The following is a 121,896-nucleotide window of genomic DNA, read 5'->3' on the forward strand; positions in this document are numbered from 1 at the left end:
AATCAAAACCGATTGATGTTTTTTTGTTACAGTCGTAATGAAAAGTAGTTGTGCTTTATGAATTTCTTCTCAACCGATAGTTGTGACATATAAATAAAATCAATGTTTTGAAAAACTACCGCTTTCAAAAAAAGCTTAGTTTTTCTCTAGCATATAAGGTTTGAATCATACACTTCGTATATATACATTGTTTTTTTTTCTTAAACACTTATTCTGGGAACTATGTTCAGTAACTATTGATCATTGTAGTCTGAAGCTGCATGGTTAACTCACTTTTTCTCAAATTTGCTGAGAACAGAACAGAAGTCAGTGGCAAAAACAAGGGAAATCGTCACCGTCGCCATTTCCGTTGAGCGACGCCATTCGCCAATTTCGACTTTTAGCGTTTATTGTCCTTTTCGTTTGATGTTAGCTCAAAAACATTTTATTTATCTTTAGCTTCTAATTCGTATGAAAATGAGTGAAGCAGGCACAAAGGTGAATTGAAATGCACGCATTGGGGTGTTGGCGACAAGTCGGTTCATCATGAAGCACAGCTGCCCGTCTCACGCAAGACCTTCCTTACCTGTGGGCGAGCGCGCGCGTGCCACCAACAAACAACGACGGTTTGCTGCAGTTTGCAAACTTCGACAGGGGATAAAAGTGAGATTCAATCCGGCCCAAATGACATCAAATATTGTCAAGCGCCACCGACTGCGTTAAAAGTGGCGTCTCGGAACTATTTTGGCGTTATCAAACCCGTTTTCAAAGCGCTCGTGACTTTCACAATGAGCGCAACACCACGAGACCCGCCCCGCCCTGTCCTGTGTGCAAAGATCCTTGACGAAGAAGTGCACCACTATTGAGTTAAAACGTGGAGCAGATACAGTTTTGTAAAGACCGCCGACAAACCGCTTTCAGTCCTGACGTGCAAAGATTGTGTGTCGTACGGATTACCACTTCGATGTGAGTCACACTATTTTGGATCGTTCATCGAGCGACGACTTTTTGGTACTTACGGCGGAGACGTAACTCGAAAAGCACATGTGGGTCCGAACACCACATAACGACAGTGATTTGTGCGACATAACATTTTGATATGACGAACACTTCGAACACCTACAACAGAGAACAGAAAAACAAAGTGCTGAAAAAAATGGCAAAAAGTCATGACGGAATTGTAGGTCAATTGTTCAAGAAGTTAATGGCACGAGGAAATATGCTACTGTATTGGAATTGTTACTGTTTTCGGTGCGTATTTAGTGTGCATATTGAATATTTTATATCTTCCCATATTATTTTGACTGGACGTCTTCTGAAGTATAATTACCGTTAGAAATCTGTGAACATTTGAAACAAATGCACCATATTATGTCAGAATAGTCTTTTAATGTTATACTCCAGGCAGAATAATAATCATCACACTGACAGCGAGTTTAATGCTGACTTATTACACAATCAGATCTATTTTGACAAGACTTGAATTGCTTTTTGGTCACAATAAATGTTTTCAATACACTGTAAACTAAACTATAAACTGTATAGTGCCACTTAGCAGTTTTTTTGACGACGATACTAGTGCAGCGTGTTCTACCGGAAACAAATTCCTTGTGTGTTCTACATACTTGGCAATAAAGATGATTCTGATTCAATATATATATATATATATATATATCCAATATATGTGTGTGTGTGTGTGTGTGTGTGTGTGTGTGTGTGTGTGTGTGTGTGTGTGCGTGTGTGTGTGTGTGTGTGTGTGTATTTTCTTCAACAAAACTACCATGCATCATTTTAGGGACATGGGAGGAAGCTGAAGAACCCGGAGAAAGCCCACACAAGCACAGAGAGAGCGTGCGAACTCAACCAGATGCCCAGAGATGAAATGTGAACCCTTGACGCACACCCCAACAGTGAAGCAGACATGCTGACCTCTCACTGTCTATATATTGTCGTAGTACATTCCAGTTTGCCTCCATTCATGCCTCATTTAATTGTAATTTTAATTCAGCGATGATTACAGCCATCCCTATGATCCCCCATTTATGAAATTTTCATTTAACATTAAACAAGTAAACTACATACAGCATCGGTTTCATACGTGTGGAATTATGGATTCAACAAATGCCTTTGGACTAAAATAATACATGTTCTGATTGCATTCCCGTACTTTGTCTATAAAAAAGTGGAGAAAACAGAAAACAAATAATATTAAAATATGCTGAGATTGTGTGAAGGTGTCAGACAACAACAAATGGTTGCAGTCCTGTTCTTCTCTCCTCTGCAGCTGTTGGCTTCCGTCTTCCACCCCCTTGAGCTGTGCAATTCAACATATGACATTGAGGAAAAGTCAATCACAGGAAAAAAAATGGGCAAAAGACAGTTTACTGCACAAACCTTGAGGCACAGATAGTGGACTTGTTAGACATCTGTACTCTTGCAGTCTGCAGAAGTCACCTAGAAGGGAAACAACACTGGAGGTTTCTAAGAGGACTTAAAAAGACCACAGTTAAAATGAAAAAATAAAGTTTAAAATCAAAGTAAAACATGAAAAAAACCGGTTGCTTTTATTATTAAAAATCCAATACATTCTACTTCTCAGTGTGTAGCTAGCAAATGTCAGAGATATGACAGTCCCTACTGCCGGCAGGAAACGCAGTCATCCACGTCATACGTCTGAATTCTGCAGCCCTCTGCCAAGCTATTTATTGAGAGTATATGCAAATTAAAGTGATACATTAATAAAACATAGTTTTCTCGATTATAAAACCACGCCTCTGGACATTCTGAGCACCAACAGCTGTAAGCAATAAAACATTGTTTTCCATGACCTGATAAGTTTGTAACCTGGCTAATGAGCTCTTCCTGTGATAAGGAGTTCCTGAAGTCCTAAATTGCTCCTGTGAAGCTGACCGTTTAAATTGCTGTGTCCGTTGTCCTGATTGACCCCAGGTTGCCCGTGCTACACTTGCGTATTGAGTCACAAGTGTTGACTAAGCATACAACAGCATGAAACTTTTAAATATGATAACTTCTTATTCTGTCTAATCTCTATCAGCAAGTCGCCAATTTTCCATTCCTTTCTGTCATTCTCCATCCTTTTCATCCAGCATGTATGCCCCAAATGTTCATGACCACCGCAGCATAATTGTATATCAGTGTATGAAAGCAGAAACAAAGACTTGATATTTCACCATTTTGAAGCAATTTTTCATACCGATTTATCCATTCAATGTTGACACGTGTGTCAAAATCACTCTTTCCTGAGTTGTGTCAAAATTACAAGATATTTATATTTTCATACGGACTTTAAAAGTGCGCCATTCAACTTTCAAAAAAGAAGGGTAAGATGAATTTGAATTAAAAATGCGACAGGCTTCAGTCTATAAATGCAGGTCGAGGGGACAACTTCTCACTTGGGATACGGCCCGTAAGGACTCCAAAGTGGGTAAAGTAAAGGTCAAACCTTGTCCACGGTGGTCAATCCCAGAACGTCGCCGTTCTCCAGCCCATTGGCCTTCGGAGCGTCGTGGCTGTTGCCAAAGTCGTCGACATGCAGTGAAGCGTCTTCTCCTGCAGTCAGCTGGAGCTCCAAACTGTCAGAGTCGCTGGAGTTGTTCAGCTCACCGCTGCTCTCACTGGGTGGAGCATCTTCTTGCTTCTCATCCACTTGTGCGGAAGTCTTTGCTTCGGACTCTTCTATCTTTAAACTCTCTTCATCTTTATTTTCCAGATGTATGTTTTCTTTTAGCGATTCGGGCTTCTTCTCGGCATACTCTTGCTCGCAAAGGTCATGGATCTCAATGCGGCTCGACCCCCTCGACTCAGTGCTGCTCTCAGCAGGAGGCGACAGTAGCGAGACTGCAACGGCGCTGTTCTCTCTGGACAGAGTGCTGTGGCGAGGTTTGTCCGGAGACCTGAAGCTAAATCTCTGGCCACTTTTTGGACTGTAGCTCCTGTGGAACTCAGAGAAACTGCTCTTCCAGGCTTTGGGGGACATCAGGGTTCGTCTCCTCAAAGAGCCATACCTTTAACAAAGATCGAGATTTCAATCAAAATTAGAGCTTGCACTCAAATTGCCCACTTGCTATTCAGATAAACGTCAGCGAGAGGTGCTCAGCCATCATTTGTTACGAAGGTCAGAAATCCACCTGGACGCCTTCGCAATGAGTTCTGCAGGCCCTGGAGCTTAATAGCGGCTTTGTCAACCCACAATGGCCGAGGGAGGAAATGAAATGGATTTGGTTGCAGCTATACCATTTTCAAGACTGACTTTTCAAGAAAGGTCGTTAAGAAAGGTCGGACAGCTGCGATGCTAGCAAAAAACGCAAATAATATTGCAATTTTATGAGGTTATCATGAATCCTCATGTTCATGGTAAAAATTCAAACAGTTTAATGACAGAATTTCTGAAGATTATTCAAGTCACACATGATTTCGTGGCCAACGGCACCCTCTAGTGGACATGTAGTAAATCACACCACACTGACAGCTTGGAATGATTCAGAGGTAGCACTACTGAAGGCCTAGGAGTGACATGCACCACCCGCCACTGGTGTTTATAAATGTTAAGATAGCAAGGTTTTAATGATGACTTTGACCCAAATTGAAAAAAATGAAGGTTAAAAAAATATTCTAACCTTTGAATACCCTTGATTGCAAACACTTTGTCTGGATGTTGGGCCTGCAGTTCCTTCACCACATTGTGTAGATCTATGTTGAGCTAAAAGAGAGAATGTTCGGTTTGAAAAGAAATATTATTTTTTGTTTTTGCTCTCATATTGCATACCGTTCTCATTTCCTTGTAAAAGCTGTCGCGTAAACTCGATATTGCAGAGAAGACCGTCACGTAACATCCAATGCGGCTGCGATACGACAAAAGTGAGTCACGTGACGTGCTCGGGGTGAAAAAGGCTGGTTATAGGACGACGTCTATGAACGTTAATGTAAATAAGACCTTTCATTCAGCACAGGGAGCTCCTCTTTCAGCTCATTGTTGATTCTTTCGTAGACACGTTTGGCACCGTTCATCACTTCTTCCGCCTACAGAAAAAGATGCCATGTTTCTTTTCTGAAAAAGTTAGTGGTGAGTATTGAGCATTTCGGAGCACCTTGTGGATCTTGATGTCATCTCGTTTCTTTGCCATCTGCAGCGCCTCCAGGTGGTGACGGGATGAGTCGTAATCCACCAGTTTTCTTCCCCTTTTGGAGACCTTTTCCTAAAAAGTCATCAGAATCAGAATCATCTTTATTGCCAACTATGTAGAACACACAAGGAATGTGTTTCTGGTCGAACACGCTGTACTAGGATCATCATCAAAAAATTGCAAAGAGGCAATTTTGACGCATATGATTTCTGCCTTTACAAATATACAAATGTTGCGTTTGATCTACACTGTCAAAAATGTATGGATTTATTGATATATAAGTATCTGTACGGTCTGTCATAAAAAACAGACCACAATTATTCATTCAGAATGAATACCTCTCAGACAATGAGATGAAAATTTAACGTGATTGCCTTTTTGAAAGCACGATCTATGACGCAGCTTTTGTAAAGGACCCGATTATATTCGCACAGTGGTTGTGTAGTGTCGTGTGTCTTGCGTCGACCTACTCTGACATCTGGGAACTGACCCACATATGACTCCATGGTCCGAACAGCTTGGTCCAATAGCTTCACCTCATGGTCATTCCAAAGAAGGTCCTCCCCCTTAGAGAAAAGGATGATATATAAAATGAGATACAGGAAGTAAAACTCAAAAACTGCGTTATTTCCTCAGCTCAACTTTGGAAAGAATCGGTCATTGACATATTAGGGCTAAATAAACTCAATACAAAGATTTTGTATGACCTCCACTATGGCGCCAATGTCTTCTTGTCCCACCCAGTCGCTTTCATAAACATCGAACAAAGACTGCGAAAGGCGCCTTGAGGCCTCTCGCATGTCTGGAGGGAGCAGAAGTGACAATGTCAGACAAAAACACACATTGTCTAGCATCGCGCTTTAGTAAAACACAAATGGGGTCACCTCTGACTGCTTCGATGTAGTTCCTCAGGTCTTTGTACATTCTGTTGCCATCAGACTGCCAATAGACGAGAAGTGAGCAGAGATGTCAAGCATTCTGTCTCTCTCGTCATTTGTTTCACATCCAAAATCATTTCAGCTATTCACGGAATGACTATTTATTTATACCATTACCTGTTGGTCATAGAACTCTAGGACATATTGTTCAAATTGATCATCCCTGGTCTCTTCTGACTTCCCAAGCTTCTGCAGTACCTACAAGAAAAAAAGAAACTCATAAAAATAGACAACAGATGATATCTCTAATGTTTAAAGGCATTGATTCCAGATGTGTAGTTGCTACCTTTTCTTTGCCTCTGGTCAGCTGTCTTTGGACTTTTTTGGCAAAGTCTCCGGTGCTGCCTTTCGGACTTGTGCGGTCTGCCATCGTTAGTGTCGTCTGAGTATGATAATACTGTATATAATAGCCATAATAATAATAATAATAATAATCATCATAATTCTAGTAATCATCATCATCGTGAAGCAAAATGGTCAAGTGGTTATCACGACCACCTCACAGTACTGGTTCGATTCCGGCTCCAGCCTCCCTGTCTAGAGTTTGCATGTTCTCCCCGTGCTTGCGTGGGGTTTCTCCGGGCACTCTGGCTTCCTCCCACATTAAAAAAAAAACAAAAACATGCATGGCCTTGGTGTGATTGTGAGCACGATTGTTCTTTTTTATTATGTGGGCCCGACAATTGGCTAGATTCGAATCTACTGTCGACTGTCTACTGCCCAAAGAAGGTTCCTGCACCCTCGTGAAGAGAAGTGGTTCAGATAATGGATGGATGGATCATCAATATCATCAATAACAAATAATAATAATAATAATAACAGCCATTTCTTTTAATGTAAAATAATCGGCATTGATTAACACATCTACCCCACAATAAGGAAATACTGATTGATATTTCCATTGATTATTTTTTTTTTTGTATGGGACTTCTTCAAGTGGACTGGTTTCTCCTTCACTTTCCAAAAACACCCCGCCTAACTCCCAATGTCAGCTGCTTTAGGCTCCAGTTAACCGTGACCGGAATGAGTCATCTGATAGCCCACTTTCTTGCGGCTAAATAGCCTCTTGGTCAATGTCACCCAAAAAGAAAAAACAATTCTACTACAATGGATCACCAAGTACGCAGGGTTTTTAATTTATTCTAAATTCACTTAATTGTGTATGTGTAAAAATATATATTTTTGATGGAAAATGTACATTGGAAATGCATTTATATTTAGAGAATTATTTGGGTATGGTATTTCTTTCGTCACCAATGTGACCAAACAAACAAAGTAAAAGAAACAAACAACACTGCAAGCAAAACATAACAAAAGCAATCAAAACCACTGGCTTGGAATAGCTCGTGGAGCTTCTAGTAGTAAATCAGAGGTGCGTCTCAACAAATCTTTCTGCATCGTTAACATTTTGTCAACAGTTGGCAACATACGTTAGGTAACACAATCGCGTAAGAGACAGTAACTGATCGCACAGGAAATAAGAGTTCCTGGCAGATAATCATTATACAAAAAGGAAAAAGAGTAGAAAAGTAAAAAATAGAAGAAAGAAGAGAGAGAAAGAGAAAGAAAGAGCGGGAGGCAGGGGTTTTAACATTTCATTGAGTCTGCACAACAGTGAAATTGACAAAGGGGGGGGGGGGGCATCAGATGATTCGGCGAGCACATCATCCTATGCCATATTTCATCAACAAATCACGTGTTTTGATAGCGTTTGGGTCGGCAGATGGTTAAAATTGTTTTCTGATGTAGTTTCATTTCATTTTGAGGGGTTTCCTCCCACAAAATTTGGATTTATGAATATGACGTTTGGCAAGAAAAACTAATAAATTAATAATAGAATATTTATCGTTGGTCTTGTTGTAATATCCAAACAGCATGTCTTTGTAGTGAAATATGAACGGAGAAGTGATGTCTCCAATGGGTTTCACTGGGCGTCAATTTTCCCAATGACGCCATATTCTTTTCACTACATGTGGGTCGGCCTCGATGAACTACATTACCCACAATCCCTTACAACAAAAAGCGAGCCACCAACAACATGGCGGCTCCGAACTATGACCGGTAAATGTTATGTTTTTTTCCCCCAGCAAGTACGGAAAAGGAGTGGCTTGATGACTCCATCTCCAGCTTTGCAGCTGCTGGCGGACCTGAGCGATTTGATCATGGGGAGCACTGTGGCCAAATGCGCCGCCACCGACCTCGCCATCCAGTGGGCCGGCTGGGCATTGGCGGCGTCGCTCAAAACCGAAAAGTTCTACGACTTGGCAGGTAAAAAGTCAACTGAAAGCAGTTATCCCCTTTCTTCTCTCGCTGCATAAACTTGCATGAGAAACTAAAGGCGGGTTCATTTATGAAATTGCTCTTCATTGGAATTCGTAACATTGCAAATGCGTCTGCTTGTTAATCGTGTTAATCGTATTACCCCCCCAAACCAAAACATATAAAAAAAACATACAAGGTTGTTGTGAAACCTTGTTGTGAAACAAACAACCTTCTCAGTGGGTTGCGAAATAAACAGGGCGATTTATGTTAGCATTATGTTACAATAGCTCATGTATTTTTGTTTTTCTACTTTCATCACTTTGCTGCTGTGAAATGTAAATTTCTCCACTGTGAGACTAATAAAGGCATATCCAATATCCAATAAATGAATTACGAAACTATAAATGAGTAATTTATGTAGTTGGCAAAAAAACAGAGAACATTGGTAGTTCTATTTTCATTTACACAATTTCATCAGCCTTTAAACGTACTAATTAAATAAGGAAAATGTGAGGTCATTAAAAAAAAAACACGTTAACTCCTGTCCATCGATTGTCACTTGGTGGATTGAGAAAGATACTGTGTACAATTTGAATGAAATTTCAAAACATGTCAAAAATATTTTTTCCAAAGTCGAGTTTCAAATATCAGGTAAGACTGTAAACAAATGTGACATTTTGTACACCTTATACATTTAATTGTCCTTTGTCTGAAAGACACTTGGAACATGTACAGCAAGAATGTGCAATGTTGCCATGTATCATTGAAATCTGTTTTCACAGGCTAGTAATGAATGTTACATTTTAATTGTCGGCCCCAAAATTGGTTTTGACATTTCAGAACCGCCGCTTGAATTCATTGTTACGAGTCAATCACTTGGCTTACCTTTCAATGTGCCGATCCGATTTCACCTTGACACTTGAGTGTCACCCGTTCGTTCCTGTCACTTGTCGGCTCTCTACTGTGCTTCTGGGCAGTTTCACCCTTGAACTTTGGAACCAATTACCTGCCGTTTCCTGGGTAAAAGATTGATGAACACACACCTTAGTCGGTCGCAAGCCAGCCAATGTGTTAATCTGTCCTTTGGTCTTTTTCAGGATCTGGCACGTTTATACTGCTCGCCCACCTGAGCCGTCTGTGGGGAGGGGGCGCCCATCTTCGTCAAAATGTTCAGACTGGCCTGGTGACTGCATGGGGGCTCAGGTACGTTCTTTTGGCACAGGTTAGGATGGGGCTTTAAATCACAGACACCGCATACTGACTGAATCTCAAAACAAAGAGAAAGAAAGAGGTCAACAGAGAAACACTAACGTCGGGTTAATGAGCAATGCCCGGCCGGGTTAATGCGTCAGGTGGCGAATCAAACTTTCCCCCGCAGGTTGGGCACATTCCTCTTCATGCGAATCCTGAAGGACGGACAGGATCGAAGGTTTAACAATGTCCGAGGCAGCCCAGGGACTTTTTTTGTGTACTGGACTATTCAAGGTACAAAACGCAGATTGAGTGGCCTCTATTAAATCGCTAAATATATTTTTATTCATTATATGCCATCTTGGTGGCATACCAATGCATTCATTGACATTCACGGTTAACATGTAAACGCGTCGGAATTGTATTGTTGGTCAAAAAGTGGTCAAACAGCAAAGCTGGTCACACATTCTACAACGTCAACTGCAACCAGTTTTGTACGCAGCCGCCTGCGCTGGTACAAGTGTTGAACTCAAACCTACACTTGTGGTTGACAGTTAATCTTACTCAAATTTTGTTTTCAATCACTTATTAGAAATATGATAGTACAATTAGCACTGTAACCTTAATGTGAAAAAGATCCAGAATTACAATATAGGGAAAGGGTCATTCCAATCGTAGCTAACCATCTCACAAAGTATTTTCAAAATAAAATGAGAAATTGTGACATTAAGTGGACTTAAATTGTTGGGTGTTGCAGATGAAACTGTAAACTTGGATATTGTCATTCGGTTCATTACTCATGAACACCAGTACAGTACATACAGTACTACTCCATTTGTGACCCTTTATTCTTAGCCAGCCCGTTGACAGGAAGATCACCGTAAAAACAAAACATTTAAATATCTATGATCACAGGGTCGAACGATTAACTGTTAAAAAAACCCAAAACACACTCTTTTCCAGCCGTGTGGGTGTTTGTGACCCTGTTGCCCACCCTCATGCTGAACAGTGAAAAGCGCAACACTCCTCTGGGAATGAGGGATTATGTCGGCTGGACCCTGTGGGCCTTGGGATTTGCCACAGAAGCCGTGGCCGACCGGCAAAAATGGATTTTCAAAAGCGACCCAGATCACGTCGTAAGTAAAGCCGTTGAACGTATGCGTGACGTTCGCTAACATTTTGCGCTCTCTGCCTTCAGGGTAAATTCATTCAAAGCGGGCTGTGGGCTTACAGCAGACATCCCAACTATTTTGGAGAGATCCTGCAGTGGTCGGGTTTGTGGCTCTCAGCCTCATCGCTGATGCAAGGTCCTCAGTACTTAAGTATAGCATCGCCACTTTTCGTCTGGTTTCTGCTGCGCTATATTAGCGGCATTCCCATCCTGGAAAGGCAGGCCTCGAAAAAGTGGGGGTCAGACCCAGGCTTCCAAGAATACCTCAGGAATACTCCTCTACTATGGCCATGGCCAAAGTTTTGACATGAGGCGCTGCGATGATATCATTCAATGCAAAACAATTGAATAAATGACATTCTTTCGGTAATGGGAAGAATGTTATTTGCCAACACAATTGTTCGCTTGATTGCTCATCAAACAAAATGTCAACACAGCTCCAGACATGCCGTTTGCGGGTGAAAAAAGTGTGTGCACACAAAAATGTGTTGGTGCGCCAAAGGGGAGACGTGGGAGTGTGCCCAACGGATTCCCAGATTGGACTCCCCTTTACTAGTTTGGCGGTGGAGAAATTTACATTTCACAGCAGCAAAGTGATGAAAGGAATGAAAGTAGAAAAACAAAATACAGGAGCTAATGGAAGGGCAGCCACCCTCGCGGCGCCATCTTGACGTCAACCCCCCCAAGAGGAGAGATCAAAGCGTCCTTTTTACCAGTGGAACTGGGACGTCATGGTGGAATGCGCACGTCTACTACACGAAGCTGTAGCATCCATTAAGAAAGAAACACAATTAAAACAAGTTCCGATACAAACAGGCAAGAGCAGGTCCAGGCAAACAAAATCTCCTCACATTCACACACAAGCATAGATGACACGAGAAGCTCATGTTTTTTTGAAATAGTATATTTTAACTAATTAAGCAAAGGATGACACAAACACAGTTGTCTAAATGTATACAAAATTCAAGTGATGTAAACGTAAAATCAGGTAGTTGTACCTTACCATAATGAAATGCCGAAGAAAAAAAAAGCACTCTTCAACTTCTGAGTGACACATGAGTTGAAAAGCTGCCTCAAGAAATGGAGAGATTCACAAAGCGGCTGTGACATTAGGACCACTTTCGTATTATTTAAGAGTTGGAACTGACCTTCTGCTTTGAAAAATATGTAATCGACTGTCAGAAAGTTAACTCAGATAAATGTCTATTGCTTAAATGACAGTTAATCTATTTAGAAAGAGCCAAAGACCCAAAATACAAACAATACATGTAAAATAAAAGCAGATTTGATTGACAACGTCGATCAAATCTGAATATCGTAAAGTCCCAAGGCATCGTGATGCAGTTTATGTAAGTGGTCGTAACCGTAATGGCAGGTTGGTATAGCTTGTTTTCCATCTTTCAAACATGCATATTAATCAAACGTGCAGAATATTGTCAGATTTCAGTCTGATTTGGGGAAGGGGCAATTTCTAAAACAGCTAAAACAATTTAAGAACATCTTTTGGTGATGCGAGACATTGGAAACAACTGCAGGGAATTAGGAGAGGGTTACTTGAGAAGCGGAGATTGAAAAAACTTTCCTTGAGGAAGTGCTGCCGCAGACTTGCTTTTGCTTCCAAACCTTGAAAGCGGACACACAATTATGACACAGTGACAAAAGGAAACTGTTGAAAGACTTTCCAATTCCATTGAAGAAATCCCTTCAATACAGGCCACGGATCACATTAAAATCAAGTCAGAGGCATCCGGTTCTTACCGAGGTGTCAGTGAGGACTTGAAGCGCTGCGACAGCGAGCTGGAAGACGGCGTTTTATTCAGCTGCTGCTCCGGAGTTGTCAGCGGGCCCAGCAAAGTCACTGCGGAGGACGGGAGCAACGGTTAAGAATAGGATGTGGGATCACACACACACACACACGCTCGTTTGGATCGGCTGGAGAGGCGAGGGCTCTTCTTCCAGACGCATGCTCACCTCTATCTGGTGTGTAGCAGTTGGAGTTCTGGATGATCAGATGGTCTGAACGTGGCTGCTCATTTTCAGACTTCACGTACTGGGCCCAGTAACTGGCCGGCATGTTCAGCAGACGTTCCACAACCTGAATAGGGGGCGGAGGGGGGTGTAAGTGCCATGACCAATGATTGTGGACCTCGCTTCTCTTGTGGTCATCTTTGTGCTTATCAAGTCATCGAGTTCTCCTTCGCAGGTCTGTATTGTTGACCGGTGGTGGAAGAGCCTTTTTTTTTCTTATGCGTGGAGAAGCTTTGTTGAGATTACATGAGCATCTCGCAAAATATGCCTCAATTTTTATCTTTGCTTAAACTGCTTCAACATCAAAAACAAACAAAATACATTCTCATGCGAGTACCTGGCCTGATCGCCTGCAAATCATGTCAATGCTTATCCTTCATGACAATCTGAATAGAAATGGTTTCAGGTTAAAAAAAAATGGTGTCGAGCACAGTTAAGAATGCAAACATAAATTGGTCACCAATAGTCTCAACAAACGTTCAAAATTCGATACCATGTTAGGTCCATGGCTAGCTGAAAAGGTTTCGTGTGCTAGTTTAGCTGAGCTAAGCAAACACTGCGTACTTTAGGCTGCCGTTTGGTGTCCTGTAGAATGGTCATGGGCTCCGGGTTGGGAACAGCGTGACCCACGATGGTGGGACCAAACACCCGCGCAAGATTCGCGATGTCCATCTTTGTGTCTGAACTCTCAGCCACTCTGAAATGTTAGCGCAGACAGGGAATATTGTCGATGAAACAACATATCATATCTTTGCAAATGGCACCCTCTAACCTCTGAAGGTGAAGGATCAAGAAGGCCAGAGTGTCTCTGTTGGCATGTGGCAGAACACTGACAGTTTGATACATCAGGGCTATGCTGTTGTCATCATCTGAAGCCTCTATAAGGAGAAGTGCACGGCAAAGCACGTGTGAATGGAAATGAAAGGAAAACATTGCAAACAAGGTGGGCGTCATCTCATTTGCGTAATTGTGCCGTTGCTCAAATAGAAGATTTAGCGAGCCAGTTTACCGGCTGCTTCCATGAATTGACGATTCAGGTGGAAGGTGAGGAGAGGGGCCTTGAGGTTGCGCAGGAAGTCCTTGAGGAGTCCAGTGATGGAGTGAATGTCGTCCACTTTGCTAAGCACGGGAACGGTTTTGCTGCGAAGGAATTTCTCCTTCAGCTCCTTCACTGTGCGATCCGCGCCGCACAGGCGGTACAGTCCAGCCTAAAAGTGGTGACGGATTGTGAATGATGATTCACTGCATACATCGCTTCAAAAGACTGCGCCGCAAGAAGTAAAAAGGCAAACAAACAGGTGGCAGGTGAATTGAAAATGACGACGTAGTATATAATAGACTCGTAGAGACGTCAAAGATTAATATGAAGCTTGAATAAAGAATATCACGGGCAGAGAAAGTGTCCCATACCTCATGCAGGCCTCGTTGCTCAATCTCACCGATGCAGTGGACCACCAGAGGGGGAATCTTTGGTGAACTCTCTGGGACATAGTCTGCAAGCACACCCTGGACACACACACAAATAATAAAACTAATTCTAATGGCACGTTTCAAAGGATCACAAATCTCCAGTGAAAGAAGAAAATACTTGCTAATGCTAAATAGATGTCAATGACATTCATTGTTTACAAGTCACTTACTTGTTTTGACTACAGTTTTAATTTGGGGCAGCTGGGGGAAGAAATTAGAAACTTTCAGGTGGATATTTTTAGAGAAACGTCAGAATCGCTAAAATCGAACCATCCGCTCTATTGTCAATTGAACCGGAGTGGGTGACGTAGGGCAGTGGTTCTTAACCTGGCTTGGATCGAACCCTAGGGGTCCGGTGAGTCGGTCTCAGGGGTGTGGTGGATCCTCCGCCAGAGAGGTCCACCCCTCCTCAGTCTAGTCTGCAGTTAGTAGGAACAGTCATCGGAAGAATGAGCATATCAAAGTGGGAAAGGGGTTCAGTGCCTCCAACAAGATGAAGAACCACTGATGTATAGCCTCGACGTGAACGTGAACTTCCACACATCTCCCAGGAAGTATCCTCAACCTGCTTAAATAACGGCGGGGCCTGCCATCAGAAAATTCGCTGTCAATCACCCAAACAGATGACAAGAAAAACTCAAAATCAAGTATTAAACCATAATATCATCCTGGTTTGGGGAGAAACAAAAAAAATTGCCCAGAAAGCCAAGACCGACAGCGCCACAAACGGACTTGACTCACCTCCCCGATTTTCACGGGTGTATTGCCCAGATTGGGGATGCACGGCAGAGGGCATCGGTCCCGACATTCTGGGTGGGAAACAACTCGGCAGTCGCAGCACCTCAAGGCAATCTTGCCAAATTTAATCCTCTTCCCACAAGGCACGCAGGACTCGGGCTTAATGACCTAGAAAAGCCAAAATGATACGAGATAAGAAGAAAACCGGAATTCGTCTCGCAACGGAGACATTTCCAATTTATAGCGACAAAGTTAAAACAAGATAGAAGAACAAAGAATAGCTGATGTAAAGGCCGCAAAATCTCAGAGCCAACTTGAAGTCAAAAGATCACAATAACAAAATACAACAACACATTAGACGCAGAGAGTCATTTCATCTTAAAGGACAACCGACACCACTTTTTTTGTTTCCTAACTGACGTTTTATAGCATCTAAAATACCCAAAACAAGCAGGCTGATATTTTTAGTCAAATGAAAAACACCAATAAAAATGACTTCAACTTTGCTAAAACTGCAAAAAAAATTGAGCTGCGAGTTGGGCATTTTCAGGAAGTCCCGCCCCCAGTTTCTGACGTCACGGCAAGACGTCTTGCTTTGCTCGAGAATCAAAACAATGGCTTCAGATTCGTAGAAGATGCTTTCTTCTTCCTCATCCAGTTATGCATACGATTCAAATAGTTCTGAAGAGGAAAGCATACATGTTTGCAATTGATGAAAGAAGTCCGTCCATGTCACTTTGAGGTATCTGGACAGAAATGTAGCACCCAAAAAAGGCAGAAGATGGCGACAAAGCTCCGCGGAAATGGGCTGATTTTTTCTCCTGGGAATTTTTGGCCGCTAATATCGAATAGTTGTTCGGTGCAACACACAAGGATTCACTATGGTGTTATTTATGTGTTTTCCTTCTAATTTCGCCATCAACACAGTTTTCAGACCAAACAAACCGCAAAATGCATTGTGTGTCCTTTCTCGGTCCGGGGCGTTTCTTCCGTGACGTCAGGACTCTAGCTATATGCGGTGGAATCTTTGTCAAATACGCTCAGTAGAAGTCATTTGAAACGATTTTACAAATTATGGACACAACTTGTCCGGAGGTGTCGGTTATCCTTTAACTGCTTTACTGCATAGTCGTCGTTTGAGGTGGTTATCGATGAAAGAGGATCTAAGACGTCATTCTGAAAATGTGCACACGTCTGCTCTAAACAACGTTTGATAGCAAACGTTGTCCATTGATGAAAAAAAGATTCAATGACATTTTTTTTTTTTTTCACACGACTAACAGTTGCCGTACATCCAAGCTCCAAGGAGATTCTTCAAGTCAATTACGACCATGTATGGAAGACACAATCAAAAACTAAGACGGGTAAACAATTGAATTGTTTTGAATGTTTGAGTGACGCAAAGACTGCATTCTTACCGTTTTGGAGACAAAGTCATGTTGACGCACGCCGTTGTGTTTCTGCGGCGTGCTGCCCTCCTTTTTTTTCTCCGCCTCTTGGTTGACGGGCTGCTTGAAAACATCTTCCGACGTGACAGACTCCGACTCCCACTCCATGGCAGCTAAGCCACAAACAAAAGGAGAAAAGTGGGGCGCACGTGTTCATCGCAGTGAGGGAGGGGCATTCGGATGAAAGCCGCAGTCAACGCTGACAAATTAGTTACCGGTCTTCCTCCTGCTACGAGTCCAGTAAGGAATCGTCTCAATGGTAGAAACCGCCTCGACGGGTCCGCCGTCCACCGGTACAGTCACGGTTGTAGTGGCGGTCACGAGGCTCTCATTCGCCTGCCAATCAAACAAACAAAAATCAACCCAACTCTATTCAAACATAAAAGCAGAGTTATGGGAGGTATCGACATGTGCATTGTTTTTTTCTTCTGAATTGCACTCATTTGAGTTTTGCAGATCAAGTTTAAGGATCAAACTTCTATTATGCATTTTCAAATCAATAAGGCGCACCGGCGTATTAGGCGCATGCCAAATAAACAGTGTATTTTCAAACTTTTTTTCCATATACAAGGCGCACCGGACTATAAGACGCACCTTCAATGAATGAAAAAAAATAATAAACAAATCCAAATATATAAATATAAAAAAGTTAAGGCACACCACATTACATGGCACTACAGTAGAGGCTTGGTTTACACACTACTGCTTCGACGGGGCGAAATGGAGTCGGCGGCTGCTGACTGTAGTTGCGAGACCTGTTGTAGCAGCTCAATATGACTTCACATATAAGTCGCAGGGTCTTCTTTGGAAGAAAACAAAGGCTTTTGGGTGCGCCTTATACACCGGAAAATACATCAATGTTCTTACCCCGTCCTGCGTGACAGCTGTTGATCGAGTTCTTTTGGAAACCCCCGAAGGACCATTCACATGATGTCTAGACGAGCGCTGAAACGCAGATGAAAATCACATGAAGGACTCCACAGATGACATCCAAAGCACTTCACATACCCTCTTTTGTCGCTTCCGGAGTCGCACCGGTCTCACCGTAGACGAGTCCCAATCCTATTAACGGGTTCAGCATAATTCACTCGATTGTGGATGTGATTTGAAACATTCCACAAAAGTAACTTACAAGAGAGTCATCAGTTTTGTCATAGCTGATATCTGACATAATGGAGGCAGATTCGTCGATGGTGGTCAGCCTATAAAATCAAAATGGTGACCGAATGAGCAAATGCAAGCGGATCACGTCCGAACCAGAGTTGGCCATTTGTTGATTGTCACCTTTGGCTGCTATTCAGGTTGGCCGCTCCCTGGCCTCGTGTATTCAGGAAGGCCAGTGCCGAGCGCTGCTCCGCACTCAGCTGGATGCTGTTGGAAGAGCCCTCGCTTGTTAGAAGATCCCTGATCAACTGAATCTGACGGTCCTGTGCTCCAAAAGAGATTCAAACATGTTGCGACCCAAACGCAAAGAGCCGATCTCATGGCAAACAAAGGCTCCACAATCCGCACACGCTTACCAGCTTGTCGCAGTCAGTCTCGGCCTTCTGCCGACGCCGAATCTCCACGTCCACTTGGTTGCGGGCGTGCTTCAGTTTGACCTCCAAAGAAGACTTCTCCGTCTCGGTTTTAGTGAGAACGTCCTTGCAGGATGCCAGAGTCTCCTCCGCCACCAGCCACTTGCGTCGGCAGTCTTCAAAGTTCTGAGCCATGAGAATGAAGCCTGGTGGCGAGACAAAAAAAAAAACCATTTGGGTGATGGTGTCCTCCAGACATCTACTTCAAAGCACCCATGTGAGCAGATAATAAAATCAGTCAACTAAATGGGACATGAAGTCCTTCTCCTTATATATTACTTGCCAACAAATGAACTACCCAGCTGTTGGCAAAGTGCACATGCTTCTTTGTAAATCTAAAACTCGCTGTCACGGTGACATCATGCTCGCCACCATCACGTTACAATTTCCGCATCCAGACATGCGTACGGTGGTCAATTGAGACTTCAATCAGTCATCTCTCATGTCTCTCATCAACAAACGACTCCACGTGTCGACCGTGCAAAATGTTGAAACAAAACACTTAAACTCCTGTCTGCCAAATACCAACGTGAAGAGGGATTTTATTGTGTATTTGACTTTGACATTAATATGTATTATTATGTCTAAAATTAGCCACAACTCTTCAAATGTGACAGCTGCAGTTGTTATTTTGGCTCATGTCACATTTCTACGGTAAAAGTCTGTGAAGCTCAAGAAGAAAAGTACAACTCACTGGGTTCGACGCCCTCGCTGAGAAGTTCAACCTGTGAGCGCATCTTCTCATATAAATTCTGGAGGCTCAACACGGCCGTCTCCATGGTGTCTTTGAGGTCACGGAAGAGGGAGAAAGACAGAGATTGACACACTTCGGAAATAAATACACATGTTCAAATTAGGTTATTAGTCATGACAATATCACCTAATTAAATTATGATAAATTAGAAAGAAAGATTTACACACATTAGAAAATGTGTGTAATAATGTAATGGGCATTCTTCTTTAGAACCGACGCATACATGTTAAGTTTCAGAAATAATACATCGGGAGATTTCAGCACTCTGTGGTGCATGTTAAAATAATGTCAGCGTTGCAAGTGTAAATTAGAAGAAGAAGAAATAAAACACAAACAATGCTTTCATTTTTTATACATTCAATTAGTATCAAAAAATGAACTGTATGTATTGTGACAATAGTTGCCTGATAAAGTGAGTATTGGATTGGATTTGCCTTTATGAGTTTCGCAGTGGAGAAATGTACATTTCACAGCAGCAAGGAATGAAAGTAGAAAAACAAAATACATGAGCTGCTGGAAAGGCAGCCACTCTCGCGGCCCTGTCTTAAAGTCAAAAGAACAAAATAATAATAATAATAATGTTGACGACCTTATTCGAGTTAGTGTCCGGTTCTGCAAGGTTCCTTTTTATGGCAAGTAAACTGTCTACGACTACGTATTGTTTTCACAAACTATGGAAAAAAAAGTCAAGCCATCCGTATGAAGGTGAGCATCTTAAATATTTGCTCTTCCGGGTCATTCCTTTGAATGGCGTTTCTTTTTGTCTTTATTTTTTTACATCGCGTTGGTTTCAGGTTGCCTGTGAAATTACAGCAACTTGAAAAAAACAGTAACCTTGCTACAGTGTAGCCCAAAAAACAGGGAATAATTTATTCTTATTTAGATTGACTAAATCCGCGTTTGTTGTCGCTCTTACCGTTAAACATAATTCAAAGAATGTATGACGCGGAGGAGAGCGAGTCAGGAAGGAGATTCTAGCGACTTTTGCGAGACGCTCGAATATATTCAAACAAATAAGAATGAACCAGCGAGTGTAATCTACTTACGGTTTTCTGAGTAGGATTAATGAACAATCCGGCGACAAACTTGCAGCCGCGAGGTTGGAGTTTTTGCCAGCCACCAGTTCGCCTCGCCGTTCAGTCGCGTCTGACCGCAACGGGCGCGTGTATATTTAAAAATTTGTCGCGAGCCAATGAGCGCCACAAGGTCGGTTACGTCATATCCGGAAAGTAAATGACATAACGGTCCCATTTGAAACCTTCAAATTTAAAGGCAAAAGCCAATTGATATTTCATTAATAATGAAATAAAACTCACAATTGGCTTTGTAGTCACTGATGATGTAGTAATACTGCAGTACTACTTGTAACTGGGCAGCAATGGATCGGTTCCCACTCAATAACGGTCTGAATGTGAATACAGTATTTGTATGTATGTATGTCTGGAATCGGCAGTGGGGTACCGTCATGATTCTGTTTAGGTGGCATTGAAGGCTTTCTCCCACAACCGTTGGTTTGGTTATTAGTTCTTTAAACTTAAAAGGACTGCCACACAACCACTCTTGGTCCTATTACTGTACGACAGTCATGAGCTTTTGTGTTTTTCAGGACTGAGTTATTGGTTTATCTTGTCCATTGTGTTCATGTAAGTGTTTTTGTTCATACACAGTGTTGTGTTTAGTACATTCTGGTTTATTGGTCCTCCACTATCTTCTACATGATGACCGAAGTGAGCTAATTTGTACAGCAGCAGCGTAAGGCAGCCTCATTTATGTGCGGCTTCAAAGTGTTATGAATATTTAGTGTAGTTCTGACTTTCCGAGTGCATTAACGTACATTCGGGATCAACTGTGGCTGTCATGTAGGAGAAGAAGGCACCATCTCTTACTCCTTTTATCTGTTTTCTTTTCATCATGACCTTTAACTCATTCACCGCCATTCACGAATTTATTCGGGAATTGAAACTATGACGTAGAGCGCCATTCACGAATTTGTTTGGGTTTTATTTTTTCATGCTTGGATGCCGCTAAAGTGCTGGCCATGGCCTCTGGCAATGTTTTTTTTTCTTTTCCACAAGGTGGCAGCATTTCCCTTTTTTCCATATTAGCACTTTGTTGCAGCATCAGCTGTTGTTAAAGCGCTGTCTAAACACATGTACGGATTGCACTGTATTTTGGACAGCCACCCTCATTTGAAGCTCACATAATTCCAGACACATATCATTTAGGAATTATGATTATTTTTTTCCTGATGAAATAAGAGAGTCGAAGCTTTATTACGATGCATTGAATGTTTATGTAGTCCAAAAAGTCAATAATCTGTGGGTCCTGCAATTTGAGTGACAATGACAAAAACCCTGGCGCTGGAGTGGACACGTTTTTGCACATTGTCTGGCAGTGAATGAGTTAATTTCTATCCGGGGCTTGATTGGGAACGAGAAACAGGTGCACCGCTGAAGAGGCACGCCCTCCACCCGAGTTGATACGGGGGAAAAACACGGATTGAGCAAAACCACGACAGTTAACCGCATGAGGGAGGTGGGGAGGGGAAGGAGAGGCGAAAGGGGTCTAGCACCAGCAACCCGACGTGGACAAACTTGCAAGAAGCCGAGACAGGGCAGATGCTCGACGGGTTTTGCGAACAAGCGCACAAACACAAAGAGGCTGCGGAGCTTTGTTGGATTTCGACAACGTGATGATTGCCACAACTCAACAAAACATGACGACCGAGCTGGTACGTGGATTTACACAATTTGTGTGCTCGCTCGTGTGAAATCTTCCAATAGAGCTTGTGCGCTCGATAGTGGCCCGCACACAAGAGGATCGAATCAGACTTCGTTGCTATCAACGTGATCGTTTTCCACTCACTGCAGACCATGTCCACGCGTCGTCTTTATTTGCATAAATAACAGCCGTTTTTGCTTTGCATGGTTGCCTCTAGCCGCAAGAACTCAATATGGAGTCAACGTGTCCCCCTCGTTGGTGCCGTGGATGGTGTCTTTGTGCCCTAATTATTAATTTGTCTCCGCTCCTCTGCGACTGAAAAGCTGCTGAAAGTAGCCATTTATTTAGGGCCAGCATATTTATAATATAATATAAGAGCATTACTGTAGAACAACAACGAATCTTGGCACTCGTGTATTTAAACAGCAGATATAACAATGTGAAGACGACACAGGGTGCTCCAAAAAACACCATTGCGCAGTTGTCAATAATGACGTTTATCGAACTCAAAATTGATATTATACTCAAGTTTTACTCACATATTTAGTTTTTATTTCACAGGGTGAAGAGTGATATTCATTAGGAATAAAAACTAAATACAATACATATTGATTTATATCGCGCTTTAACAACCAAAGCGCTTAACATGGTCAACTATCATATACTGTACAGGAAATAAAGCAGTCACAAGGATAGTATGCCCTGTGTATGCCCGAACATGCAACTGATACAAAGTTACCGTCTGTTCGAATGACGAACTCTGCAAGATATTGACAAGGTGATACATACAGTACGTGGGCTACTTGCTAATCTACAGCTTTCCCTTGTGTGCAATTACAGTGCATCATTAAAGTTTCTAAAGTACCGAAGGTTGCATATCTGCCACGTAAGCCCTTTTGGAGGCTTGCTTCTTAAAAAAAAACCTTATCTAACATCTATAACAGATGTGGTGAAGGTTTTTTTTTTAATTATGTGTGTACATATGCAAATCCACAAGCAGTATCCCCCAAACTGCCTGCACGACTCCTCTTCATGTGATTTATCGGCAGAGTCACGATGCCTCAAAGACAGAAGATGGAGTTGATCGATCCATCCCTCCATTTACTACAGCTGTTGTTCTCTGAATCGCGGGTAAACTGGAAGCAATCCCTGCAAATTTGAAGGAGTGTACCCTGGATTGGTCGCCAGTCAATAGCAAGCTGCGTGTTTTGGGTGTTTTAGATGCTATAAAACGTTTTTCTGATGTCAGTTAGGAAACAAAAAAAATGTTGTCAGTTGTCCTTTAATAGTCACACAATAATAAAATGTGCAATCTACAGCAGCAAAATGGAAAGGGCTTGTGTGTGTGGGGGGGGGGGGGGGGGTCAAAAAGAAAAAACGATTGCATGCACAGAAAAATTGAATATATATGGATCAATATCTAAGATGTAAGACCGTGGCACGTGATTGGTCAGTGCTTTTCAGTAACTGCGTTTTTGGCAGATGGATTCAATTCTAGCGGCAGTAATGCACGCGGCACTGAATAAGCATTATGATGATCATATGATGACTGGACAGTGTGCCTCTTGATCCATTTGTGTGTTGATGAAGCGTTATATTCCTGGAAGCACATTCGTCGGCACTAATTTATGCTCATATGCTCATTAACCGGGGTTGAAAAATAGAGCTGGTGATGAATGTTGACTTTAACGGCCACCGGATGATTGAACTCCAGCCATTCAATGTGATCAAACGCAGCAGCGACTGCCTCCAGCACACCATCGTCTTTAATTGTGACTCATGACAACGAGCAAGCAGCTTAAATGCGATGACTGCAACCTTGCACAGATGTGAAATGCGCTCTTCTTTTAGCTTTGTTGGCTTTTGCTGAGAAATGAGACATTTTAAGGGGAAGTCAAGTGAAAATGACAATCATGTTTTGCGCACCCCCACAAGTCTAAACACAGCTTTCTTATTAATGTTGCGCTTGTGGAATACAAATTAAGTGAAACTCCACACGCTAAATGAAGTGCGGTGATTGAAAGCGACGGCACTGATAAAAAAAGCAGCAGCAGCAGCATTTTAAAGTCTGATCTCATCACTGGGGAATTCATCTTTCATCTTTGATATGGACATGGAATTGATTTGAAAGACGACATTGTTACTCCTCTGTGAAAGCCATAAGCGTGGGGACATTCATTGTTTGTCATCCTTTTTTCGGGACAGGAGCTGGGGAGCTCAGATGGGCCGCCGCGGAATTGGAAAGGCATCGGAATCGCCATGATGGTGATCCTGGGTGTCATGTCATTAGTCATTCTCTCTGTCATCGTGCTCACCCCCGGTAAGAAATATCAAAATCTGAAATTTAGGTTCAAGCATCAAACTTGTCACGCTTTGCAAGGCGGTGATGGCAGTTGTGGATCCCAAAAAGCAGGCGGAAATTTGAGAAATTGGATTAAAATAAGGTCAACAGGAACAAACTCTAAAACGTTAAAATCATTCGAACAGAAAAATACAAAGTATCAAAGGAAAAACTAAGAGTAAAAATCTGCCAAGATGAAGCATACACAATACATACAATGACCCGACGCCGAATGGTCGTGCCGGGAGTCCTTTTGACTGTCACTGATTGGGAACGACCAGCACCTGTGAGGCAGCAGGCAGGGCCGACAGCGCCACCCGTTGGTCGCCAACCAGATCATGACAAAACTGTCTCCAGTTAAAAGTGACAGTTTGAATTATTTTTTTCAGAATGTTTAAAACTGGGGTGATAAACTCATTTTTGTGACGGGTCACATTGTAGTTTTGGTTTCCCTTGGAGCACGGGTGTCAAAGTCAAGGCCCGGTGGCCAAATCTGGCCCGCCAAAACATTTTATTCGGCCCGCGAAGGCAAATCAAACGTGTGACATTCCATGATGCTTGCTAAAGTCTGAAGCAAAATTACCATTTGTACCATGTAAACCACAATGACAGTCATTATTTTTGACTTCAGATTTGAAGACTGCTTATTTTTCAAATTGTTGTTCGTTCACAATGTAATATTTGAGGGGATGAAATATTCTAATGGCTTCCCCAAATTCATAACGGCCCTTAAAAAGAAACCGTAACTACAATGTGGCCCGCGGCAAGAAAAATGACTTTGACACCCCTGCCTTGGAGGGTCATTACGACAGGGAGTTTTGTGAAACCTTATGAATGTTGAACCCCATCTACATACTGTATTACATACTCGGCGAGCAACAAATAGATGGATAACTAGTTTTGACGTCGGAGTTAAAAAATAATGGAGTCTTCAAACATTGTAATTATGATATTATACATGAGAGTTTTAATTTTCAGCAAAGGTTTGCACATTAATTGTCAAAGTTGATATGCTTCAATTGCTTTTGTGGGCCAATAAGATGTGGCGGGCCAGATCTGGCCCCCGGGCCTTCACTTGGACAACAGTGGTTTAAAAATGTGTCTTTTTAAACATACATGCTCCATAATTCTTAGTGATTCACCTCACTTATCTAGTTTGTTGACAGTCTTCATCAGCACACAAGTAAAAAAAAAAAGCTTAACCATATATAAATCAATATGTATCGTATTGTATTGTATTACCCAAATAAACAATTCACTTGCGCTAATTCTTCTTTCAAATTTCCCCATTGTGGGACTATTAAAGGCTTTCTGATTGTGATTCTTTCCGGTCTTCAGATGAATCGTACTTGTTACGGCGCTCCCTTTTAACCCTGGAAGACTTGGAGAGAGAGGAGTTCAAAGGTCACGACCCCTGCGTGTCCTGGTTAACGGGTAAGGATCTGTCATCATATTAGACAGTGTATTTCTTTTCAATATGCCACACCACGTGCATTGTTGGAATAACCATATCAAGAGCAAGAAAAGGAGGGCACACAGGCAAGAAAGAACCATTTTTGAATGGGATCCAGGTCCACTCTTCGGTTCTTCGGTAGCTGTAATAGTTCAGGGTTCACTAAAGCACTATATTGATTAGTTATTTGGGGACAATGTTCTTCTTTCAGAGAAAGACTACTTCAGTAATAGAAAAAGATGCGACAGCGCAGCGGAGTCAAGACGAATAGGCACAGCAGCAAAATATTGTTTTACAACACCGTTCTTTAAACATTTATTTTTTGTTTCATTCTGCAATATGTACAGTTTTGCATTGTAAAATAAAAAAAATAATAAGTAATAAATAATACAAAAGTAAATAAATACAAAAGTAAATAAATAAATAAATACATTTTTTTAAAAAAGCTGACGACACTGTACTTTGCGGATTTCACCTATTGATATTTTTGGAACGTATCTCCGGTGATAAAGGAGGGTTCACTGTACTCCGGTAACTCAACTCTTTGTAAACAAGCCACAAGTAAGTAAAAAGTCAAATTTCCCTAATCTGACCCTTCGACTATTGGCAGAAAACGAAGTTGTTCTGCGCACGAGAGAAGGTCACATCTTGTCATTCAGCGTCAACAACAACAACAACAACCTGATGACAACCCTGTTGGACAACACTTCACTGGTGAGTGCGCACATTTGCCTCCACTGCCAGAAAAAAAGTCAAACTGGCTGTCGGCTTATAAAATCAATTCAATCACAGACTCAAAGTGAGGGAAATATAAAACATTATTAAAATATAGGGGAAATAATGTACTGGAAGTCACTTTTTTCATTTTTAACTGCTATTAATATTGTACTCGGAGAAATGACACCATGTGTATGCAAAGAGAATCATATTGTATGTCCTCCGCGACCATCAGTATCCTGTTTATGGAATTATTATGGTTGATCTATCGCACACAATGAAGTTATCTGGCTAACTGTGATTTGACAAGCGCTGAGGGACTGAATTTTGGATCAATGTCATTGTCAGAGATATGACAATCAGACACTGTGGACAGAGACTCGGAACCAGAAAGATTGTCCCTACTGCCGGCAGGAAACAAAGTCACCCGTGACATACGTCCGAATTCTGCGCCCCTCTGCCAAGCTATTTATTGAGAGTATATGCAAATTAAAGTGCAAATTTCTTCCCTCATAGATTATTAATCAAAATGTCTGCTGTACAGAGCACAGTATTCTGGGTGCCTAAAAACAAATATTGGCAATATAAAATGTCTACAATCCACTGAAGCGCGCATCCCTCCAAATGTATATGAGCACTGCATGAAGAAAAAGAAACAGTAAACACTTAAAAAGAAAAAGAAGAGAAAAGAACTCAGCCGACTGGAGCTCCACTGCTGCAATAAATTGGAGCCAATCATTCATCTCAACGTTAGAATCCTACTTTTCTCATCAATTATTTGTGTGTGTGTGTGTGTTTTTAGGAGCTGACCACCACCAAATTCCAAGTTTCTGCAGACAGGAGCTTTGTGCTCCTGTCTTACAACATTAAGCCGGTGAGTTGAAGCAACAAGGAGCAAATGAGCCTTTTCATCCCCACGTCTGTCGAAGCGAGAGGGACGCATTTAAATGTAAAATCAAAGGAAATTGCTTCCTCTGGAGCTTGTAAAAATTCTATTTCTGTGGACACCAGTGAATAATTGTCAACATGCAAGCGGTTGAGAACGTTGACGTGATCCCACCACATCATATTTGATGGCAATCTGACTTGGAAAGTTCGGAGAATTTAATGTTGAGAGACACAAGCCAAGTCTGAAACAGTGAGATTCCATCCACCCGAATGGAGAAAAGCCCAATCCAGAAGGTCCTCGTAGAGTGCCATTCCCAAATTTGTTTGGGTTTTGTTTTTGTCTTGTTTGGGTGCGGATAAAGCGCTGGCAATGGCCTCTGGCTATGTTTTTCCTTACCACAAGGGGGCAGCAGTTCCCTTGTTTCCATGTTAGGGCTTGAGCTGTTGATAAAGCACTATATAAACCAATATGTATGTATTGCATTGTATTTTGGACAGCGACCCTCATTTCAAGCTCATATAAGTCCAGACCCATATCATTTAGGAATTAACTCTTTTTTTTTTTCTGATGAAAGAAGAGACTCTAAGTTTTCTTGCGCTACATTGAATGTTTATATAGTCCTAAAACTCAATATTGTGTGGTTCCTGGAATTTGAGTGACAATGACAAAAACGCTGGCACGGAAGTGGACACATTTTTGCACATCGTCTGGGAGTGAATGAGTTAAAGACTAAAATGTCCATACTTTTGATTCAAAATGGACGTGGGTGCTTTCTCACCTTTGCTTTGTCTAACCTTCCTCTGCCGTCTCTTGCCCAAAATGCTCACCTGCGACTAATGAGGACAAACGCGGTTGAAAATCATTTTGGATGCCGACCTCCTTTGATTATCAATCGGCGGCTCAGGTCAAACTCATTTGAGGATTGGCTAGATTGTAAAATGATCAAAGACGGGATGAGGGGCGGAGGCTGACCTGCCAAACAGCAATCGTGCATTCATAACTTAGAGCGTGAGCCGATTCTCTTGTCTTGTCATGAACCGCAACTCCCACGCTGGTTGGTCTCCCTCACTCACTTTTTTTCTTTCTATCTTGGGGCAATTTATGCTGACTGGTGCAATTTTCAAACAGAAAAATACAAAGTATCAAATAAAGACCAAGAGGAAAAGTCTGCCAAGATGAAACAAACACATGCACAGCATACAATGCATACAACAGTGCATACAATGACCCGACGCCGAATGGTCGTGCCGGGAGTCCTTTTGACTGCCACTGATTGGAACGACCAGCACGTGCGAGGCTTCGGCCGGGGCTGACAGCGCAACCCGTCGGTCGCCAATCCGAACGTGGCAGTCTGCCACAGATCGGGACGACCGGCACCCGTGCAGGTGCAGGCGGGGCCGACAGCGCCACCTGTTGGTCGCCGACCAGATCATGACATGTATAAGGTACAATTTTGTGCCGATGCACAGGAGCCTTGTGATCCTCAAGTTCAATGTATTTTGATATTAAAATGAATAATGCAATGACTAGAATTATTCATGAAATGCAGGATAAGTCCTCACCCAATTCAAGACCACATTCGCAAAATTTGACTCTTGTAATATTTGGGTGTGATGTTGCAGTACACGTTTCTCAGGGCACTTTCTATTGCCATTTTTGGTTAGTTTGATTTTGAAGTACAGCCGTACCAAAACCTGCTTGTTCATGTTGGCTCAATTTTTTTTTCTCTCAAGTTCCCGTCACGAGCTTCAAAATTGACCTCCCTTTTATCCCCGCAGCCTTCACTCTGCGTCGTTCCATGCCTGTCGACAAAGCTACAAGACTAATATCCTTTCCTTCAAGAGCGTTTTCTAAAGGATTTGACGTTTAATTTCTTTGTTTTCCAGAAAGCTTTCAAATGCCACCGGGCAATTTGTCTCCTTTCAGCCTTGTGGAAAAAAAAGATTGGAGGAATCGATGTGTCACCTCAAATTTATCAAGTGATGCTGTGATCAATTGCAGCCAACACACACAAATACGGCATTGCCAACCACCACTTATATATATTATAAGCGCTTATAATAACAATTGTTAAAATGAGTTTTTCTTTTTTACATTTTCAGCTAGTTGTATGCCACAGGATTTTTATATATATATCTATATATATTTTATATTAAGTGTAAGAAATGTGCCTTGGCTTGATAAATATGTCCGTATATGTACTTTGGTGTGCCATATACATCAGAAAATACACGGGATACTGCGGTGCTGTATTTCTTTTATCGGAAGAAAATCACATTTATCTGCTGACTAGCAATATCTTCCATTCGTGGGTTTGGGAAAATTATGAATTTAACAAGTGAAAGCCTTTTTTTGGGGGTGGGGCTGGGGGGGTATGTGCAGCCACCCCACATCCAGTCCACATGCATGATATGCTCTACCTCTTTCAGGTGTTCTCTCAGTCCTTCACAGCCACCTATGCTATCTACAGTGTGCCCAGTGGGTAGGTGGAATCCTGAATGCCGATGCATGGGCTGCATGCCGGCGGACGTGCAGACCGAGCAACTCCTCTCATCCGATCAAAGCTTGCGTCAGACTTACATCCATTCATTCATTCATCAGTGTTCTCTCCTCAGATTCCACTGCCTGAGAACCATTTTCACCATCATGGGAGTAAAAAGGGGGCAGGCGGTCCCGCGGGGGAACTGTTCTAGAAAGGACTCAAGGAGGAGCTGTGAAGCAGAACATCCACAGGAGGCTTCTCCTGAAGGCAGTGAAGCCAAAAAAAGGATTCGAGATGTTGCAACCCTGCATGAACCAACACCATTCTCTCTAGCTCTCTTTTTGCCCCCCCCCCCCTTCTGTGCATCTTGCTTCGGCATTAACAGCATCTTCCAATCCAGGGTGCAGACGAATCGCGGCGATCTTTTCTAAAGGATACCGATGCCTCGCGAGTGCATCATATGCTGCGTTTCATGTGTGTTACAGGGATCTGCTGGAACTTAGGCCGCCGGTGAAGGAGAAGGATGAGTTGCAGTATGCCTCCTGGGGCCTCAGGGGAACCAACTGGTAATGATTCTGTCATTTGCATCACTTCAGGCTGACTTTTCACGACAAACCTGATGATTCGTTGTCCTTCCGTGTCGCTTGTAATTCGCCGATGTCTCATTGCTGTGTGAGCAGTACAAAAGACAAAACCCCAAACAGGCCTCAGTTGTCTATCAATGGAATTTCTGGCAATGTAATCACAGTGTCGATCAATTCTTAAAGGACAACCGACACCACTTTTTTGTTTCCTAACTGACATCAGAAAAACGTTCTAGAGCACATGTGTCAAAGTCAAGGCCCGCGGGCCAAATCCGGCCCGCCACATCATTTTTTTCGGCCCGCGAAAGCAAATCAAACTTGTTAAATTCCATGATGATTGCTAAAATCTGAGCAAAAATTTCATATTTTTGGATGTCAACCACAATAAAAGTCATTATTCTTGACTTCAGATTTGAAAACGAGTTATTCATTAATTTGCTGTGTGCTCTATATGTAATATTTGAAGGGATTTAAACATTCTAATGGGTTCCCCAAATTCATAACGGCCCTCGAGAGGAAAAAAATGACTTTGACACCCCTGTTCTAGAGCATCGAAAATACCCAAAAACACGCAGGCTGATATTTTTAGTCAAATGCAAAACACCAATAAAAGTAACTTAAAGTGTCCAAAAACGACATAAAAATGAAACCGGAATTGGCCAGTTTCAGAAGGTCCCGCCCCCTTGTTGGTGACGTCACGCCAAGACGTCTTGCCTTGCTGGAGAATCAAAATAATGGCTTCAGATTGGGAGAAGATGCGTTCTTGTTACTCATCCAGTTATGAATATGATTCAAATAGTTCTGAAGAGGAAAGCATACATGTTTGGAATCCATTAAAGGATTCTTTTAAATTCTTTTTGAAACTGGCCACTTCCGGGTTCAATTTCAAGTAGTTTTTAGACACTTTAATTCATTTTTATTGGCGTTTAGCATTTGACTAAAAATATCATACTCTGTGTTTTGGGTATTTTAGATGCTATAAAACGTTTTTCTGATGTCAGTTAGGAAACAAAAAAGTGATGTCGGCTGTCCTTTAAAGTACCTAATTGGCTATAATGGAGTAGTGCGAGTTGGATGTAACTGTCTTAGAGAAATGCTTTTATTAATGTGTATCATTGGCAGATGTTTGTGTTTGATGGAGACATCTACTACAAAGCCAGCGTGAGCAGCCAAGCCGTGCGTCTCACATCCACCGGCAACCGGCACAGTGTGGTGAACGGGCTCTCGGACTGGACCTACGAGGGTGGGATTTTACACATTTTGTCTAGCAAGATATCGATCTTTAAAAGTAAAGCCTTCGATATGTATTTCCATGTTTTTTTTTTTTTTGGGGGGGGGGGGGGGTGGACAGAAGCGGTGCTACTGTCTTACGCTGCCCACTGGTGGTCCTTGGATGGCGCCCGTCTTGCATACCTGAGCATCAACAACTCTGCAACACCCCTTGTGGAACTACCTCAGTTTTTGGGTGGCATGTACCCTTCTAATTTGATCTTCCCCTACCCCAAGGTGGGTTCTATATAAAGTACAGTATTGAACTGTGTTGCTCATTGCAAAAGAAACAGACACACAAGCAGCTTTCCCCAGATCAGCGTATTCTCGCACTCACTGAGCCAAGGAACATACAATATAATACCATAAAACCTTGATTGTGGTTACATAGTGAAGATACAATGGGCCACAAAACAGTACCAAGTTTGTGTCTACAATCAAAAAAAAATGTAAATCTCATAAGTGACATTCGTACCCTCATTCGGCAGCACATCTTAGAAAAATTACAACAAAAGTATGTACAGTATTCTGAAATGATCTTTTTTTTTTGTTTACTCGCAAATCTGCTTACTTTGTATATACTATTGGCTCTTTTTTTTGCATTCATTTTTTTACTATGCTTAGAATATCTTTTTTTCTATCCTTTCACCCACACCCCATCCCCTTTCAAATTGCTGCTGTGGACTGCAAATTTCCCCATTGTGGGACAAATAAAGGTTATTTCCGATTCAGTTGAAAACTAACAGAAACATATGTTTACAGTTTAATTTTAGCTTCTTCCATGTCATGGTAGAGCACATGTACTTTTCCTTGTACACTACTGGTATAGATGCAACAAAATCGATTATGTGTCCTAAATAAAAAATGTGATTTATGGCCAATTCAGTAAAATTAGATAATAGTGACTCCCTTTTTGGTGAAAGAAAAATCACTCAAACTTCACACACAATGTATAAAAGTGACTTTGTAATACTGTATAACATGAAATACTGTAATATATATGTGCTGTAAATGGATGTTTGTTTCACGGATTGTGCTCATAGGCGGGCTCCAATATCCCGTCAGTCAAGCTGTTTGTTGTGAATCTCTATGGCCCGGTTCACACGGTGCAGGTGATGCCACCCGACACACTCAGTGCCAGGTAGGCCAGCACTTTGAAATGAAAATGAAGGAAATACGTTATGTAGCTACTCTGAGGCTTCAACATAGTATCTTGTCACAGAATCATATTATGTAAGGTGGCAACGTTAGACTCAATTCCTGTGGGAGTAGCGCCGTCTGCTGGATTTAGTTGGTCATTGTGACGCTTGGATCCAATGAGAGTGGATTGGAACGCTAACAATACATTTTATTTATTCAAATTCTCACCAAATAATATAAAAATAGGGATAATAAATGGGGGAAAATAGGAATATAAAAGCTTTTCAATTGAAAATATAAATATTTGTAAATAATCTCTCTTGTGCAGGCGGTCACAAACAGTAAAAAAAAAACGAATTGAAAAAAACTTTATTCTGAAAGGAAGAAGGAAAGGAAGCCCTTCAGGGGACATCGAAGAAAAAAATAAACATCTCGAAAAGTTGTGTATTTTTTTTTCTTCGATGTCCCTTTAGGGGCTCCGTAAAAAAACAGTTAATAGTACGTGCTGGTGTATTTGTAGGCACCTCCCTTGTTCACGGACGACTTAATAAAACTCTACAATGGGTCTATTTTATGTGGGGGACTGTTGTACCCATGACGCAACACTACCATAAAGTGAACATGATGCTGGGTTTCCACTGATAATACAATTCTGATACGTAACGCCAACATGGAACTGGGTCAAGGCAATGGAAAAAAGCAGAGATTTTTGGTCTCCGTCATCATTTTGAGGTTGACATCATTGAACTACTCTACATTAGGGATGGGCAATTGAAGTAAGGTCTATTTTAAGTTTCCCCCCCTACATTATTGATCATGAATCAAATCACAATAACATTCCTGGTACTTTTTATTTTCATGTTTCTGCAAATACATGATTATATTGCAGGCAACTGGGCACTCACAACTGTCTTGTAAATCCATTTTAAAATCCTCCGTGTTCATCTAACTAAGTGTGCACTTTGTAGCGTAATTGTCTCAATGTCTCTTTGCTTAAAATCCACCTGCACGTTTCCTTCTAGAGAAGGCTACATCTCGATGGTAACCTGGACCGGCAGCACCCGGCTGGCGGTTCGTTGGCTCAACCGAGCTCAGAATGAATCGGTACTTTGTGTGTGCGAGGCCACCACGGGGGCGTGCTCAGAGGTGAGGTCAATGCTATGATAAACGATGACTTGGAAAAAGTTCTGATTTGGTTCTGTGCAGCAACGGCTAACTCTGCTTGCTTTGTGCGCTAGCAGACTGCCTAATTGAAGCGGTTTTGCGAGTGGTGATGTCAGTATTGTAGCGACAATTGATTTCATCACAGTGCAATGCGGACAGATACATACATCCATCATGATTCATAATAATAATAATAATACATTTCTTTTCTAAGCGCCTTTCAAAACTCTCAAGGTCACTTTACAGACATAGGATAAGTTTTTCTGTGGGTGAGCAGCGGCAGCCACACGCGCCAGCCTTCACTCAACCCAGAAGTAACTAAAATAGATAGAAAGCTAGCTAGCTATCTAATAGATGGCTATTAGATAGCTAATAGATAGCCAGCTAGAGGGACAGACAGCTAATAGATCGTTTTGGTGTTCGACCGAGTTCCCTGTTCATCAGAGTGAACTTCCCCCATTGGTGCAAGGCTATTTCAGATCAAATCATACAGTATAGAGCACTTTAACAACAGCTGAAGCTGTAACAAAGCACTTAACATGGACAGCTATCATATACAGATATTCTTCGGTGTTAAATTTGACTCAAAACAAAACATTTGGTCAGCAGTTTTCCACATCCGTTACACCTTTGACCTGTTGTGCGTGTCTCTCTTGTCTATTTTCAAAAGCAAAACTGTGTATAGAACTCTGACCACCTAATTTAAAATCATCCAAACAAATGCATAGTATTTTTCAATGCACTAATATTTCTGATTTATTCCCCACCCAAGAAACTCAAGATGACCATGGATGTAATGCACAGCCAATGGCAGGTATGAAGCACTGCAATGAATCCTCTTCGCTTCCATACGTGGCCACAAATGATGATATCCTTCCATTGAAGACTGAAAGACCACCATTGTCACTGCACTACCTTGAAACCGACCGAGTAATAAGAAATAAAAATGCACCATAAATTAAGTAAAACTAATTGGGGATTTTTTTATGTTTTTTTTTTATGGCCGACCAATATTACTTCAAAAACACAAACCAGAATCACGTCTAAACAAAAATGGCGTTACCCTCATCTTAATGCAGTATTATTATTATTTTTATGTCATCAGGACGTGCCACTCTTCTCAGATGATGGCTCCGTGTTCTACGCCATCCTGCCCGCCAAACAGGGCGCCCGTGGAGAGTTTCGCCACATCGCCGCTCTGTCAGCTCAGGTCTGTTCATCTGAGGCTCACTCACATGTATTTCTTTCAAATTGGCCATCAACACACCAGCAAGTGTATTTACTGTACTCTCTTAGGCAATTCAGATAAATCATGATCGAGTCAGCATATAATGCTCGCTGGGTCGCTTTCATTTCATCATCACCCAGGCATGACAAATCAAGAAAAGAGCAACGGTGCTTTTGGGAATGATACAGACTGACCTTATTTCCTGCTTGTCAATTCTCATATAAACTTGTGTGAATATGTTCCTGCACCTGTAATCATTAGCAATCTATTATTTCCACCCAGCCCACTGGCGTGTCCAGCCCTCCTCGGTTTTTGACATCGGGGAGCTGGGATGTCACCTCGCTCTGTGCCCTGGATGAGAAGGCTGGAAAGATGTAAGTGACATGGCTCGTTTTCTTGAAAGAATCACGAGTGTACAACACCAACCAAGACGAAGAAAGATGGATGGAAGGAATGTTGTTGTTGTTTGCTTCAAAACCAAACTGAATAATATTTCAAGATCTGAGAAATCCAGTCCCAGACAAACAAAATATTTGTTGACAGAAAAACACACCAACAGAGTAGGTGTACACTACTACAGTAGTAGTAGTAGTAGTAGTAGTAGTAGTAGTACAAAGGGAAATGGCTGGTCACAAGGAGCCAATAAAAACAAGGCATGAACAAATGGCACTCGCAAAACCCTGTCACATTGTTTTATGTAGCCCTTTATGGAAAGATGAAAATTACTTCTATTGTTGTGTATTATATTCTTTTTTGGGGGATTTCCAGATATTTCCTGAGCACAGAAGAATCCAGACAAGGCAGACACCTCTACAGGTAAATTGCACAAACGCCATGTTCTTCAAATGATGCTGCATTCCAGAAAACTGGCAAGTCAACATTCCTAACTTGTCACAAAGAAAAATATGGGGGGATGCAAAGTCCAATAATCAAACTCCAGGCAAACTACCATGACGCAGCAATGTGAAGTTGCATAGTGAAATCTGTGAAAAGCTCACAGTCATCATGGCCATGAACCTTGTGTTAAACTGGACTTTTTAACCAGTGATTCGAATCATTATTTGTCACTGGTCAAGCGGCATATACTTTAAACGCCAGGCATGTAAAATTTGGGGAGGATTTGATATTCCAAAAGGACAGTAAACATCTCGCCAGCTCTGTCTGATGGAATGTTGCTCATTTTCAAATTCCTATCATCATTTCAAGTTCACGCGGCGTGCTGTAGCCAGAGGCTTACTGACACGTGGTCATCATGACAAGAATTCCTTGCGCTGCTAGATAAATTTCACTTGGCTTTTACCTTCAGGAGACCCCTTCGCAGTGTTTTACCTTCCAAGGCACACATCATACATAAGCGAAGTATCACAGCACACCGCCAAGCAAAATGTGTCGCATACACTATAAAGCAGAGGTCCCCAACCCACGGGCCGCGGACCGGTAGCGGTCCGTGGGTCATTTGGTACCGGGCCGCGCAGAAAGAATAAATAATTTCCATAATTTCCGTTTTATTTATTATCTGAGTCCGAACTATGTTTTATTTTGAAAAAAGAAAAATGACCAGATTACATCCGTCTATGACTTACTCTTGACGCATGATACATACCGCTAAAATTAGCCGCTGTAAGCTAGCCTGTCGTATCATTTTATTTTGTTGTATATATCCGCCGGATATTGTCTGACATTAAACCGGTCTGTGGCACAAAAAAGGTTGGGGACCACTGCTATAAAGTGTTGCCTGAACTCATGTTGTGTCCCAATTTACTTTTAGATGTATTTACCGCCGCAGCACAGTGTTTTTGGGGTAAACAAAAGCACGTTCCAACGTCAAAGCAGGGCTACGTAGCATACTACAGCAATCTATATATTATATTTGTATAGTTTGAGTCTGAATACTTTTCTTGTTGTTGAAAAGTGTGCACGTAGAAGGAGCATTTCAACGGCGGTGCGTCACATGTGACCTCCTCGAGGGTTGCCACTTTTTTCAAGCCGATTTCAGTCCCAACTTCACACACTTCATTCTCCACTGCATGGGTGAGTGTCAGACGCGTATTCGTCGTGGAACCGGCAAAATCAAACACAATTAAAAGTTGTTTGTCCTCTGGTCAGATTTCAATGTCATGCGTCATGGATTTTTTTTTTTTTATCTCTGCGGGAAATCAGAATGGAAATAATCCATTCCAGGGTCAAGCTAAGAACCTCGTGTACATAACATTTCAATTGTCCTATGTGGATAAATCACGCTTTGTTCATGCGGGTGACTCAATAAAACGCAATCTGAACTTTGATAACAAATGACAAATAGTGAGGCTGAACACACAATAAATCCATCAATTCCTGTTTCTATTCTTCTTTAATGGCCCCAAATTGAGCAATTCCTTTCCGAATCTTAAATTGTAGAGGAAAAGCAAGCCAAACTGAATAAAATGAGGTCCATGCTCAGTTGTTGCTCATTTTTAGTTACACTATATACTGCTGCTAATCTCCAATTTCTTTTGATAAATATGTACAGTATCCTGATCATTTCGGCCATATTCTAATAGCCATTTAACTTCAGAGATTTCATGTTGTTTTTTTTTTAACCACATTTCATCATGGTTTCAAAATGTTTGTCCTCTGAAACATTCTCCAGGTCCAGGAATTCCAAAAGTGACAGTCCATAACTTCGAGGATCCTTCCAGTGAGTTTCTCTTTGACTGACATGAACACAAAAACACACAAATGGCCATTTTGTATGAGAGCCATTTGAGCAGTGATGCACTTGATTTGAACAAGCCTATGAGAGCTTTTGTTCATTTTACTGGAATTTGAAGTACTTTTGTGTGTTTTAAAAACATGTCATTTGTCAAAATCCAAAAACAAACAGCCTTGTCTTTGTTTTGCTAAAATTAGCCCATTTTAAGGGATTCACTCGACCTCGCGCAAGCTAGCGACAATATACCAAACCCTGACGCGGCTGAGCCAATGGCAAGTCCAGCTTTGATCAATTAAAATGATGATGAGGGGCAGATTATTATTCATGGGCTACGTTGGACACATCACCAAACTGCTGCTCCACTGCGTCCCCAAAAAATCTGAAATTTGATTTTGTTCTGCCTCTGTGATTGCAAAATACAAAATAAGGCTGTTGCTATTACTGTTATCTGGCTAAAATGATTTTAATTATTAGCGTGGAGTCGTAATTCGAGCCCCTTTTGGTTGTCTTAGGGCTGAAAGGTAGCAGTTGATAATTTAACTGATGCTATAATAATAAAGTTTCGATGAAACATGTGATTTAAAAGCACGTCATGAAAAATTCCCATCTACCTACATCTGAATTTCCATACTGTGAAGCTATGTAGTTCTGATTCTTCAGGATTGGTTTCCATGTTACGATTCAAATGTTTGATTATATTTTGGAGGATACATTGTCTTGGAGGACAACAGTCCCCTGTCCAAAGCCTTGGAAGACAAGCGCCTTCCTGAGACTCTGTTCAGGACACTTTCAACTGACAACTTTGGTAAGACGGCATTCTTAACAATTGTTTGATGACCGGTTATGGGTGTCGAGGCCAATTTCTGACCGCATTTGCTCTTGATGAGGAAATTCACTTTGAGAATGAGAATTTTGTTTAATACAAAGTTAAAACCTTGAGTTTGGAATTATTCATCCATTTCCCATTGGTCTTATCATACGGGCTGTCAATGCAATGAGTCAAAAGCAGTCAATGAATCATTTTAGAGGTTTCGGTGTACCAAAACATGTTTTTTAAAACGTATGGAGAAAAAAAATCTGAGAACCTAATAAGAGCTCAGTCGGGAATGTAAAAAAAAAAAAAACCATCACTGGCCTTAGATGTCAGTCAAGTACAGAACCACGTTACGCCTGTGTAGTATGAGATGTTTCATTCACTCTGTTGAGATCATTTATGACAGGGGTGTCAAAGTCATTTTTTGCCGCGGGCCACATTGTAGTTATGGTTTCCTCTCGAGGGCCGTTATGAATTTGGGGAAGCCATTAGAATGTTTAAATCCCTTCAAATATTACATATAGAGCACACAGCAAATTAATGAATAACTCGTTTTCAAATCTGAAGTCAAGAATAATGACTTTTATTGTGGTTGACATCCAAAAATATGAAATTTTGGCTCAGATTTTAACAATCATCGTGGAATTTAACAAGTTTGATTTGCTTTCGCGGGCCGAAAAAAATGATGTGGCGGGCCGGATTTGGCCCGCGGGCCTTGACTTTGACACCTGTGATTTATGAGGTAGTTAGAAATAAATTACCTCTTGTCTTCCCTCAGACGTGCACCTGAAATTATCTTTGCCTCAAGGTTACGGGGTTAACATCCATCCTCTGCTCATCATTATGTAAGTAAACACATCTGCTGGCCTTCTTAGCTTATTTTGCACCCACCCCACCCCACGCCCTTTAAGGTTTTCAGCTTTCAAACGTCTTCTCGCTGATCTCATCATTCAGAGACAGCTTTCCCGGCAGACAGTCAGTGACGGAGGAGTTTACCCTTGGCTGGCCTCAGGTTCTCTGTAGCTCACACAATGTGGCATTGGTCTGGATAGATGGCCAGCGCAGGGTGGGACGCGAACAGAAGGCCGCTGCCGCAGACTCGCGCAAGCTTGGTTCACTTCACGTCAAAGATCATTTGGAAGTCGTAGAGTAGGCGCCACGCAGTAGCAAACGCCGAAAATCACAATGGTCCAGGTGAAACTGACTGAATCAATGACTACTTTACAGGTTGTTGATGAAGTTGCCATATATTGACGATCGCCGCGTGGCTCTCTATGGAAAGGTAACTGTTTTTTTACGAGTTACAATAGCACTCCAAAATGTTCTGTTTGGACTCAAATGTATTTGTTTTCTGAACAGGCATTTGGTGGACACTTAACCCTGAAAATGTTAACTGCAACACAGAAGCTTTTTCAATGCTCAGCTGCTTTGGCTCCAATCACAGATTTCAGGCTTTACAGTAGGTTTTTGTCATTATTACTCTCCCTAATATTATTATAATCAAGACTGAATGTATGTATCTGTCCTTCGTTTCTAACAATCCATACACCTCCCTAACATTTAGTTGGATTATCCAGAAACTGATCAGACAATTACCTACAGACTGCCTTTAGCATCATTAGCCAGATAATAATGTACACTGAACCATTTCAGGCGCTGCATTCTCTGAACGGTATCTTGGCTTTCCAACAAAAGAGGAGCATGTTTACTCGGTAAGATTGAGACGTCATATTATTTTGAACTGGGCTGTTCGGGTTTATATAAATCAATATGTATTGTATTGTATTGTATTCCTGGGTTCTATTTCAGCGTTGGCGTACTGCAATGATGCCAGCACACACCAGTGCACAAACAATTTTTGCCATTTTATTGGAAGCTACCTGTTGTATTTGTTGTGGGATTTCCTGTGAGATTTTGTTGTCGGTGAAGCTACAGTATTCTTGTACAGTGATACCTCGGCTTACGAACGCTTTAACTCACGAACCTTTCGCCTTACGAACATTAAATTCGCGAGAAGTAGTTTGCGGCGGACGAACCAAACCACACAGCGCCACGGTGACTGGTGGACTAGTTTTCCACACCCTCTTTGAGTGCAGATGTGGTTTGCTATTGAGTGGGATACTTTTGCAATTAAGGGACCAAAAGAAGCCCCCACCACAGGCGAGTGTTGAGCGTAAGGGGACACGAAAGAAAATTACGGTCGAGCAGAAGATCATGGAAAAACATGAACGAGGTGTGCGTTTGTGTGACTTAGCGTCCCAGTACCAGTACGCCAAGTCGACCATTGCTACGTGTGGCGAAGTGTGTTTCTATATTGTCCAAGCAACGGTCTGAGGCAATAGAAGAGTTTGAAAAACTTCTCTTGATTTGGATTAACGAAAACCAGTTCGCAAGGGGCCGTGTGAACTTCACTCCGATATCATCAAGAGGCAACTACATCAACAAAGGTAAATAAAACGACTTTATCATAAAGTAGTTTGTTTCTTTAATTACAATAGAATAGCACATTTATTATACATAAAATAGGTATATTTTGTGTAGTTTTAAGGCTTATTTAGTAGAGAATTATGTTTTACGGAGACCTGGGAATGGATTATTCTCATTTTTAATTGTTTCTTATGGGAAATAAATGTTTGGCAGACGAACTTTTCACCTTACACTTTCTGGGAACCAATTAAGTTTGTAAACTGGGGTATCACTGTACTATTAAAACAACTTTTGAGTGGATTCGTTATTTACACCCAAGAGTCAAGTTTTTGTTTGAAATGACGCACTGTATTATTAGTTTGCCTCCAAGCAGTAGGTTATGTTTTTGTCAAGTTAATTCCAATGTATTTTTACAGACTGCATCACTGCTGGACGAGGTCAGCAAACTGAAAGATGACAACTTTCTTCTTCTACACGCAACTGCAGATGGTACTGATTCCTATCCTCATTGAAATCATAAGTAGCTTGTTATCCTAGCCTCACCCTAACAGGCAAAGTGCGATGTGCGTTTGGCCACAGCAAAGGTGCACTTCCAGCACAGCGCAGAGCTTCTGAGCCGGTTGGTGAAGGTGGAGGCCAACTATTCTCTGCAGCTGTATCCAGACGAAGGCCACACATTGCGGGAACCGCGCAGCATCCAGCATTTCCAGCGCACGGTGATCAACTACCTTCACAACTGCTTCAAGCGCAGCATACTCGTGGATACAGTTGAGGATGACGAGGACGAGGATGAGGATGAATGACTGGCCTCACCTCTGAAAGGGTTATAGGTTGAAACGCCTTGGTGGTGAGTGTGAAGTTAAGGTTTGGAGTGTGGACCAAACACAATCAGGCAAATAAATAAGCTCCTACAACTTCTGGAAAACGAGGCGACTAAACACCTATTGCGCCATGTTGTTTCTGATGTTTACTGTCTGCTCGAGACCTCGTTTGTTTACAAAATATAGTGGGTATTGAACGTGAACACACTCTTGTGTTGTTTTTGCACCTTTTCACAAAATTTTATCCCCCACACACACACATCTTCAGGTCTTGACGAGATAATAATGAGTTGCGGTTGGAGCTATTTGACGCATATATTTGGCATAAAAACAACATTGCATCTTTGGATGAACACCTTTTCCAAGGTAACAATTTTGTACACACGCACACAGATAACATCCGATTTACGACCAAGTAATTAAAATTTTAAAAATAGGGTCTGGAGATCGTGGTCGTAAGTATGGGTGGTCGTAAGTCAAGCAGGTTGTAAATCGGTTGTTACCTGTAAATATATATTTATGTTAATGTTTTTTTCTGTGTGGCCTGATGGTTGGAGACGACTGCTCTTACTGACTTTGTTTATCCACTATATATGTGTGATGATGTATGCTGATGATTGTGCCAAATGTTTACAGGTTTTAAATTGTACCTAAAGACTGCATGATGTCAAGACAAGTAGATTGCATTTTCTGTGTTTTGTCTTCATTGTTTGAAGCGTAAAATTCAATTCTGAGACAAAGACTTTACGGGTTTCATATTCAGAGTGAAGCAGGAGTAAATTTCAAAATAAAGCTCACATTCTTGAGTCATTTTGCTTCCAGGCTCTTTGGAAAGAATCCGCATTCCTTTTAAGGTTAGATTTATTGCGAAAACTATTTTTTTTACACCACTTATATAGTGAAGAACATATGTTCTAAAATATGTCCAATCTTTCGCTAAGATTTTAACCTCATTGTCGTCAAATGAGTGGTTGCTAGCTTTTAGGTGCATCGTTAGTGCCGATTGAGGCCCACTAGTATTATCCCTGACATGTTGATAAAGTCTTTTTTTGAGAATTGGTTTAGTCTGTTGATAAAGTCTTTTTTTGAGAATTGGTTTAGTCTCCCCAATGTATTGCTCTTTACAATTCTCTTTCTTACAGTGTATTGAATAAACTACATTACTTGGCAGCCTATCTTTTGGATGCACTAATTTTTGCCTTAAAGTGTTTATCGGTTTGAAATAATTTGGATAAAAACCAATGTACGTATTTCCAAAAAAGACAGAATAAGTAAATATCTCTCGATGAATCCATGCATTCTCTGAACCGCTTTATCCTCACCATCGTGGCGAGGCGTGCTCGAACACATTCCAAAAACATGGTTGACAGGCTGATTGAACACTGAATTGTCATTCGGTGTGAGTGTGAGCGCGGATTTGTTTTTCTCGATGTGACCTTAACACATGCTTGAATCAATCTGTTTATCAGCCTTCTGGGGAATTAAGAAATGAAGGTAAAGTTCAACAACTTTTGACATTCAGATCTTGAATGTGTAATGACATGAGCAAGAAAGTGAAACCACCTGAGCGACTGATTGAAACCATTTAACATGTTTTTTTCTGTGATCATGTGGTGAAAAGATGACGTGAACGTGTCATGTGCATGTTTCAGTTATTGTTGCAAAATTTGAAAATAATTTATTCAAGTTTAAATTTGCTAATTACTGACATAATTAAATGCATCGCATTTGTTAAAAGTAAAGAATTCAATTAAAGGGAGATGTCATGATATGAGCAAATCGTATTTGCATGTTCGACTAGTGATGCCTGGCTACAGACCAAATGAGCGTGCGCGGCTGCAAGTCAGTCTGATGAGAGCCACACATGTCAATTGCCTTCTCCCTCCAACCAACACAGCCGTCCTAAAAAAGAACCTCAACTCTATCCAGAAGTTGTATCATTTACCGAACCCGCTTACACAAAGCCTCACAGAATGTAGACGCTATGTTCCGATAGCGCCATTGATTCCGTCAAATGAGCATCAACGCAGGGATTCCCTTGCCACTTCTCCAACCAGCTCTCGAGCCAATCACAGCCCACTACGCAGCACCACGTTTCCGATCAATCGTCCAATCGGCATCGATGCTACTTGAAGGCCCGAATCCCTCTTCAACCTTCTGGTCTTACGAGGGGCACCTTCAAGCGGCTCCGAGGTGCACTGCTAGCCCGTTTCTGAGCTCCTGCAAAGCGGCAAGACAAACGATTCAACACAGACACGATGTCGTTCCTGACTGTCAGTAGGTTAGCGCCTAAAATCCTCAATTCGAAGGTAAGAAGACGGGAGTGCTTCCTCCGTGTTACTTTGTCGCAATTATTTCAACCATCAAACCCAAGTTAGCCTGCTAACGGCAAGTAGGCTAACGTTAGCACCGGCGGCCACATTGTCAGACGACCAGACGTGGTTTGGATTAAATGCTAAACAGAGATTCATTTATCCCCGAACGTTTGATGTGACTCATTAACGCATTTATCGTCGGTTTCCAATTGCATAAACGTATTTTACCATGTCGCTGTCTCTTAATGCAAATGCATATCTGGGACATGTTTGTTCATTGAACACATGGAAAAAAAGCAGACTGTGAAAGGGATTAACAAACCAGTTCGCTTTTTATTGATGTCATGTTGTTTGAATTTAACTGTGTTGTAATGTAGTGTTGTGATACGGAACAATTCTCCACCACCATGTTGACCTTCACTAAAAATGTCCCAATGTTGTATTTAAACTAGTTCCCTGAGAACATTTTCGAAATACTTTTTATTAGTACAGTAAAGTCTCGTTATATCGATATCGGATATATCGCTATAACGAGACTTTACTGTATATTAGAAACTTCTTTCTTCGATTTTCCGCAATGCGAATTTCCAATATAAAGCCAATCTTCAGTGTTTTACATTTGATAAAGGTTAAGAAAGTAGTGCTTTAACTGTACATGACTGCACATTGATTTTGAATCATTGGAGGTTGTATAATACAGTTGCTCCTGAGATGATCAAACTCATTAATTGTCTTCACTGATTGCAACCATCTTGCAACTTTAACCTGCCAGTTTACTCCGCTGACTTTAACATTCACTAAATTACCTCATATCAGGTAAAGGTACATTAAAATAGGATGGGTAATCTGTATTTATAATCCTGTACAAACTGCAATGTTTATCAGGCTTCATTTTTCCAGATAACCTCTGTCACACTCACCCCTTTCCACTTTCTTGGGTCAGGCTTTGCCCTGTTTGGCTCTTTATTGTCGTTCTTATATAACTAGCCCGAGTTGTAAAATCTCAAATGTGACTCACACAACACCTGGAACTTCACACGTTTTTTGGGGGGAGATGGGGGGTGGGTGGGTATACGTGAAAGTACTCTGAGAAGAGCTTTTTGTTAAGGTTGATGTCCTTAATGTGCTGATTTTTTTTCCCCCTCTTTGCTCAAAGACCTCAATAATTTCTCAAGCAATGCAAATGTATCGAATCGGTTGCCCTGTAACATAAATTTCCACACCCCAAAAAGATACATCTGTGGTTTCCTTCATTAAATGAATAACGGGTAGTGCCAAGAGTGTGCTGTAATTACCTGTTTACAGTAACATGACACCACCCGGTGCCATTTGATGTCATTATCATAAAACGTTGTTTCTTCACAGCAAAAATTGCATCTGAGAACCTAAAACAGGATTTAAAGAGTGAGTGCATACAGATTCTAGAGCAAAAATAACATTCACATTCAGAAAACTGGGAAGGGGTAGTGTGGCAAAATCATTCTCATATTCGGTACATAGAAAAATTCTTATTGGCAGAGTCAAAGAACTTTGGTTTGGAAAGAAAGCTTTGGAAGTTAAACATAACCCAGCACTCTCGAGGAAATAATGGGTACTACAAATGGTGAGGTGTGTCGTAAAAATTCGGTGTCTGGTTTCATAAATGATATCATAATCTGAAACAGGCAAGTCCAGATTCACAGCTGAGCGTACTTAGTGTTGTACTAAGATGTGCTACAACATGCTGTGGAACTCAGGGAAGGATGGAGGGGACCACCATTTTTTTTTTTTTTTTTTTTATCAGTGATTACTTGACTTCCAAACCAAATGGATGTCAAAAATGACATTTACAAAAAAATACATTCTGGTTGTCCAACAGCAAAACTCCAATTTTGATTTAAAAATGCATAGTTTTTTTCCCCTGTTAGGTGTGTCTCCAAATACTTCCAAAAATGCTGAGAAACATCCAATATTCGGTTCTCTCCCAAACAATGGGGGTTATTTCCTCTCATAACAAGTAACATACAATGGCGGCGGGTAACTACAAGCAGATGAATTGAGTATACTCAGATCCACTTGAGTAAAGGAAACTTGTGTATAATTTCCCCTTGACTTTACACACTATTTGGAGAACTGGTCTCGGTTTCTCATTTCTTGACCGCGATAGAGAACGTCTGCTACCTATTGTAATACGTTTGACAAGCCCTCCTCTCAAGAAACGGGCAATGACTCGTGTTTCATAGTGGAGCCCGCCCCGGCCCGTTTCATAATCACTTCTCAGCCATCTGTGTTGATATAAGATCCTACTTTTTTGTTTTGGCTGACCGTCATGAGTCAAGCCCACCCACCCCAACCACTTTGTAGTCAGTCATCATATCAGCGGGATGAGAGCCAAATGACCCAAAGCCTTCGTTTAAACAGACTACTCGACCAGTCATGAATTTAACTTGACCTGACAGGGAAGTCACCTTTTGACTGACATAATACAGCAAGCCAAACATTTTATACTGTGGGCTTGTAGAGAGTCCAAATGTGTTGCGCTTCGGATGCAACTCGTTTTCTTTATACAGTAAAGTCTCGTTATATCGATATCGGTTATATCGATAGTACTGCTTATTACCATAGTATTTCTATGAACGCAAGGAGAAAATTTACATGCCTGCGGGATCGGATATATCGATAGTCTGGTTATATCGATATTTTTTCCGACTCCCGAGAATATCGATATAACGAGACTTTACTGTATATTGATATTGTCAATTTTGAAATGATGCAATACTGCTGGAAGAGGGGGAAAAAAGAAATAGTGTCAGCAAATGATAAAACATGTCATTCTGTTCACGATGTCTTGGTCATTTCAGTTTGTGCTGTGTAACGATTCTTTTTTTATGCTGGATAAGAACAACTTGCAGCAGCAGTCAGTTATGATCGCCAATCAGAGGTGGTTTAGCCGAAACTGGATGGAAACTTTACCCTGTATTAAATCGGTGGCCCATTTTTTTAATAGAATGTATCGAGTGTATTGTATAATTACATCACATAAAAAGAACTGTACGTAGTAACCATTAAAAACTCCACCAAACGTTTTGACCACAGCAGATAATTAAAAAAAAAAATAGACCTTCCCACTGGAACACTTGCTCTATGCTTGTATGAAAAGCCATCTGAGGGAATATGGATTATTTATTAATGACAATTGTGTGGAGATTTGTTATTAATTTACATGGCTTATTGATTCCTTTATTGATGTGGTGTGCAGTAAAAGCTCCAGCCTCTTTTGTCCTTGATGATGATGAGTACTTGGAACGATCACTTTTAGATTGTGTAATTTGGTCAATATTATTTACATGCAGCAGCACTTTTGTTTCACATGCCGCACTCTCTAAATAAAGATGAATTCAATCCACAGAAAGTGGTTTTATTAGAAACCAAGTTATACTGTTGAAAAAAAATGTTTTCTTCGTTTTCGTGACAATTGTAACATTGCTTATTTCTTGTCCCACAGAATGCAACCTACTTCATTACAGCTGCTAGGAACGCCAGCGCTTCTTCAACAGTAAGTCACCTTTGCCTTTTTTGCCAGTCTCTTTGATGCGCTTGCTTTATAGGAAAGATCAGTAAATCCAAGGCCTGAAATCGCATTGCAGTTTCAAAGTAAAAATTCACTCTGTCGTTAATTAAAATGCATGCGATAGAAAAACTGTCAATGATAGATTGAAATGTATTTTTTTTCGGGTAGATGGTCATCACTGTACTAGACAACACGCCTTAACATGGCGCGCGACGCGCTTGCATAGCCTGTGCCTAAATTGAACCAATCTCAGTGCACAAACAAACTAGCAAGCAGCGAGCTACGGCTGGCTCATTTGGTATTGCCAAACATAGTTGCTCTGTCAGTAATCATCGCTTTCATGGCGGAGAATAAATTACTCTTCTGACAAATATCACTCTCACAAAGGGATGGTGAGGATAGACTGTGTAACCGCGCTAATTCCAAAGGTTTGAATTTATGATTGACATGTAATTGTAAAACAACCAGAATTACGGTGCTTGGTGCCTTCTTCAAATGTGTTTGTTTGGCTTCCTTGCAAATCCAGAATCTGAAGGATGTTCTGTCAGACCTCATCCCTAAAGAACAGAGCAGGATCAAGAACTTCAAGCAGCAGTATGGCAAAACCAACATCGGGCAGATTACTGTGGACATGGTGAGCAGACCTTTAACTCTTCATTTCTTTCACGGGTTTAGCGAATTATATCCAATATTGTTTTTATGTGATGGTGTGGGAAAAAAAACTTCATTACATCCCGGGAAATCTGGAATAGTCACCGATGTGATCATTATTTCAAGGTCGCTTTCAAGAACACAGTCTGGTGACAGAAAATTAACCTGCGGCTATGTACCCTCTTACTCCTATGCATATAAAACAGTATGCGATGCAGAAAAAAAAAAAATATATATATAGTTATATATAGATATTCTACTCGTATGCCCCTATTGTTGTACTTGACTAAAACAAATCAAAGCACACCAGAAAAAGCCACACAACCCAATTTCGAACAAGCCTCCAAAAATGTATATCTGCTGATGAATTGAGTCACTTGCTCTGTGCAAGCACATACTGACAAATCTTTATTTATTTATTTCTTCATTCATTATGCTCATCTTTAGAAACATTTGAGAGTTTGACAACCTGATGCAATGAACAGGCAAATCGTAGCTAAAGTATGGACTTTGGTATTTGACAAGTGCTTGCACTACTTGCCCGGCACGTCATGAGTCAAACGTTCACACAGGTACTGGCTAGAGATATTGGATTGAGAAACAGTCTTTTGTTCATATGACAGGGAGTGGTTTCAAGTGTTGCACAAGTGTAACTTGTAAAGAGCGACAGTAGATTGGCTTACACTGTCACTCTTTCTCATTCTGTCCTTCTGGTGGTGTAGGCAGTTTTCAGGGTATATGAAAAAAAGCTGTGCTTGGTTGACGGGTGATTTGAATGCTTTGCACATTAATTCTTGTTTAAATTGTTTGTTGGTACCCTTCTGATTGATGAGCCAACCTGCCTCACAGGCAATATGACTATCAATAGAATAGCCCTCTCACCACCCAGGATGGAGTACAACTGAAAAACGTGTATTTAATTATTTTTGACATGCACTTGTGTTTTCTTCTTCAGGTGTATGGAGGGATGAGGGGTATGAAGGGTCTGGTATATGAGACCTCAGTGCTGGATCCTGATGAGGTCAGTGATGTTTTGACATACCTTTCCTCAACATTGCACCTTACGCTCGTGTTAAAAAAAAAAAAATCATTGGAATTTCTTACTGTTTTTCCAGTGATGGTTTTATCTTGGTATTTTTAAGTGTGTTTTTAACTATACAAGAACTCAATCACAACATAGACAAAAATATGTTCTTAGTATCTTAGATGGTGTATTTTCTCATGCTTCTGACTGGTTTAAAACATAAAATAAAACGTAAGAGAGAAACATATATTTTTACATTATGAATGAATCCCCCGAGGGAAATTGTCTTGTCACAGTAGCAGAATTCAGTAAAAGACTAAATAATAATAAAACAAATATGACTATGTTTTCCTGCTATCGTGACTCTTTCTATTTCTTTCCAGGGCATCCGTTTCCGAGGTTATAGCATCCCTGAGTGTCAGAAGTTATTACCCAAAGCTGAGGGGGGTGAGGAGCCGCTGCCCGAAGGCCTCTTCTGGCTGTTGGTCACAGGACAGGTGCCCACTGAGGAGCAGGTGAGAGTCAAGATGGGACATAGGAGCCACAGAAAATCAGGCCATGCTCCGATGTATTCGTTTTAGTCTCTCGGGGAAAAGACGAGAGATGGTGAGAGTCTAAACGTTGTCCTTTTGGAGCAATAGAAATTTCTTTTCGGTGGGCCTACAGAACTCGAGGCAATAGGCAAATGGACTTTGCACTTACAGACGGCTTGTAAAATGCACATCAGGAACACCGTGTCCAGTACGTCACTGCAAACGGTTGTAAAACAACATAACTGCTCATTCCAAACATAGATGCTGTGCAACATCTGGGAATTATTCACAACTGAATCCGTCCGGCAAATTTATTGCTGAACAATGTTATTGCTATTATTGCTGGTTGACCTATAAGCATGAGTTTTCCGTTTTGCCGCACGCATCTGAGGGAGAGAAACATTTTGACATATCGGTCAAGTTATATGTAAGACAAGTGTGCCTGAAATGTGTTTGTAACCACGTAGTCTCCTGTTTGCCAGGTGAACTGGGTCTCCAAAGAATGGGCAAAGAGGGCGGCACTGCCGTCGCACGTCGTCACCATGTTGGACAACTTCCCCACCAATCTGCACCCCATGTCCCAGTTCAGCGCTGCCATCACAGCCCTTAACAGTGAGAGCAGCTTTGCACGAGCTTACTCCGAGGGTGTGCACAAGTCCAAGTACTGGGAAGTGAGTTGTCAAAACATCTTTGCACAAAGGAAAATGTGCGTCTTTAAATGTCCACATAACATGTCGGCAAATGTCTCTTTTACACAAGAATGAAAATAGTAACACAATGAATTAATGCCGTTGTACAATGCAAGAAAAACGGAAAGTCAAAGTCAGCTTTATTGTCAAATATGCTAATATGCATGACTTACAGCATAGATGAAATTACTGTCCTCTCGGTCATAGTGTTCCCATCTATGGAAAAACGGCAGATGCGTTCACGCTAAGCCTCAAACAAGTTACCAAAAACAGTTTGCGTGTGTATTGAAGAAGAAAAAAGATACAGCCAACCACTATTTATATGGGATAGGGACCAAGCACTGCCACAAATGGTAAAAATCCGAATAACTCACACCCCCATCCTAAAAGGGTGTGTAATTGCATATAGAATCAACTTCGTGGTAGCAAATACCCAAAGTATAGATGATGACGACAAAGTATAAGCATTAACTGGCACTCTCCTTAAAAACACACTAACGCAAAGTGATTGTGAGACTCTGAAAGGCTTCCACCTCTTTCTCAGTATGTCTACGAAGACTCCATGGACCTGATTGCCAAGCTGCCGTGCATTGCGGCCAAGATCTACCGCAACCTCTACCGCGAAGGCAGCAGTATTGGGGCTATCGACTCCAACTTGGACTGGTCTCACAATTTTACCAACATGCTGGGTTACAGCAACACTCAGTTCACCGAGCTCATGAGACTCTACCTCACTATTCACAGGTAATGCATACTGCCTGCCCTTGGCTCAAAGATGTCTTATTTTTGACGAGGGACAATAAAAGCACAATAAAATCAACCAGCTAATTTATTTTCATTCAAAATCTTTAGATATCAAAGCTTGTTTGGCTTGATTAAAATTAAACAAAACTGTGTCGGGGTTCAAGTATTTTTGAATGTCAATGACTTTTTTTTTTGTACAAATTAAAAAACAATACACATCTCTTTTCTGTGGAATGTGTGTTTGATTAGGGCAATTGCCCTCATCTTACTTGAATTGATCGATACTGCGCGCCTAACTCAAGCTATTATGTGTCACGTGACAGTGACCATGAAGGAGGCAATGTCAGTGCGCACACCAGCCACTTGGTGGGCAGCGCCCTGTCAGACCCCTACTTGTCATTCAGCGCCGCCATGAACGGCCTGGCCGGTCCTCTACACGGCCTGGCAAATCAGGTTGGTCAATGACACGGCCGGAATATCAATTTCAATACATTTGTTTGGGCTGACAGTGCCATCTTCCGCTTGTCTTTGTCTCCCAGGAGGTGCTCGTGTGGCTGACCGCCCTGCAGAAGGAGCTCGGAGGGGAGGTGTCCGATGAGAAGATGAGGGATTACATCTGGAACACGCTCAAGTCCGGAAGGGTAAATACCGCCAGGAAATAGAAAGTACATGATAGGTGGCTTTATAGACCAAACGATTAAATGGTCGTGTTACAATTGAGAGTTATTGATCAAGTTTTGACTGCGCGACTGCTGTGAAAAAGATCATAAATCCAAGACGGCACTTGGCACTGCAGAATAACAATACAATTCAATGGATTTTTTTTCCCAGCTGTCGCAATGCTTCAAGTCCACCCTTTAAATCAACCTCAAACTTGGAGAGGTAATAGTCACTAACATTGGATCCGATCCTCGTGTCAGGTGGTGCCAGGCTACGGTCACGCCGTCCTGAGGAAGACGGACCCTCGGTACACCTGTCAGCGTGAATTTGCGCTGAAGCACCTGCCCACCGACCCCATGTTCAAGATGGTGGCTCAGCTCTACAAGATTGTCCCCAACGTGCTGCTGGAGCAGGGCAAGGCCAAGAACCCCTGGCCCAACGTGGATGCCCACAGTGGCGTTCTGCTGCAGGTGAGTCCGAACCTCGCCACAGCGGTTGTCAAGCGATGCTTTTTGGGTGAGATGGCAACCGTGTTAATGGGACAAACAAAGAAACTTTTGGCGGTAGAACAGATGACTGCAATTCCACTCTTTTTCAATGTTTCACTCTTGAATTGCTGTAAAAGTAACTTGAGTTGCAGATTTGGTCGCGGGCTTAATTCAACTTCAAGTCAAGGTATTTTTAGTGAATATGTCACACGTCATATGTGATGATGTCTGGCGTTTCATTATCTGATGGCTGTGTACCGTGTCACTCTCAATTTTCCTTGGTGTCCACGCAACGGGCCTTTGAATGCCGAATCATGCGTGGCAGTTAACCCGGATTTCTTTTGTTGAAGAAGCTTACTCAATTTCTGTGGCCGGAAATGTTTATTTAGTTGGCTGCAGTGCGATTTGTGGGCTATCTGGACCAAGCAAATTATTGACCGCGACCCCCGACCCTCCCACGTAAAGGGATTTGTAATATTGACAGATGTCGCATGATGGCAGCAAGCACCAAAACAAAATTATTCGACACAAACAAATCACCCTGAGATGACGCTTGTCAATAATATAAGCATACTCGCCTATGTAAGGCCGCCCACAAAGCAGATGCGGAAAAAATCTGAACAATCTAAATGAAACCCGACAACGCAAAGACTCGAGCGGAACGTGACTGCACGTTTGTACTTCTCTGTCCGCAGTATTACGGAATGACGGAGATGAACTACTACACGGTGCTGTTTGGCGTGTCGCGGGCTCTCGGCGTGCTGGCCCAGCTGGTGTGGAGTCGCGCCCTGGGCTTCCCGCTGGAGCGCCCCAAGTCCATGAGCACGGATGGACTCATGTCTCTGGTGGGCACCAAGTCGGGTTGAACCCCGACCGCACGTGGTGGGAAAAGGTGCAAACGCGACGGATGACGGTGAGTTGACGACCCCCTGACATACCCTGGTCCATCCCACCGGATTTAAAGAGACAATTTACTTGTATTGTCATCTCACACACACACACACACACAAATGACTGCTATTTGTCCTGTGACCTCCTCAGGAGGTGAAACCTCCACACCTATTTTTGTTGGTTTGTTTTCAAGCTCCCCAAAAAGTCCTCGCTCTGAATTAAGGGTGACACTCAAAGGGAATTGTGCGAGTAAATCGCGTTTCCGCGGCAAAGGCCACGTCCCCCCAGCAATCGGATGACAAGTCTCTTTGGTTTCGCCTATGCATCCCCGCAGTTTTGCTGCCGTTGGCAACGTTTCACTCCCATTTATGAGCACTCCAGTTTTCACCATTCACGCAGAGATCAAGCTGTTCATAAAAACACGTTAAAAAAAAAATCCACTTTCAATATAAAACTGTCTTTTAGTTGTTTTTAGTGCTGGCCAGTCTTCCCTCTATGATCAAAATAAGCGGCCCATTTTTGCATCAGCCCGGTGCTAGTTGAACCCGGTGACTGACACAGCGGGGAGGCAAGAATATTGACGCCTAAGAACAATCTTGAATCCTAGGTGGGCTTTTTTTGTTTGTTTGTTTTTGTCTGTCCATGTGAGAGCTACATCAGCCTCTATTGCTTCAACGTCAGCATTTGATTGATTGATTGATTGATTGATTGATTGATTGGATCTCATCTTTGAAACCAGAGACCCTAACCCACCAGCGCTCGCTCCTTTGCTGGATTGTGACCATTCTTCTTGAGCTTGCTGATGTTATGGTTGGGTTATTTGGTTTGATTTATACTTTGTGTACATAGGTTTTATATATATATATGTATAAGTTCTGCTCATAACAACCACACTGAGGAGCAACTGTCAAAGGTCAGTCTCTCGGATAGAAACCGCAGCTATCTTGTACATACATGCTTTGGTCTCTTTATTATTTTGTCCCACCCGGGTGTTTTCAAGCTTGTTCTTGAGCTCCGCTGCCAAGACGGCCTGCCCATCTGTGGCGGAGTTTGTCAACACTCCATTTTTGCCACTCGGAATCTTTTTTCTTTCTTTATTTGTGCTCGTTTTGTTTGCCGTGGTATTATCTTGATCGTAGGGGAGGTTGTACGTGATAAATGAGAATGAAATGTATGGTGGGTTCATCAGATATGCTTCAGGGGGGCTGGATGGGTCGGACAAGGGCAAGAAATAGTGCGAAACAACTCTTAAGAAAAAAATGCAAATAAAGATTTTTATTTACACTGCCTTGCCTTTTTTTAAGGAAATGTTGGCACACCGTCCCACTTATTGAACTTAATGCCAGTGTTTTACTAAAACAATTTTCATGAAGTAATGAAATGCGAAAAATCAATGAGAATTAAATCTAGGACTTCTTTAATCGATTGCAAACATTTATGCTTTCCTCTTCAGAACTATTTGAGTCATATTCATAAGTGGATGAGTCACAAGAAAGCATCTTCTCCCAATCTGAAGCCATTGTTTTGATTCTGGAGCAAGGCAAGACGTCTTAGCGTGACATCACGAACAAGGGGGCGGGACCTTCTGAAACTCGCAATTTTTGGGGTCATTTTGAAGTAATTTTGGGACACTTTAACTCATTTTTATTGGTGTTTTTAATTTGACTAAAAATATCAGCCTGCGTGTTTTGGGTATTTTAGATGCCATAAAACGTTTTTCTGATGTCAGTTCGGAAACAAAAAATGGTGTTGGTTGTCCTTGAAGCATTGTGAATGCACACATCAAGACTTTGAGTCTTGAGTTGGAAGTCTTAACGATCTGAGTTGTGCGTCATTGCGCTGAATGGCACTTTGGCCCTACTCAGTCACATGAGCCCCGGGATATTAATAACCAGAACGCATGCCGTCACCCATATCTGCTTCCCTCAAAAATGACGGCCATCTGCGATTGGCAGGATGTATGCAACTTTTATCCCAAATCAGCAGGGATAGTCTCCAGCTCACTTGCAACACTAATACTGTAAGCACAATCACTTACGGATGTCGCATCATGATGTCGCATACTTCCAGGGCGCAGAAGATACCAGCTGTTGTCTGATTGCACCAAAACACAGTGGGGGAAAAAAAACGCCAAATGGCTTCAATCCGTCCTCTTCTGCTTCAAGCCTGAATGTGTGACGTGTCGATCGAAAATCAAGTAAGCGTCCACACGACAGGGTATTCAATATTTAACCGATTATTTTGGTTCAACAGAAATAATAGTGAAACTTGAGACAGCTAAAATTGAGGATCTGGCAACAAAATTGACTTTTGTTACTCGGGTTAATCACATGATCAGAAGCCGCGTGCACTGAAAATAAGAAACTTTAATTATTTACAGTAACACCTCCAAAGATGCACTTCAGCCTTTGTACAACATAACGACATCGCATTTATGCACAATCGCTTCAAATGATTTCCTTCCTCACAAGTGTTCTCCCTGCAGATTAAAAAAAAATCATCAAATGCACCAAAGCAATGATGAGCCTTCACCCGCAGCACTGCCAAATGGTTGATTTATGATATTTTTCTAGCAAGGGCCAAGAAGTTGAGGTAATCCAAATCTAACATTCATACAACCTTGGTAACAATTCAAACATAGACCAAAAAAAGTCACGGCTATGCATCAATGTGGAGAAATCAGACAAAAAAAAATATGATTTCATAGCCCAACAGTGTATTCGCATGTTGCATAACATCAGAAATCTGAAATAATTGGACATGGACATCATAAAGTGGCCTACTGCACATTCAAGCCTCTCAATTATAGATCTCCTTATTGAGATATTTTGCCCATTTGTTTATTTCTGATGATTTTTTTTGAGGTCCCACAACAATAAATGCCTGCATTGCTAATGGTTTAGCTCTAATCTCACATCAGCCTTTACTGACATTTTCCGGATGGAAAAAAAGGAGCAAAATGAATAGTGTTACTGAGTAGATGCCCATCTCCTGAGATGATTAAAAAATGACTAATATGATGCAGTCAGTGTGATGGAAGTACGTAACACTGCCGGGCTACCAAATCCGTGCACGCGCATGCAAATGTCACATAGGACAGTAGGCAAATTCAAAGTGCGGAAAGAAAACGTCTTAAGGGGAAACCCGTTAATCAAACCTAATCACACTCATTGTCCCAAACATGGCACATTATATGTGCAGCCTCCATCCAAAAATAAAATACAGAAGTCATAAATTATTTGAAGTGTTTAGCACCAAGCTCAATATGATGCAGAAAAGCGCACACACTACTCAGAACTACTACTCAGGTTCATCCTGAAATGTCAATGAATATCCCAAACATTGCGAGTAGTGTATCAAAAGAATTAAAAGTCAAGGACGTGGGGTTGGTTTTTCAAAGTCACGGTGAAACATTGGACTTGCCCCCCTTCGGAATCCCAATTGGGATTGGTTGCCTTTAAAAAAAAACTATAAAAATAACATATCTTTGATGGTGTATTTGATATTTAGTTTTGTACATGAACTCGCGGGAAAGGTTGACGGGAGCAGGGGGATCGCGGGCAGACGGGAGAATTAAGCAGCAGCAGCTTCATGCAGGGTGGGCGTTTGGCGGACGGACATCACGTCTGGTGGACCTCGTGGAACATGAGCTCTCGCGGGATACGAGTCTCTGGGCCGTAGAGCTTGCCGGCGCGCCGCTCGAAAGCCGCCACGTTCTGCTTGACCACCTCGTCGAAAAACATGGTGGCCAGCTGCGAGTGTAACAACGAACGGAACTCAAAGGATATCTGGAGAGGCACAAGAGGCGAGTGGGCGCTCCTGTCAAATGACAAAATGGCCGTCGTGGTGGACATGACAGAGAAAAAAATGGAGGCTTACGGAAAAGTCAACGGTGCAGGTGCGAGGATAGCCGGGAATGCCGGGACTGAAACGCCAAATGGTCTCCAGGTGGTTGAACAGTTTTCCGTCTGTGCACACGGCCTGAAGGTCGCGAGCAGCAGGACAACGACACAACTATGCTTAGTTGTTAGCCAAACCATCCAATTCATTTTGAAAAATAATGTAACACATTTTTTGCAACTTTTTCCCCCACATAAAGAAGTAGCAAAAGAGTTGAACATTAGCAAGTCCTCCATATTATAACTTGCTGTTGGTTAAGTGAACTATGTCACTGCTTTATTCAATTACTGATGTCTGATTGTTCTGTTGGAATTTCCTTGAGTGTAGCTCCATCTAGTGGCTGCATTGTACAGTTTTTTTTTTACAATGTGGTGCGTCCAATGTATGAAAATCAAATTACAATATAGGCCATTCATTGACGGTGCGCCTCTTAGTGTGGAAAATGCCAGTCGCGCCTCACAATAAATCGCCATGCCAGACAAACGCACCCAAAAAATAGAAATGTGACTGCCAGATGATGTGCAAACGTGTCCGCTCCAGTGCCAGGGTTTTTGTCATTGTCACTTGAATTCCAGGACCAACAGAATATTGAGTTTTAGGACTATATAATCATTCAATGAAGCGTTACAAACCTTACTTAGTGAACTAAAAGGAGCCTTGCTAGGAACTCACCTTCACCAGGTGAGGCCGCACGCAGCTGATCATGGACGTGTAGCGTTCCACCACGGGCGGGAAGCCGACCTCCAGCTGGGCTTTGCAGTGACCCGCCCGCTTGGCCACCGTCTGAGACTTCTTGCACCACGGAACAAACAGCTTGTAGTCATCCACATTGGCCACCACGTCGTACATCTCCAGCATGGAGTACCTGCCGCAAGAGGCCACGTGCTCATCAAATCAGGCTCACCCAGCAGTTAGCGCTCTTAAAGGACAACCGACATCAGAAAAACGTTTTATAGCATCTAAAATGCGCAAAACGTGCATGATGATATTTTTATCCAGTTATGAATACAATTCATATAGTTCTGAAGAGGAAAGCATAACTGTTTGCAATCGATTAAAGAAGTCCTTCCGTCTCATTTTGAGGCGTCTGGAGAGAAATGTAGCACTCACAGTACCCAAAAAAAGCAGAAGATGGCGACAAAGCTCCGTGGAAATTGTCTCCTGGAGGTTTTGTCAGCGAATGTCAAATCCACTGTAGAGGTCTTGATGCAACACACAACGATTCACCATTGCGTTATTTATGTGTTTTCCTTCTAATTTCGCCATCAACCCAAAGTTTTCAGACCAAACAAAGTAGCACCAAATGCATTGACGTGATGAAAGGACTGCTACAGGGTGTCCCTTTCTTGGTCAGGGGCGTTCCTTCCGTGACGTGCCGTGAGGTCTCATCACCCACTCAATAACAAGACTTCCGGAATATTCTGCACGAGTTTTAAAAGGTAATCGATAGCTTTAATATGCGGTGGAATCGCTCAGTAGAAGTCATTGTCATTTGACGTGTCCGGAGACGTCGGTTGTCCTTAAAGAATCATTTCATATTTATTGCATTCATACATGTGGGTGGTCTTCACAAAATGAATGGATTTGTATTTTTTTTTTTTACCCGAGTATCCTGCGTTCCGAGTACTCCTTCCTCTTATTGGTGAGGCTGATGAAATTCCTGCTCTGGTGAACACTCGCCATCGCGTCCCAGTCGTGAAGGCGCAGCATTTTGGGAGATCTGGTCATCAAAATGCCACATGAGGACAAATGTCTGCGAGGAGGGCAAAAGATATCCTGTTGAGTGTGGAAAAGGCAGCAGGTGTCCACGGGGAAATTCTGGCCTCCCAAAGTGACAATGGGACACACAAAGTTGACAAGCTGCTGCTGGCGTTTTCTCACTTGATACGTGACGACTGCTCCAGCAACATGTGATGTTGGAATGGGGCTTCTGGTAGCTGACCTCCACAAGCCAAGATGGGACTACAAATATCTCTGCCAGCTCTCTCGTCAGCGACAAAGGTGTTTTAAAAAAAAAAGGCTTTTTTTGGCTTTTTAGCTTCACGCAAACCACATTTTAGTCAAATGACCTTGTGGTAAAAACCACCCTTGTTTTGATCCTTATTTATTTGATTTGTTGTTGAAGCATGTGTTTAAATTACAGCGGAAGACATACAAACACATTGATTTGGGAGAACAAAGGCAGGTCCTCTAAACCAGTGCTCCTCAAGCACCAGTCCGCGGATGATGCCTGCACACCTGTGACCTGTGAGATGTGAGTACATTTGCTTCATCAAACGTGGCAGAATTTTGGGCCAATCAGTCCCCCTTCTATATAACCTTGGTTTGCTAGTTGAAATCAACAAAATGCACCATAAAATGAAAGAGGAAGCAGTAAACAGAATGGAATTAGAACAAATGAATCAAATGTACGACTGCTGGCCAGGCAAGACTTTGAAAGATGAAGCAGTTTCGACAACAGAAATTCCTCTTATGGCCGTAATTGCGAGAGCGACGTGGAGGAAGAAGCTTTTGAGACGGTTTTGTCGTCAACAAAAGTAGATGCCAGAAACCTATTGAATGCTTTAAACAAAAGTGCGGTTTGAACAGCCTGCCCACGTAACCATTAATAGTTTATAGTGGCTAATAACGAGCCAGTTATTATTGTATATATCAATTGTCTCTTTTGCAAGTGGCCTCAATAAAAAACTTTGTTTAGTTTATTTAAAGTCTTTGTTATTGAAGATTAGTTCGGTGACGCATGCATTGGGGAATGTATGACGAACAAAAGTCCTTTCCACAAATGCATATATTGTAGCATATATTTTACTTACGTTCTAGCTGTTGTGACGCTTTAAATTCAAACTTCGTATTTGGCCTTCTTATGTGTAATTTCCGAATCATTCCCTCGTTTGAATGCTTTTTTGACGTCACTTTTTTAATCAAGTTGTTCGCGCCCCTCGTCACCTCGAAACCGAGGACGCCTTGTACTACTCACGTTATCGATTAGCAGGAACCGGCGTTATATTGTAATTGACACTATGATTGTCGGTGTTTTTTACCTGATATTTTGTCGCGTGCACATTCGGGGCACCGCAGGACGGCAAGACCGAGGAGAGCCCACGACGGCAACCTGGAGATAGTCACTAAAAGTCCGCACAACCATGGGCAACCTCCGGGCGGTGGTCGCGGCTGCCATGAAAACAGCCACTCGCTTTCAAGACGACAACACCTGGATGGAGTACACTGAAGATGCCGGGAGGAAGAAAAAAAAAACAAAGACCGGGGTGGAAGGGCCCGATTTTCAGGCCACGTAAAGGTAAGACGTGTCGTTCGCCAAATGAAGCTTTCGATGACCCGCTGGCGACGTAACGAGCCCGAGTGATGCTAGCTTATGTGCGAGCTAACATTAGCCAGTTAACGAGGTATCGTAATAGTCCAAAGTAGCGCGACATAAAGCCAAAACATCACTCGCGCTCCCACATCGTCTCTGGTCATCAACTACGACGGGATTGTCGGATCTATTTATTTGGTTGGTTTGGTGGCTAACGCTAGTCAGCTCCGGACGACCTTCTGCCGCTCACTAAACGCCGGTGGGACAAACTGCTTGTTCGGCTTGTCGGTTCAAACCGGCAGATGGCCAAAATGCTGCTGCTCCCTGGTGTGGCGGAGGATCGCTGCGTTGCAGAAAAGTCTGCACGGCGTTTGTTTCGAAAGGACTTAAAACCACACAAATCAAATCACGACTATCTCATCTCATACTTCCTAACTGAAATTAATATACATGTAATAAATGCGTTCCAAGCCCACAAACAACAAGAACGACAACAAAATCAGCCTGTCAAATATATTTTATAGGACAACCGACTCCCCGGACAAGTTGTGTCCATAATTTGTAAAATCGCTTCAAATGACTTCTACTCAGCGTATTTTACAAAGATTCCACCGCATAGAGCTATATTTTACCTTTTAAGACTCATGCTGAATATCCCGGAAGTCTTGTTTATTGAGTTAGTGACGAGTCGTCACGTCACGGGAGAAAGGACACATTGTAGCATCCTTTCATCACCTCAATTCATTTTGCGGTACTTTGTTTGGTCTGAAAAATTTGTGTTGATGGCCAAATTAGAAGGAAAACACAGAAATAACGCGATGGTGAATCGTTGTGTGTTGCACCAAGACAACTATTTGATATTCACTGACACAAATTCCCAGCAGACAAATCAGCCCATTTCCAACTGAGCTTTGGCGCCATCATCTGCATTTTTTGGGTACTACTAAAGAGTTTGTCACTACATTTCTCTGCAGATGCCTCAAAATGACACAGAATAAATTCTTTAATTGATTGCAAACATGTAGGCTTTCCTCTTCAGAACTATTTGAATCATATTCACAACTGGATGAGTAACAAAAAAGCATCTTCTCCGAATCTGAAGCCATTGTTTTGATTCGAGAGCAAGGCAAGCCATCTTGGTGTGACGTCACAAACTGGAGGCGGGACTTTCTGAAAATGCCCAATTCGCAGCTCAATTTTTTGCAGATTTTGGACACTTGAAGTCATTTTTATTGGTGTTTTGCATTTGACTAAAATATCATCATGTTTTGGGTATTTTAGAATCTATAAAAACGTTTTTCTGATGTCAGGAAACAAAACTGGTGTCGGTTGTCATTTAAATAAGAAAAGATTGTAATTGTACATAAACATAATTGTATTTTATTTATTATTGTATCTATGCTTGTCTGTGACCTTGAAAGCTTTGAAAGGCGCTTGAAATAACATTTATTATCATTATTTATTGACATTGGCATTTAATTTGAAGGCAACTCCACATGGTAAGGAGATAAAAGTGCTTCTAACAAAGTGACTTTATAGTTGCCTGTTGAGAAAGACAAAGCCGGATGAATTTAAGGAGTCACAAGTGCTTCCATAATCCTCCTTAGCATTGCATTCCTCCAGTTTTTTTTCCTCTCCAACAAATCGCCACCTTGTCGTTGTGTCATGTGTGACCCTTTGTTGTACTAACATATATGCAGCAAAGTTTTTTTTATACATTTACAATTTGTTGAAAAGATTTGGTGTGACCTGTTGATGTTCATGATCATACCACAGCAATCTCCATAATAATCACGAACCACCAAAATGGATCTGGTGACTTGAGAAAATTTAGGGAAGCACTTGTGTGGGGCATTTTAAGAGCGCACGAGTTCTAGAATTCCTAATACCCACAATTCAAGATATTTGCTCATTTGGTTACAGGTTTCTTGTAAATCCACTTTTTGTTGGCTTTTATTAACACATACATGCAAACATCGAAACATGGTGGCTAATTTGTCACGCTCAATCTTGTTTTACTGTCGTGCAGCTTGCACTGTCCTCTTTCTTGCTTTCTCTCACACGCACAAACTTCTTTTTACATCATCATGCTAAGCTTTGGGGTTTGAATTGAACTTTTTTTTGCTTGTAGGTTGCTGGGGTGTAGCCTAAGTCACGTACACTTCCACTGCAACATATTGGGGTGATTTATTCTATTATCGCTTCTGTCTCTAAATAAGGTAACTAATGCAAACGCTCCCCATTTTACGAACGAGATACATTCTGAACGATTGTTCGTAAGGTGAATTTGTTCATAAGTTGCTTCAGTGCTATTAGCTACGTATTATAAGTCATAAGTTGCTTCAGTGCTATTAGCTACGTATTAGCTAGCTAGCTAGCTTTCTATCTATTTGAGTTACTTCCGGGTTGAGTGAACGCTGGCGCCTCCTCACCCGCAGAAAAACATCTAACAGTGACTGTTAAGTGACCTTGAGAGTTTTTAAAGGTGCTTATTATTAGTAGTAGTAGTAGTAGTAGTAGTAGTAGTAGTAGTATTATTGTTTTTTTGGGCGGGGGTCTTATATACAAGTTATATATGACAAATGAATTATTTTTATTTTTAGTTGTATTTTTATTTTTATTATATTTAGTATGGAATGTACAGTATGCTTAAGGCTTATATAAGTATGTTTAAGGTTTAGATAATTATATTAAGGCTTGTATAATTAACCTGGATTGGTTTGTACTGAAAAATAAAAATGTAATAAACTACATGCTCTATAAAGATATGTACATGTACAACTGGGGAGAATACTACATATGTTTGAGAGAAAGCAAAAATATCCATATGTATCATTGTTTGTAACTCGAATGTTCGTAAATCGAGGAACGTCTATGTATTAAGGAACAGATTAGAAAAGGGGAGCCTTAATATATGCTCTGTTAACATATGACAGTAGTTATCATCTGGTTAGTTCACAATGTTTCTAGAGTTCAGTCATTCGATTAGAGCAGGCTTGCCAAATAGTGAGCGCACATTTAGCGCCACTTCTTTTACCTTTTCGCAGTCAAAATGAAATGTGACGATAATTTGCCTCTTGCCATGTTCCAATTTACGAGATTTCACAGGCTGGAGAAGTCACCGAGTTCATGCGTGGTGACCACATGAACATTTTGCACATGTGATCGACAAGCATGTGCGGATTTCTATTGTGTTCTGAAGATTGTGTGTTCGTTGCAGACGGGCTTTTATACTTTACATAATCTGTATCAGTCCAGATGAACCCCTCCTTCCCTCTTTTTACAGTGTGTGTGTGTGTGTGTGTGTGTGTGTGTGTGTGTGTGTGTGTGTGTGTGTGTGTGTGTGTGTGTGTGTGTGTGTGTGTGTGTGTGTGTGTGTGTGTGTGTGTGTGTGTGTGTGCGCGTGTGTGTGTGCGTGCAGGGCCTCCTGTGTCTGCTGACAGCGGCTCAAACGTGTGAATTTATAAAGCCTGTTTCCCATTGCCGCCTGCTCACTTTTTTTAGGGATCTTTGAGGAGGACAAAGACGATGAAGACGTCTGCTTGGCTGCCGCTGTTGCTGCTGATGGCCGCCTCGCCCGCTGTGGCCAGTAAGTTGAACAGGTGCTTTTTTTCCGTTTGTTTTGTCCGTTTTTTTGAATTAATAGTGAAAAATATAAGTCAAATGCAATAGCTAGAGAATAATTTGTCACCATTTCTTTCTAAATTTCTTCATTTGATCCAAAAATTCAGTTTAAAAATAATGTAATTTATGACAATCACACGTTCGTAGTGTAGCATAATATTCAAATATTCATGACTTTATTGAAATGTTTATAAATTAATAAGAGTGTTAATTGTCGTCTGCAACCCCATCTGCAAATTATATACTGTACTATAAAATACGACCATCACAAACGTCAATACAACATTATTATAAAGTACAGTTTATTTCTTTAATTACAGTCCTTATGGAATGTGACTCTCCTTACAAACAGCAATTCCCTCCGACCTCCAACGCCATTCCATCAAGCCATAAATGACCATCACAAATGTAAATAAAATGACTTTATTGTACAGTGCAGTGTATTTCTTTCATTACAATACAATAGCATAGTTATTATACATAGAATAAGGTATATTGCGTGTAGTTTTAAGGCTTATTTAGTTGAAAATTATATTTATTCAATAAAGTGGTGAAGTGATCATAAAATAAAGTTTATTGTATATGGTTACTTAATTTCTGTGGCCTGTCAATGACTTAATATTTGAATAAAAGTGAAGCAAATGTAATCTAAATGTCGATAGAGTGTGTAAAATTCTCCCCAGTCTGTATGACCCGTGCATGTAGATGTAAATCATAATTATCATAATTATGAAAGCAGCAAAAGTCACATGGACGACGCTTTTAAATAAGATTTTCATTTTTTATGTGTTTTTTTTAAGTCCAAATTCAAACGTGTGACTCTTTAATCTGCATTCAATTCGCACACGCACCTGAGGATCACATGAGAAGGATTGAAGGAAACGAGCACACATTCAAGCACCGTTGAAGACATTTGCATGTCTTAGCAGGAAAGAATAAACGCCAGTGATTCTGGGTGACATAACGGTCAAGATAATGCTTTGACTTTTAATCTAACTACAACTACAGTAAAGTCTCGTTATATCGATATTCAAGGGAGTCCGAAAAAATATCGATATAACCGGGACTATCGATATATCCGACCCTGTTTGCATGTAATTTTCCCCGTGCGTGCATAGAAATAGTATCGATATAACCGGGACTATCGATATATCCCATATCGATATAACGAGACTTCACTGTATTTAATAAGGTGACTCAGCAGTTTCATCAAAGACTTCAACATCACTCACCACCAACCTAAAAAAAGCAATTCCTGAACTAAATAATTTCCCTCTTTTTTAATATTATTCATTTTAGAGTCCAGAAATGGTTTCACTCGCTATCCATCCTGGAACACTAAACTTTACCCAATCTGGAAAGATGGGGATCCCCGCTACACAGACTCCTGGAAAGGTTTGCATCTCAACATGTTAGTCATTATTCAAATATTTGTTTTTGGCTACTTTAGAAATATTTGTTGTTCAGACACTTCAGGGCTTCATATTTTCTGTGTGCTCTCTGAACAGGTGGAAAAGTAACATTCAATGTCGCCAACGACTCGCCAACTCTGACCGGAGCTAAAGTGACCTTCACCATCGACTTGGAATTCCCCCACAATCAAAAAGTTCAAACTGATGGAAATGTGGTGTGGGCACAGGATTGCATTGTTAATGGTAACACACATGCATTCATACACGCAATATTTAATACGCTCTGAGGTACAACAACATAAAAAAGAACAACAAAACACAAAAAAAGACTATCAACATCACAGGGATAATTCATGATGTATGTCTCATTCTCATCCAGGAACCAAATACCTGGCATCTGAGCCTGTTTTCCAAAGTCAGAAGACAGACTGGGAAGCGGTTTTCCCTGACGGGACAGCAATCAAAAAGGACAACAAGGCCAACTATGTGTTTGTCTGGAAAACGTGGGGTAACTGAAGCCCTCTTCTTCACATTTAGCACCTCATGTAGGGTATCGCTGATGTTTTGGAAAGGAAACTTCATCACATTTTGTCAGAGATGTTCGCTCGGACACGTTGAACAAAGGCTATCACACGTTCTTGAAAACTAAAAGCTATGATGTTCCCCGGGCAGGTCAGTACTGGCAAGTGGCGGACGGTCCCTCGTCCACCCTGACCATCGACACAGCCGACATTGCACTGGGTTCCTTCACCATGGACATCGTCATCTACCATTACCGGAGCAAGGAGAAGTTCATACCTCTTGGTTACGCCTCCACTCAGTTTTCCATTACCGGTAGGAAATTCAGATGGATTTTGAAGATGGACCCTGCATGGAACAGTGAAGGAATTGTCACTTCTGTATCCTGATCGCATCAAATTCTGATACACCATTATTCGATATATAGTCATGGGGAAAAAAAAAAATTAAAAGCGTCATACATTGATGACATTATTCTTTATCATTGATTTTCTGAAAGAAATCAAAGTAAAATGTAACTTAATGATTCATGTATGTCACGAGCTGGTTGGCAACCAACGGGTGGCGCTGTGGGCCCTGCCTGCAGCCGCACAGCTGTTGGTCGTTCCAATCAGTGGCAGTAAAAAGGACTCTCGGCACGACCATTCCGCGTCGGGTCATTGCATTGTATGCTGTGCATGCGTTTGCTGCACCCTGTCAGGTTTGTTTCATCTTGGCAGATTTTTTTACTCATTGTTTTCTTTGATACTTTGTACTTTTCTGTTCGGATGACTTGGATGCTTTAGATTTTGTTCCTGCTGACTTTATTTAAATACAATTTGTCAAAATACAACCTGCTGCTCCCCGCTAACTGTTTTTTGGGATCCACCACCATCACCACCTTGCAAACCGTGACAATGTAACACCCAATTAATTTAGCAAGTATCATTCCCTGGTGGATCAAAAAAAGGCTCCCCGTGTTTTTTGAGCACCTATGTTTGAAATCTCGTTCGTCTATCTCCTTCCCATCCGTCATCACTGCTGCACTTTGCTCGCATGCCTTCTGGATGTGTTTGTGTCTAATTGTGTTTGCATCTGGGTCCGTTTCAAGATCATCTCCATCCAAGGGGATCAATATAGTTATGGACATTTTTTTTAAAATGCAGATCAAATCCCATTCGCTGTCTCCCTGGACCAAGTGGATGATATCCTGGCTGGTGACATGAGCTTCGTCTTGAACAGGGCCATTGCCTTTAGCGTCAGCCTGCATGACCCCAGCCAGTTCCTGAGCGACGCCGACATCACCTTTAACTGGGACTTCGGCGATGACAGCGGGGCACTCATTTCCAGAGAGCTGACCGTCACCCACAGCTACGTGAGCTCCGGCTCATTCAAGCCTCGTGTGGTGGTCCAGGCGGTCATTCCGGACAAGGATTGCAAGCCTCCTGCGGATACCGCCACCAAGTCCCCCGCTCTGCCCGTTGAGCAAGAAACCTTGGGTATACCATCTTGTGTTCATGATAACGTGACATAATGATCCTCATCGTGTGGATGCAGCTCATTTTTATCAAACATGTGGTACCTACCACCTGCGGTAGGACCGGCAGTCCCCCCTCAGGATTCGGGCAAAGCTATGGGTTTGAGGACCAACGATATTCATTCGGACACAGAAGAAGACAATAGTGAAGATGAGACCTCCAGCGAAAAGCCCACCCAGGAAGGCGCGCCAGCAGCCAACACCAACTATGAGGCACACGCCGACCCTGTCTCCAACGTTTTGAGTGAGGAGGAAAGCAGCGATACAGTGGAGGAAGGTAAAGAGGGCTGCCGACATCCTGTAGGTACCCCTTAGTAGCACAAAGGTGATGATGATTCTATTCATGATTTACTGGCAACCTCAAAAAGAGTGTTTTGATTTGTGACATTCAAGTGGTGTTGAATTAAACAGGCCCAGATTTCATTCCAGTTCAAGGTGTAAGAGAATTGCTAATATTTGTGTTTGGTGGTGTTCCGTAAAAGAGGTTAAAAACAACGTTGTGTAGGTCACAAAGGTGATGAGGACACAAATGACTCCCTGTTGACTCGATTTTTAATGCAGGTTTAAAGCGAGCATCGTTAATGACAGAGCATGCCGCAGTTGTCCAGGTTGCCAAAAGGGAAACTAAGGACAAAGCCACCGAGGAAGACTGCGTAACGTATCGATATGGCTCCTTTTGCGCTGAAATCCAAGTCGTTGGTGGGTTCCTTGTCTAAACCGACTCACATTTCTCTGAAGTGAGCTTCGGTGTCATTAGTCAATGATCTCTCTGCTTTTCAGAGGCTGTCAAGGAAGTCAAAGTTGTCAAAATGGACAACAGCATCATAGCATCACCAGGAATGAACAACAAGGCTATTGATCTCACTGTAACCTGCCAAGGGAGGTGAAGGCACCCAGATCTCTAAATACTTTACGGTAGAACCTAATCAACCACTTTCCGAACATCGGTTGTCTTTTGAGCCTCAGGACTAGACACACATGCGCTAAACGCTCGCACCACAGTGTGATGATCGTAATATGTAAACACAGCAAGGCTTTTCCCTTGATCCTAATAGCAATGGATGCACAAGTTGATGTCCACTTAACATAACGTCCCGGATACATTTAATCTTTGAATTTGAATTGATGACTGAGGATGTCTCTCTCACTCAGCTTCCCCAAACAGGTGTGCAGCATGATTCTAGATGCAGAGTGCTTGAAGCCCATTCACACCACATGCAACATGGCGGAGCCCTCCAAAGAGTGCCAGTTAGTCTTGCATCATTTCTTCAACGTCTCTGGCGTCTACTGCATCAACGTGTCTATGGCCAATGATGTCAGCTTAGCCGTCACCAGCGCCAAAGTCAATGTTGACATGGGTGAGTGAAATTAGGCTCCATTTCACTCGTTCTTTCCTTCAACGTGGTCACTGACCACCCCTGTCCTTGTTTCAGGCTCGGGGGTGTCCTCTTCCAGCATCATCGCCGCTGTGCTGGGCCTCACGCTCTTTGCTTTGTCTCTGGGAGTGGTGGCTTTTTCTTACAAGTAAATAGTTTTGTCATCTCATCTTTATCTCTTGAGCTAGCTAGTTTCCTAGCTAGATAGCTATCTCGCTGGCTAGCTCGGGTACACCAAAGTTTTGCCTTTTTTGCTTATATAATTAAAAAAAGTTGCATTACTACTTTTTAATTCATCCGAATAAATAATTTGACTGTTTATTTTCCCTACATTTCTACCGAAATCTCGTTTTTCCACACAATAAATTTCGCACGGTCTGTACTTAATTAAACATGAAATACCTCATCCCGACACCAGGGTGTGCCCTTTACTCCCAATTGGAGAGTTACCGATAAACGCAAACATCTCTACTTTCGACTCCTTTCACTTAGAAAATAAAGTAAAGTACTGTATTAAGAGCTGTTAGTAATTAATTTGCATTGTAGGCCATTCGAAATGTGCTCAGATTTATGCATGGGGGCATCAAATATTGGTTAAATTTAGTGGTTATGAGTTTTTTTGACAGTACTTACGATATGTGGTTGTCCTAACATGCAGGCGCCGGAAGTGCTATCCCCATCCGAAGCAAGACATCAGGGGAGGTGAGGATACTCAGGCTGACTTGTGTCACGGTGCTTCCACAACAACAATGCTGTGGAAGTTGCTGAACAGGCGAGCAGTGGTCGATCAGCGTCCCCTGCTGCAAGATGGACTAGTGTGAATTATGGGGCCTCCCTCCACCAGCATCACGACGACGTTGCAGCTTCTCACAACTCCCATTTTGTACTTTTTTAATGTACTTTTTTTACATCAACAAATGTACCAGCTTCTTGTGAATCAAAACTTGTCACTGGATTATTCCTTGATAAAGAAATCTTGCCAATCAAATCAAAGCATTGACTCACCACTGAGTTTGTGTTTTTCCATTAAATTTGCTCGGAGCATTTTTTCTCCTCTTTCCGTTCAATCTCAACGACTGGCTAAACTGATGCTGTAGCTTGGCTTTGTCAGCAATCAAAGTAAATTATCAGCGCGTTCTACTTTTCGACATTTCATCAAATTGAATCAATCAAGTCTAAAATGAGACCTTAATGGAAACACGGGACAAATTCACTCGTCACAGGATTTTATTTGGAGGCAGAATGAACATTTTGAAGAATTTTAAACACCCAATCTGGAAACTGACTGACACTTGTCTGGAATGCCTTCAAGAACACATAACGATCCAATTCCCTATTTTCTTGTGCCTGTTAATATTCTTCTCCTTCCTCTTCTCCTTCACCCTCAATGGAGTCGACGCCAACCTCCTCGTAATCCTTCTCCAGTGCCGCCATGTCTTCTCTGGCCTCGGAGAACTCTCCCTCTTCCATGCCCTCGCCGACGTACCAGTGCACAAAGGCGCGCTTGGCGTACATCAGGTCAAACTTGTGGTCGAGACGGGCCCAGGCCTCTGCGATGGCGGTGGTGTTGCTCAGCATGCACACGGCCCTCTGGACCTTGGCCAGGTCACCACCAGGAACCACGGTGGGAGGCTGGTAGTTAATACCCACCTTGAAACCAGTGGGGCACCAGTCCACAAACTGGATGGTGCGCTTTGTTTTGATGGTGGCGATGGCGGCGTTGACATCTTTGGGCACCACGTCACCACGGAAGAGCAAGCAGCAGGCCATGTACTTGCCGTGACGAGGGTCACATTTGACCATCTGATTGGCGGGCTCGAAGCAGGCGTTGGTGATTTCTGCCACGGAGAGCTGCTCGTGGTACGCCTTCTCAGCGGAGATGACGGGAGCATAGGTGGCCAGGGGGAAGTGGATACGGGGGTAGGGCACCAAATTGGTCTGGAACTCCGTCAGATCAACATTTAGAGCACCATCGAAGCGAAGAGAGGCGGTGATGGAGGACACTATCTGACTAATCAACCTGTTGAGGTTGGTGTACGTCGGACGTTCGATGTCGAGGTTCCTGCGGCAGATGTCGTAGATGGCTTCGTTGTCAACCATGAATGCGCAATCGGAGTGCTCAAGGGTGGTGTGAGTGGTCAAGATGGAGTTGTAGGGTTCCACCACAGCGGTGGACACCTGGGGAGCCGGGTAGATCGAGAACTCCAATTTGGACTTCTTGCCATAGTCTACGGACAGACGCTCCATCAACAAGGAGGTGAAACCTGAACCCGTGCCACCTCCGAAGCTGTGGAATACCAAGAAGCCCTGGAGACCAGTGCACTGGTCGGCCTAAAGATACAATGACAAAGGACATGTGCATTGGGAAAAAAGACAAATGTACCCTGGCTTCCTCCCTCAGTCTCAAACAATGCATGTAAGCAACATTGAATCATGTTTAGATAGTTTCACACCAGTTTGCGGATCCTGTCCAGCACCAGGTCAATAATCTCCTTGCCGATGGTGTAATGCCCGCGGGCGTAGTTGTTGGCGGCATCCTCCTTGCCGGTGATCAGTTGCTCAGGGTGGAAAAGTTGCCGGTAGGTTCCAGTCCGCACCTCATCTGAAGAGATTCAATAAAAATGTGTTTCAGATGAGATGAAGAGGAGAAAACAAGTAATTTATCTGAGCGATTTACCAATGACAGTGGGCTCCAGGTCAACAAAGACAGCTCTGGGGACGTGTTTTCCAGCTCCAGTTTCACTGAAGAAGGTGTTGAATGAATCATCTCCACCTCCCAGTGTCTTGTCGCTGGGCATCTGTCCGTCCGGCTGGATGCCGTGTTCCAGGCAGTACAGCTCCCAGCATGCATTGCCGATCTGGACGCCGGCCTGACCAACGTGGATGGAGATACACTCGCGCTGCGCGGGACCAAAAGATTCAAATTAATTCAGATTACTTAGCAACGCGAGTGTCATTCATATCCCTAAAACACGCCTAGCGCGCCCCTAGCGTTTGCTGTACGAATTGCACCAGGGAAGACCATTATGCTGCACTAAAACCCACAGCAAATGGCTAACCCCCCTCCCCCACGCGCCCCACACATATCCCTCGCACACCCCACCCAGAGAAGAATAAAACGCCCTTTTGTTATGGGCTGTTTTCTTTCTTTTTTGACTCCTCTTCTCTTGTGTTTCCTGCATCACTTTCCTCTTTCGACAAGGAAATGCAAATGAGACGCGCATGCGCGTGCACACAAAGTCTGGAATATTCCACTTGCTCTCCTCCACTGAGGATGCACAATCACGGCGTTGTGCTGGTGAAAAAAAAGATGACAAATTCGATACTCGGTTAAACTCGACGTAATGGAAATCCACATAAATTAGGGGGGATTTTTTTCCCAGTTAATTCTAACAACGCATAATTTTCGACCGCACTTAAAATACATGATGAATATATTATGAAACAGTGATGAATTATTAAAAACGAATTGATAAATTAAATATGAACTGCAAGAGAAAAGCATTTATGCTTCTTCCACACATGCAGTCGAGCCCCTCCCTGTCATCCGACGACGTTTGCAAGGTGCCACATTTATATGGAAATATTTTTGTTTGGTTCGTCGTCCCAAATTGGTGATCGTAAATAATATGTTATAATATATTCTATATTATACTACACTAAATATTGGGATGTTTTGTGTCGCTTTGAGTTTCTCTCGCCTCAGTACCACCAGTCATTGTTCGTATCTACACACACACACCTACACGCACGTGCACGCGCGCACATACACGCAATACGGAGGGCATCTCAACCTGCGAGTCGATGTAAGGCAATTCAAATTGGTTGTCCTGAATGACTTCCTTAAAACACATCAAGTATTAACAAAACAATTGGTTTACATGTTTAAAATAGATCATGTTACATAACAATGCTAATAGCGGCCGGCCGACACAACAATCTTCTTTTCATCATCCTTCCAGAGAACCTCTTTCAAAATAAAATGAAAAAACACCATTGTGCAAAAGGCGGTCGATGAACTTACCATGTTTACGTTTAAGACTCAAAGAAGGTGAGAGGACGAAGAAAAATATTTTTGTTGGTTCTTTTTTTTTTGTAATTTTGAAGACGTTTGCGTTGCGTGTTGTACCCAACGGGGTCGATGCAACAACTGCTGAATGGGAGGGCGGTGCTTGCACATTTATACATGCACGGCGGCATTGGAGCAGAGGGAAAAGACCCCTCTACTGCCCCTTGTTGGTTACAATTTTACCCGGTGTGAGTATTACATTTACCCTCCGTGCTCAAAATCTGCTATTTCTGTCTGACGGTTAAATTGCAAACAGTTTTCATGATTTTTTTTGGTATTTCTATGCAATGGTGATGGCCGCCTGTCATCTTGCAAGGGATATGGACAAACCCGAGACATGCTTGCAGTTCTTAAGGCGTGGCATTTAGCAATCAATGGAGAGCACCGAGACGCACATGGATGTAATCAGTGCTTTGTGTTGTTTTGCTGGCCATTTCCAGTTTGGATTTTTGCAACAGTCACAGTTTTAGCCTGGTACTATGTATCTAGCTACATATCTAGCTTTCTACCCATCTATCTATCTATTTATCCATCGGTCATCCATCCATCCACCCATCTGTTCTTTTATTTTCAGATGTTATCACATTACGTGTCATGTGTACTCATAATTCATTCCTTTACATATTATTGTATTTGTAATAATAATTATTATTGCTTCCAATGTTAATAATAAAACTGCATGGGAAATGGTTTTAATAGCATTGCGGAAGCAAACTGAGGACCTTTCGATGGAACTGTTTTTTTTTTTCATGTAATAACACATTTAATTTCTAAGCGCCTTTCAAAACTGTGTCTGGTGCACTGTATGCCTAATTTGTGCATGGCTACCACGGTTCCACAGACTCGCCATCATGGCTCCCACCCACTTCTTCATCCTCTTTTGTGTCCTCATTTTCTGCAGTGATGTCATGCTGTGGGCCGATCACATGACCTCCACGTCACTTCACTCACTCACTCTGTGGTTTTGGGGCGTTTCCTCACTTTCTAACCTCTCTTCGAACCGAAATGACTGTTGTGGATTGTTGTGATGTGAAAAGCAATGAGATGTGGCAGTGTTTAATTTCACTGAGCAGTTCTTTCGTCAGCACAGTTTGCTTAACGGAACACCCAAAGTGCTTATGGAAGGAACGGTAAGTACTAAGACGGATATGGAGAGATGACTAAAGATGGCTGCAGAGACAAATGGATGTGCAGACAGACAGGAAGTGAAGCCTCAAGAACCTCTCTCCTCCTCTTTCTCTTCTATGTCAGCAGCTGTGGTAAGGGCGAGTTGAAGCAGCTGCAGTCCGAGAGTAGAATTCTGAAAAGATGGGTGGGAGCGGTCCTCTCCTGGCACCAAAGTGACTGGGCTGCATGGTGCGAAGAGAACACGACGCCATTCCCCAGGCAGGAGGGAGGAGCAAGGTGTATTAGACAAATTGTAGTCAAATCAGCAGGAACAAAATCTCAAACAACAAAGTCATCAGAACAAAAAGGTCCAAAGTAGCAAACAAAACAATGACAAGCCAAGACAAACTTGACAGGTTGAATAAAAACAATGACCTGTCACCGAATGGTCCTGCCGAGAGTCCTTTTCACTGCCACTGTTCAAAACCGCCTCTTTTTCCTTCGGCGTCCGCCGAAGTCCGAGCGTGTGTGTTGGGCGACCTATTCTGGCTTCTCAGTTAGCAGGGAGGACGATTTTTCAACAGCGCGTATGCGTGGGAAGCCGTGCGTATTTGGATCAGCAGAATGACGCAGTAATAAAAATCGATGATACGAAATATAAAATGATAAAAATGACACGAAAAGTTATACGATTTATAATGTTATATGTATATATGTTTTGTTATATGTTATATGTATTTTGATTTATGACCGTTTGACTTACGACCGTTTTGTCGTAGCGGAACCCGGTCGTAACTCGGATGTTACCTGTATTTTTTTTTACAAATCTTGTTGTATAAACTCAGCATATTGCTGTAAAAAGCTGAATAAGTGCAACCCGTTTCATGAAGACAACCTCAGTGTGGAGTTGCCAGGAATCGGTCTGAGCCTCACAAGGCAGCAGCTGCCGGGTTGCTGCTATTTAAGCCGGGTCACGTGACAAGCAGATAAAGGCGGTCTTATGCGGATACTGGGTCTGTTTCTAGGCAACGGTGCTATTCATTCCCTAGCAACCGTTAAATCTTGGGAGGAGGAATGGGGGTTGGGCCATCTGTGCTTGTGCACGACTGGACAGGATGACCTCATTTGTCAGCTTGGATGCAAAATCAGTCTGGGAACTAAAAAAGGATGTGTTGTTTACTTGGTAAACAAGGACCACCTACAATGGCACCTTGTAAACTTGGCTATCTCTTGCAACTCCGAGAGTATTAAGCGAAAACTCTTCAACTATTTGCTGAATGGCACCAATTTCAGTAGCCGATAATGTAGGACGACTTTTATGAGTGGATGGGTCGATTGTACAGTCAAACGGATATTGCCTAAGTGGGTCAATGACTGTACATGCATTACCCATGAGGGTCAGAAAACACGTAATGTTACCTGCCCGTTTATCGAATACTGTATATCGAGACATATATGCTATCAATTCATATAAAAACCTATCCTTGATCTACTCATACGTGACACGTGCTGAATAGTTGGACCTCATCGTTTTACAAGCGTGGCAAAGTAGTTTACTAGCTAGATTTCATTTACTGCATAAAGACCGAGAGTGATGCTAATACTGTAGTAGGGAAAAAATAGTTCCAAGTAGGTTCTAATTCCACACCCTTGTCATTCTACGTGTGTGGTGATTCGTCTTGTGGACAATTACGCGCATACAGTACTAGTTGACGGACTTTTGCTGCATGGAGATCGAGGATATCGAATGAATGCTTAAACGACTTGAGGAAAAGCCGTTTGTGCATCTATTCATAATCCTTGATAAGGAGCCTACTAGTTGGATCTTGTAGTATTACTTAGGGAATTGGTGCTATCTAAACAGCATGTATTCCATATCCTTGCTAGGAGTACCTCGTAGTACTTTCTGCTCCCTTTCAACCAGATGCGGGTTTGATTCGTGACAAGCATGCCAAACCCGTAGTACTAGTACTAGTCTTGATTAAAAAACAAATGGATAGGCCTCAGTTTCATCGAGAAGAGTATTTGGCCAATTAAAAACAATGTCCAAGGAGCTCCCTTGGATCCTTACACGTGGCGTTACTTGTCAAGGGTTCTTAATGTAAGGAATAAATGCCAAAACATTTTAAAATTGGTTTGCCTGACATGAATTCATTCATCATTTTGGGTTGTCTGGCGCCTGCCTGCTTGTCTGTCAGCATCACGCAGAAATTACGCAGCATTTTCCTGTCAGTGAGCCGTGCTTGCGGCACAATGCCGGGTGGGGTCAGGGAGGACCGTGCTTGGGATCAACCAATAGAAGGCCGCGAATGAACTGCGTCAAATTGACTGACAGCTAAGTGCCCAATAACAGGAGAGCATTTGAAGTCTCCGCGCCTGCTTTCAGCCAATGGAGACAGAGCAGGAGGCGGCGCGATTATAAATACTGTTGAGCGTCCCGGCGATCGCCATAACGTCTTACATCGACCGCGTTACAGTCGCATTGTAAGACATTCCTCAACGGATTTCTATTAACCTCCTCGATTGGCTGTTCAAGACAAGCAAAATGGTAAGAGTGGTTTTAAAAACTTCCACGAGTTGCTGACTGTAATTGGCGTGTTTGTGTCCTTTCGCTCTCGAATAAGAGATGGAGTCGAAATAAATGTGGATTTTTTTTAAACGAACTTTTACGTTTGCTGAGCAATTCCTCATAAATTGTCTTCATAACGTGTAACGTTTTGCCATAAAATGCCAACTGGGTGGACATAACGCACAAAATTGCTCACGCGGCACCTTTGACTTTTGACGAACCGCAATTTTCTTCAAAAATCCTTGAAAATCCAAACGTTGTCCAAGCTCTAATGAAAGAGTTGCTCATTCGGATGAGCACAGCGTTTGGCAGGACATAACCGACGCCCAGAGTCACCCAATCCCGGGAGAGGAGGCGAAGAAGGTGGAGGAGGAGGATGGATGCATGGGTGGAGGCGGTGGTGGTGGTGGTTTGTGATGAGGCGTGTCCAGGGCCGTCAAAATGCATCCTCGTAATTTGACATTGATCAACAGTCAGCTGTTGTTCAAATGCAACGTCGTGTTTACAACTACATTGCTACATTGTAAACTTCTTCTGAAAAATTATGTTTTGGTTCATAAAAAAAAGCATTCATGGCAAAATTACATGAATGTAAGCAACTTTACATACCTTCTTAATTTTTTTTCTTATATTCCCCATTACACAGCGTGAGTGTATCTCCATCCATGTCGGTCAAGCTGGCGTCCAGATCGGCAATGCATGCTGGGAGCTGTACTGCTTGGAGCACGGCATCCAGCCGGACGGACAGATGCCCAGCGACAAGACAATTGGGGGTGGAGATGATTCATTCAACACCTTCTTCAGTGAAACTGGAGCCGGAAAACACGTCCCCAGAGCTGTCTTTGTTGACCTGGAGCCCACTGTCATTGGTAAATCGCTCAGATAAATTACTTGTTTTCTCCTCTTCATCTCATCTGAAACACATTTTTATTGAATCTCTTCAGATGAGGTGCGGTCTGGAACCTACCGGCAACTTTTCCACCCTGAGCAACTGATCACCGGCAAGGAGGATGCCGCCAACAACTACGCCCGCGGGCATTACACCATCGGCAAGGAGATTATTGACATAGTACTGGACAGGATCCGCAAATTGGTGCGAAACTTTCTAAACACTCAACATGATTCAATGTTGCTTACATGCATTGTTTGAGACTGAGGGAGGAAGCCAGAGTACATTTGTCTTTTTTCCCAATGTCATGTCCTTTGTCTTTGTATCTTTAGGCCGACCAGTGCACTGGTCTTCAGGGCTTCTTGGTATTCCACAGCTTCGGAGGTGGCACGGGTTCAGGTTTCACCTCCTTGTTGATGGAGCGTCTGTCCGTAGACTATGGCAAGAAGTCCAAATTGGAGTTCTCGATCTACCCGGCTCCCCAGGTGTCCACCGCTGTGGTGGAACCCTACAACTCCATCTTGACCACTCACACCACCCTTGAGCACTCCGATTGCGCATTCATGGTTGACAACGAAGCCATCTACGACATCTGCCGCAGGAACCTGGACATCGAGCGTCCGTCGTACACCAACCTCAACAGGTTGATCGGCCAGATAGTGTCCTCCATTACCGCCTCTCTTCGCTTCGATGGTGCTCTAAATGTTGATCTGACGGAGTTCCAGACCAATTTGGTGCCCTACCCCCGTATCCACTTCCCCCTGGCCACCTATGCTCCCGTCATCTCTGCTGAGAAGGCGTACCACGAGCAGCTCTCCGTGGCAGAAATCACCAACGCCTGCTTCGAGCCCGCCAATCAGATGGTCAAATGTGACCCTCGTCACGGCAAGTACATGGCCTGCTGCCTCTTGTACCGTGGTGACGTGGTGCCCAAAGATGTCAACGCCGCCATCGCCGCCATCAAAACAAAACGCAGCATCCAGTTTGTGGACTGGTGCCCCACTGGTTTCAAGGTGGGTATTAACTACCAGCCTCCCACCGTGGTTCCTGGTGGTGACCTGGCCAAGGTCCAGAGGGCCGTGTGCATGCTGAGCAACACCACCGCCATCGCAGAGGCCTGGGCCCGTCTCGACCACAAGTTTGACCTGATGTACGCCAAGCGCGCCTTTGTGCACTGGTACGTCGGCGAGGGCATGGAAGAGGGAGAGTTCTCCGAGGCCAGAGAAGACATGGCGGCACTGGAGAAGGATTACGAGGAGGTTGGCGTCGACTCCGTTGAGGGTGAAGGAGAGGAGGAAGGAGAAGAATATTAACAGGCACTCAATTGTTTTTCGGGAAATTTCTGAAAGCATTCCAATATGTTGGTCAGTTCAAAGTATAACATGTTCATCAGCTTGGATTAAAACATGGCATGTAAAGTGTTTTTTTAACGTGTGATTCTTAAACGTTTATATACACTGCTACCAGGAGCCATTCATGCCACATCGGCTTCTCGTGACAATCTCATCATGTAGTGTAGCCTCCCTTGCTAAATTTTAAGTCCAGTACTCCCCCTACTGTTGGGCCAAGCTAAAAGAACGAAATTTGATGAATTTTTCTGATGCACGTACTGCTCGGTGTTCTGTCTCCCCGTTCAAGTGCTAGTTTGTTGAAAGATAAAACTAATTTCAAATATATATTTGTTTCACATTGCCGTGACGTGTAAGATGTACGAGTCAATTGATAAAAAATTGAAGTATTTGACAGGCATGGTAACCAATAGGCCAACCCACTAATTTAAAGAAATAGATGAAGAAACACAAATAAATATGCACGATGACAGTAGCGGCGAGCAGTGAAACGTCAATCAGTTGTCCTCGGCTAATAGATAGCCGCACCCTTTGATTAGTCGCCGGCACACGTCGACGACGAAGCACCACTCGTACTTGTCACACCGAAGGACAATTTCAGTTGTGATTTATTAACTTGGCAAGCTTTTTGGAATGTGCGAGGAAAAGAGAGTCCCCGGAGAAAACCCACGCAGTCACGAAAACTCCACATAAGAAGGCCGCAGCCGGAATCGCACTGCACCGTGAAGGTACGTATGCTAACCAGACGTCCACCATCTTTCATAACAAAGCAAAAAAAATGTCTCCCGCTGCGATGCTGCATATTTTAATACAATCGCAAATGGAAATATTGAACAAGAAGTCATTGTTGACGTCCCTTCACAAGCCTCTCCTACAAATTTCCCGATGAACAATAAAATCAAGAGTTAAACCGAGGTTGCCCGTTCACAATAGTGATCTGACAATCAACACTAGAGGACAGCAGAGCCACAAACATTTCCAATTCGCTCACCTTCACATTATTTTCCTGAAATAAATTCGTATTCAACCTTTCTCTTTTCATATTAGTCAGTGCTTCCCAACACGTTGTCTCGTGTGTAAACTCAGAACCCCAAAATTAAAATAAACACCTGGAAAATACGCACAGAAGATGAATTTCAAAATATTGACTCATTTGTCATATATAACTTGTATTTAAGCCCCCGCCCCAAAAACAACAACAACAACAATACATTTGAGCTACTTTAAACATTCATTTAAAACGTAAGTATCTGCAACTTTTCTGCCCACAGAAACACGTTTTGACTTTCAATCAGAAATTTTGTCAATGTTCATTTGTGAGCTGTTCAATCGTTTACCATCCATCCTTCAAAAATTCACTGTGACGTATATTTCACTTTTGAACAATGACCTGCCTGGTGACATCAGACACCTCTATTTGCGCACATGCTAAATAAGAAGCTTTTGTCTCCTTGTTGTCACTCAGGAGGACAATGTCTTTACTGTGTGAATGACAAGAATGTCCCCCTTATATTGAGAACCCCTTCCTACCACATTCCTCCACACTGGGCGGCACAGAGGCCACCAGTGCTACTGCATGGGTTCTGGTAGGCTTGCAGTAGCTACTGGAGAAATGTCATGGCAATCTCAACACATCAGAGGGAACAAGACAATCATGGAGAACCATCATTTGTTGCCTCTATTTGCCCTCCCAGCCAAGATAAAGAGACTGTGGGTACCAAAAAAAGGGTCCTGTTGGAGCAAATTGGAGACTGTGGGGGTAATATGAGAAGAAAAAAACACATTTCAATGTTTAAATGACAAATGATAAATCTGTTTTGCGAATTAGGAAGAAGCAATAATATTTGTCAAATGTGGTTTTATAAAAACCACTTGACAGAATTTTGTGATTAGTTTGTTCAATTATTGCTCGACCTCCTATAGAAATGTAACAAGAAAATGCTTGTAGTTCTAAGATTGTTACTTATTACATTTGACAATTTAAAAAACAGATTATGGCGAATTGACAGGCTTGATTTGGTTTCGTGGACCATATAAAATGCAGTGGTCTTATTTTGAGGCATCAGGACTGATGTGTAGCCTCCCAGAAAATGCAGAAGAAGTATGTGTTTCCCTTCTAATTTCACCATCAACACGAAGTTTTCAGAGCAAACAAAGTGCCGCAAAATGCATTGTGTGCCACTTTCTCAGTCAGGGGGCGTTCCAAATGTGAAATGACGTCAGAAATCGTCACCCAGTCAAAAACAAGACTTCCTGAATATTCAGCGCGAGTCTTAAAAGGTGAAATATAGCTATATGTGGTGGAATCTTTGTCAAATACGCTCAGTAGAAGTCATTTGAAGCGATTTTACAAATTATGGACACAAGTTGACCGGAGGTGTCGGTTGTCCTTTAACCTCGGGTCTTTAGTTTGACACCTTTGATCTGAGGCCCCAAATCAGGATCATATTCAGACAGCTAGTGGGTGGAAACTGACTGTGCGGCTTGGATATCTCTACTTTTCCAATAAATTGTGTTTTGATGGGGTCGGAAACAGACGCGGTCCAAGAAATAAAATCGAGTCACGTGTATTTCAAGAAATAGCGTACGCTCCATCAATTGACAGCAAACAATCACAGCCACATGTGATTTGGAATCCGTATGTAGTGATTTTCATTGCTTACGAGCGAACAACTCAGACAAGTGTTGGCAACGTTGTCCAAAGACCACAGGAAAAAGCATCCGGAAGCCTTGTGAACACTTGAAGGCAGAGCAGTCCACGTCCAGGAAACTGCGGCGTGTCCTCGCAGGCCTCCGATGGACTCTTTGTATTTTGTGTCTACTTCAGGCATGCCTGGGAGACTCGCCATGGCTGACTCACAAATGTTGGCTGTCCTCTTAACGTCCCCCCTTCTTTTTCGACTTGATATTTTTCCTCCTTACTTTTTTTAGAGGGGGGGGGGGGGGGTTGTTTTCCACATACACTCGATATTGCCTCAAAGTTTCCTGGACCGTGAGGAGCAGGGGAGCTTGTATATCCAAAAGGGTGAAGTCAGCCCACCCCATTCCCAAAAAAAACCAAAAACAAATAAAGAAATAAATAAAAAGCAAAACAATACTATTCCTTGCCCTCTTCCACACTGGAAGAAACTTGTGGCGTTGTGGAAAAGAACATGTCCAGCATTACAACCACAGCTGCCATTCAGCTGGAAAGTGACAATGGCTGCTTGGCGAACTCCTTCTTGTTTGAAAGTAGTCCGGAATTTCTACCCAATTCAAAGCAACCGTGCAAACATTTTAGCCCACATCTAACTTTGATGTTTTAAAGGACAACCAACACCATTTTTTTCTTTCCCAAATTTGTTCAGGTTTTGTTTTTTCATGCTCGGGTGCCGATAAAGCGCTGCCCGTGGCCTCTGGCAATGCTTTTACATTTCCACAAGAGGCAGCATTTCCTTTCTTTTCCATTTTAGCGCTTTGTTTCAGTTTCAGCTGTTGTTAAAGCGCTATATAAGCCAATATGGATGGATTGAATTGTATTTTGGACATTTCAAGCTCATATAACTCCTGACCCATGCATTCAATATTCTCCGGGTGCTGGAATTTGCATGACAATAACAAAAACCCTGGCAGTGGAGAGGACACATTTTTGCACGTCTGGCAGTGAATGAATTAAAAAGCTTGATTTTTTTTACAGCACAGTCTATTTTTTTAGGTATTTACATTGTTCGTTCTTAAGTTGGACTGATGAAAAAAGGGCCTGAGCCTTTAGCACACGACTCTATTTGATGAAGCTTCTCATCACCATAAAGATGATATTTCCTCTACACGCAATGTTTCTTGGAAAAGGACGAGGATATATCCCGACTGGCTCCATCCTCTCGTCTTTTCCGACAGCCCGTGACTTAATATCCTGTCCATTCCTGGATAAACACGGCAGCTCGCCGCATTCCTGAAGCCTTCGACACGTTGCTTTCATTTTGGACGCCAGGACAATAGACCAACGTGCCTCACTTTCACACACAATGTGTACGTTCTGTCGGCGATCACAACTGGCTGATCCTCGCTGCTTCCTGCCTTTAAAGACAGCCGGGAAGCTGTGAAGAAAGAAGGCTGTTACGCCCTCGCAAATTTGATCGGAAACATCTGGAATGCCATTTGAGCCAGTGACATCTCCGCTAACTTTGCTGTCTTTCTTTGGGAAAGTACTTCAAAGCCGACCCGCTGTATTTTCAGCTCGACGCCATGACACTTCCCGCTATTGTCTTTGAAGACTCGTCCGACCCCTACACACACACACACACACACATCCAACACAGGCACAGTCCAGAGCACAAAACTATCTATCACCTTCCAGATGTTCCTCCGAAAGTGGCCTGTTGACATTGCCGATAACATCTCTCACGCTCGCTTCGACATTTGAATAAGTAAACTTGCACAGTCTAATGAGATCCGCGGCCGGTTCTGACGTGTTAAATAACAGCTTTGTGTGAATATATTGTTGGTTATTATTGTCATTTGGAACCGCGCCTATCACCCTGTACGTTTTTACGGTACAAAGTATGTTTATTATGCATTTTAAGACGTGGACGACGTACAAGAAAATGTGTGAAATGGCATTTAGCCGTTATGCTGCATGCAAATGGTATGAACTGCCAACAGAAGTAAAGACAGTCAATAGTGGAATCTTTTTTTTGGTCAATGCCTTCTGTTAAATGTCTTTTAAGTATATTCTAATTAATTTTACTGTATGGTCTTTTTACTTTTTATTTCTTTACTTTCAAATCCCTTTGGAATTTTTGCAAAGGTCTTATAATGTCATCAATCTTTTCATTTTCATAGAATACTTTGGTTTGCTTTGCTTTGCAATGCCTTTAGCTGTTTTATTTTGAAATACTTCTTTGTGTTGTGCCTGTCGTTGTGTGGAGCCTCAAGGATACATTTGAATGTTTCCTACATAACATCCCATGAAGCAAAATGTGTGTGCAGTGGAAAAAAAGTTACATAATGCCCGGTGTGTGCGTGCGTGTATGTGTGTGTGTGTTCAAAAATTCTAAAAACGTTAAACAAAAGAGGAACCTGTCTGATAACATGGAAAGACCATCTGCACACCTTCCCCATGTTGAGCAGTCTCCCAGGTTAAAAATGGCCATCGTTGTCATTGTATTTCTTTCCCCTTAGTGCTAGGGTATACTTGTAGTTTTATCATCTGATTACGAATCAGGCAAGGTTGAATCAAGGCAACCGTATTGTTTTTGACTCCAAAATACAGAATACCCTGCTAGGTCTGTGTCGGCTCTCAGTCGTACAGGATTGGATTGGATTGGATTGGATTGGATATGCCTTTATTCGTCTCACAGTGGAGAAATTTACATTTCACAGCAGCAAAGTGATGAAAGGAAAATGTTTTTTTCTGCAGTCTTCTGTACTTCCTTGAAGGTGTCGGACATTTTGCTCCTCATCTGAGAAGCTTCGTCAGCGAACGAAAGTTGTGCTGGTAACTCTGGCCTATATATATCCTTAATGGACAGGATAGTTCCCTGCTCTACTAAGGTTGCGGGAGTAATACCCCGGTAAGTACGGCATGTTCTTTAGTGGTGGTCAATGAGAGAGTGTTGTTGTTTGCCAAAATGGCCGATCAAATGACCATTCTGCATGTCAATGAGTCAGTCGTTCGAAATGGCTCCTTGGGGCTAATCCCCGTGGGGAGAAATGTCAGGATTTATTGGGAGACAATATCAATGACGCTCTTAATGCCCTCTTGTTTAAAGACGACTCATTTTTTTTGGGTTGTTTGTTTACGGCTGTTTCAAAGCAGCAGTCCCCCTTCCCCATAGTTTGGATGTTGTTGTTCTCAAGGGAACATGGCTTCTTTTTGAGTTGCCTTACAACGCTGCAAATGTGTCGAGCGGATCAAAGACAGATGTGTTCGCTCCACATGTGGACGGCGAACAACGTTGATCATCCGGCGCGCTCAGCGTTCATCCAACGAGCTGAAGAAATTTCCTCTGGCGAATCCAAAAGTCTACTGGAGGCTTTCCAGTGGATGGCAGCTTCCATTTCAGACCTTTTATCTTGCCGTTTGACACTCGTCAACGTTTTTACCGAAGAATATCGTTTGTAAATGTACTTATTTGATGTTTTTGTCAGAACAAGTACCCTATTAATATTCAGCAATAACTGAGACCAAGTGTGGCGTGGTAGCACTTGGCACATCTGTCTCAACATCAAGTCAGGAAATGTTTCATTTGTCAAAAGTGGCCATTTTGATTTTCAGTGGTACTCAACATAAGATGGCTGCCATCTGTACAGAATTTCACATTTTCATCTCTCCGTAGGTCATGAGTTTCAGCTGATGATCACGTCGAGCGACGATAGCTCACGGAGAACAATATTGACATTGATTTCACATTTTCAGTTCAATCATTGGGAAATGTTTTTTAATGACACCATGGAAAATCTCAAGACATTTTAAGTCGCCAGTGTAGCTCACGGTTCCTTACTACTAACGTCACCTATGTGTGGAATTGCTTTTCATTGTTTGAACAGTCAACCGTTGAAAGCTTTGTTCCTTGTTTGCTCATTTAATTGCACCTCCTGTCGCGATGTGACTTGTTTGTCGATGAGTTTTCTTTTCTTTTCATCTTATCTTTATGACAGACATCGGAAAACGTTAGCTGCACACATCCTCGTTAGTATAGTGGTGAGTATCCCTGCCTGTCACGCGGGAGACCGGGGTTCGATTCCCCGACGGGGAGAACAACCTTTGCAAGTTTCTCCATTGTGGGACGAATATCGGGATTCTGATCCTGCATCCCACATTGGGGGAAAAATCATCTAGAATAATGCAGCACAATTTTGGTTGGGGATTGACAGCTATGAAAGTTAGATTAAGAGTCAGCGTGGTGAAAATTTGAAATAAAACGACAACAATATTCATGATTAGCTGTTTATGCACATGAATGGATTGGTATGCCCGATGTATACTTCCAGGCAGGGTGGTATAATTTGCAATTATTCACCATAACGTCACAACCTAAAATGTATTGGCAAGAGCGTTGTGAGTGTCCTCACAGCTGCCTGTTGGGGTCACCAAATTCCTTAAGTGGGATATTGAGCCAATGTGGGAAACTTCGAGAAGTTATTTTGTGGTGCACAAAGGGGCCGCCACACACCTTTATCTGAGCTTCATTTGTCTTTCTTTGGTCAACAGCTGAACTTTCACTGCAGGCTGCCATTCAAGCATTCACAAAAGGTTTTCCGGCCGAGACCCCCCACTGGCTACGACGTGTCTTTAACGACCCATTCAGAGGTAATGAGAACCATTACGTGCCCAATCCGCCCCTCGTTAGTCTTTCGCACTGTAACACTTCACTGCATTGTCTTTGTTAATCTACAAACAAATGTCTGAGAAGCTAATGGAAGGTAGGCAATGGAGTGATGGGAGGATTAGCTAGCCAGCTAGCTAGCTTTCTATCTATTTGAGTTACTTCCAGGTTGAGTGAACGCTGGCGCGTGTTTCATACGGACAAAATAAAAAAACGACCGTGTATACTCAGGCGTTTTGGACCAGAAAACAAAGACCATGTATAGTAAGCCGTTTTTTACCGACAAAAAAAACACAAAAACGGGCATGTATAGTAAGGCGTTTTGTGCTGTAAAAAAGGACCATGTATAGTCAGGTGTTTTGTACTGTTTTTTTACCGAAAAAAAACCCCCAAAAAACGAGCATGCGTCGTAAGGCGTTTTGTACCAGAACAAAAAAATCATGTATAGTCAGGTGTTTTGCACCGGAAAAAAAAGACTATCCATAGTAAGGCGTTTTGTACCGGAAGAATGAGACTATGTATAGTAAGGTGTTTTGTACCGACAAAAAAAAAACAAAAACATGTATACTAAGGTGTTTTATATTGACAAAAAAGGACCATGTATAGTAAGGCGTTTTGTACTGAGAAAAAAAAACACAAAAAACGACCATCTATAATAAGGCGTTTTGTACTGAAAAAAGGACCATGTATAGTAAGGCGTTTTATACCGACAAAAAAAACACAAAAACGGGCATGTATAGTAAGGCGTTTTGTACTGTAAAAAAGGACCATGTATTGTCAGGTGTTTTGTAGTTTTTTTTACCGAAAAAAACCCCCGAAAAACGAGCATGCGTCGTAAGGCGTTTTGTACCATAACAAAAAGACCATGTAAAGTAAGGCGTTTTATACCGACAAAAAAAGACCATGTATAGCCAGGTGTTTTGTACTGAGAAAAAAAAACAAAAAAATGACCATGTATAGTAAGGCGTTTTATACTGACAAAAAATGACCATCTATAGTCAGGTGTTTTGCACTGAATTTTTTTTTTTTTTAAATACCATGTATAGCAAGGCGTTTTGTACCGGAAAAAAGGACCATGTATAGTAAGGCGGTTTATGCTGACAAAAAAAAACACCATGTAAAGTCGCGTGTTTTGTACTGAATAAAAGACAATGTATAGTCAGGTGTTTTGTACTGAGGAAAAAAAAAAAAAAAAAAAAACACCATGTATAATAAGGCGTTTTGTACTAAAAAAAGGACCATGTATAGTAAGGCGTTTTGTGCTGTAAAAAAGGACCATGTATAGTCAGGTGTTTTGTACTGTTTTTTTACCGAAAAAAAACCCCCAAAAAACGAGCATGCGTCGTAAGGCGTTTTGTACCAGAACAAAAAAATCATGTATAGTCAGGTGTTTTGCACCGGAAAAAAAAGACTATCCATAGTAAGGCGTTTTGTACCGGAAGAATGAGACTATGTATAGTAAGGTGTTTTGTACCGACAAAAAAAAACAAAAACATGTATACTAAGGTGTTTTATATTGACAAAAAAGGACCATGTATAGTAAGGCGTTTTGTACTGAGAAAAAAGGACCATGTATAGTAAGGCGTTTTATACCGACAAAAAAAGACCATGTATAGTCAAGTGTTTTGTACTGAGAAAAAAAAACACAAAAAACGACCATCTATAATAAGGCGTTTTGTACTGAAAAAAGGACCATGTATAGTAAGGCGTTTTATACCGACAAAAAAAACACAAAAACGGGCATGTATAGTAAGGCGTTTTGTACTGTAAAAAAGGACCATGTATTGTCAGGTGTTTTGTAGTTTTTTTTACCGAAAAAAACCCCCGAAAAACGAGCATGCGTCGTAAGGCGTTTTGTACCATAACAAAAAGACCATGTAAAGTAAGGCGTTTTATACCGACAAAAAAAGACCATGTATAGCCAGGTGTTTTGTACTGAGAAAAAAAAACAAAAAAATGACCATGTATAGTAAGGCGTTTTATACTGACAAAAAATGACCATCTATAGTCAGGTGTTTTGCACTGAATTTTTTTTTTTTTTAAATACCATGTATAGCAAGGCGTTTTGTACCGGAAAAAAGGACCATGTATAGTAAGGCGGTTTATGCTGACAAAAAAAAACACCATGTAAAGTCGCGTGTTTTGTACTGAATAAAAGACAATGTATAGTCAGGTGTTTTGTACTGAGGAAAAAAAAAAAAAAAAAAAACACCATGTATAATAAGGCGTTTTGTACTAAAAAAAGGACCATGTATAGTAAGGCGTTTTAAAACCGACAAAAAAGACCATGTATAGCCAGGTGTTTTGTAATGAGAAAAAACAAACAAACAAAAAAACGACCATGTATAGTAAGGCGTTTTATACTGACAAAAAATGACCATCTATAGTCAGGTGTTTTGCACTGAAAAAAAAAATAAAAAAACACCATGTATAGCAAGGCGTTTTGTAGCGGAAAAAAGGACCACGTATAGTAAGGCGTTTTATACCGACAAAAAAGACCATGTATAGCCAGGTGTTTTGTACTGAGAAAAAAATAAAATAAAACGACCATGTATATTAAGGCGTTTTATACTGACAAAAAATGACCATCTATAGTCAGGTGTTTTGCACTGAAAAAAAAAAAAAAAAAACACCATGTATAGCAAGGCGTTTTGTACCGGAAAAAAGGACCACGTATAGTAAGGCGTTTTATACCGACAAAAAAGACCATGTATAGCCAGGTGTTTTGTACTGAGAAAAACAAAAACAAAAAAAAAAAAACGACCATGTATAGTAAGGCGTTTTATACTGACAAAAAATGACCATCTATAGTCAGGTGTTTTGCACTGAAAAAAAAAAAATACCATGTATAGCAAGGCGTTTTGTACCGGAAAAAAGGACCATGTATAGTAAGGCGGTTTATGCTGACAAAAAAAAACACCATGTAAAGTCGCGTGTTTTGTACTGAATAAAAGACAATGTATAGTCAGGTGTTTTGTACTGAGGAAAAAAAAAAAAAAAAAAAAACACCATGTATAATAAGGCGTTTTGTACTAAAAAAAGGACCATGTATAGTAAGGCGTTTTATACCGACAAAAAAAACGACCATGTAAAGTCAGGTATTGTGTACCAAAAAAGATGATGTATGGTAAGGCGTTTAGTACTTCCAAAAAAAGCAACATGTGTAGTCAGGTGTTTTGTCTCGAAAAAAAAGACCATGCATAGTAAGGCGTTTTGTACCGGAAAAAAAGACCGACAGAGTATAGTAAGGTGTTCGGTACCGACAAAAAAAAAATGACCATGTATAGTAAGGCCTTTTGTCCTTTGGGCTTCAAGGGGTCGCCACAGCGAATGAGTGTCCCCCATCTTCCGCGGTTTGATTGGCATGTTGTTTTGGCCAGGCGTTTACGTCGGATGCCCTTCCTGACACAACCCTCTGTATTTATCCGGGCTTGGGACCGGCACAAGAAGACGCAGGCTTGCGTCCCCTTGTGGCTACAGAACTAGCAACTCTATGAACTTAATAAAGATGAAGACGCTCAGTAAAAGGCTTCCAAACACAAAATGGCCATCGGCACAGAACCAATCAAAAAAGCTAAACTATACTCGAGGAAGGCGTTTTGGACCGATGAGAAAAAAACAGACCACGTATAGTCAGCAGGTGTTCTGTGCCAAAAATCAGACGATGCAAAGTAACACGTTTTGTAACAACAACAAAAAAATGCTATGTATAGTAAGGTGTTTTGTACTGAAATAAAAAAGACCATGTAAAGTGTTTGATGCTGACAAAAATGACCGTGTCTATTTATGAAGGCGTTTTTAGCCCGCCAAAAGCGACCCTTTGTACGTGCTCATAAAATGAGCCTTCGCGGGCCACGTTCAACCCGCTGACAAAAGGCCTCAGCCTTTCTGAATGACGCCAGCGTGACCTCAGGGGTCAGCTAAGAACGAAAGACCTTCCACCGCCCACCTCCTCCACACGGCCGCACAAACAGGGCGCCACGGGAATGTGGCGAGAGGCGTCTTGAGGAGCTGGAGGAAAGAAAGCGCTCGCGCTTGGAATTCAGGGTCAGGCCTTCCTCGTGACAATAAAGCGCACGTGCGAGCCAGCCTTCTGCACACCTCGCTTGCATGACACGCCGCCATCACTTTCTTGTGATGTCGACCGCGTGTGATGCTCCAACACACGACACAAATGCGACATTTAATTAAAGGTCTCATGAAAGCGCGGCTTGTGTGTTTCAATGCAACGTTGGTGTATGTCGTCACTTGCGATAGAAGAACGGCCGAAGCGCAGAACTATTCCACCTGCGGCGGGCGGACAGCTGGTACGTTTGCTCAACTCTGTCGCACGTCAAAAAAACTGAAAGGAAACCTGAAATGCCTCCATTTCTTTTTAAACAACACTTTTGTCAGACAAAAATAGAACATGGCTCTTTAGAAATAAACATCAAACGTGCTAAATGATTCTTCAGCTGTCATTAGAAAAATTGCTGCATGCAGTAAAAACTGAAAGAAAAAAACCTCATTCTTCATTGTGGACTTTAAGTCATACACATTTCAAATAAATACATAAACAAACAGGTACTGTATAAATTAAAAAAAAACACCAAAAGGTAAACGTGACAGTCAGTTCTATACAGCTTTGGTCGCTTGAAGCTTTTTTTGGTGGTGCGAGGAGGCATCGCATCGCATCGCCTCACCTCACAGTTTACTCTCCTCCTCCACCATCGGCCTGTTCAAGCCCGGGATGAACTTGAGCAGGTGCCTCCGGAAGCTTCTGTGTTTCCTCGGCAACGAGCCCGAGCCCAACGATTTGTCGAGGGCGGGCGCCGAGGAGGGAACGCGCGCGTGGCTGCGGGTGCTGGCGCTGCGCGTCAACTGCGTCTTGGCGGAGGCGAAGAGTTCGCTGGCGGGCCGCAGGCGCTGCTTTCTGGCAGGCGGCGGCGGCGGCGCTTTGAGCCGTTTGCCCCCGCCGGCGTCAGAGTCGCCCGCCGTGTCGCCGTGGTATAAGCACGTCTGGTAGAGGGGGTCGTCGTCTTGGGTGGTGGCGCTCAGGCCGCCGGAGCTGGCGGCGGCCGGGCTGGGCGCTCCCAGGCTGCCGTAAACGCCCGCCGACTCCAGGGACTCGTACGCGGAGGCGTCGCTCATCACGATGCCTGAGAAACACACGCCGCGTTAGCTTGCGGCGTCTCCAATCGCTTGTTTGGATAATGACAGAAAATGTGTCCAGAATAGTTGAAATGGTGTGCTGTTGACAAAGCGCACATTCATCAAGCAACTTTGCTGATTGTGAACAAGGTGCAAATTTTCTTTTTAGCTTCATGTTCGTGAAAAGAGACGCGCTGGTTGCGCACGTGCGTGCAAGAAAAAGGTTTGCGAGCGTGCGTGCGAGCTGTCCTACCATGAACGAGCCTCTGCTCCTGCACCATCAACGAGCGATACTCTTCCCACTTGTCTTGGAGCGTTTGCTGCAAAGGAACAAGACAATGCCGTTTACTCCCAAAGGAAGCCACAACAGACTTCAAAACGTTCACTTCCATTTCTTTTTCTTCTTCTAAGCCCAAGTGGTCAAGACAGATGCTGAGCGCAACCTGCGCTCCGGGTCTTTTCTTTCCTTTAGTTGCTCTCTTTGGATGTTCTAAATGTGCCGAAATCGACGTCAAGTGCCATGACATCACATTTGTTGTCAGTGGCGACGCTGAACTGGGATGCCTGCCGCGTGCCTCCGTTTGTGACCTCCACACTTGGAAATGAGCATCCTTTCAATGTGTCGAGCGACCGCAGTGGTTCATCTGTAAAATGTTGGATTAGTGTGCCAGGGGGGCTGCCGCGAGATGGGATTAAAGGCGCAGCTGCTGGGATCTTTTCGGGGCGGGGGGGTCAAAGGGCGCTGGTCCACCACTTGACAGGAAGCTGCTGCAACAGCTCCGATGCAAGAATGCGCTGGAGAAAACGCTGACGTAACAGGTGGAGGCGGGCGACAGGTGCGGACGGGGGTTGTGAAGGCCCGCGAAGGCCCGTCCGTGTTTAAGTGTGTTTTGACAAAGGGCTCACCTTCAGATATTGCAGTCGTGCCTCCAGCTCGGCTTTCCGGATAGAGTCGCTATAAATCGTCTCCAGCCTTGAGGGGAAGAAGCCAATCAATGACATTTAACGGGCCAATTCTTCAAATTAACCCCCCCAAAAAAAAAGTGTGGCAAAGACACTGAAGTTGATCAAAGACACTTTTCATCAAGCACAAACTGAGCAGGTCATTGTGAAGAGGAACTACGCAATCACGCTGCGCGTGCCTTTTTTGGTCTTCAGATCTTCAGAAATGTCTCTTATTATGATGATTACGATTTGCCAATCGCGCCTTGTCGATGGACGAGTGGGAGTGTCCGTGCCATTCATTGTGGGACGAATAAAGGTTTTCTGATTCGGATTTGATTGTCGCCGCTTGTGTTTCTCGCGCCTGTCATTGGCAGTATTTTTCACGGCCCTGTTTTGTTGTTTTGTTTTGTGAAGGGCGCAGTTGGATGGTTAACTGCTGCAGAAAAAGATGACAAAAGAGGAGGGTCGGTCGGCCCAGAGAGTGGTTGCAGATTTGGAACTGAGAGTCAGCGCTTGGAATTGAAGCGGATTGGAGAAGTGAACCCATCTCTCTTTTTTTTTTTTTTTTTTTTTGGTCAATGGACGCTGCAGTTCTTGTTAACATTCAAACACGGCTTGTAGCCGACGACATCAAGAACTGCTTCAAACAACAAGGCATCTCATCATTTAGTTATTTTTGTTTGTTTGCTGTAATTTTATCTTCTGTGTTCTGGAAAGCGTTTTGTTGCACGTGCGGCGGTTGTGAAAGCGCCATATAAAGAAAGATGTCTTGTATTGTGGAATCAATCCTAGCTTTAAGTTGCTGTGTCCGTACCGAAGAGTGTTTCCACACGCTTTGATGAGCTGGACGATCTCCTTGTGTCGAAATCCTTCCACGGGAGCCTCGTTCACACTTGCGATGGTCTCGCCTGTAAAAATGCGCACATTTGGTCACTTGCATTGAGTGGCTCGATTCCAAAAACGGGCGAGACGTGCATCTCGGACGGACGCGGAAGTGGAAGTGGGTCTTTTTTCACCCCAAAGCATAACAAAACAAAGCCTGGGCTTTGTTTTGTGCATCGCCACAATAGATGTCTGGCTGGCGAGAGGAATTTAGGAAGTGAAACTGAAGCGAGACGAGAAGAAGGAAGTACAGTCAATGGCGGCGTGAGCATCTTGGGAAATGTCTCATTTCAGTTTCAGCTCAAAAAAACACTGACAGATTGGTATTGACTGCTACTAAAAATAGCAACAAGAAGTATTTCACGTGAAGGCTGAAAAATCCTGTTCTATCGGAGACAAATTCCTTGCGTGGCCAATGAAGATGATTCTGATTCTGATTGAGGAGGAGAGCAAAGGAGCCCGCGTGGTCGTTGCGCCTTTGATGTTGATTTTCGCCGGGCAACTTTGTGTCTCAGTCTGGGCTCAAAACAAAGCAGTGGCTTCTTTGGAATTAAGGTGAGATAATCTCACTGTGGGTTGCTTCCTTCTAATATGGCTCCTATGAATGAACCCATGCGCCCGCAATCACGAAACACCCAAAGTCAAGCTGACCGCCGCAGAGCCTCCTGAGCGCTAGCAAATAATTGAGCGGACTCTCAACTTACCAACTTGAAGTCCCGCAAGTTGGGCCGGGCTGTCGTCATGCACCTTGTGCACAAACGAGCACATTTCCACCATCTTCTGGTCCTGATGAAGCAAGCCATAAGTCTGAAAGACACGCAACGCAAGGCCTTCCGTGAGAATGAAAGCGAGAACAAACCAACAAAAAAGTTCCTCTTTCTTGTCGTTGAGCTCCCCCCCCCCTCTCCCACACACACGATTGATGTCGCTGCACTGGAAATGTCCACATCGTGTGACACTCATCCTGATAACGCAAGCAAGAATGACGAGCTCGGGAAGCCACGACAGACCACACAGACCATGTGGCTCAAGAGATACCGCGCAACAATCAGCACTTGAACACGAGTTCGACAAAAAACACGGGACAGTCAATGGCGTGCGGACCTCCACCAAGGCAAAACCATGTGAAGCATGGAAGAGTGCTGTCATACTTGGCACCAACTGCAAACAGTCTCCAATGGTTACAAAAGAAAAGAAAAATGCTTTGAATGTGACACAAAAGGGCTCCAGACTTTGCGCTGTTGGTTGTGCACTTTTGGTGTGAGCGAGCGAGCGAGCGTGCGAGCCCGTATGATGACGACCTGGCAGGAGAGAACATTTTCTTTGCTTTTTTTCAAAACGTTCTTTCTGGGACACAGAAGAAGAAGAAAAAGAAAAAGAAAAAGACAAGGACGACCCTCCTTCCCTCATCCAATCTTGTGAAGATGAGACGGCGCTTCATGCGGGTGACGCGCTTGGCACGGCAGACGCTTTACGATCAACAACACAAGGCGTCTTTTAGACGTCAGGAGATCTTTCTTCTAAAAGTTTGCGTCTCACAAAAGATCGTTTGCATGATTTCAAGAGTCACATTTATTTCACCCCTAAAAGAAAAAGACAAAAATGTCACCTTGTAACCCATTCAGTGCCATTCTCAAATGTTTGTTCTTTCTTGCAGGGGGGGTGCCGATAAAGTGCTGGTCAGACCTCTGGCAATATTTTTTCTCTGGCACGAGGGGGCAGGATTTGCCTTTTGTCCACGTTAGTGCTTTGTTACAGCCTCATCTGTTGTTGAGGCAATTTATAAATCAAGATGTATGTATCCAATTGTACTTTGTACAGTCGCCCCCATTTCAAGCTCATATAACTCCAGACCCATATTATTTAGGAATTCCCTTTTTTTTCCAATGAAAGAAGCGAGTCTAAGGTTTTTTTTTTTTACGCTGAATAAAACTCAATGTTCTTCAGGTCCTGCAATTGGAGTGACAATGACAAAAACCCTGGCACTGGAGTGGACACGTTTTTGCACATCGTCTGGCAGTGAAGGAGTTCATTCCAAATCAGCCACTTTGTTCCTTTCAAAGTTCATTTGAGAGATAAAGATTTTCATTTCAGTCTGGATGGAAAATGAGATGATTGAATGCGAAATGTCCATCTGTTTGTCTGGCCACAATTGAGTTGCTAACATGACGTTTGCCCGTCGCCACTTCCTCATACGGGCCACTGCATCATCGGTCGGCAGAGTCACGGCAGACGTGTTCTTGCGACACGGACAAAAGCCACAAGGAAGCGGGCCTTGTGGGCCGCCTGATCAACACGCGCACGCGCACCACGCCGCAAATCGCCAAAGAAACGGCGGCCCAACTGAGCGTCTTGTGTGCATTTCCTTCTGGCTGCAGGAAGGGCGGGAATGCGGAGATCATTCAAACTATAAATATCTTCATCTCACATCCATGTGCGAGGACACACAAAAGAAAAGAAAAAGACTCCTTGTCTTACCTGAATCTCAAACCCAAACGATTGTCCGTCCATCCTCTCCACCACCACCACCTTCCTGAAGACAAAAAGGCACATTGATCAGGATTTTTAACTGCTAGAAATGCAACCGTGGGAACTACCACTATGCTTATTATTTGTCATGGAAATTCTTTTTTTTTTTTTCAACCCATTTCCCTGCAGAGGTTTTAGGGTGTACGAGGCAGCCATCAATGTGCTTTGCTCCCCACAATGATCGTGTTTGCCGTATCATCAAGTGTTTACTTACCTCCGTGGTTCTGCCGGTGACGGCATTTGGGGCTTCCATTTGTGCGACGCGCCAGCCTGCGAAAGAGAAAACGGCACGTTAGGACAAATGACCTCCAAAGGTTTTCCCGGGCCTTTCCGGGGCACACCCACCGCACGCGTGCGTGCACACAACACAAACACAAACACATGCGCAGCGCACAAACTGCTCTGTCAAGCTAATGCACATGTGCACTTGATGGCTGTATTTTTAGGCTTTTGACTCATCAAAATTCTACAACGAAGCGACAAATATGTGTCACGCTTGTTTACTTCCAGCAGAAGCTTTCGTCACCTTTCGACATGCTTTTCAGACTATTGGGGATCCGGGAAAGAGAGGTGGAGACTTTCACGGTATGCGCATGAATCCAAAGTCAAGCCGGTCCCACCAAAATAAATATATCTGCCCGCCACAAGGCTTCACTTCTTCAATCTTTTCCAACTCAGTCCTTTTCTGATGAAAGGCCGCTTTGTGGCTTTCTGTAAGTCTTCTTACTTACAGAATTGTCACGCAGACTGCTCAATGAGAGCATTTATTATTCCCCCAAAAGCCACATTAGGGCAACATCTGAACGGGGGTTTTGCTCCAGCAGGATGGACCGCCCTCACATGATCACAATGTGGCCTTGTTGTACCTCCAGTCGGGACGCTCGAGTCAACTTTCTCAGCTAGCAAGTGTCCAACTGGCACGCAAATGACTTTTAGGCTCCAGAGAGGGGAAACAGCCAGGAAGAAAGAAAAAAAAATGTGTCGCAGTTAGCCAACCTTATGCAACGCTTAATAAACGTTATGTCACTCCAGCCGTTGCATGGTAGGGGCGTGCGTGCGTGCTTTACATCATGGTTGACAAAACATGTTGCTGACGATGTTCTCAAGAGCATGTCATGACAATAATTTTGAATTTCCACGAGATTTATTGAAAAGACAACAATGGCCGATCAATGAAAAACACTTTCAAATCAGGTGACAATAATGCAAACCGAATTCACGAACATTGCTAATTTTATTTATTCAACACTAAACTTGTTAAGTAATATGGTCTTGAATGTTTTAGGGTGGCAACAACTTGACCCTGGATCTGTTTGTGCTCAAACTTTTAAAGGATCCGTTGTGGCTGCAAGGTGACATCAAAGCCAAGTTGGAGATGCAACAGGTTTGATCCTGCAGTAATGTCGGAAGTCGCGTGTTATTTGAAATCTAACAACCAGCTTGAAAACAAGTGGAGAAAAACATTTATGCACGGAATATGACGAATCTTCGCATCAAATCATAGGTGCAAAGTAACGAGGTGCAAATCACGTTACTGTATTCCACTTTATTTTTAGCAGTCATTCGAAAAAATGGAATTCGAATTTCAACATTTACGCCTCCTTTTTAACAGTGTGGGTATTTTTTTGTCAGTTCTGCAACTTAACCGACGCGAAATTAATCTTTCGGTGGTTCCATCCGGACTTGTTTGATTCCAACTATCATCAATCCAATGAATGGAACGTGGTGGGGTGGACAGTCAACGTTTATCACATCATTCGAGGGAAAAAATAGTTAATAATCATAATAATCGTGCGACCAAGTTGCGTTCTGTTCTATTTTAAGCGTTACTTGTGTGTTTTTTTTAACACATCAGAACAACGCGATACGTTAATTAACGGCAGCACGCTAACCCCCTTTGAATTTCGAACGAAACATTTCTCTGCAAGCGACAACCGTTTAAATCTTTCAACAGGTGCTGACTTTACCTTTCTCAAGTTTCTTGGCAGAGTGCCTCCGGAGTAAGCCAGCGTCTTGTAGTTGTAAAGCTCCGAGGAGTCGCTTTCACGCGGCGCCGTCCCCTGGCAGCTGTCCGACTGGGACGACGGGAAATAAACGTCGTTGTCCGGGGGAGACGCCGCCGCCTCCGCCGCGCTGTCCGCTCCGTTTGATTCCACCATCTTCAGCCTTCGGAAGGTCATGTCGTTTCCAAAAAAAGCTTCGTTGCAAGTCCACCCAAAGTGCAACAACGGCAAGAAATGTGGGAATCCTCGCGTGTCAACGTGCGCCCTCGTGCGTGTTTTGCCCTCAAGTTGTTGTCTCCCGCAGGGAAGCACATGAGGGGGCGGGGCTTGATTACAAAGAACACCCAAGTGCTGTTGGGTGGCGTTGTACACTGTTGTACACTGTACACTACGGTACCGTAAAATAAAGACGTTATTTCCACCCAATTTCCTTCAATTGAATATTCTGACAGGCGGTGTTCTCTCGAATTCAAAGAAACAAAGAACTGATCTTATTTGGTTCCTATTGATCAACATGAATGGAGCAAATTGCAGACAGGCAACAGGAGACGTGATAATAAGAGCAAGGTATTTATTTAGAATGTATAAATTATTCCTTCTCAACTAAAAGCAAATGAAAGTAGCGACAATATTTGTACATTAATACTGTAAAAAGATTGATGTTTTAAATCCAAATTTTGAGCTAAAGCAGAACTAGGGAAAACAATACACAAGTAATGGCACCCTCTTGTGGCAAAAAAGTAAACGGCACAATTTCCTTGATTGCACATTCTGTCCCTTCAAACAAACAGTAGTCACAACGCGCTCTTGGCATACTGAAATTAAAATTTGACTGCAGAGCGTTTACATAGTTACGTAAACCTTTTGATAAAGGGGTACACGGCAGACACAAAAACACTCTTCTTTGCACCTGAACGATTTGTCTCATTTTACTCAGTCGAATGGCCGAACGTCCGTCCCTCAACCACACACGCATAAATTCCCTATGAAATGTACTGTGCTGCAGCCGTACAATTCTTTCAGACACATTCAATCTTTAGCTCGTGGTCCTTTTCAATATTATTATAATTACTATTACCATCATCGATCATCATCAATGTTATTATTTGACATTGTCATAATATACTTCTGAGCAACGAGTAGAACAACTCGGAATGTACAATTCCCAGCGTGTCTACCCAATTCAGGCGGAAGCAATCGAAAAAAAGCACTCGACCTTCTCAAAGCAAACTGACATGACTTCCTACACAGCAGTCGACCTGAAGCATTGGAGGCGTTGATTTTTTTTGAGTTGCTTTTCTCAGTTTTTTTTTAAATCTTACAATCACGTAAATAATCTACACGGCGTGACGTTAAAGCCTGATAACATGTCAGTCAGTTGTATACGATAATCAAGAACACGGAGTGGAGTGGTCCAGGCGCCATGAAGTAATTCATATTTTCAGGAAAATTGAAAACAAGGAATTAAAAATTTGACTGTATATAAATTTGCCATTTTAAAACCACAAAATGAAATGCTTGAATTGTTTTCTGAATCTTTCATCTTTGATTGCTTGCGATGTTGATGTCAGTGCTTTGTTTTCCTCCTATCATTGTGTTGAAGTTTTGTTTCAACAGAAAAGACAAATCCAAAGTGATAGGACACGTCGGTCTTCAAAAAACAGCAGATGTACGTTTGTAGCTCTGGAATTTATATTTTCTGAATATGTATAGATGTTTTTAGAAGTTACTATATTGCCTGGAGACAAAGTGTTTGCCTTTATTTGTAGTTGAAGAACCCAGATGCTTTGGCCTGCGGAGCCATCAGCATGCTAGCTTGGTTCTTGTGCGTGATGTGAATCTGAAAAGTCAACGCAAACATTTCATTACAAGAGAATCTGTCATCAAACCCACGCAGAACGTTTCCCAACAACAACAACAACAACAACAACAACAACAACAACAACAACAACAACAACAACAATAATAATACATTTCATTTCATAAGCGCCTTTCAAAACTCTCAAGGTCACTTTGCAGTCGCAGGATCAGTTTTTCTGTGGGTGAGCAGCGGCAGCCACACGCGCCAGCGTTCACTCAACTCAGAAGTAATTCAAATAGATAGAAAGCTTATCCAAACGTGATACATACTGTGCAGGGTGGCTGCATCCACGGCTCTCCGTCGATCTGCATCGGCAACGCTTTCTTGGTCCTGAAGAGAATTAAATGAAATCTGAAAAAGATCCTTTTTAACGCCGCCAAATGTCAACCATGATAACGCGGAAAGATGTTTAGAAAAATTCACATAGTTTCCAAAAAAATGTCCATTGGCCACTCTGCCGCTGCTTGTGGAATTCCACCTGCACAAGGTGACAACTGAACATCGGCACGTCCACCTTTGTTTATTTACATTTGGATCTTAATGGAGTTCTGTGTTCTAATTGACGCTAATCTTGACAAAATGTATGTTGAAGACCATTTATGATGACCCCGGAAAGGGAAAAGCCAAAAGGAAACGAAGAAGAAGTGATGTGCTTGAGGATGCCCTTTGGAACAATGAAAAAGCCTTCATTGTGATGGCTATCCTGTAAGGTCCTCTTAATTGTTAAAAACGGACTCCTTTCTGGATAAGTCTGAATGTTTGTTTTTTGTCTTTTGTCTTTTCCCCACCTGATGGTGAGCTGCGCGGTCTTCGCCAGCCTCACGGCGCTCTTCAAGCCCGTGTATATTTGCCCCATCTCCATGGCGCCCTCGAGGCCCACCACCTCCAGTCTCCGGTCACTCACATCTGGAGAGCCAGAGTCACCAAAATTAGCAAGATACTCTCTGTGTGTGTGTGTGTTTCTTTTTCTTTTTACTCAATCGGGTATTCAATTCACACCGAATTGAATACTTCAATCATGCGTGAATGCTTTTTTTGGTCAAATGTGTGTTGAGATTGGATAGTGACCACCACGCCTGAATCTCATCTTTGACGCTTTTTTCTTTGTGAACAAGAATGTAGCATGCCCCCCAATGTGCAAGGCCAACGAACAAAAATACGGCACGCCGCGATTCCCATCCGTGTTAGCGTGACACATGGCCAGTAATGGCGGATCGAGTCGTCAAGCAATGATATTGTCATTTGCTGCCATCTAGTGGCCATTTTCTGACAGCGGTTGCAAAAATCGTACTTTTCTGCCCCCTTTTGGAAAGGCGCAATTTGTGTGTGATCCAGCTCCTGAATTGGTTGGGAATTTGCTGCGGGTCCAGCGCTTAGCGCGTCAACTTCACGCGGCAGAGGTTGGGGGTTAGATTCCGGCTGCGGCCTCCCTGCGTGGAGTTTGCACGTTGTCCCTGTGCCCGCATGGGTTTCCCCAGCTGTAGCGAAGAATTGAAATACCTTGAGCGGTCACTTTGAGGATTTCCGGGTCCACGATCACGTCAGGCTCATCGTGGCTCTTAACGTCCCCCTTCTTGCTTTCGCCCCAGAGATTGGAACCGCCGTGCATGCTGGGAATGTTGAGAACAGCAATGCCCTCCAGAGACAGGCTGCTGAGATCCAAAGGAGTCCCGCAACACTGGCGACGGAAGACCAAATCAACACACGTATTGCCTTTTTTTTGCCCGACTGCCTTACGTCTCACCTCCATCGTGAGACTTTCGTTCAGTTTCTTGCACGAGGCCGAGATGGTCTCAGAGGTGGCAAATTCAAAATACCACAGCTTGTTCTTCATTCTGCAGACCCCCCCCCCCGCCAAAAAACAAACAAACATAAACAAACACTCAAGAGGTTTCCAAAGTGGGATATTCTCCAAAATGTCACCCAGTCTGTACCTGCTGTTGAATTTTTGAGGATGTTTTTCTCGCATGGTGTGGAAGCGGTGCGCGATGGAGGCGTCCTTTTGGTGCAACAAATCCACGTCAGCGAGCCACAAACACACGCATGATTTTGCAGGGGGGGACTCACCACTCCGACGGAGAAGTAATTGTTGATGATTTCATATGGCACCGGGTCGCCCTTCTCGTCGCCTTCCTCCATGATGACCCGCACGCTCCAGCGGTCCATCAGAACCTCAGAGCTTCCCTCGATGTCCCTCAGGATCCGATTCAGATCCTCACCGTCGTATCCTGAGGGGTGACGTTGAAGCGTGTTTCCATATGAGACGTCGTTTTGTCTTTGTTAAGCACTCGTTAGCTACGCTTTGTATACAAGCATCTTCTCACAAATGCAAAACGTGGTTGTTTTGCTGTAAGGCAGCGGTGTCAAACATACGTCCAGCGGGCCGGAACCGGCCCCCAAGGAGGTTTGATCAGGCCCGCAGGATAACAAGGTAAAAGTGGGGAAAAAAATGCAAAAATGACATGGAATTGATATTTTTAATGAGGTGCAATTCAATGATTGTCCACTAGAGGACAGATTGGTACTGTTTCGATCAACGTCGACGAAAACAGCGGTCTTTTTTTCAACCGTGGTTTCAACACCCTCATTAGCCAAAATGTCATTGTCCAAACGGAGAAAAGTAGACGAGTGTACAATTGTCAATGAAAAATGAACCATGTCATATTTTTTACAGAAATGCGTGGGAAACATTTGTGCTTGGTATGTTTTGAAGGAAATAGATACATTTATTTAGCCATATTCAATATTGCTCAAAATAAACATTAAAATAGTAAGTGTAAAATGTTTTAATTCCGTTGAAAATTGTTTTAAATGGAACTGTTAACGCTAATACTGTATTAGCTTGTAATGTTCTAACCTAACAAGTTTGGGTATTGAACGAATGATATTTGGTTATTTATTGCACGGATGGTGTCATTTGAATGATCCAGGCCCACTTGACATCTACGGAGGCCAAAAGTGGCCCACCACGTCAAATGAGTTTGACGCCGCTGCTGTAAGCTATGGTTTGTTCCCACCTCCTCCCCACCGAAGGCATCTCGCCAGGTCATTTCCTGTGCCCAAAGGAAGTACAGCAACCGGCGGGCGCACCAGCAGACCCGCTTTGTCTGATTTGGGAAAGAGAAGTAGGAGGATACACACAAAAGAAGACATTTTGACCAATAATAATTTGCCTCGCACCCCAAAAAAATTGTATGTGATTTTGTGCGTCGAGCTCACCGATGGCATCCAGAATCCAGCCGACGGTGCCGTCTCCGCCGCATACCAGGATTCTGTAATCCTGAAGGTTTCTGAAGAAACTCAGGCTGATCAAGAGAAAACAACTTCAGATGGGTGTCAACGCACACGACACACAACATAAAAAGTTTAAGCCATTGAGATGAATCTTAAAGGACAACCCACACCACTTTTTTTGTTTCCTAACTGACATCAGAAAAACGTTTTATAGCATCTAAAATAGCCAAAACACGCAGGATGATATTTTTAGTCAAATGCAAAACACCAATAAAAATGACTTCAAGTGTGCTGAAACTGCAAACAAATTGAAACCGGAAGTGGCCAGTTTCAAAAGGTCCCGCCCCCTTGCCTTGCTCGAGAATCAAAACATTGGCTTCCGATTCGGAGAAAATGCTTTCTTGTTACTCATCCAGTTATGAATACGATTCAAATAGTTCTGAAGAGGAAAGCATACATGTTTGCAATCGATGAAAGAAGTTATTCCGTGTCATTTTGAGGCATCCGGACAGAAATGTAGCGTCCCAGAAAATGCACAAGATGGCGCCCAGCTCCATTGGAAATGCAGCAGTCACTCACTCACCCTGCAGCCGGTCCACCGTTGGAAAGGTTGTACACTTGCCGAGGGTTGAGCAAATATTGGAACTTACGAAGGACCCTGAAATGCATAAAAACTAACTTGATTGATACTGGAAAAATATATGAAAATGGCTTTTGAGGAAATATTTTTAGTCACGCTTTGTTTCGCTAAATCCTTTGTCACAAAATATTTGAACATTTTTTTTCAGTTACAGTAAAGTCTCGTTATATCGATATCGGATATATCGATAGTCTCGGTTATATCGATATTTTTTCGGACTCCCTTGAATATCGATATAACGAGACTTTACTGTATTTGCTTTCTGTCACATTTCAGAATCTATTCACATGACTTTGTCGTCATGTTTTGAAGCAATCTTCCCATAGTTGTACACCTCACATGAAACAATTTGCATCACAAACGATGCACTGAAAAAAAAAAGCCTAAAATGATGAAAGATTGTGTTTGTTGTTGAGGCTCACCTTTCCCCCTGTTTTCCTCCACTTTTGGGATTGACAAACACGAGTAGAGGGTGCGTATTGGGCACGGGGCTGATCTGTCACAGAAATAAACCAAGTGGACATTGCGTCTTTATTATCATTTCATCAGATTTCAAGTACAGCAAACGTATACCTGAAGGACTTGTCCATCAGGTGTTGTATTGAAATCAGCGTCATCCGCCTGACCGCAGCAGCCGTTGTTCGATCGCTCCTTCACCGCGCACACAACACGGAAAGAAAACGTTGATTCCATGATCGATGATGATGATGATGATAGACATTTGATGATTATGGAATGTCAGTTTGATGGATAAATTGCTCCATCCGTCCAGCCGTCTACCTTGATAACAGGGTAGACGGCCCACGGAGGCAGGATGTGGTCTCGAAGTGGGCCGCACGTGCATTCACTGGGCTCTTCGTCCGCACACGCGTCGTGGCGCTGGGAAGGGGAATACAATGACAAGTACGTAGTAGACAAAAAAAAACATTTGAAAGAAACACATTTTCTTTGGAATCTCTAACTTCTATTCTGATCATCACAAATGTTTCTTGCACACAAAACTCCTCCAAACATGCATTTAAAAAGGAAGCCTCCTCCCAAAAAAAAGTTGGACACGAGAGCAAAACGTCTTTGGTCCGGATCACCCATACCATCAACTCTTCAACTATTCCCCCCTAGCAGCAGGAGTGACTCATCCGCAGGCCTTCCTCACCATGGAGTGGCACCACACACAGTGTTTGCCCGTCAGGCCTTGGAAGCTCTTGATCTTCTTTTGGCACTTGTCGCACTTCCTGGATTCACAATTGCCACTCACCCAGTCGTGCGCCGGAACCTAAAAAAAAGAAGAAAGTTGCATTTTGAGGCCACAAAAAAAAAAAAAAAAAATCACAGAATCGATTAGGGTTTCCTTCAAGTGGGTAACATACTCCTGTTTCTTTCTTGGACTTCACGTAGGTTCTGGCACAGGGGCCTGGATTCCTGTTGGCGCACCGGCCATGGACTGTGTATTTGCAGCCTGTCAATCACAGGTGACAAAAGTACTCTCAGCACACTCTGTACTTAAGTAGGAGGACAGATGAACATCTGGCAAGATACAAGTGCCGATTCAAGTTCCATATTGAAGCAAAAGCACAATAACAGACAATTGTGTTCCTCTCTTTTGTTTATTTACATTGTGCTCGACTTAAAGGACAACCGACCGCACTTTTTTGTTTCCTAACTGACATCAGAAAAACGTTTTATAGCATCTAAAATACCCAAAACACGCAGGATGATATTTTTAGTCAAATGCAAAATACCAATAAAAATGACTTCAAGTGTCCAAAATCTGCAAAAAATTGAGCTGCAAATTGGGCAGTTTCAGAAAGTCCCGCCCCCAGTTCGTGACATCACGCCAAGATTGCTTCAGATTGGCTTCAGATTGGGAGAAGATGCTTTCTTGTTACTCATCCAGTTATGAATATGATTCAAATAGTTCTGAAGAGGAAAGCATACATGTTTGCAATCGATTAAAGAAGTTATTCCGGGTCATTTTGAATGATGTGTAGCATCCCAGAAAATGCAGAAAATGGCGCCAAAGCTCCGTTGGAAATGGGTTGATTTGTCTGCAGGGAATTTGTGTCAATTAGTATCTAATAGTACTTTTGGTGCAGGACACAAAGATTCATCATCGCGTTATTTATGTGTTTTCCTTCTAATTTGGCCATCAACACAAGTTTTCAGAGCAAACAAAGTAGCGCAAAATGCATTGTGTGTCGCTTTCTCGGTCAGGGGCATTCCTTCCGTGACGTCAGGAATCGCCACCAACTCAAAAACAAGACTTCCTGAGTATTCAGCGCAAGTCTTAAAAGGTAATATATAGCTATATGCGGTGGAATCTTTGTAAAATACGCTCAGTAGAAGTCATTTGAGGCGATTTTACAAATTATGCACACAACTTGTCCGGAGGCGTCGCATGTCCTTCAACTCTTGCCATCATTTCCCCCCATGCCTAAAGACTAATCAAAACAAAAAAAGAACCCTGATGTAGGTTATCATGACTTGTGCATGTGAGGGTTCAATAACTGTGAAATTTCCATCACGGCGGTAGATAAGAGCGCCAGCAAGTGTGTTTGTTGAGAGCAAGGCCGACTCACAGGTGCAGCACAGGCCTTGCTTCCGGAGACCCAGTAGCATGCAGTGGCACACGTTGCAGTAAGCGGGCTTGTTGAAATGTTTCATTCTCCACAGGTGCTGTCCGTCTGTCTGTGTCATCTGTTATACAACAAACACGGGGGGGGGACACACAAAACAAATGGTTTAGCGAGGTTATTAACAGGACATGGAGTTGAGTTCAGGTCAGTTGAGCGGACGTTCCTGATGCGTTGTGGTTTGCCTCGCAACATAATGCCTTTGGTAACAGAAATGTCCCACATTCCACACCCACTGGCGGCCGGCCAGCTTCGCGCTAATGGCATTGCTGATTATGCCCAATGCGTCACGGTGTCCCGCGCAACACGGCTCCTTCACATCGGCACGCTAATCTTTGCAAATTGTACACACGCACAAAATGATGAAGTTGCTTCAATTTGGGAATTGGGCGCAAAATAAAGTACTTTTATCCAAATGATGTGTGAAACCTCATGTGTGCCCAAACCTCCTTGCAGCAGGTGCGTCCGTCTCTTTGACCGGCTATAAATCGCATAAGAGGACAAAGAGGTCACGATAGCTTTGGCGATTAATCAGTGATATGCAACAGACACCATTTTTTTTGGTTTAATTTTAAAGGACAGCGTTGAGAAAGGAGACGTTTGAGATTTACGTGCTTCACCTTCAGACCGAGTAGGACCAGCAGGGGGACGTTGTTCATGCCTCCCTCCACCCACTCTTCCAGAGAAACCGTCCCGCTGCCGTCAGCATCGATGGCAGTCATCATGTCCTTGAGAACCTGCGGGAATCTTTCTCTGTTAGCATCGCGACCGGTTTCTCAGCTTTCGCAGCAGTGTCAGGTGGTCGGTTTTTTGTTTGCATGAGAAGTTTGTCGGTTGGAAAAAGGCGGCGCTTTCAAGAACAGTAGAGGGGGCGCCGGAGGGACCACAGTACTTACCGGCCTGAGCTCGGACACGTCCCATCCCAAGTAGTCAGCAGCGTGCATCATCTGAGCGATAATTCGATCCACTTCCTGCCATCCAAAAAAGGCATTAAATACGATCTATATTTGCAAGCAAAATCTTGCTTTTACTAAGTCTATTCCCTTTATTTTGTCCTGTTTTTCTTGGCGGCGTTGTTTTCAGTAGCTAATGGGGATGTATAGAGCAAGTGGAATTTGTGTTGCCATGTCAATCAAATGTGCCTTCAGAAGCGGCCTGATGTAAGTTGAACGACTGATTGATATATTGGAGGTTGCGTGTTTTTACCGAGCTGTCCAGAACGCCGTTGCCGTCTCTATCGTAGAGCTTGAAAGCAACTGAGGGGGAAGAAACAAAACGAAAGAATGAATATAAAAAGAGTGGGGGGGCCGGGGAAGGACTTACATTCCAGCTTGTCCCGAGGCTGACCGTCCTCCAAGAGTGAGAAATAACACGAAACATCCTTTAGAAAGACCCCCTCTGTAAAGACACAACAGTCAAACAATATATAATGTCCATCAATCCATTGTTTCAAGCTGTTGTCCTCAGAAGGTGAACTACAGTATTTGCTTGCTTGCCCTCATTGTTGTTTTGTTGACTCAAATATTTTGTTCAGATCTGTGGGATGAACTTCGTCCTCAAAATGAAAGCGTTTCTCCTCAAATTAAGACATTAAGCAGCAAAATTGCTCCTTGAAGGAACGTGTTTTGAGGCTTGCACATACAAACTAAGCTGCCTACACTGAAATCAGAACGATGAACAAGAACATCAATAGTGATTATTAACAGAAACCCAGACGAAGCTTTTACTGTACTATGTTCGTTTTTCCTTCACCATTGACTACTTATCGATGAAAAGGTTTCTTTCTTCAGCCGTCATCTGGACTTCTTTGAAGGTGTCGGACATTTCGCTTCTTATCCAAGACTTTAGTCTACCAGTAAGACTTTAGTTTGCTGACGAAGCTTCTTGGATGGGAAGCGAAACGCCCGACACCTTGAAAAAAGTACAGATGACAGCTGAAGAAACCTTTTCATCGATGGACCACTCCTGTACGACTTAGAGCTTACACAGACGCATTGATTACTTAGCTGAAACGGGTGTCGGCCACATTCCAGGAAGATAATAAAAGGTTTCAAAATGACGTGTTCTTCAAAGGGTCATCAATATTCGTATACTATCATCAACGAGTGCAAAACATTTTGGTGACCTTGCTCTGTGGGTTACTTCTTCTGTGATGATTGTTTTCAATGTCTTGGAAGAGAACAATGCTGGTCTGATATGGATACTAACTAGACTGTCACGGGCCGCAAGCATGCCTCTGCCATGTTTTTGTGAGTTCTTACTGCCATTGTCTTCCTGGGCAGTTTCGGAGTTCTGGAAAGAGCGGAAGAGTCGTTGGCAAAGATCTGATGGGAAGTCATCCACTTCCAAATAAGTCTTCAAGAAGAGACGGAAGCCTTCTTCGTTAATGCACTGGAATGGATGAAACTTTGAATGAAAGGCGTGTGAGGCACTTAAAGGACAACCCACACCATTTTTTTGTTTGCTAACTGACATCAGAAAAACGTTTTATAGCATTTAAAATACCCAAAGCTGATATTTTAGTCAAATGCAAAACACCAATAAAAATGACTTCCAAAGTCTCCCAAAACTACTTCAAAATAATCTGAGAAAGTTTCAGTTACAGAAGGTCCCGCCCCCTTGTTTGTGACGTCACGCAAGGACATCTTGCCTTGCTGGAGAATCAAAACAATGGCTTCAGATTGGGAGAAGATGCTTTCTTGTTACTCATCCAGTTATGAATATGATTCAAATACGTCAGAAGAGGAAAGCATACATGTTTGCAATCGATTCAAGAAGTTCTTCCGGGTCATTTTGAATGATGTGTAGCATCCCAGAAAATGCAGAAAATGGCGCCAAAGCTCCGTTGGAAATGGGCTGATTTGTCTGCTGGGAATTTGTGTCAGCGAATATTAAATAGATGCTCGGTGAAGAGAAAGGAACCGTCGCAGCTTGGAATTGAAGCGGATCTAAGTGGGATGTGAGACAATTTCTTTTCGTCAATGGATGCTACAGCTTCATGTTTGCTTTGAAAACTTAGCTGGTAGCAGACGTGCACATTTCACCATGACGTTCCTTATGGCCCCACTGGTGAAAAGGACGCTTTGATCCTCCCCTCTTTCATCTAGAACTGCTTCATACAACAAAGAGGGTGCAGAAAGGGCTTAAGATTGAATGTCTTTTTGTGTTGTGTCACATTATTAGTTATTTCGTTTTTCTGTCGTTATTTTGACTTCAAGATGGCGTCGCGAGAGCCTTTACAGCAGGTCCCGTATTTTGTTTATCTGCTTGCTTTCCTCTTACTTTCATCACTTTGCTGCTGTGATTGTGCTGCACAGATTAGCGATAGCTAACAGACAATCTGCGGCGCATTTAATTGATTGCTTGGTGTTTATTTTGCAAAGCAGGAAGCAGCCTGCGTCAAAAATGTGATTGTTTTACCCAATGAGGCGTTCCAGCGTGTATCCCACTGAGTTTTTTTTTTTTTAATCTGTCACCACTCCCGCTAATATTTCGGCACTCAAGGCATCTACTGCAAGAAAGCACAAGTCGGTAGCGACTTTCTGGCCTGGCAGGAGTGAATTTCACGATTGGATGCTGGAGGGCTTAAACGGAACTCCCTGGATAATTAACGCCGCACCACAAAGCCATTTCTTGCGGATGCCGATGCCCCACTAATACATAATTCACTCGCTGCAACCCCGCTAAGCCATTTAACTGGAATCCTTGCGTTATCGCCATGATGTACTCTGTGCTAACGCTACCTGTAAATGCAGACGATACATTTGTTTATGACTGCTATTCCATAGTTGACCAGCAGATGGCTGTTCTTTATTTTCTTGTTGTTGACACTTCCCGACGCGCTTCGTTATTTAAGTTTCATTTGACTGAGAAGAAGACGAGAATGGACGTGCTGGATGGCTGTACCGTTTAGCAAGGAAAGCAAAACTTCTATTTGGGACAGAAAGCGGGCAGAGTACGATTTTATTGCATCCGTTTTATTTCATTGATGTAAAGTCCAAATGTTGATATGTAAATAATAGCTCTTGTTTGTAGTTCTACGGGGGTGGTGTTGTTCATGCAAGTGAAATCACATGAAAGAATTATTAAAGCATGAGTACAAAGAACCGGAGTCCTCTGTTTGGAATGGAAACGCACTACCTTTAATATATTCGTCCCTATTCCAAAACACTTCCTATAATGCAACTATTTGAGGTAGTCATGTCCAATACAAGGTCGCCATTCCGCCAGGGATCTATTCTGTTTGTTTTTCTGAGGAAAACGGATTAGAAATGCCCTCCGTAATAGCCCCCCTCCCCCCAGCAATGACTATGTTAGCTCGCTGCATAAATGTATTGAAACTTTGGAAACGTTGGTTGGGCGCGTGGGCCCGGGCGACGGCGTCATTTACATTTTGCAATCTCGGGTGAACGGCGCCGCCTCTCACAAGAGTGCTCAGTCAACAGCATTGGCGGCTTTGAATCTCATGAGCCGCTTTTCAGGCTGCGAATACGTGCCCACGTCAAAAATGAATCACGCTCTTCTTCTCCGCACGCTGCGAGTCAGAACTCGAGCGGCTTTGAAAAGGAAGAGGACGCGCCGTCCCGTCCCGTGCTGTGTCACGCTCTCACCTCTCCGTGCCTGTGCCGGGACAGGCGGCCATCTGCATCGAATTCCCGCAGCACGTCTTTCACCTTTAGGCTGCAATCTGGAAGAGGTCGCACAGTGAGGGGAAAAGGCAGATATTGGAAGGCCATCACGTGACGGCAACGGATGACAAGCAAGTCCGAGTGTGGTTGGGGTTGGCCTTTTGACAGTTTTCCTCGTGAATCAACTGAAAATCAACAGTCACTTAATGGGCAGAATAAATTCAAGGTTAAAGTGATGAAAGGTTTGAGTGGCCTTTGCGCATGAAATCACAGGTGTCGATCCAATCTTGTGAGACTTCAGCTCAGTGAGCATGTTAAGCTGAGAAGACTGCTGGCCTGCGGCACGTCAAGTCAATTAGCGTTTCCAATTGGACGGCAACCCCGCACAATGGTTTTTTTGGACGCTTTCACGTTTTATTCGAGAACTAAATGTATGCGCGCCGCAAATGCACGGAGCACTTGTGCCCATTTGAACCCCTCCCACGTAACACGACTCCGCCGGACCTTTTATGCAGCGCAGCTTTGCCAATGGCCATTTTTGGATGATCCGTTTTGACTGTAACTTCAGCTCAGAAAGGTTTTAAAATGGTGGGACTGGGACTCTGGAGCAGATTCTTGCAGTATCTATTTATTTATTTATTTATGTACTGTATTTATTTATACATTCATTAATTTGTTTATCAATCGTATCTGTATATCGTATCATATCTAGTTATCGTATTTATTGATCATATCTATCGTATCTATTTATGATAGCTATGTATTGTATCGATCTTATCTTATATATCGTATCGTATCTATTGTATCGATGCATGGCATCCATGTTTTGAAAGGCGCTTATAAATGAATTGTATTATTATTATTATTATTATCCATTGTATCATCTATCCATCTATCTATCTATTTATCATTTATTGATTCATTCATTCTGTGAAATGTAAATTTCTCCACTGTGAGACTAATAAAGGCATATCCAATCCAATCCAATCCAATCCAATTCATTCATTATTTCATTGATTAATTCATTCATTTATTCATATTGTACAATGTTAAAAAATATAGTTTACCTGAATGATTTTAATCATTTCTGTCTGGTTGCAAGAGAACTGTTCAAACTACTTAAAACACTCCACAAATTTTACTTGAAACCCCCCCCCCCCTCACCCCCACCTTCCTAAAAATAAAAAATCTAATTTAACGCCCCTGCCTCGTCTAGGATTCTGTCTTCAGACTGAAAGCCTGTCTCCATTTCAGACACCAAGGCTGCAAGCAAGTGTGGGAGTGGGCGGAATTGCAACATGAAGGCGAGCGTACGCTTGCCCAGAGGGGAGGTGTGGGTAGGGGGGGGGGGTGAAAGATCGATAGCTGTACTCACATTCAATGTACTGCTGGAGCTGGATAAAGTCAACGGGGTTGAGCTCCTTCACATCTTTGCTGGCGGGGGCGGACATGCCGCGGGAGCTCAGGTGCCACACGCAGCCAGGCCAAACTGTGGAGACAAGAGACAAGGTAGGCGGACTCAGGCCTGCTTTTCAAAGCACTTTTTTACACCTCGCACCGTGCATGTCGATGACGCGCAGCATTTCAGTGCGTCATTGTCCATCCATCCATCCATCCATCCATCCATCCCAGTTTATATCGCTCGGGGCCTCCTCAGCTGGTGGCTTTAATTCTAGGCTAGTCCAATGACTTAGGTGCTTGCTTGTCAATCACAAGGGACTTGAGTGGCATTCCTTCACGACCACGTTCACAGCTATGAACAAATTATTCATTATTATTATTATTATTATTTTTCAAACACTCCAAGTAAATTGAAACAAAAAAGCACTGACATACACCCATCCATACATTTTCTCAACTATTTTATCCTGAGAAGGGTCGCGGAGCGTGCTCGAGTCTATCCCAGCCGTCTTTGGCCAGTCGGCAGGGGACACCCTGAACTGCTTGTCAGACAATTGCAGGTTACATAGATACAAAAAACATCCACATTCACATGAAGGGACAATTTAGAGCAGGGGTCTCAAACTGAATTGAGCCGGGGGCCGCTGGAGGCAGAGTCTGGGTGAGGCTGGGCCGCAACGGTTTTTACACAAGAAAAGCACAGATAAAACATTACAATGTTCTCAAAATCTTTATTTTTAACACACAAAAAAAGAATTAAACGAATAAAAAAAATAATGAACCAGTAATAAATAAATAAAATAATTTAATGATCATAAGGCAGTTACAGATGACTGAAAAAACCACAGGAAAACTAATTATTTTAATCGTTTCAAATGTCTGTATTCACAGTTCTTTAACCTTTAACTTTCTTAACATAACTAAAATATTGAACATGAACTGTCCTAAACATTGCTTCTCTTGCCTACTTGTTCAGCGCCACACACAAGTTTCATTCATATCAAGGCGGGCCGCAAAATATTCTTTCAGGGGCCGCATTTGGCCCGCGGGCCGCGAGTTTGAGACCCCCGATTTAGAGCGTTCTATCGGCCTGCCAAGCATGTTTTTGGAACGTGGGAAGACACCCGAGTACCCGGAGAAAACCCACTGTGAGGTCGATGCTCGAACCACTGCGCCGCATTTCTGGGGAAAAAATTATGCAGTTGGCTCAATGACAACATTTGTATCTAACTCCAAACAAATGTGAGTGTCCTTGAGAGTTTTGAAAGGCGCTTATAAATGAAATGTATTATTATGATCATATTAGGCAGCACCCTTACCAATTGCCCCCGACTGCCCAGCCTGTATTTGCATTGTCATCATTAATAATAATAAGCTAGAAGTGATCCACTACAAGCTGTCTTCCCCAAAGTATGTCAGGCTAAAAGTGAAACTTTGACTCCCGGGAGTAATTGGGCCCCAAAATAACGTTGTATTTTCTCATTGACCTAAAAAACGATCTTGCCCGAGATGTATTTTAGGCTGGAACTGGAGATTTAGCCATCCACCCACAGCGTCACTCCTCACCAGAATCACCTTCAGCGAACAAAGTCAACAAGGAAAATGTCAAACAACGTCCGACGTGGGCGACGAATTTGCACGTGACTCACAAAAGAGGATTGAACAAAATGAAAGGAGATTCCCCAATGGTGGGAAAACAAAACAAGCAAATGTTAGCAAGCATTGAGAGGGCGGATAGATAACATTGGAGAGGAGGAAGTTCCCATCCTACTCGATGATGATGATGATGAAGATGATGACTAAAGTTTAAAGTGCTTCTGTCTGACCAAAAAAAAATAGAGTGCACACTCCACATGAAAAAAGAAAAAAAAATGAATAGGGCTGCTGGACGCACTGAAAAAGCTTTGCTGAGTCCCTGACTTAATTCCCTCCAAAGGTCAGGAGCGTTGCCTGGCAGGTTTGTGGCTGACCAAGCGGATGAGGAAAAGCACGGATGGCCAAGTCCGCATGGGAGAAAAAAAGCAGGATCGATGCCTTGGAAGCCATTCATCTAAAAATAGCAGTCGGCAGGGTGCTGGAAATCAACTCAAAACAGGTTGCTGATGTCTCCAGTTGACTTTCCACGGCGGGATGAGAATCAGCATGATTTCCCTCCGGGCTCCTTTTCTGTCATTCAGTGTTTCGGCCGCCGTGTCGTCATTTCCTGATCGAGCCTCGCCAATCATCCCAGAGGAGAAAATATAGGTGGAGGTGGAGGGGGAAGAAAAAAACCAAACAAACTCAAAATGAATGACTCCGTCTGATCTGGATTACCCAAGCAGCTCTCAAAAGTTCATTCAAGGCTTTGCAGGAATTTTGTGGCGCTTTAATGAAGGGAAAAACATTGCCACAGGTTTGACCAGCGCTTAATCGGCACCCCAGCACAAAAAAACAAAAACCCGAATGGCGCTTCCCTTAACATTTTCAATACCCAAATAAATTTGGGAACGGCAGTGAATGAATTTACAACAAAATCAAAAAATATTAATTGAAAAAAGGGTATTTTTTTTTTAGATGTGTGTCACAAATAGATTGCACACGTGTTTTATTCTCCCCATAAAAGAATCCCTCTTTAGGTGGCGGGTGAAATGTATGAAATGGAATTTGAAAGAATATACATAGTACCTGGGAACATTTGACAGAAAACTAAGTGCTTATAAAGATATTCAAGTGAACCAATGAACCCCAATCCACTCAAGATCAAAATGGTTAATTATTGCGCCTCTAATTACTATTATTTATTAATTTTTAATTGTAAAAGCTTGGCCAAAACAAACCTGCGGATCAAAGCTCTAAAAATGGAGGACACTGATTTGCTGTGGCGACACCGTCAAGGGAAAAGCCCAAAAGACAAGGAAAAGAAGATTCATTTTGAGTTGTATTATTTTTTTTCTCTATTTACTTGTAAACTTTTCTTTTGTATATGTCACAGTGAACAGGACATTGCACCGGCAGAATTGAAAAGAAATGTAATGTTATGTGATCCCTGTTTTGTTTTGATGTTTGGATCAGATGATGCTCAATGTGACCATGTTTTCTTTTTCTAATTATTCTCAAAAATTAGAATTAAAAAAAGCCTCTTATCAGCAGCTACAATGTCTTATAAAATACCCCTTTTTTTCTCCGCTCTATCTTTCAGAGTAGAAAGACTTCTGTGAATAGAAGAACATATTTTGCAGCATCCGCCTCACTGGAGCGTGTGCGGCAGATAGCGGCGGAGGCGGCGAGACGGACGACACTTTTGGTTGCTAAGGAGCGTGTTTCCCTCCATTAGCAGCTGAGAGCGCCTCGGACAAACATGTGGGAGGTGGACGAGGTGGAGGGGATATGTGGTGTTGCCGGCTCAGAGAGAGAGAGAGAGAGAGGAAAAAAAGGGGGGAGCCCAGTTGCAAGTCTTCCCACCCACACCAAGCAAACCCAAGCCCCCACTCTACATTCAACATGCAGATGTGAGTGACTGAATGAGTCACGGCCGGAACCGAGCCAACACTCCCTCGCTATTTTTCACATAAAAGCTGCACTTCTATTCTTGCACTTTATCAAACAAAACTCAAGCCGTCGTGCACAACGCTTCAAATTCAAAGCAACTGCGCTGAGGCCACATAAACAAGTCCACTCTGGCGCGCACTAAAGTACACTAAGAAGTAAGTCCGTGACTTTAAAGGACAAGCGACGCCTTCGGACAAGTTGTGTCCATCATTTGTAAAATTGCTTCAAATGACGGATTCCACCGCATATAGCTATATTTTTACCCTTTAAGACTCGCGCTGAATATTCCGGAAGTCTTGTTTTCAAGTTGATGACGATGCCTGACGTGACGTCACAGAGGGAATGCCCCTGACTGAGAAAGCGACACACAATGCATTTTGCGGTACTTTGTTTGCTCTGAAAACTTTGTGTTGGTCCGTGTTGATGGCGAAATTAGAAGGAAAACACATCAATAATCCAATGGTGAATCGTTGTGTGTTGCACCAAGACTACTATTTGATACTAGTTGACACAAATTCCCAGCAGACAAATCAGCCCATTTCCAACGGAGCTTTGGCGCCATCTTCTGCATTTTCTGGGTGCTACATTTCGGTCCAGATGCCTCAAAATAATACGGAAGGACTTCTTTAATCGATTGCAAACATTTATGCTTTCCTCTTCGGAACTATTTGAATCATATTCATAACTGGATGAGTAACAAGAAAGCATCTTCTCCCAATCTGAAGCCGTTGTTTTGATTCTCCAGCACGGCAAGACGTCTTGGCGTGACGTCACCAACAAGGGGGCGGGACCTTCTGAAACTGGCCATTTCCAGTTTTATTTTGAAGTCATTTTGGGACACTTGAAGTCATTTTTATTGGTGTTTTGCATTTGACTAAAAATATCAGCCTGCGTGTTTTGGCTATTTTAGATGCTCTATCAAACGTTTTTCTGATGTCAGTTAGGAAACAAAAAAATGGTGTCGGTTGTCCTTTAATGTACTGTATTAATTTTTGACGACAGTCGAGGCAACAATACCAAACTATAAGACAGCCAAGACAACACTTCCCGCTGAGTGAAGCTTTGTGGCCACGACTTCCTCCGTTTGACATTTTCTATCTTTTACATAAGCTCACAAGCGGCAGCCCCTGGGAGATATGCTTTGTGTATATTTACATGATAGCATATTTTTTTTAATCTTCATGCACACACAACATTAATCATCAAAGTATTTCTTTTTATGCATGCTTTGACACTAGTTGGCAATAATAATAATGCAATTTATTTCTAAGCACCTATCAAATCTCTCAATGGCACTTTAGTCGCGGGATTACTTTTTTTTTGGAGAGAAACGCAACATATTACTTATTTATTGCCCATGTTACACTTAATATTCATTGATGCACGTGTGGGTTTTAATTTGTTTTTCTTACATAAAAACAACGTTTTTCGATGCAGTTTCATTAGAGATCAAGCATCATCAAGACCCCGATTTATTTAGTTATTTATTTATTTGAGTTTTTTTTTATTTATGTATTTATGAGTATTTTTTATTTATGTATTTATTTGAGTATTTTTTATTTATGTATTTATTTGATTATTTTTATTTATGTATTTATTTGATTAGTTTTTTTATTTCTGTATTTATTTGAGTATTTATTTATTTATTTACTTGTGTGTATGTATGTATGTATTTAGTTATTTAGTTATTTATTTATTTTCTGTAGATGAAATATTTGACTAGATGCAATGGTATGAAGAGTTTCTTTCTTAAAAATCTTGAATCAAGGCTTTTTGTCCTGTCAGATCAGACTTGCATTTTGTTGCTTTAATGTACGGTATGTGTGTTGTAAAAAAACCCAAACACACACCTGCACCATTATGTAAACACTGCAGGGTACAAAGATCCTTTAGTCCCGTATCAGCTCATTATGCGGCTGCGGACCTTTCTACTGTGCACGGCGACATCTGACCAAAGTGAGACAAAAGAAAAGAAAGCGGCGTGAAATGAAATAACACAAGTGCAGCAAAAGAGTCACAAATGTCTTGCAAAATGAAGGAGAGGAATGGTTGGCCGCCTAGCGCTCCGACTGCAGTGTGACTTATGTAAGAGGTTCTTGTGGGGGCAGCCTTCTGCTTCATACTGCATGAAAAATAAGAGGGGATGGGGCTTTGGGGGGCTTTAGGAGGCCGGGGGGGTGAAACAACCTGTTCCGACTTGTCAGAACAGCCACTTTGCTTTTGTATCGGGGAGTCTGCCTTGGCCCACCCACGGATCCACGTGAAGCAGGAAGTGAAATGCAACCCGAGCTCATGGTTGAAAGTTAACTACAGGGATACAGACAAAAGTAATGGGACAGGGCGCCTTCGCGCCGCGTTTGTTGCGTTATGAGCTAGTTGGGAAGTTGAAGTTGTGTTGGTGAGAGAGTTCGCCGATGTTTTGGCTGTAAAGTTGGGCCTGCTGCCAAAGCTTTCTGAGCGAGCGGCGTGCTTCCACTGCAAACTTGGGTCTTTATGGACATTTTGCTTGCAAAACAAAGAAAAATCTTCCTCAAACTCTTCTCGCAAAATAGCATACAATTACAAATTAAGATTAACGCATCTGGTGTGGATTTCATATTGATTCATCTTCTCAAAACTTTTGTCCAATCACGAATACATTTATTTGTACATTGGATTTACACTTTGACTTATTTGGGATTTTACATTAATCTGTTACTATATTTATCAATGGGCAAAGGATTATGAGTCCAACCATCGGCAATGCTCCCTTTCAATGTGATTTATCTCTTGGATATGCGCACCATCTATTTATTTCTTTATTTTTTTTTAGTACTAACATGCCTTCAAAGGCAATCAAACAAAAGCCAAAAGTCCGGCATGAAGTTCTTTGGTGTTTTTTTTTTCCTTCTCGTAACCACAACCCCATTTTTTCCAATGCCTTACATAGTAAGGGAAAAGAAACGGCACTCACATGGAAGCAGCTCTGATTTTTGAGTTTAGGGGAAAAACATCCCTCAACATTAAAGCTAAACAACACGATGGTACTTATCTTGCCTTTCCAGCAGCTCATGTATTTCGTTTTTCTACTTTCATTCCTTTCATCACTTTGCTGCTGTGAAATGTAAATTTCTCCACTGTGAGACTAATAAAGGCATATCCAATCCAATCCAATCCAATCCTTATTTTTAGTATGTTAGTGTTGAAACCTCAGAGGAGAGCTGTTTCTAATATTTACACTTTCCCTTTAGCTATTAAAATAAGGAATGGATTCATCTTTAACTGCAGTATATAGTATGTAATACAGCTGTACACCATTGCAAACGGTACCGATACAAATGAACACATACTGGATTTAAAGGACAACCGACACGATTTTTTTTGTTGTTTCCTAACTGACATCAGAAAAACGTTTTATAGCATCTAAAATACCCAAAACACACAGGCTGATATTTTTAGTCAAATGCAAAACATCAATAAAAATGACTTAAAGTGTCTAAAAAAGTACTTCAATTTGAAACCGGAAGTGGCCAATTTCAGAAGGTCCCGCCCCCTTGTTCGTGACGTCACGCCAAGACGTCTTGCCTTGCTGGAGAATCCAAACAATGGCTTCAGATTGGGAGAAGATGCTTTCTTGTTACTCATCCACTTATGAATATGATTCAAATAGTTCTGAAGAGGAAAGCATAAATGTTTGCAATCGATTAAAAAAGTCCTTCCGGGTCATTTTGAGGCATCTGGATGAAATGTCCCAGAAAATGCACAAAATGGCGCCAAAGATACGTTGGAAATGGGCGTGAATCAAATGTCCAATTGTGAATCTGTAGATGTCTTGGCCAAAGTCAACCAGGATAGGCGTATGCATGAAATGGATGAGAGACGGACACTCATGTATTTGGTGAAATAATGGCCTCTACACCAACAGCTACAGCGTTCTAATAGTGTCATCCATTTCCCCATCTAAACGTTGGATGTTTATTGAGCTAATGCATAACTTTTATATGACAATTTTCACTGCACACCATCCAACTTTTATATTTATATATATGTATATATAGTACGTGTATATAAAACAACTAACCAAAAGCAAGTGCCCGAGGTGGGAAAAATGAAGTTTGCATTGTTTTTGACACAAATATGTGGGAATACTGATTCCGAGTGAGACACACGGGAAAGTCAAGTCTTTAAAAATTAGATGATGGGGACTAACAGGGCAAATAGTTGCTTTTCATTTGGCGACAATGGCTGCAGTCACAGACACGTTGAGACAATTTACATTTTGCAGTAGACATTTGAATTGTTTTATTTCACTGCCTAATAATAACAATTATGTCCGGAAGTCTCCAGAGATGTCTAAAAACGGCCGACGCGTGACGAGGAGTCCTCTTGAAATAGTCGCACTTGTAATTTAATAAGAGTGGCGAGAACACGACGAAGGCAACTCGCATACGCACGCCACTAAACCGTCAAGTGGATTGCGGTGTTGTAAACCGATATGAAAAACCAGAAAAGACGTTGTGTTGCAAGTGCATTTGGGAGAGAAAATTCGCCGCGACCAGCTGTGCGGCGAGGAGTCCCGCGTTCGGGACCGGAGCGGATCGGACCGGCACGGGTTTGAAGTTCCTTACCTGTCTAATGAGCTGAAGTTGGTCGGCCGAACTTCCAGGGGGCCCTCGGTGAAGGAATTGGGAGAGCACGAGGTGGAAAAGGAGGAGGACGACGACGACGACGAGGACAACCCCAGCCAGTGAACCGGGCACACAATGAGTCTTGAGGCCGAGTAAGCAGGCGACGCCTCGGATACTCCGGCAACTTCCCTCCCTCCCTCTCTTCCCAGCGGCATCTGCGTGAGACAGAGAGAGAGAGAGAGAGAGAGAGAGAGAGAGAGAGAGAGAGAGAGAGAGAGAGAGAGAGAGAGAGAGAGAGAGAGAGAGAGAGAGAGAGAGAGAGAGAGAGAGAGAGAGAGAGAGAGAGAGAGAGAGAGAGAGAGAGAGAGACATCCAGTACATTCACACAGAGGTGGAGAGAGAGAGACAGAAAGGGAGAGAGAGAGAGGCGACAGAGTGAGAGAAACAGAAAGAGAGACCTACATTCACACAAGAGAGAGAGAGAGAGAGAGAGAGAGAGAGAGAGAGAGAGAGAGAGAGAGAGAGAGAGAGAGAGAGAGAGAGAGAGAGAGAGAGAGAGAGAGAGAGAGAGAGAGAGAGAGAGAGAGAGAGAGAGAGCGCGACTGCTGTGCGAGGTTAGATCACAACTTTATTTCAGTATACTTTCCCACAAGTATGTTCGACCCCCGAAAGAAGAGGACACTGGCCGAATGGATCCAGACATCAAGAAGAGAAATGCGCTACAGTAGAATTGTCCACCGCATCAATGTAATAAATATGTTGTTTGGCATTTGAATGGCTGTTTATTGAAGATATTGATTCCCCAACATTTATTGAGCTACAAACTACTACTTAGAAAATATGTCGCAGGGTATCCCTGCTAAGCTAAAATAATGACAATTGATGATACTTTACACACTGATGATACTTTACTTTATACCCGTATGAATGGTAATAGGTAGGTGGGTTGCTATGCAGTTTTGTATGCTTCAGATGCACCTTTTGTCATCTAGTGGAGGAACCTTTCATTGTTCTGACGATGACTTGCCATCACATACGAGACCGTCAGGTGTGGTCAAGCAAAGCATCAGTGCGGATAGGTACACCGTGGATTGCCCGTCAATCAACTAAAGAGTGCAGGGAAAGGTTTTTGGGGGGTACCAGGTTGGAAGGGTGCTTTGCTTTTCAGCTGTCTTTACAGTTCAATCGGATTTAGATCAGAGGCCACTTCAGAATTGTCCAATTGAACCCCACAGAGAGCCTTTCCTTTGAAGGTGCTTGTCTTCATTTTCTTTCTAACTTTCAAATTGGCATCCTTCCTCTGGTCTATCTTGAGTGCCATACACACCACGTAAGCTAATAGCACAATGTCACAATATGCCGAATCGGGCAAATGAGTATGCGGTGTTCATTTTTGAGGAAATACAACATAAACACACCGAAAAGTGGATTAGGACATCACACACAAAAACAAAACAAAAAAATCAAAGAGGAAGTTGAACACACGTTTGTGAAGCTTAGTGAGATAGACAATATCTTGATCTATTGGAATATATCGTTGGACTTCTGGTAAGTAAACCTTTTATTTATTTATTTTTTTTCAAATAAAGCATTTTTAATGTCATTTGGGTGAAAAATACTCATGTCTCAAATGATGTCATTTGGATTCTTCTGGGCTCCAACTCGACATACATATTGCATTAACTGCGTGTTTCTTCTTGCGCCTCCGACAACATCCCATGTCAGTGATATTGATATGAAAAACCCTCGCAGTTTATAAATGAGTACAGATTCTTCTTTTGCACGTGATAATGTTACGCCACAGGGCCATTAGCGTTTCTTACCTCAACACAATGTGTGTTGAGGAGACCTTCGTTAACTTGTCTCACAAGCCCACTTAAGAGCTACTTACAGTAGATAGCTGTTGAGTTCGCCGAACACCGTTCGTAAAAGAACAGCCTT

The 121,896-nt window shown here is 42.5% G+C and overlaps 12 protein-coding genes, 2 long non-coding RNA genes and 1 other non-coding gene across 19 annotated transcripts in view; 8 read left to right on the forward strand and 7 right to left on the reverse strand.

Moving 5' to 3' along the window:
• smagp (small cell adhesion glycoprotein) overlaps positions 1–805 on the reverse strand; it is a 2,696-nt gene extending 1,891 nt beyond the window's left edge. Inside the window, exon 1 of the mRNA XM_089014646.1 lies at positions 566–805. The gene's annotated coding sequence lies outside the window, so the exon portion shown is untranslated. The remainder of the gene's footprint in view (positions 1–565) is intronic.
• Positions 806–1,348: 543 nt separating this feature from the next.
• On the reverse strand, positions 1,349–9,364 carry bin2a (bridging integrator 2a). Of its 2 annotated transcripts, XM_089014604.1 has the most exons (13): positions 9,209–9,364; positions 6,348–6,443; positions 6,179–6,259; positions 6,008–6,062; positions 5,831–5,925; positions 5,594–5,689; positions 5,088–5,195; positions 4,934–5,019; positions 4,766–4,841; positions 4,617–4,699; positions 3,443–4,004; positions 2,374–2,433; positions 1,349–2,293 (listed from the first exon to the last, which is right to left on the reverse strand). In XM_089014604.1, the coding sequence occupies exons 2-12, from the start codon at positions 6,429–6,431 to the stop codon at positions 2,398–2,400; spliced, it is 1,362 nt and encodes a 453-aa protein (XP_088870730.1). In that variant the 5' UTR covers positions 6,432–6,443; positions 9,209–9,364; the 3' UTR covers positions 1,349–2,293; positions 2,374–2,397. The 2 variants fall into 2 exon arrangements, with proteins under 2 accessions (XP_088870730.1, XP_088870740.1); XM_089014614.1 differs by lacking the exon at positions 9,209–9,364 and having other exon boundaries at positions 6,348–6,458.
• On the forward strand, positions 8,065–11,082 carry LOC148904137 (uncharacterized). The gene is made up of 5 exons (XM_089014634.1): positions 8,065–8,329; positions 9,421–9,526; positions 9,702–9,808; positions 10,478–10,650; positions 10,713–11,082. The coding sequence occupies exons 1-5, from the start codon at positions 8,116–8,118 to the stop codon at positions 10,989–10,991; spliced, it is 879 nt and encodes a 292-aa protein (XP_088870760.1). The 5' UTR covers positions 8,065–8,115; the 3' UTR covers positions 10,992–11,082.
• A 132-nt stretch (positions 11,083–11,214) lies between these two features.
• Positions 11,215–19,870, reverse strand: racgap1 (Rac GTPase activating protein 1). The gene is made up of 17 exons (XM_089014593.1): positions 19,747–19,870; positions 18,641–18,730; positions 17,890–18,092; positions 17,654–17,796; positions 17,502–17,571; positions 17,378–17,431; positions 17,237–17,314; positions 16,585–16,705; positions 16,340–16,482; positions 14,925–15,089; positions 14,124–14,219; positions 13,723–13,921; positions 13,486–13,591; positions 13,278–13,410; positions 12,657–12,780; positions 12,444–12,543; positions 11,215–12,308 (listed from the first exon to the last, which is right to left on the reverse strand). Exons 2-17 carry the CDS (start codon positions 18,723–18,725, stop codon positions 12,236–12,238), a joined length of 1,893 nt encoding a protein of 630 aa, XP_088870719.1. The 5' UTR covers positions 18,726–18,730; positions 19,747–19,870; the 3' UTR covers positions 11,215–12,235.
• Positions 19,871–21,175: 1,305 nt separating this feature from the next.
• On the forward strand, positions 21,176–42,631 carry LOC148904139 (inactive dipeptidyl peptidase 10). Its single transcript, XM_089014648.1, is given in 26 exon segments — positions 21,176–21,431; positions 23,627–23,741; positions 25,101–25,196; positions 25,826–25,929; positions 26,735–26,806; positions 29,251–29,303; positions 29,789–29,847; positions 29,850–29,869; positions 31,010–31,130; positions 31,239–31,393; positions 32,200–32,297; positions 33,319–33,442; positions 34,233–34,274; positions 34,566–34,670; positions 34,971–35,062; positions 35,457–35,504; positions 36,601–36,719; positions 37,318–37,365; positions 38,087–38,185; positions 38,973–39,039; positions 39,149–39,343; positions 39,422–39,476; positions 39,554–39,653; positions 39,848–39,906; positions 41,038–41,110; positions 41,201–42,631. Coding segments are annotated over 26 exon segments (2,382 nt in total). The 5' UTR covers positions 21,176–21,392; the 3' UTR covers positions 41,425–42,631.
• Positions 42,632–43,592: 961 nt separating this feature from the next.
• cs (citrate synthase) lies at positions 43,593–54,271 on the forward strand. The gene is made up of 11 exons (XM_089014650.1): positions 43,593–43,751; positions 47,242–47,292; positions 47,834–47,941; positions 48,914–48,979; positions 49,366–49,497; positions 49,998–50,186; positions 50,749–50,948; positions 51,272–51,401; positions 51,488–51,589; positions 51,869–52,078; positions 52,792–54,271. The coding sequence occupies exons 1-11, from the start codon at positions 43,701–43,703 to the stop codon at positions 52,960–52,962; spliced, it is 1,410 nt and encodes a 469-aa protein (XP_088870776.1). The 5' UTR covers positions 43,593–43,700; the 3' UTR covers positions 52,963–54,271.
• Positions 54,272–55,333: 1,062 nt separating this feature from the next.
• On the reverse strand, positions 55,334–60,475 carry coq10a (coenzyme Q10A). The gene is made up of 5 exons (XM_089014662.1): positions 59,929–60,475; positions 58,491–58,640; positions 57,560–57,752; positions 56,867–56,968; positions 55,334–56,775 (listed from the first exon to the last, which is right to left on the reverse strand). Exons 1-5 carry the CDS (start codon positions 60,063–60,065, stop codon positions 56,608–56,610), a joined length of 750 nt encoding a protein of 249 aa, XP_088870788.1. The 5' UTR covers positions 60,066–60,475; the 3' UTR covers positions 55,334–56,607.
• Positions 60,476–63,646: 3,171 nt separating this feature from the next.
• pmelb (premelanosome protein b) lies at positions 63,647–69,735 on the forward strand. Of its 3 annotated transcripts, none has more exons than XM_089014717.1 (12): positions 63,647–63,789; positions 65,124–65,219; positions 65,333–65,479; positions 65,616–65,744; positions 65,909–66,070; positions 66,901–67,233; positions 67,333–67,548; positions 67,860–67,970; positions 68,052–68,154; positions 68,424–68,629; positions 68,705–68,795; positions 69,306–69,735. In XM_089014717.1, the coding sequence occupies exons 1-12, from the start codon at positions 63,729–63,731 to the stop codon at positions 69,466–69,468; spliced, it is 1,818 nt and encodes a 605-aa protein (XP_088870843.1). In that variant the 5' UTR covers positions 63,647–63,728; the 3' UTR covers positions 69,469–69,735. The 3 variants fall into 3 exon arrangements, with proteins under 3 accessions (XP_088870843.1, XP_088870834.1, XP_088870849.1); XM_089014708.1 differs by having other exon boundaries at positions 67,833–67,970; positions 69,306–69,707; XM_089014723.1 differs by lacking the exons at positions 63,647–63,789; positions 65,124–65,219; positions 65,333–65,479; positions 65,616–65,744; positions 65,909–66,070 and adding an exon at positions 66,086–66,455 and having other exon boundaries at positions 67,833–67,970.
• A 121-nt stretch (positions 69,736–69,856) lies between these two features.
• Positions 69,857–72,821, reverse strand: LOC148904143 (tubulin alpha-1B chain). The gene is made up of 4 exons (XM_089014733.1): positions 72,672–72,821; positions 71,325–71,547; positions 71,101–71,249; positions 69,857–70,978 (listed from the first exon to the last, which is right to left on the reverse strand). Exons 1-4 carry the CDS (start codon positions 72,672–72,674, stop codon positions 69,998–70,000), a joined length of 1,356 nt encoding a protein of 451 aa, XP_088870859.1. The 5' UTR covers positions 72,675–72,821; the 3' UTR covers positions 69,857–69,997.
• Positions 72,822–76,229: 3,408 nt separating this feature from the next.
• Positions 76,230–78,699, forward strand: LOC148904144 (tubulin alpha-1A chain-like). Its single transcript, XM_089014746.1, has 4 exons — positions 76,230–76,371; positions 77,039–77,261; positions 77,337–77,485; positions 77,614–78,699. The coding sequence occupies exons 1-4, from the start codon at positions 76,369–76,371 to the stop codon at positions 78,592–78,594; spliced, it is 1,356 nt and encodes a 451-aa protein (XP_088870872.1). The 5' UTR covers positions 76,230–76,368; the 3' UTR covers positions 78,595–78,699.
• A 5,322-nt stretch (positions 78,700–84,021) lies between these two features.
• Positions 84,022–92,815, forward strand: LOC148904145 (uncharacterized). The gene is made up of 3 exons (XR_016117299.1): positions 84,022–84,182; positions 85,823–85,921; positions 92,427–92,815. It is a non-coding gene; the product is annotated as an uncharacterized LOC148904145 (long non-coding RNA).
• On the forward strand, positions 85,296–85,367 carry trnad-guc (transfer RNA aspartic acid (anticodon GUC)). The gene has a single exon. It is a non-coding gene; the product is annotated as a tRNA-Asp (tRNA).
• On the reverse strand, positions 87,239–97,840 carry tamalin (trafficking regulator and scaffold protein tamalin). Its single transcript, XM_089014760.1, has 8 exons — positions 97,391–97,840; positions 95,638–95,693; positions 95,373–95,427; positions 93,599–93,701; positions 92,827–92,920; positions 91,974–92,040; positions 91,321–91,387; positions 87,239–91,075 (listed from the first exon to the last, which is right to left on the reverse strand). Exons 1-8 carry the CDS (start codon positions 97,601–97,603, stop codon positions 90,621–90,623), a joined length of 1,110 nt encoding a protein of 369 aa, XP_088870886.1. The 5' UTR covers positions 97,604–97,840; the 3' UTR covers positions 87,239–90,620.
• Positions 95,711–97,504, forward strand: LOC148904148 (uncharacterized). The gene is made up of 3 exons (XR_016117298.1): positions 95,711–96,617; positions 96,709–96,807; positions 97,378–97,504. It is a non-coding gene; the product is annotated as an uncharacterized LOC148904148 (long non-coding RNA).
• Positions 97,841–97,980: 140 nt separating the features above from the next.
• Positions 97,981–120,294, reverse strand: dgkaa (diacylglycerol kinase, alpha a). 2 transcript variants are annotated; one of them, XM_089014687.1, is made up of 24 exons: positions 119,956–120,294; positions 111,795–111,908; positions 110,402–110,478; positions 108,053–108,182; positions 107,115–107,189; positions 106,998–107,047; positions 106,688–106,762; positions 106,412–106,528; positions 105,738–105,855; positions 104,529–104,617; positions 104,315–104,434; positions 103,942–104,040; positions 103,735–103,812; positions 103,584–103,657; positions 103,105–103,179; positions 102,507–102,592; positions 102,305–102,394; positions 101,355–101,515; positions 101,222–101,286; positions 101,032–101,122; positions 100,788–100,965; positions 100,076–100,193; positions 99,557–99,617; positions 97,981–99,266 (listed from the first exon to the last, which is right to left on the reverse strand). In XM_089014687.1, exons 2-24 carry the CDS (start codon positions 111,868–111,870, stop codon positions 99,186–99,188), a joined length of 2,184 nt encoding a protein of 727 aa, XP_088870813.1. In that variant the 5' UTR covers positions 111,871–111,908; positions 119,956–120,294; the 3' UTR covers positions 97,981–99,185. The 2 variants fall into 2 exon arrangements, with proteins under 2 accessions (XP_088870813.1, XP_088870820.1); XM_089014694.1 differs by lacking the exons at positions 108,053–108,182; positions 119,956–120,294 and having other exon boundaries at positions 111,795–111,859.
• Positions 120,295–121,896: the final 1,602 nt, after the last annotated feature.

The sequence above is a fragment of the Hippocampus bargibanti genome, linkage group LG01, assembly GCF_051943395.1.
Source record: "Hippocampus bargibanti isolate YZ-2025 linkage group LG01, ASM5194339v1, whole genome shotgun sequence".
NCBI classification, from domain to species: domain Eukaryota; kingdom Metazoa; phylum Chordata; class Actinopteri; order Syngnathiformes; family Syngnathidae; genus Hippocampus; species Hippocampus bargibanti.

What these genes read in the sequence shown, in the direction of transcription:
- tamalin (XM_089014760.1), bottom strand. Translation starts at nt 97,603, where the DNA reads ATGACCTTCCGAAGGCTGAAGATGGTGGAATCAAACGGAGCGGACAGC. An exon ending in CGTTTGGGTTTGAGATTCAG is followed by an intron (nt 93,702 to 95,372) that starts GTAAGACAAGGA and finishes CGTGTCTTTCAG; the next exon opens with ACTTATGGCTTGCTTCATCA. An exon ending in CACGACTGCAATATCTGAAG is followed by an intron (nt 91,388 to 91,973) that starts GTGAGCCCTTTG and finishes GTTCCTTTGCAG; the next exon opens with CAAACGCTCCAAGACAAGTG.
- bin2a (XM_089014604.1), bottom strand. Translation starts at nt 6,431, where the DNA reads ATGGCAGACCGCACAAGTCCGAAAGGCAGCACCGGAGACTTTGCCAAA. An exon ending in CTCCCTGTGCTGAATGAAAG is followed by an intron (nt 4,842 to 4,933) that starts GTCTTATTTACA and finishes GTCGTATCGCAG; the next exon opens with CCGCATTGGATGTTACGTGA. An exon ending in TTTACAAGGAAATGAGAACG is followed by an intron (nt 4,700 to 4,765) that starts GTATGCAATATG and finishes TCTCTCTTTTAG; the next exon opens with CTCAACATAGATCTACACAA.
- LOC148904144 (XM_089014746.1), top strand. An exon ending in CCTGGAGCCCACTGTCATTG is followed by an intron (nt 77,262 to 77,336) that starts GTAAATCGCTCA and finishes GAATCTCTTCAG; the next exon opens with ATGAGGTGCGGTCTGGAACC. An exon ending in TGGACAGGATCCGCAAATTG is followed by an intron (nt 77,486 to 77,613) that starts GTGCGAAACTTT and finishes TTGTATCTTTAG; the next exon opens with GCCGACCAGTGCACTGGTCT.
- dgkaa (XM_089014687.1), bottom strand. Translation starts at nt 111,870, where the DNA reads ATGTCCGCCCCCGCCAGCAAAGATGTGAAGGAGCTCAACCCCGTTGAC. An exon ending in AACGGTGGACCGGCTGCAGG is followed by an intron (nt 102,593 to 103,104) that starts GTGAGTGAGTGA and finishes TCTCTTGATCAG; the next exon opens with CCTGAGTTTCTTCAGAAACC. An exon ending in ACGAAAGTCTCACGATGGAG is followed by an intron (nt 100,966 to 101,031) that starts GTGAGACGTAAG and finishes TTCCGTCGCCAG; the next exon opens with TGTTGCGGGACTCCTTTGGA.
- LOC148904137 (XM_089014634.1), top strand. Translation starts at nt 8,116, where the DNA reads ATGACCGGTAAATGTTATGTTTTTTTCCCCCAGCAAGTACGGAAAAGG. An exon ending in AAAGTTCTACGACTTGGCAG is followed by an intron (nt 8,330 to 9,420) that starts GTAAAAAGTCAA and finishes GGTCTTTTTCAG; the next exon opens with GATCTGGCACGTTTATACTG. An exon ending in GTGACTGCATGGGGGCTCAG is followed by an intron (nt 9,527 to 9,701) that starts GTACGTTCTTTT and finishes TTTCCCCCGCAG; the next exon opens with GTTGGGCACATTCCTCTTCA.
- racgap1 (XM_089014593.1), bottom strand. Translation starts at nt 18,725, where the DNA reads ATGGAGACGGCCGTGTTGAGCCTCCAGAATTTATATGAGAAGATGCGC. An exon ending in TCAATTCATGGAAGCAGCCG is followed by an intron (nt 13,592 to 13,722) that starts GTAAACTGGCTC and finishes TTCTCCTTATAG; the next exon opens with AGGCTTCAGATGATGACAAC. An exon ending in CTGCTACACACCAGATAGAG is followed by an intron (nt 12,544 to 12,656) that starts GTGAGCATGCGT and finishes CGTCCTCCGCAG; the next exon opens with TGACTTTGCTGGGCCCGCTG.
- coq10a (XM_089014662.1), bottom strand. Translation starts at nt 60,065, where the DNA reads ATGGCAGCCGCGACCACCGCCCGGAGGTTGCCCATGGTTGTGCGGACT. An exon ending in TGCACGCGACAAAATATCAG is followed by an intron (nt 58,641 to 59,928) that starts GTAAAAAACACC and finishes CCCTCCTCGCAG; the next exon opens with ACATTTGTCCTCATGTGGCA. An exon ending in TCGGAACGCAGGATACTCGG is followed by an intron (nt 57,753 to 58,490) that starts GTAAAAAAAAAA and finishes CTCTTGCGGCAG; the next exon opens with GTACTCCATGCTGGAGATGT.
- LOC148904143 (XM_089014733.1), bottom strand. An exon ending in CCTGGAGCCCACTGTCATTG is followed by an intron (nt 71,250 to 71,324) that starts GTAAATCGCTCA and finishes GAATCTCTTCAG; the next exon opens with ATGAGGTGCGGACTGGAACC. An exon ending in TGGACAGGATCCGCAAACTG is followed by an intron (nt 70,979 to 71,100) that starts GTGTGAAACTAT and finishes TTGTATCTTTAG; the next exon opens with GCCGACCAGTGCACTGGTCT.
- cs (XM_089014650.1), top strand. Translation starts at nt 43,701, where the DNA reads ATGTCGTTCCTGACTGTCAGTAGGTTAGCGCCTAAAATCCTCAATTCG. An exon ending in CTAAAATCCTCAATTCGAAG is followed by an intron (nt 43,752 to 47,241) that starts GTAAGAAGACGG and finishes CTTGTCCCACAG; the next exon opens with AATGCAACCTACTTCATTAC. An exon ending in CAGTGCTGGATCCTGATGAG is followed by an intron (nt 48,980 to 49,365) that starts GTCAGTGATGTT and finishes ATTTCTTTCCAG; the next exon opens with GGCATCCGTTTCCGAGGTTA.
- pmelb (XM_089014708.1), top strand. Translation starts at nt 63,729, where the DNA reads ATGAAGACGTCTGCTTGGCTGCCGCTGTTGCTGCTGATGGCCGCCTCG. An exon ending in CACTCAGTTTTCCATTACCG is followed by an intron (nt 66,071 to 66,900) that starts GTAGGAAATTCA and finishes TTTAAAATGCAG; the next exon opens with ATCAAATCCCATTCGCTGTC. An exon ending in CGCTGAAATCCAAGTCGTTG is followed by an intron (nt 67,971 to 68,051) that starts GTGGGTTCCTTG and finishes TCTGCTTTTCAG; the next exon opens with AGGCTGTCAAGGAAGTCAAA.